The sequence below is a fragment of the Capricornis sumatraensis genome, chromosome X (assembly GCF_032405125.1).
Source record: "Capricornis sumatraensis isolate serow.1 chromosome X, serow.2, whole genome shotgun sequence".
Classification (NCBI taxonomy): Eukaryota; Metazoa; Chordata; class Mammalia; order Artiodactyla; family Bovidae; genus Capricornis; species Capricornis sumatraensis.
In genome coordinates, this window is record NC_091092.1 from 130,812,583 (window position 1) to 130,956,761 (window position 144,179).

Below are 144,179 nucleotides of genomic sequence, written 5' to 3' on the forward strand. Positions count from 1 at the left end.
GTGAAAACCAGGAAGGCAGGAACCTTGATTTTATATTCACCCCCATACACACAGGATCTGGGAACACATCAAGCATGTAATTCTCCTTGAGGAAGAAAATTTTCTTCTGTCCTTCTAAGTTCTTCTGAATTAAATTGACATGAGACAGATTCATAGGAGAAAATTTTTAAAAAGTTTAATAATTCTTGAGAGAGACTCAGGAAAACTGAGTCACTTGCCAAAAGGGTTGAAACCCTCGCCTTTCTTAGTATCTTCAGCTCAGGATGAAAGAGGATGTTGGAGGTAGTGTTTTGGGACTTGAAGAGGGAAGAGGCAATTAATTTAGAGACAGAAAGGCAAATATTTCCCTAAACAAATGTGTGCTGGGCCAGGCAGAGACAGTGGGACCCAGAGTAGATTCTGATCTCTAAGAGCTTCTGACATTACATCTAGCTCATAGTCTCTGAAAATATTGGGTTGATCAGAAAATTTGTTCAGGTTTTTCCATCAAATGTTATAGAAAAACCTGAAGGATTTTTTTTTTGTTTTTGACAATCCATATCTCTGGTGATAGCTCTATTGGGAGCAGGTTCTTTATCTAAATTCCTTAGGCGGCAAGGGGTGGGCAGTAAAAAAGAAAGACTTACTGAGTCCTTGTTTCTTAAAAATAAACTAAATTAATCCTCATGCCAAAGAGGCACATTTTGGGGTGGAAGCTTTTCCTCCCCTACCTAACAGATTTTCAGTAAACATTTGTTAGCTGACTGAATCAGTGCATAGGTGGCTCTGAAAAATAAGAACTAACCTTCACTCAGCACTTGGGCGCTCTCTTTGGAAATGCCTACATAACTCTATAAGGCAGGCACTGGTATTATTTCTGTGTACTTCCCAGATGGAGAAAATCAAAGTTTGCAAAAGTTGGAGAAGGTGCCCAGGGTCATAGCTATGAGTGACAGAGTCAGCACTTGAACTCGGGCTGTCTGACTCCAGAGGAGGGGCATTGATCAAAACAGAAAAAAAATCAACAGTGGGATGAGTACCGGAAGACTGTGATGAAATTCCCACTCTACCAACTACCTGGGCTAGTAGGAGCGGTAGGAGGAAGATTTAGATACATTTTGGATCCATAGAAGGAGCATTCTGTGTTTGGACTGAGAAGCTTGTAGGCTAAATCTAGCTCAGGTTGGATGGGTGGATGGCCAGGTGGCTAGTAAAGAGGAACGATGCCATTGAATGTGATCAACTGTAGTGTGTAGAGAAAGGCAGGCCCAGAGACTTATGGAAGCCATTTGGGATGGGACTTGTATATTTTGGATGACTTCAGTCTACTCACCCTGATGGTGATCAAAAAGAACTCACAGCTCTGAGGTGAGATAACTCTACATCTCTTAAGTTAAGCTAGTTTGTTTTGCAAGTAGAGGAAACTACAAAATCAGAATGGGCATTTCGTTGGGGACGACAGATATATTATTCCTACCTGATTGCACTTACACTTAATTTCCAGGTATTTAAAAAAATTGTGAGTTGCAATAGAAAGTGGGGTTTATAGTTAGTAGTTTTTGTTAGTGACTCTTTTCTTATACTTGCAATTTCTAATTATTTTGAATTTTTAAATTGTAATTAATTTATTTTAAAATTTTATTACTTGCAATTTTATATTAATAGTTTCACTGTTGGCAGTTGGCCTGCCAGGACTGTAAGGCTCACCTTCATGTGCATGGTGAAATGCACAGGTGCACAGCCCCTGGTGATGCTCAAGAGAAAAGCAATAGTACTCAGAGTAGAGAAAACCAAGTAGCTCATGGACTCCCTGTCTGCCTTTAAAACAAAAGGGTTTGAATCAGACAGCAGCGGCAAAGTCAAATAAAATTTCTTTATGACATAATATTTTCTTTTTTTTTTCCTGCTTGAATATGAAATAGATGGGCAAGGAACAGATTCAGTGTTCCACATGCTTAGTTAAGGAGGATACATTTATTATTGATAGTGACATTAGTAGCTAACTTTTGGTGCTGGAGAAGACTCCTGAAAGTCCCTTGGACAGCAAGATCAAACCAGTCAATCTTAAGGGAAATCAACCCTGAATACTCATTGGAAGGACTGATGCTGAAGTGGAAGCTCCAGTATTTTGGTCATCTGATGCTAACAGTTGACTCATTGGAAAGTCCTTGATGAACGATTGAGGGCAGAAGGAGAAGAGGGCGTCAGAGGATGAGATGGCTGGATGGCCTCACTGATACAATGGACATGAACTTGGGTAAACTTCAGAAGATGGTGAGGGACACGGAGGCCTAGCATGCTGCAATCTATGGGGTCACAGAGTCAGACATGACTGGGTGACTGAACAACAATGACAATATGTTAATATAGGAGTCGATTTGACCCCCTCTAAGCCAGATATCAGCAAACATTTTCCATGAAAGATAATATTTCCGGTTTTGTGGGCCAGAGGCCTCTGTTTTCCCAGCTCCTCAACTCTGCTATTGTAGCCAGAAAGGCACCATAGACAGTATGTAGATGATGGGTGTGGCTGTGTGCTAATGAAACTTGATTTATGGATGCTGAAGTTAGAGTTTCATATAACTTTTTGTTCCATTTAATTTTAATGTGTCATGAAATATTCTTTTGATCATTTCTCAATCATTTAAAATGTAAAAACAGTCTTAGCTTGGGGACCGTACAAAAATGGACACTGGGCCAAGATGTGACCTGTGGACCCTGCTTTCCTGACCTCTGATCTATACCTTAGCTCATTTAATCCTCACAACCACCTGCAAGATTTTTTTAAATGTTGGCATATTTGAATATTGATTTTAAAAATAGACTATTTTTTTAAAAGCAATTTTAGGTTCACAGCAAAACTGACCAGAAAGCACTGAGTTCCCATATACCTCCTGTCCCATACCCATGGTGTTCCCTGTTGTCAACATCTTGAACCAGAGAGGAACATTCATTCGTTAGTCAGTGAACCTACACATCATTATCATTCCAAGTCTACAGGTTTCATTAGAATTCACTCTGGGTGTTACACATTCTGTGAGTTTGGACAAATATATAATGACCTGTATCCACCATTATCGTATCATACAGAATAGTTGCACTGCCCTAACAAAACACTCTGTGCTCCTCCTATTCACCCTTCCCCAATAACCCCTGAAAACCACTCATCTTTTTACTGTCTTCATAGTTTTGTCTTTGCAGAATGTCATATAGTTGGAATTGTATAGTATGTAGCCTTTTCAGAGTGACTTCTTTCAGTTAGTAACATGCATTAATTTTCCTTCATGTCTTTTTGTGGATTGATATTTCTTTTTAGTGCTGAATAATATTCCAAAGGAATGGTACTTTTTATTTCATTTCACAGATGAAGAAACAGGTACAGCTTGTACAGATCTGACTACAGAGCCTGATCTCTTAAACATTTTACTATGCCTCTGAATCTTAGAGAATTTTGACTTCTTATGATGAAGTTTGTCACGTGAAAGTTGGGGTAAATGTAACATCAGGGTAATGAAGTCAGACATTTTGCTTGCAGAAAGTATCCACAGCTTCCTGAATATTGACATGAAAGAAAAACCTAGACGATAAGACTTTGTTTCAAATGCTTAGATAGAAAAGGTGCTTTTGAAATTTTGGTTCAACATACTCTTTGCTTTACTGGTTTAAGAACATGTTTCTCTTCCCTGACCATTAATTTTATTACCTTTCAGATTATACCTGGGTGCTGGCACCCAGCCACTCCTCTGCCAATGAAGTACATCTTGGTCACTGGTGGGGTCATCTCGGGCATTGGTAAAGGGATCATTGCCAGCAGTATTGGGACGATTCTAAAATCATGTGGACTCCGAGTGACTGCCATCAAAATTGACCCCTATATAAACATCGATGCAGGCACTTTTTCACCTTATGAGCACGGTATGAGGGAGAACCCCTCCCCCCCACTCCATAAAGCACTGGGTCAAATTGCAGTTCTTTCTTGTATCTGTGTAATTTTAAGATAGCGTTCCAGAAGTAGAGTTGCTGGATCATTTTGGATCTGTGAAGGTTCTCATGGTTATTGATACATTTTTAAGATTGCTGATGACATTCCAAATTAGTCCACACTTTTGGAAAGCAGTATGTGAGCATACCATTCTCACTGTACCTTTTGTAGTGTGGATTATTGTTTTTTTTTATCATAAAGGTAATATATTTCTCAACATTTCATTAAGAAAAAAAATGAGACAATATAGACTATATTGACAATATAGAATGACCTAAAGAAAATAAAAATCATCTATTTCCCACCACTTGGAATAATTATTATTAATGTTGAAATTTTTATGTATATATTCATTATTTTTATTTATTTATTGGCCACACTGCACAGCTTGCAGAATCTTAGTTCCCTGACCAGGGATTGAACCTGTACCCCTGCACTGGAAGTATGGAGTCCTAACCGCTGCACTGTCAGGGAATTCTCTATACTAATTATTTTTTAAAAGGCACAAGGCCTTACATACTTTCCTTCTAAACTTTTCACATACAAGCAAGAAAGTGTATAAATCATATGTGTACCACTTGATGAAATGAACATACTGTGTTAACAGCCCCCAAATCAAAAAACAGAAACCCCCTTTATGTTCTTTCCAGTTTCTCCCCATCTGAAATGACCAGGGTAACCACTATCCTGTTTTCTAACATCATAGATCAGTTGGCTTATTTTTGAGCATTAAATGATCTGAATCTTACAGTCAGACTAGTTTTTAAATTGAAGTATACTTGACTTACAATATTTCAGATGTACATCAAAGTGATTCAGTTATACATTATGGTGGTGGTTTGGTGATTTAGTCACTAAATCATGTCTGACTGTTTTGACCCCATGGACTGTAGTGCACCAGGCTCCTCTATCCGTGGGTTTTCCCAGGCAAGAATACTGGAGTGGGTTGCCATTTTCTTTATTTATATATATATATGTACACACTTTTTCAGAATCTTTTCCAGTATAGGTTGTTACAAGATATTGAATATAGTTTCCTGTGCTATACAGTAGATCCTTGTTGCTTATTTTATATACAGTAGTGTGTACCTGTTAATCCTGAAGACATTTTAATAGATTCTATACTTCTAAAGGTTGCACAGAATCTGCACAATAATAGGAAATCATTTCCAATTTATTGATATTATAAGCAACACTGTGACCAGAAACTTAAACAATTTTTTTAGCATAAATGTCTAGATACAGAATTTCTGATTTGGTGGTTAGATTTGTTTTTTAGGTTTTTTAGTTTTCTTTTTTAAAAAATTTTTTATTTTTACTTTATTTTGCTTTACAATACTGTATTTGTTTTGCCATACATTGACATGAATCAGCCACGGGTGTACATGAGTTCCCAATCCTGAACCCCCCTCCCACCTCCCACTCCATGTCATCTCTCTGGATCATCCCCGTGCACCAGCCCCAAGCATCCTGTATCCTGTATCAAAGATAGACTGGTGATTCGTTTCTTACCTGATAGTATACATGTTTCAATGCCATTCTCCCAAATCATCCCACCCTCTCTCTCTCCCACAGAGTCCAAAAGTCTGTTCTATACATCTGTGTGTCTTTTCCTTTCTCGCATAGAGGGTTTTCATTACCATCTTTCTAAATTCCATATACCTTTGCTGAATACTATTCTTTTTAAACTTTACTAACCTGAGAGTAAATGAAAAACCAAAAAAGAGTATCTCATTATGTTAATTTAGATTTCTTTGATTTTCATTTTGTTGGTGAAATGGCTTATTGGAGTCTATGGTAAACCATATATTTATTTGAAACCATCATCCAACTTCCTTCTGTGAGTAAACTTCCACACCCCACTGACTTTGGCCTTTGGCCGCATAGGGTAATGAACTCTTCCTGGTTTGTTTGGAACTTTCCTGCTTTTGAAATTGAAAGTCCTGAATCCTGGGAATACTTTTACTCCTGGGCAAACCAGAGAGGTCAGTCACCTTATTTGGCCATGTGATTTGTTTTGCTCTGTAGGGTTTTAGTGAATATGACATATGCCTTGTTGAAGCATATGCGATGGCATAATTTCACTCAGTCCATCTTGTGTTTCTGCCCTCTGCTGTTCGAGCTGCCTGCCCCATAGAGAGATTTCTCCTTCAACCCAAGTCCTGGAATAAGAAGACACAGGGTAGACTCACAACTGACCCACAACCCCTACATCACATGAGGGAGAAATCAGTAGATGTTTTATAAATTGCTGAGATGTTAAAGTTGTTTGGTAGGCAGCAAAATTGACTAACGCATGTGTTATAACAATTTTCCTTTGGATCTTTAAAAACGATTTTCAGGAATACTTTGTGCAGAGTATATTAACCTATACTTACCACATGAATATATTTCTACCCTGTTTGCAGTTTGTCTTAATATTACCTCTGTTTGCTGCTGATAAATTTCATTTTACTGTTTATGTAACTAAATGTATCCACTGTTTCCTTTATGGTTTCTGCCTTTGATGTCACCTGTTAGCTTCTCTGACCCAGAAATATTTAAATATCTGTATTTTCTTCTGGCATTTTTAGAGTTTCATTTGCTTTTACTTTATTTTTTTCTTCCAGTTTTATTAACATACAGTACTGTATATGCTTAAGGTATATAGCATAATGATTTGATTTATATACATCATGAAATAATTATCACAATAAGTTAAGTGAATATCCATGATCTATCTCATACAGATGCAAGCTTAAAGAAATAGTGAAAAATTGTTTCCTTCGTAATGAAAACTCTTAGGATTTATGCTCTAAAAACTCTCATATAGAACGTAGAGTGGTGTTAATTATATTTATCATGTTTTACATTTATATCTCTGATAGTTATTTATATTATAACTGGAAGTTTGTACCTTTTGATTGCCTTCATCCAATTCTACACAGTCCTACCCCTGCTTCTGGGAACTACAAATCTGATCTCTTTTTCTATGAGTTTGCTTTTGAAGTATAATTGACTTATAATACTATGTTCCTGGTGCACAACATAGTGATTGGATGTTTTTTACACATTTCAAGGGCTTCCCAGGTGGCACTAGTGGTAAAGAACCTGCCTGCCAATGCAGGAGACATGAGACGCGGGTTCGATCCCTGGGTTGGGAAGATCCCCTTTAGGGGAAATGGCAACCCATTCCAGTCTTCTTGCCTGGAGAATCCCATGGACAGAGGAGCCTGGCAGGCTACAGTTCATGGGGTCGCACAGAGGGACACAACTGAAGCACCTTAGCATGCAACACTCATAGATTTCAAAATGATCCACCACCATTTGCTTTTACTTTAATATTGTTAATACATCTGGAATTTAATTTGATGAAAGATGAAGATGAGGTTAGTAACTATTCCTAATCACAGTTATCAAAGATTTCATCCTTTCTCCATTGATTTGAAATACCACCTTTTAATATACACTAAATTTCTCTCTTATTATTCTGTTCTGTTCAGATCTCTTTGTTTATCCCTGACCACCATATTATCTGGAGTAGGAAATGGCAACCCACTCCAGTATTCTTGCCTGGAAAATTCCATTGACAGAGGAGCCTGGTGGGCTACTGTCCATGAAGTTGCAAAAAGTTGGACACAATTGAGCATGCACGCATACACACACACACCATTTTAATAGCTATAGCTTTTTATTATCAAGTAAGTCAGAACTTTCCCCATTATGCCTTTTTTCCTTTTTTTTAACCTCAAAATGTTAGTTGTCTTTAAGACTAACTTCAGAGACCTTTTATCAAACTTGCCCTTTAAATTTATGAATTAATTTGGGGAAGAATTAAATACTGAAATTATTGACTGGCCTATTCAGGAACTTTATAAGTGGCTTTCATTTTATTCATACCTGCTTTTATGTCTCTGAAGTAAAATTTAAACTTTTCTTCTTATTGGTCCCATACATTTCTTGAAATTTATTTCTGTGTATTTTACCTACTTTGATTTGTAATGATATCTTTTTTTTTCATATATTAAATTCCTTTATGTAATAGGGACCTTTTGGGTGTATTTTGATTTTGTGTAGAATTTGTTTGTGCTATCTTATTTCATATTTGTATATATTGAAATATATAAATATATATACATATATATTTCAATCTTCCTATACTCATTGTTATTTTATGAGGGCTTTTATTTTTATTTACTTTTTTGTGTTTTATTTTGGTAATCACATGTTTTTCTTCACTGTCAAGTTAAAAAAAATCCATTGGAATTTTTATTATAATTCCATTAAATTTAAAAAAAAAAAGCTTTTTGAAGACATGATCTACAGCTTTTCTTTTTCTTCTGTGTTTATGCTAAATTGCTTCAATCATGTCTGACTTTTTGTGACCCTATGAACTGTAACCCTCCAGGCTCCTCTGTCCATGGGATTCTCCAGGCAGGAATACCCGAGTGGGTTGCCGTTTCCTCCTCCAGGGGATCTTCCTGACCCAGGGATCCAACCTGCGTCTTTTATGTCTCCTACATTGGCAGGCGGGTTCTTTACCACTAGTGCCACTTGGGAAGCCCTTCTTTTTCTCCTAGGAACATAATAGATACTACTTTTAAAATTTAAGAATCTAAAATTTCAAGACCTTTGCTGTATACCTGTATTATTACCAAACTGGACTTGGCCTGAATTAACTAAGAGATTTCAGAGATCTTCCCCTATTTGTCAGAAGTTAAAATGATGAAAGTACAAAGACTTTCCCATAGATCGGTGATTCCTAATAAATATTGGAAAGTAGAATTTGAACTAGAAATGGAATTTGGGAAATACAAAATATTGGAGTTTCATTATTTTGTTGTTTTGTCTTTAAAATTAGAGATCTTTCAGATCCCACTGGTACCTTATGAGGAATACATAAATGAGAGTATAAAAGGCTTCAGATTAGGTTCAGAAGCTAGCCAACCTTCCTTTTTTTATTTTTTATGCTGTGAACATCTAGAAATAGAAGTAAATGATAGAATTTCATTAATCAGGGAGAGGTTCATTTCTGGCAAGGTGGCATTAGGACATTGTCCTCCAAATTGATGCCCTTAGTAACACTGGAGACCCAGACGCATAACCAGTAGTCAACACAGGTGCCCGTAGTGTGATTAAGTCTTCATCTATATCCTTCTTGACAGTGCTGTTGTGCAGGTGGTGGCTTATTGCTCACTTTCTTTTTGGCCTCAGTTTCATCAAGTCGCCCTGTGGGCTAATGGAGGCTCTGCTTTTCATCCACTGTCTGTTTAATAGTGTCTTTACTCAAGATGGGAGTCAATGAAAATTTTCTTATGCCAATTTCAGAGTCTAGGATACTGATGCTTCGAAGTCAGTTCCTATTTGTTTTTAAAACTGCTGTTTGAAAGTCCCTTTCTCATATGGTATATGATGAGTTTGGAAAAGCTAAATCTTGAAGACAGAATTTCAGTAAGCATTTAAAAACTACCATTATAGAATACTAGAATTTTTCTAATGCATTATCATGGGTAGATTAGAATTACTCAATTTTCCCATTAAAATAAGGAAATAGTGATAAACTATGGCTTATAAATGTCTTTTACCAGCTTTTTAACATATTGTGTTCATCTTTGGAAAATAATCTACTGGAAGCAAATTTTTAATTTTTACATTGCCTTTTTATCCCAGGTGAAGTGTTTGTCTTAAACGATGGTGGAGAAGTTGATTTAGACCTTGGAAATTATGAAAGGTTCTTGGATATTAATCTTTATAAAGACAACAACATCACTACTGGGAAGATATATCAGCATGTGATCAATAAAGAGAGGCGTGGCGATTACCTGGGGAAAACAGTACAAGGTATTATATTCCACAAACACTAGAGGGCCCTGTTGGCTGAGCACTCACTGCTTAAAATAGACCTAAAGATGAGGAGGTCCCTGTGCTTTACAAGCTTCAGTCCTTCTCAGATCCCTCTGTTCTTTTCTTTCCTTCTTTTTCCCCACCTCCAATTTTATTGAGATATAATTGACGTACAGCACTGTATAAGTTTAGGGTGTATAGCGTAATGATTTGACATCATACAATAACTTTAGTGAATACCCATCATCTCATATAGATGCAAAATTAAAGAAATTTGTGATGAAAGCTCTTAGGATTTACTCTTTTAACTTATATAACTTAGAACCATGTTAATTATTAATATATATAATTAATATTGGAGAAGGAAATGGCAACCCACTCCAGTGTTCTTGCCTGAAGAATCCCATGAACAGATGAGCCTAGTGGGCTACAGTCCATGGGGTCGCAAAGAATCGAAATGACTGAGCACACACTCACACATCCATTCCCCCCACCCATAACCACAAATCTGATATATTTTTTTCCCTGTTTGTTTTTTAAGTATAACTAACCTACAAGTAACCTATGGGGCTTCCCTGATGGCTCAGATGGTAAAGAATCCACCTGCAATGTGGGAGACCTGGGTTTGATGCCTGGGTTGGGACAATCCCCTGGAGGAGGGCATGGCAACCCACTCCAGTATTCTTGCCTGGAGAATCCCATGGACAGAGGAGCCTGGGAGGCTACAGTCCATGGTGTTGCAAAGAGTTGGACACGACTGAGCAACTTCACAACCTACAACACTATGTTAGTTCCTGTTATATAGCATAGTGATTTGGTGTTTCTGTACATTTCAAAATGATCGCTACGGTGTCTATTACCATGTCACCATGCAAACTTCAAGTTTATCCTCCATGTTCCTGATTATATTTTCATCAGTCTTTTCTTTGTTACTAATGTCATTGTTTCCTTTAGCCCCCTTTTCTGCCCTCTTTATCTTTCTCTAGCTTTTATTTATGAAATCCATAGGGAATCTTCATCACATATCTGATTGGGTGTAGATCTGAGTCAATTTTTGTCTGTCCTTAATATGTTCTTTTTCTACTTTTTTCTTGAATCTTTGCATTGATGATGATTACTTCCTTTTGAAGAATAGCGGTGGGAAGGAACATGGGATTGAACAGGAGGGCAACATGATGACTTTTTTCACCAACCTTTTCCACTGGTCACATGTTTCTGTCAGGTTGGTTTACTTCTACAAAATATCAGATTGATTCTAGTGGAAGCACACAGTTCTTTTATTAAGCAGACACTCCCAAGACATGGGAGCAGACCAACAGCAAAGGGGTGGTAACAACTCCCACTTGGCTTCCGTTTTTATATTCTCTGTCTCCTTCTCTTGGTTCTGCCCTATGCAAAATAGGGCTTGTACCTACTACCAATCAGGAAAGGGAATGCAAATTGGCATACACACAAGGCTGATTGACAGTTGCGAGTTACATAATAACAGGCTGTATTGTGCATGTCCTTCCCGTAATTCAGTCTGTTATAATCAGATGTATGTATGTATAGAATATTTATGAACCCTTAAAGCTGGCTATGGTTACTTGAGGACACAGCTGTGCATCAAGGGCGCATGTGCTAGAGTTGGAGAAGCCACTGTGATTATTTCTGTAGCATATTGTGAGCTCTCCTGGGTGAGTCTGGGTTGGTGTTTAGACATCAGCTTGCATCCTTTTCACCTAGACCACCCCTCTTGTTCATGCCTAACTTCCTACCTAACAATTCTGATTATTCTCTTTTGTCATCTGCAACTCTTGCCCCTTGTATTCGTAAGTTCCTATGTGGTAGGGAACAGGCTAGCAAAGTAATGCTCAAAATTCTTCAAGCCAGGCTTCAGCAGTGTGTGAACCGTGAACTTCCAGATGTTCAAGCTGGATTTAGAAAAGGCAGAGGAACCAGAGAGCAAATTGCCAACATCTGCTGAATCATCAAAAAAGCAAGAGTTCCAGAAAAACATCTACTTTTGCTTTATTGACTACATCAAAGCCTTTGACTGTGTGGATCACAGCAAACTGTGGAAAATTCTTCAAGAGATGGGAATACCAGACCACCTTACCTGCCTCCTGAGAAATCTATATGCAGGTTAAGAAGCAACAGTTAGAACCAGGCATGAACCAACAGACTGGTTCCAAATTGGGAAAGGAGTATTCAAGGCTGTATACTGTCACCCTGCTTCTTATATGCAGAGTACATCATGTGAAATGCTGGCCTAGAGGAAGCACAAGCTAGAATCAAGATTGCCAGGAGAAATATCAATAACCTGAGATAGGCAGATGACACCACCCTTATGGCAGAAAGCGAAGAAGAACTAAAGAGCCTCTTGATGAAATTGAAGGAGGAGAGTGAAAAAGCTAACTTAAAACTCCACATTCAGAAAACTAAGATTATGGCATCCAGTCCCATCACTTCATGGCAAATAGATGGGGAAACAGTGACAGACTTTATTTTCTTGGACTCCAAAATCACTGCAGATGGTGACTGCAGCCATAAAATTAAAAGACGCTTGCTCCTTGGACGAAAAGCTACGACCAACCTAGACAGCATATTAGAAAGCAGAGACGTTATTTTGTCGTCAAAGGTCCATCTATTCAAAGCTATGGTTTTTCCAATAGTCATGTATGGATGTGAGAGATGGACCATAAAGAAAGCTGAGCACCAAAGAATTGATGCTTTTGAACTGTGGTGTTGGAGAAGACTCTTGACAGTCCCTTGGACTGCAAAGAGATCCAACCAGTCAATCTTTAAGGAAATCAGTCCTGAATATTCATTGGAAGGATTGATGTTGAAGCTGAAACTCCAATACTTTGGTCACCTGATGCGATGAACTGACTCATTGGAAAAGACCCTGATCCTGGGAAAGACTGAAGACAGGAAGAGAAGGGGATGATAGAGGATGAGATGGTTGGATGGCATCACCGAGTGGATGGACATGAGTTTGAGCAAGTTCCAGGAGTTGGTGATAGACAGGGAAGCCTGGCCTGCTGCAGTCCTCAGGGTCGCAGAGTCGGAAATGACTGAGCGACTAGACTGAACTGAACTGAACTGCATGGTAGGGTAAAGATGCTAGTTTCCCACCCCGTTTAAATCACCTTCAAGTTGAAAAGCAGGTGGGAAGTAGATAAAGAAATTGGACAGATGGAGCTCAAAAGATCAGCTGTGTTACTGCTGACACTGGATGGTGTGGCTTAGATCTCAACTATTGATGCAGTTGTGCTTTCTAATAGTTTTCTTCTATTGGGAAAACCTGCGGGAGGGAGAGTTTGCTGCCTCATACCAGTCACCTCCCCAAATTAGGGAAAGGGCAAGGTCCCAAACGTGGACCTGCAGTCTGAGTGCCTGTGCTGCCCACGTGGAGGGAGAGCTGACTTACCCAGTCCTCACAGAAAGGAGTTGGGCTGGGCATGCTGCAATGGGTCGTTCCAAATGCACCAATCAGAGACGACTTCCTCCCACCTCGAGTGAGGGGAGGGGTGCCTGGGAGCCCCAAGGGCTGGTGGGGCAGGTGACTGACTTGACAGGCGCTTCTCCGCATCAGCTCCCCAGAGGCCACCATTTCTCCTTCTTACGTCGTATTAGGTTAGTTAATTAGAAACAAAAACACTTTTTTTGGTTTCTTTGGCTGAGACCAGCAGCTGTAGGCTTGCTCAGCACTTAGGTAGCCCAGGGCTTCGTGCTCGTGGAGATGCCACCTTTTAGCCTCTTCAGCTGAGAGTAGCCGCTGCGGGCCTCTGGTCAGCCTGCAGGCCTCCTCTACATCCTCTCAGTGACTGCTCCCCACTGGGTGGTGGGCTGCCCAGGGTTTGCAGGGCTGGGCCACTCTGCGTCCTTCTTTCCCTGGGAATTCGGCATTCAGCACCCTTAGCGGCCCTCCTTGCACAGTTTTTAGTTGGCATTTTAGGTGTTTTCTAGTTGCTTCAAAGATGGCACTTCTGCTCTGTGTTTCTCTGGGGTTGGTGGGTTTCAAGAGAGATGGCATAACATTTAAATGACTAAATCTCTGTTGGGTCAGTGATATTAATTTCAGTGACATGGATAGTAACACTAGGCCTGGAGCTTGTCTCATTTGCCAGGTGGCTTTCAGGTTATTTGGGAGGTCAACAGACACTAATACATTCATTTCTCATAACCGTGACACTGAAATACTCTTTTGTGCTAATTATTACCTCTTTCTGCAGTTGTCCCTCACATTACTGATGCTGTCCAGGAGTGGGTTATGAATCAAGCCATGGTGCCCGTGGATGGTCATAAGGAAGAGCCCCAAATATGCGTTATTGAGGCAAGCATGGAACTTTCTTTATAAGTTTGTATCCTTATGAGTTTAAAAAAAACTTTTTTTTAAAAAAAATGGAACTACTGAGATTTTTATTTTATTTGTTAATTTTTTTTGTCTGCACCCTGTGGACATGTGGGATCTTAGTTCCCCAACCGTGGGTCAGACCTGCGCCCTCTGCCATGGAAGCAGGAAGTCTTAACCCGTAATGGTTGGACTGCCAGGGAAGTCCCTTCCTTAGAGGTTTTTAAGCAGCTGATCTTCCTTCATTCAAGGAATGTGAATAGATGGTATCATGTGTGCTGGACACCCAGCTAGGAGGTGGGATTATAGCATGGAGCGATATAGGTGGTCTTTGCTCTTTTGGTCACAAGTCAGTGGGCAAGCTTGGCTTAAACTGGATGAGTACTCCTGGGGTGGGCATGCGCCAGTCTGTAAGTGGGGACCAAACAGTTGCAGAATGTGTTCTACTCAGTGCTATTTGCAAAATGCTTTGAAAATAAAGACGGAGTTAGGGAAGTCCAACCGCAGAGGTAGTTTGGAGGTGAGAAGTGAGTATTAGCTGTTTAAAAAAAGAGCATAGTATTTTTACTTGCCACTTGTTCACTGCTTCCCTTCCTCTCAATGTGCAGAATGAGAATAACATCCATGTACTCCTTATCTAAATGTCAGTTGATCTAACTGCCAGGCAGGAGAGGAGAATAATGAACACTTTTTGTTTCTTAGAGGCAGACTGCCCAAGTTCAAGTTTCTATCATGGCCCCCAAACAGTGTTTGGCTTAGTGGTTAAGAGTCTGGAGCCAGACTGCTTGGGTTCATAGCCCAGCTGGATCACTTATCAGCATGGCACTGACACACACACAAAACTCTGAGGTGGAAGTGAGAAGGAGTGCTGGAGGGCAGAGAGGGAGAGTACACTCTCATTTAACCCTGCGAGGGTCTATAGATACTGTTAGTAGCTGGCTGAAAAAAGAAGCAAAAGTATCTCAGGTTAGTAACCAGTAGAATCAACAGTTAAGATTGGGATCTGGGGATGGGGTACCAGAAAGCTGTATCCTCATCGGTCACAGCAGGAAGTACACCTACATCCTTGAGCTGGGGTAAGTCGCTTCAGTTGTGTCCGACTATTTGCGACCCTATGGACTGTAGCCTGCCGGGCTCCTGTGTCCATGGGATTTCCCAGGCAAGGATACTGGAGTGGGTAGCCATGCCCTCCTGCGGGGGATCTTCCCAACCCAGGGATCGAACCTGCATCTTTTATGTCGTCTGCATTGGCAGGCAGGTTCTTTACCACTAGTCCCACCTGGGAAGTCCAAGAGGGTGCCTGAAATGGTTTAAGTCAAGAAAGAGCCGAGCTGGATGAACTTTGGTTTAGAGATATGGAGGTCACCAGAAGAAATCCCAACAGAGAAGTTAAAGAACTTGTTTTGGGAATCAAACTTGGGAGAGGGAAGAGTGGGGCAGGGAACTCTTGCTTTTTATTGTAAGTTCTGCTGTACAATTTGTTTCTTTAACTATGTGCATGCATTGTTTTAATTTTTGAAAAAGCACAAATTAATGCCAACTGGAAGGTGCCATTTAACAATCTCAGTATCTTAAAGACCAGTCCAAGACTGATTTTATTCAAGCCCAGCAGAGGGATGGACAAGCCCTCACTCCTTTGGTTTACACTGATTATTTGTTGCAGAGTACCACCTTGTCCAGTACGGTAGCCACTCACCACATGGGGCTGTTGAACACGTGAAGGGAGACCATTCAAACTGAGGTGTGCTGTGACTTTAAAATATAACTGGACTTCAAAGACTTAGTATTAAAAAAAAAAAGAATGCAAAGCACCAAATAATTTTTTAAAAATTGGCAATATTTTGAAATGATATATTTTGAATATACTCTGCTATATAAAATGTAGTGTTAAAATTAATTTCTCAAGTTTAATTTTGCTTTTTTAAATATGGCAACTAAAAACTAAACTTATGTGCGTAACTCACATTATATTTCTGTTGGACTGTGCTGGTCTAGTGCTTTCACTGATTTTTGCTGTTGTTCAAGCAACAGGAAGGGGAAAGTATCTTCCCAGAATTGGTCCTGGGGCTCAAAAGTAACAACCAAGCCTGAACATTTTTTATAACTTTTCTATTGATTTTTTTCCTCACTTTTAGGTTTTGATAGGTGAAGGAATAGCTCTTTCTTAATCCCAGGAAAAGTTTGAAATGGTCATGTATATGAATGTTTTGCACTTTGTTCCTTGATTCTGCTCTTATAAAATATATATATATATATATATATATGTTTTAAATAATAATAACAAAAAAGAGAAGAGGAAATGTATTTTTTAAAATGTAGTTGAGCTGCTGCTGAACTTCACCAAAAAATATAAGCCCTATTTGGCCGTGGGAGAAGTCTTCCTAACACTTCCTTTTCATCTTCTTAGCTTTTCTAGCTATTGCTTTTTGAGAATCCTCTTTGAACAAAGCTTTTATACTGTGCCAAGTTGTCCTCAGCAAAACCCCTTCTCTAATCAACCTTGTTTATATTTGCTTATTGGACACAAATCAGGTATCCTTTTGGGTTCATTTTAAGTTGTGCTCAACAGTTGTGCTTGTGCACAATGTAAGATTTTAAAGAAAGACCACGAAAGCTGATTTTTAGTTTTAAACATGTAGAAGCTGTTGAAATGTCTCCAAAGCCTTTTTTTTTTTTTTTGGCAGATGAGCCCTTTGCTTCTTAGACCAGTGGAACTGACAGACTTTATTCCTATCACTGCAGGTCATCCAAGCATGAGCCTGGAATAGTTTACACCTGACTTAAAGGAATAAAAGATTTCTTCCTTTCCCCTCAAAAGGACTCCTTTACTTTTTTTTTTATTTTAAAAGTTGTCTTAGGGGGATTCCCTGGTGGTCCAGTGGTTAAGACTCTGAGCATGGAGGGAGCATGGGTTTGAGCCCTGGTTGGGGAACTAAGATCCCACATGCTTGTGTCCAATAAATAAAATAAAACAAATTTTTAAAAAGTTGTCTTAATCTTCTTGTATATGTATATTTAATTTTATTGAAGTATAGTTGATTTCCAATGTTGTATTAATTTCTGCTGTACAGCAGATTCAGTTATACATGTATGTAAGGACTCCTTTAGTTTTATTTTTCTGTTTTAATTAAAAATTTATGCAGCTTTATTGAGATATAACTGACATATAACATTGTATTCATTTTAGGTATACAACATAATGATTTGATATATGTATATATTGTGAGTAGATGACCATAATAAATTTAGTCAACATCCATCATCTCACATAGTTAAACAAACTTTTTTTCTTGTGATGAGAATTTTTAAGATTTATTCTCAGCAACTTTCAGAGAAAGATTCCTTTCCTTAAAGGTGAAGTGGACATGGCACATCTCATAGATTTGCTTGCTGCTGCTTCAGTTTCGGCTTTGCATAGATCTTAAAATGTTGTTATGGGTGATATTTTCCCTGTTGTATGGGAAGAGAATTAACTTAGGACTACTCTAGTAATAATACTGAAAGTTTCTGATCACAGTGAAGATAATGGTGAACCAAAGGAGAGGTAATGATACTTTCCAAATTGGCAGAGAGAATGCAGTACCAGTATAGGCCATGTGGGGGCAAAAGCAGATAATGTTTACAGTTTTTGCTTCCTTTTCTGGATTCCCTGCTTGTTCCCAGAATACCGCCCCCATCAAAAACCAGAAAATGTCTCTTTACGGTTTAAAGTGCAGACCTCTTTTTTTTTCCCTAATTTTTTTCCCCATTAGCTTCTGATACATTATAGTTAGGGAGCACTTAACACCCCTCACCGACCCCGGCCCCCCCCGCGACCAGTTTCCTGATTGCACGTTTTATTTCTTGGATTTTCATAATTAAGTTTGTCATTCACTTATAGAATGACCATATATTTCTGTCTGTTCCATAGCCAGGAGAGTTGAATTTTAACTTTGTTTTGTTATCTTAGTTAAAGTTAGTAAAGAATAATTTCTTCTGTAACAATGAAATCCTTGTACATCTTAGTTTGATCCTGTTGTACTTATGGTAACAGGTACTAGAATGCTGTGACCTAGGGCTTATATTAAATTTCGAGACCTTCTGTCCTGTCCTATTAATCTAAATTCTCAGCGCTGCCTGCAGGGCTCTGGGCTAGTGCTGGAGATACAGCAGGCAAGTTCCTGCCCTCAAGGACCTTACAGCCTAGTGGGGTAGAGAGATAGGAGTGGTGGTTTAGTCGCTAAGCTGTGTCTGACTCTTGCAACCCCATGGACTGTAGCCTGCCAGGCTCCTCTGTCCCTGGGATTCTCCAGGCAAGAATACTGGAGTGGGTTGCCATTTTCTTCTTCAGGGGATCTTCCCGACCCAGGAATCAAACCTGGGTCTCCTGCATTGCAGGCAGATTCTTTACCCACTGAGCTACGAGGGAAGCCCGAGAGATAGGAGATGAGAACGCAAATAAAATAATGGCACTCTGTGCTGTGTTACCAGGAAGGGCACAGACAGGGTGCTTTAGGTGTGTGGTCAAGGTTGCACTCTCTGAGGGGCATACAGCTCTCTGGGCTGAAGGATAAAAGGGAAGCAGGTGTATATGAAGAAGGTGAGTAGGAGGGCCTACGGGGCAGGAAGGAAGAGCATGGCCTGTCTGAGGACTTGAAAGGCCGGTGAGATTGAAGTGCAGAGGTGGAGGTGGGAGAGTAGGGGGATGGGAAAAGGGCAGGTGGGAGTGGGGACATGAGATGAGATTAGAGACATGTGCAAGGGCAAGATCATTCAGGTCCTTTTGTTAGCTGCCTAAAGGAGTTTAGATTTTATTTTTAGTGAAGCAGTGAGCTGCTGAAAGATATAAGCATGGAAGAGATGTATTCTGAATTTTAAAAGATCACTCTGCTGCTATATGACAAACAGTTGGTAGGACAGGAAAGGGTGGAAGCTAGGAGGCCATTAAAATTGGGGGCAGCCAACTTTGTAAAGGGCTAGTATGTTTAGTTTTGCAGGTGAGAGAGTCTCTGTCACAACTACTCCACTTTGCCTTTGTAGTGCCCAGGCAGCCTTAGGCGATGTGTGAGTGGGTGGGGCTGTGTGCTGGTACAGCTTCTTGTGTAAAACCAGGCAGCAGACCATCTCAGCCACCCTGGGCTTAGATGATTGCAGTAATCCCTGCAAAAGGTCATGTTGGCCTGGGTGTCTAGGGTGGTAGCGGTGGAGAGGTTTGCAAGCATATTTTGGAGGTACAGCTCACTGGATGGGGTTGGATAAGGAAAAGCAGGTGCATTGAGAATGATTTCCAGACCTCTAGCTTGAACCAGTTACTGGGAAGAGATGCTGTTGCAGAAATGAGGGAGGAAGCACCGAGATAAGCAGGCCCAGGGCTGTGGGGATCAGTTCAGTGTGGGACATGGTAAGTTTGAATACTTGCTGACCCATCTGAGACATCAAGGACAAGTTGGCTTCAAAGCCCAGTGGAAAGAGATGTCAGGGCTACAAGTAGATTTTGGACCCAGTCAAGTACTCGAAGCCAGGGAAGGTGGTGAATTCTGGGCTTGGGTCTACCAAGATCTCTTCTTTCTCAACATCCAGATCATTCCACTTAGTGCTCCAGTTTTATTCTTGCTTATTGTTCTTTGGCTCTGCCTTATTTTCCTCGCTCACTTCTGAGCTCCTCAGGAGCAAGCAGGTTGTCCTAAATTCTTCCTGGGGGCTTCTTTATAGTGTTGAGCCTGTAGTAGATACTCAAATGCTAAAGAACTAATTTAAAAATCTATGTGATAATCTTTGAGTATTTAAATGTGGTGAGGATGAATGGGTTAAAGTGAATTTTATCTTCGTCTAAAGTAAAATGCTTAAGTAACTTTATTGGCAGTACAATGTAAATTAAGTTAACATTTATCAAAGGATTACACTGTCAGGAATATTCTCAGGGCTTTTGGTACTATTTGTTTCAGAGAGCCAGCATGTTTTAATAGTAGTGATTTAATTCTGGTAGTACTACCATTACAGGGAGTCTGTTCTGCTACATAGAAGGGTATGTGTGTGTGTGTGTGTGTGGGTTCATGCAGAGATAGAGAGAGAATGCTATTTCACACTGGGCAGAGCCAGATGGTTCTCTCCTTTCTCATACTGTCACTGGATTTGAAATCTCCCTTCCAGTGGGACCACTGGTAGAAGCTAACTGATCTTACTCCTGGTGGTGTGTATTCTGAGTCTTTTTATCTGCTTAGAAATTCCCTTCTCTTTTCTTAAAGTGCTCCTTTTCTTTAAAAAAGTTTGTTTCAGTCTTGGTGAGATGAAGGGTTGATAGCCTTTTAGTGATCCCCCATTTTCAGGGGACTTTAGTTCTTATGCTTAGTGTATTAAGAATTGTTCTGTTAGGCTGTATACCACGAAATCTATATGATCTCTTGTGTCTTTTTTTCCCATTCCCAGCTGGGTGGCACCATTGGAGACATTGAAGGAATGCCATTTGTGGAAGCGTTCAGACAATTCCAGTTTAAAGCAAAAAGAGAGAATTTCTGTAATATTCATGTTAGCCTTGTCCCACAGGTGAGTTTTCCAGATAAGTATGTAGACAGCAACTCCTGTAGGTTTTCCTGTGATGCTCTGTTTATTCCACCTTTTAAATCAGGGAGCCATTCATTATCCAGAAGAGCCAGATGTCCAGCATACTGACAGTGACCTACTTCTTTTCAGCCCAGTGCTACCGGAGAACAAAAAACCAAACCCACACAAAACAGTGTCCGTGCACTGAGGGGATTAGGCCTGTCTCCCGATCTGGTGAGTTAAGGAGAGTGGGTAAGTTTTTTGCACTAGGACCTCCATTTCCTAACCTGTAGCATCATCTGAATCCTGGCTCTCAAATGGTTTCAGTGACTGAACTTTTTGTATCTGGGACCTGGGGAAGGTTTATTCCGTCATCATCAACTATTGCTTCACACATTTCTAAACTGGCCATCTGTTCTTCTCCAGGCCCTCATTTGATTGGCCACACTGACATCTGGGCAAGTGCAGTGTCCTGTCATTTGTGTGGTCCCTGGGTCCTTTGGAGAGAGTTGGGACCTGGGAGATTTCCCTCTGAGCCTGCTAGGTCGGGTTAGCCCTTTTCTTGTTTATAGCAGTAATCCAATTATGGCCAGTAGTCTAGATTGGGGTGAGCAAGTAAGGGCTTGCAAGCCTGCTGCCTGTAAAGGAAGTTGTGCTGTGACACTCTGCCACTCATTGTCCACATTTGGTTATAGCTGCCTGTGCACCATGGCAGAACCATTGAGGAGTCAGGGCAGCGACTGCATGGCTGCAGAAGCTAAAGCTTTTGCCATTTGGCCCTTTAGAGAAGCGTTTGCCTGGCTGGCTTTCTTCTTGTAGTCTTAGGAAGTAACATTTGTGAGCCTCATGTCTGTTCACCACATATGCTGTGACATTTCTTACCAGTGGATTTGTGGTGAGTTTGGTTACACTTGCTCGTATTAGTGCTCAGACCAATTTCTAGTAACCCAGTGGGATGCCAAGGATGGAGAAGTCAAGTCTCCATAAAGTCAAGTCAAGACTCGGTCAAGTCTCTCGGAGCAAGATTAACATAGCTTCCTCCTGAAAACCAATGGCAGTGTAAACAGCTCAATAATTCTCGCCTGCTAACCTGTGCATGACTGACTTTGACAGATTGTCTGCCGGAGTTCAACGCCCATCGAAATGGCTGTGAAGGAAAAGATTTCTATGTTTTGTCACGTGAACCCTGAACAGGTTAGTGCTGCTCTTTAGATTTGATTGCCTTGCAGGCACTTCTGCTGATGCCAGCGTTTTACACCTCTTAAATTATCGTATTACTTTTCACAACATTTATAAAAGCTTTGGGGGACTCATATGCAACTATGGCTCCCTTGCTCTTAAGTGAACAGTCTTGACTACTGACTCCTTAAATAGATGGTGTATTTCACTCCTTAAATTTTAATTATAGGTACAAAACCAGACAGATTTTTTTTTTTAACTTGCAGTCCAGCCTCTGGAGAGAGAACCATTTGAAGCCTGCTTATCGTCTCTTTATCTTGTCTTTTCAGGACACTTACGGCTTTTACTTCAATTTCTCCTTTGTACTTGTTACAGCTTAGCTCACCCCAAACCACACATTACAGTGACATTCACACTGTCACTTCTGATTACATCAATGGCCTCAGTTCAATTCATTGCTACAAAAACTACTGTGATGTAGGTTCAGGTCCTCTGTTCTGTAGGACTTTCCACCTGTGTATCTGAGAACTGGCTTTTCTTTTATCCACTTATCTCTGTCTCTTGTTTGTAATAAGCTCAAGCACAAGGGATTGGAGTTTAAAAGGTGATTTGATGGATGCTCAGGAAAAGGGTGAGGTTTGGCAAAAACCTTTTGTTTCCTTCAGATTATATCGAGGTTTTCTGAAGCCTAAAAACCACCTACTCAGATTTCTTGAGTCTCAGGAGTCAGGCTGATGTATTCACTGGCGGATGCTTCAGGGTCAGTGCACAAGTCTGAATGCCTTTGAAAAATGTGATGGCAGATTTAAAGCACTCGTCTGTATCTGTATGTCATCAAGCCATTTTTTTTTTTTTTGTAAATAGTACTTGGTATGGATATCACACACATTTTACCTGTTTTCTGAAATAGGAGGAGGATACAGCTTTTAGAGTTGGGTTGCCAAGACCTCTGAAAACAGATAATACAGTCCAAACTTTCAACCATGTGGAATTTCTTTTCTTTATTATTATTTTTTTTTTTTGGCTGCGCTGCATGGCTTGCAGGATTTTAGTTCCTTGACCAGGGGTTGAAGCTCAGCCACTGCAGTGAAAGCACCAAGTCCTAACCACTGGACCACCACGGAATTCCTGAGTTTATTTTCTTTATAGATTCTGAAGAATGTTCTATCTTGTCAGTCCACAGGCTAGCTTATTAGTCATTTTTTTAGTACATTGCTTAAAAAATTTTTTTTTATTGAAGTACAGTTGAGTTACAATGTTGTGTTAGCTTCAGGTGTACAGCAAAGTGAATCAGTTACATATATACATATATCCACTATTTTTTAGATTCTTTCTCTATATAGGTCATTACAAAGTATTGAGTGGAGTTTCCTGTCTATACAGTAGGTTCTTATTATTATCTATTTTATATTTGGTTGTGTGTATATGTCAATCCCAGTTTTCCAATTTATCTCTCTCCCTTGCCCCCCCCTTGCCTTACCTTCCGGTAACCATAAGTTTGCTGTCTACATCTGTCAGCACATTGCCTTTTTTAACATGAGTTAATTCTCCCATTTCTTAGTTCCTCGTGAACTTGCATTTAGAGCTCTTCTCACTTGGATTGCCGAGGAGGGAATGGAAGGTCACAGGCATCTCTGTGATGTGCTCTGTTACCATGATATTTGAAAAAATGTCTCTGGCCTGGAGGATAGATGAGTAAATAGCTCCACACCCCATGCCTTCCACTTCTGGGAGTTGTGGCTGTCCACAGATTTAATTTTAATTAATAATTGGGATGGAGCCTCGTATCAGTGACATCTTGGCACTTTGAATTGCATCAGGGAATGCACAGATGAGACACAGTTGTCTTAAAGATCAAGTTGTCGATGTCCAAACAGCTTAAGAACCCTTGGTTGGATAGCTATGGATTTGGAAAGACTGAACACAAAGAGTTTGCAGAACATTTCTTGGCCTTTATTTAGGATGCGGCAGACCCTTAAATGCCTGCCAGTAGCCCTTTATCTGTACTTGAGAGGATGGTGAAAGCTCATTAGGGTGTGAAAAACAACTGTACCACCTGGTATTTAAAAGAGCCTTTCTCCCCTCATAGGTGTAATTAATTTGACTGTGTTCAATGTGTGCTTATAAATTTACCCAAATGAAGGGCAGACAAAAAAGCAACTATAGTAGCAGCTACAACAAAAAATGAGTGAACGAACAAACCACATACCCGTACTTAGAGGACAAGGTGTATATATTCTAAGTCTACTGTCTAAACCTAGATTTAGGAGATGGTGCCTTGGGCCATGTGTCTTGGATACTGACATATAAAGCATCCATGTTCCAACACCAAATCTCTGACACCCCTGGGGTTCCTGCACTTCAACTCAGATGCTCAGTACCTGGAGTGAGCATCAGACTCTGTAGGCCTTTATAACACTGCCCTGCACTTCAGACACCCGCCACAGGTTTCCATTGTTCCAAGCCACCCCACTTCTGCCTGGCTGACTACAAAGTTGAAGCTTCTCGTAACCACCTCAGATTTGATAATTCTCTAGAGTGACTCACAACTCAGAAAAGTGCTCTGCTTATTACTATTTCATTATAAAAGGTGTAAGTGAACAGCCAGATGAAGAGACACATAGGGCAAGGTCTAGAAGAGTCCCAGGCACAAGAGCTTTTGTTCCTGTGGAGTTAGAGGGCGCCACCTTTCCATTACATTTCTATATTCACAGACGAGGATGCTCCCCTGAGGCCTGGTGTTCACCATTTTTATTGGGGTTTCATTTCATGGGCATGACTGAGTAAATCACTGGTCACCTGACTGCACTCGGTCTCTAGCTCCCATCCCCTCCCTGGTGGTCAGGTGGCTGAAAGTTCCAGCCTTCTAATGACTAGCTTGCTTTTTCTTGTGACCCCTATAATCCTAAAGTCATCTCAGTGCCAGCCTTGTTAACCTAACAAACTTATTCCTGTAACTTAAGAAATTTCAAACGTTTAAAATATGTGTGTGTATGTGTGTGTGTATTCTTTGTTCCTAGTTCCTGGCACAGGAGATATATATATATATATTCTACCGTAGCATCCATGGTTCCAGGTGTAGAATAATGACTTCAGTGTTTTGTAATTAGATGAAACTAACCTTGTGTTAATTCTGACTCCTGTTTAGGTTGCTGGGTTCTTGGTTTTCTTCTGTCAGTATAAATAAACTGCCATCTCTCTTGAGTTTTGGCTCATTCTTGTGTATGTTTTTGTGGCATATTTGAGTCATTCCATTAAATATGGTGTTTTATCATCATTAATCAGGTCATATGTATCCATGATGTTTCTTCCACCTACCGAGTGCCTGTGCTTTTGGAGGAACAAGGCATCGTTAAATATTTTAAAGAGAGATTGGATCTACCCATTGGGGATTCTGCAAGTAGTTTGCTTTCCAAGTGGAGAAATATGGCTGACAGGTACTGTGAAAGTAATTACTAATGTAATCTTTCTTAACTCTTGGCTTTGGGGGTAGGACTGAGGTCTACCTTAGAAGATGACTATGTAGCAGCCTGCTTTCTACCTGGGCATGTTTGGTTTGGGAAATATCTAAAGCTCTAGCATATTGTCAGGGTGTTTTGCTGTACTCTGAAGATTTGCAGGGCCCTTGATTTTGCTCTACTTAAAGAAAAGTGAATTGAAAGAACTTGGATTCCAGAATTTAAACAAGTTTTGGAAGCATTTTGATTTATTATTTAGTCTCTGAATATTTTAAACAGTTTAAAATGCTATAGGCTTTGTTTTGTTTTGCTTATTTTTAAGATTTGGCTAACATTCCTTGAAGGAAATCCTTCTGAATAGGAAGTTTTGGCTGCAGCATTGTTGTTCTCTCCTGCAGTTCCGAACTATCAGTGTTGGTATTAAAAACCCCTGATAGGTTTTAGCTTTAAGACAATCATATTAATTTCAGCAAGGTTTGTCTAATTTGATGTTGTATACAGAGGAAATCCCCATCGCCTATTTTCTTATACTAAATGTTGATGAGCCATGACTCCATAGACTCCTGGCTGCTTCACTTCTCATGTAGCTGAGGTAGAGGCAGTTGGTGCAGTAGTTACAAATGTAGGCTCAGTGTTGCTGAGGAGTGGATCTTAAAAGTTCTCGTCAGAAGAAAAACATTTATAACTTTGTGTGGTGATGGATGTTAACTAGAATTCTTGTGGTTACCATTTTGTGATATATTGAATTATCATGTGTGACTGGAACTAATTAATGTTATATATCACTTATATCTCAATTAAAAAAAATGTAAGCTCTGGTGTCGGGCACCATAGATTCAGACCCTAGCTTCTCCTTTCACTAGCTGTGTGAGTTTAGGCAGATTACTTAATCTCTTTGGGCTTGTTCTCCCATCTGTATATAACTAGGGGATGCTAGTACCATGCTGTGGCAATTTTGAGAGAAAATACTGTGGGCCTTAACTTCACATCAGGCACTATTGGCTACTGATGTCTGTTACAATAATCAAAATATTTGGTGGGGGGGAGCTTCCCTGATAGCTCAGTTGGTAAACAATCCACCTGCAATACAGGAGACCCTGGTTCGATTCCTGGGTTGGGAAGATGTGCTGAAGAAAAGATGGACTACTCATTCCAGTATTCTTGGGCTTCCTTTTTGGCTCAGCTGGTAAAGAATCAGCCTGCAGTGCAGGAGATGCCGGAGACTAGGGTTTGATTCCTGGGTCAGGAAGATCCCCTGGAGGAGGAAATGGCAACCCATTCCAGTATTCTGGCCTGGAGAATTCCATGGACTGTATAGTCCATGGGGTCGCAAAGAGTTGGACACGACTGAGTGACTTTCACTTTCCATTTCCCTGGTGGCTCAGTATTAAGGAATCTGCCTGCAGTGCAGGAGATGCAGGAGACTAGGGTTTGATCCCTGGGTCAGGAAGGTCCCCTGGAGGAGGAAATGACAACCCACTCCAGTATTCTTGGTGAGAAAAATCCCCTGGACAGAGGAGCCTGGCAGGCTACAGTCCATAGTGTCGAAAAGAGTCAGCCATGACTGAGTAACCGAGAGCATTGACTGGTTAGAAATGGGACAATTTGAGCTTCTAAACATAATAGTTTTGATTTATCAAAACCCATGAAATGTGTTTAAATGAGCAAATTCATAATAAAAGTGATTTGATGGTGACAAAATCATTGACCTTTGATAGGTAACTAGTAGATTGAAAGTTCTTTTGCCCTTTCATTTTAAAATTTAAAAAGCGTTTTAGAGTTTGTGGGGTAAGTAGAACCAGGAATGAAATGCATTTTCTGAACTTAGGTGCTCCAGTGACTGGTGATATAGTTAAGCCCCTGTCCTCCAGAATGCTTAAGGAATCAGTCACTTTGTGGGAATTTTCTAGGTACCTGGGGCTGATCCTTTTTAAGCATGAGAAACTTTAATATTTTAACTCTGTATTGAAACTAGTTCTAAACTATACTCTATGCCTCTGTGCTTTTTAAAGCCAGAGTTTGGTTTCTGTACTAGTTTCCTGTGGCTGCTATAACAAGTTACCACAGAATGGGTGGCTTAAACCAGCAGAGATTCGTTCTCTCACAGTTGTGGAGTCTGGGAATAGGAAATCAAGGTGTGAGCAGGGTTGGTTCCTTTCGGGGCTCTGAGGTAGAATTTGCCCCATGTGTTTCTGCTGGCCTCTGTGGGCCAGCTTCCTTGGTGTTCTTGGCTTACGGCCATGTCACTCCATTCTCTCTCTCTTGCCACGTGTCCTTCTCCTTTGTGTCCTCTTCCTTTCTCTTTTATAAGGTTGCTTGTCTTTGCAGTCAGGGCCCATTCTAATCCAGAATGATCTCATCTGGAGATCCTTAACTTAATTGCGTCTGCAAAGTGTTCCCCCCCACCCAGATATGGACACATTCATAGGTTCTGGGGGACATATGTGTTTTTGAGCCACCATTGAGCTCAGGATTCAAGCAAGGGGAATATTGAGCAATAGTCTCTCTGCGTCATGTTGGCTGTGATGTTGGTTCATTGGTCATAGAGGTGTGAAGTGTCCATTCTTTAGACCCCATCCCCTCAGGACAGGCTCTAGAGAGATAGATACAAAAAGGCAAACAGAAGTCAAAGGGGCAGCCTTGATCGTGGAGGTCCAGTGTTGCTCAGAGGCCTCATACCCGGCTGATGGCTGAATGGAGAGCACGAGGGGAGGGAGGCACTAGACTGCAGGTTCAAGAGTGCAGGAGGGCACAGGGGTGTAGGCTTAGCTTATCTCCCCGGACGCTGGGCTGCCCAGTGGCCTCCCCTGTCCCACCCGGCTGCTGCGTGACTCCTCATTCCCTGGGAAAACAAGCCACAAGTGAGTGGAGAGAGGGGTGTGTGGAAGGAGGGACTGGCCATGCTGACTGCAGCCCTGTGTCCCTCTGGCAGTGGAGGTGTGAGAGTGGGCTGAAGCCTCAGCCAGACTGCTGTGCTCACCTGGGCCAAACTCTGGGACAGGATGCGCTCCCCCATCACGTCATCTTGGAATGTTGCCTTGGTACCAACTTGCTTTGTTACCTATGTCCTTTGTACAGCTGAGGTGAAGCGCAGGCAGGCAGTCTCCAGAGCAACATAAAATTAAGTGGCAAGTTAAAGGTTTAGCAGCGTTCTCTGACGTTCTTCAGTCGCCTGCCTAGAAAGTCACCTCTGCTGTCAGTTTTGACTTCTTACTCTTCGTGCGTTTTCCTCCTCCTACCCTGTTTCCATCATGCTTCTGTTTCACTCTTTGCAGATATAGATATAAAAGAGGAATGTTCCTCATCCCAGTAACATTTTTCTAAGGTGTTTGGGGGAAGAGTTTGCTTCAGAGCCTTAAAAGATCTTCAAGCCCTGAGTGACATTTCCACATACTTAGTACCAGACCACATGTTTTTCATGTACTTTGAACAGATCTCCTGACAGAAGCAACAGTAAAGATTGTATCTCTAATGGCAAATTGTGATTGAGCATCTTATGTAGAATGGAATTTTCTCATAAAAATGATGTAAGTGGCTTATAGTATTTTAAATAGTTCTCTCAGCACCATTCTTCAGGAATGTCATAAATAACTTGGCTTTTGTGGGTCAGCTGGGAATGTAACAATTTTTAATGTAGACACTTTGAATGCATTTTCTCATATGATGTCACCTTACAAAGTTAATATTGTACTGTCTCCTATTGAGAGTACATTTTCTTATACAGTGTCACCTTATAAGTGAATTTAAGGACAGCTCATGTTGATGAGATGGGGAGACTTTTTAATTTCTTATTTGTAATGCTTTTAACATTTTTTCCTTGGATTTATGTCTGTGCTTGCTCATATAAGCCAATGTTGGGCTTTCTCATGATTTTCAAATATCTTGGAATACAGATTTTTATTCTTTGGGGGTAGGGTGGGAAATTTGAGTCAAGTACATCAAATTCAAGGCACGTCTGTTCCTCAGGTTTTAAAAAGTGCCTTGGGATAAGAACAGTGGCTGTCATTACACTTGTGATGTGATGTTACATGCATATAACCTTTAAGCTTGTTTTCCTTCCCAGGTATGAAAGGTTACAGAAAACATGTTCCATTGCCCTGGTTGGCAAATACACCAAGCTCAGGGACTGCTATGCCTCCGTGTTCAAAGCCCTGGAACACTCAGCCTTGGCCATCAACCACAAGTTGAATCTGATGGTGAGCCCCTGCTGGTCTTCTGCATGTTTCAGCCATTTATTGTGAAATCTCGTGTTGTACAGAGGCAGGTTGTGTTGAAGGACCCCCAAGTTCAGTGATTCATCAGGACTCAGAGGACTGAGCATACAGCTGTACTCATGAGTATAACTTATTTTAGTGATAGGATACAGAGCCAGATCAGCAGAGGAGAAGGCTAGTCAGATGAAGTCTCAGGGAAACCACTTTTAAGCTTCCAAGGGTCCTCCTCCAGTGAAATCAGAGGATGTGCTTGAATCCCCCAGGAACAAGCTGTAGCAACATTGGTGAAGTGCTGACTGCCAGGGAAGCTCATTAGAGGCTTGGCACCCAAGGTTTTTCCTGAGGGCTGGTCACATAGGTCCTCTCTGCCTCCAGAGTGTCAAAATTCCAGACTCCCAGGAGAAAAGCGGGTGCTCTACATAAATCATATCGTTTCTTCCAACACTGTAGGCACAGCGAGCCACTCTTATTACATCTTGTTAATAGTGAGCATGTGTGCATGCTCTCATCATTTCTAACTGCGAACTCATGGACTGTAGCCTGCCAGGCTCCTCTGTCCATGAGATATTCCAGGCAAAAATATTGGAGTGGGTTGCCATTTCCTCCTCTAGGGGATCTTACCATCCCAGGTATCAAACCTATATCTCCCACGTCTTCTGCATTGCAGGCAAATTCTTTACTGCTAACCCACCAGGGAAGCCTGATTATGGCGGGAACTCTCCCCAAATCCAAGTTTCCAGATGCCAGACAAGGGCCAACCTTGTAAGCAGGCCTTTCCAAGGATAGCAGTCAGGTCTGCCATGTCAACTTTTTTTCTGCATGCAGGTTTAAGGCACAGTTTCTGAAATTAGGCTTTGCACATTCAGGGACATATATACTCCATGCTCATTTAAGTATTTCGTGTTTACTTAATAGGAAAATGGGGCTTCCCTGGTGGCTCAGCGGTAAATAATTTGCCTGTAATGCAGGAGCTTCAGGAGATGCAGGTTCAGTCCCTGGGCTGGGAAGATCCCCTGGAGGAGGGCATGCCCACCCACTCCAATATTCTTGCCTAGAGAATCCCCATGGACAGAGGAGCCTGGCAGGCTACAGTCCACGGGGTCGCAAAGAGTTGGATACAACAGAGCACATACACACACACGCACATATGGGCTAGCAGAGGTGAAGTTATATGTATATAGCTTGAGTATACTCTTTGTCTTTGTTAGATACAGAAGTAGTATATGCTCAGCGTATAAAATTTAAGCAAAGCATAATGCAAAATCCAGAAAGCAGAAGATTCTTCCTCCCAGAAATCCTTCTCTTCCTGCACCTGTCGTTCCCAGTTTGATGCATATCTTTCCAGACTTTTCTCTCTATATATAAATGTGTATATTTAATGATATTCTCTCTAGGTATATCACAATTTAGGAAGGCCTTATTATCTTGATGTAAATGGTAAAACCTTTATATAATGAACCAAAAGATACACTTACTTGTTCAAGAAATTGAGTAATTTCCAGCTTAGGACCTATCTGATTTTCTCTCATCTCTTTGTAGCTTCTTTCTCAAAACACTTTTTGTTTTTGACTTTCAAAGGAATTGTTCCCTTCCTATTCTTCCTATTCATTCAGCTCCCCCAGGCCCTCATAGAAAAAAGAAAGCAATAATAGAAAATCTGTTATAATACAAATTTTATAAAGTAAAATTTTGTATCTTAAGATATATTCAGATAGTAATTTGTATAACAGAAATACTAAAATAACAGGTATATAGGGGCTGTTATGTACACAGGAATTGTCATAACTGTTTTTCTTGTAATAGAATTCATTGACGGTGGCCTCTCCTAAGTCTTGTTTGAATCATGGGCCTGTGCTGTGTTTATCTTGCCTGACTTTGGCAGCAGTTTCCCAGCTGGTTTTCAGTCTTCCCTCCATTTCCTTCACTGAATGTTTCTAAACTCACTCTCTGTTCCTTCAGACCTTTCAGTCGCTTCAAGTGTTCTGTCGCTGCATGGAACTTCTCTGGGCGTCACCAGAGTGGTCACCACTTCTGTCTTTTGTCTGCAGTTTCATACAAGCTGTTCTTTCACCACCACCCCTCTCTACCCCTCCACCCTGCATACCTTCCCACCTGTATACCTTCCCACCTGCCTCCCAACTACACACACACAGACACACATACACACACACACACTCAGCTTGCATCTGCTCCAGGGCTTAGCTTCTTGGACATCCCCTCCCCCAAAAGCTTCCATGAAGGTGTTCCTTCCCTGCTTCTCTCCAGCTCACCTCTAGCTCTGGTGTGGGTCCTGCTTTCTTCCGCAGTGTTCTCTTCTTTGCCCATAGTAACTCTTATCTTCCTGTGCTGTGGGTGCCTATTTAGCTGGTTTTGTAATCTTTCTAAAAGATTGTAAGAGCCACAAGACTTCTATGCTAAGTGACCTGTACAGTGTTTGCATAAGTAGTTACTGAATAATTGTGTGTTAGATGGTTCTAGTATTTTCCAGTTTTTATTTTTCTGAAATTTTTACATTTGTTGGATGTTTTTAGTATATAGATTCCATTGATCTGGAGCAGACTACTGAAATTGAAGACCCTGTGAAATTCCATGAAGCTTGGCAGAAGCTCTGCAAAGCTGAGTAAGTACCAAGGACTGTCCACACCAGTTAGGAGAATGCTACTGTGATTTTTCCATAATGATTCAACTTACCCCAGTTACTAATTTTTGTACACTTGAAAGATAGTTTGGAGTACTTGTGATTCTGGGTGCTTGTGCTACATTCACGTTGCATTTACTTTGAAACATGCCATGTTAGTATTAGTGGCGCATGCAATGGGGATGGTTTTATTCTGGATAAACACTCTCATTTGAAAACATGAGAGCTCAAGAGAAAACTGGAAGGTCATGTTACCCTTCATGGCACAAAACAATGCCACCCCCAAGAGTTATATTGATTACTTAAAAAAATAAAACCTTGAATCAAAAGATGTGGAAAAGAAAACAAAACCAAAAGAGGAGGGAAGATTGTCATTCTTGCATTGTAACTTTGTATATGTAAGGTCTGTCTCTGTATTTTTCCATAGCATCAACTCACTTTCTCCTCCCCAGAATAAAACCATCTCCACTGCACGTGCCACTAACACTAACATGGCATGTTTCAAAGTAAACTGGTGAAATGCTGCTGCTGCTGCTGCTGCTAAGTCACTTCAGTTGTGTCCGACTCTGTGCAACGCCATAGATGGCAGCCCACCAGGCTCCCCTGTCCCTGGGATTCTCCAGGCAAGAACACTGGAGTGGGTTGCCATTTCCTTCTCCAATGCATGAAAGTGAAAAGTGAAAGTGAAGTCGCTCAGTCGTGTCTGACCCCATGAACTGCAGCCCACCTTTGCGACCCCATGGACTGCAGCCCACCAGGCTCCTCCGTAAACTGGTGAAATAGGCCTCACTAATTACTAACTAAGTTGTAGCACAGCAAAATTTCCTGGCTAGGAGCCGCTTTAGAGACTTGAAGCCACTGCAAGGCCTGAAGGAACAGAGAGTGATTTTAGAATCACTCTGGCTCAGTGAAGGAAAATGAGGGAAGTTTTTACCATATTGATGGGAAAGTGAGTTGATGCTACAGAAAGATGCAGAGACAGACTTCCCATATACAGTTATAGTGCAAGAATGACAATCTTCCCTCCTCTCGTTTTTTTCTTTTCCACATCTTTTGATTTAAGGTCTTATTTTGTAAGTAATCAATAAAACTCGGGGGTGGCATTGTATTGTGAGGGTAACATTACCCTCCAGTTTTCTCTTGAACTGTTATGTTTTCAAATGAAAGTGTTTATCCAGAAAGTCTCTGAAGTGGCTCCTAGCCAGGAAATTTTCCTGTGCCACAACTTGATTAGCAATCAAAAGGTATATTTCACCAGTTTAACTCTTTCTGATTATGTAAGAGGTCTTAAAACATTTTTATAACAGTACTTCCTGTTTTTATTCAGATAATTCTTTCAGTGTCATTTTTAACTGAATTGAGTCTCTTAGTTACTATGCTCATGTGCTGTATAGACCTATCAGAAAATATATATCAAGGTCAGTTGTGAGAAATTCACAACTGCTTTATAACATTGGGAGGATTTCAAGAAGAAAGTTCAGGATGTGAAATTGTGTAATCAATTTTGAAAATAGACTCCAAGCATATGCTTTAGCAGTTGTGCCAAGTGTTGAATTTGGGATCAATAAACATGATCTGAAAACAAGAATTTCACAAATAAAAATAATGTCAAATTTCCCCTCTTGTGTTGATTGCAGTGGTGTTCTTGTGCCAGGAGGCTTTGGAATCAGAGGAACGTTGGGAAAACTCCAGGCAATTTCTTGGGCACGGTCAAGGAAGATTCCTTTTCTGGGTAAAACTGACGTTTATGAATCCTGAGTATGAGGTTTTTTTAGATTTTTGATACCTATTTGGGATAACACATAATAGGGTTTGTTAATGTGAAAAGTGTGATTTCAAATTTCAACATTCAGGTGCCAAATAGTTTGCTACAGGGTCTGGAAACTATATTCTACAAGTCTTACCTGGTTCACAGCGTTTTTGTAAATAAAGTTTTATTGGAATACAGCCACACAGATTTGTTTACATATTGTCTGTGGCTGTTTTTCCAATACAGTGGCAGAGATTGAGACCCTACAGCATGCAAAGCCTGAAAACTTTACTCTCTGGCCCTTTACCAAAAAAATTTGTCAACCTACAAGAACTTACCACTGGTCTGGTTGTATAGCAAGAGGCTGGGAAGAGTTCAGTTCAGTCACTCAGTCGTGTCTGACTCTTTGCGACTCCATGAATCGCAGCACGCCAGGAAGAACCTGTGTTCAAACCTGCCCTTACCTTTTCTGATTCCCACCTGATTCCATCTTTTACCAGTTCAAGCAGAGAACATCTCAATAGGATGCCACAGTGTTATTTCTAATCAGAAAATGCTTAAATTGAAATGTATATACTCCTTCTAGAAAAGATAATACAGAAAAATCATCTAACATTACAGAGAGAGCTCTGTCAAGAACTAGAGCTGGGTGTTTTCAATGCTTTTGTTCAAATTAGAAAGCATGGCTTCCTTAGCAATGAAACTGGATGTAGTAGAACACTGATGGGACAAAAGGCAGCTCTGCAACTGGGGGTCCAGAAGGAAGAGGGAGTGGGGAGAGGCCATGTTTCATGCTGTGCTTGCATGGGCTGCTGGGTTTATGAACTGAGTGGACCGGCTTTGGTACCGTTTACTTAATATCAACAGGTTCATTTCCCCCACTTGCCTGTTCTTTGATTAACTTCCTAGACACTCTCCACTAGGGATCCATTTTCAAAAGAGAAGCTAGGAGTAGTTTACCTTGGTACCTTGCTTTGTTTTATCCATGTAAGCTCACCTGGGCCACTGTTTTCTTTCTTTTTTTTTTTTCACTGTTTTCTTTTGAAGTAATCTTGTTTAGTTTCTGTCTAAACATAATTAGCATTCTTCAGACAGTCTTCACTGTACAGAAATAGTTTGTAGCTCTTTAGCTTTCTCTTTAACACACTGTCTCTATGTCCTAGCTTTGTGGGACTTTCTGAAGTTCCTCCAAAGCACTCAGCTGTTTCACGCTTATTGACTTTTGTTCTGGCATGCTTGGTATATTGATTGCTCTCTCCTTTGAATCCCTGTGTATCTTGGATATATCTGTAAAAGCATCTGGAATGCTGCTTGGCATTTGTTTATTGGAGAGTATTGGTGGGCCACAGTGAATGTGGAGATGGGCGAGGGGTACATCCCTGTGGCAACAGGCCTGGGCCTATGCAGGTTCCTTTCTCTCCTCTCTCTGCTCAGTCCCATTTGGCTTCTCCATTATGCTCCAGCCTGCAGTGGAGGTACCAGCTCCCCCAGCTGCTGCTGTTTCCTTGCAGTGAAGGTTCGGCCTGTTCTGGGCTCAGCAGCTGGGCACAGACCTCCCACTCCCCTTCCTGCCTGTGGGCGCTCCTTGGATCCCAGCCTGCTGCCAGGCAGAGGCTGCCTGCAAACAGAACCCACATTTAAGGCCATGAAACTATCTAGAGAAGAGAGAGTGTGAAGACTCAGCCCACAGAGACTCCCTTGTGAACTGAGGTGTTGTTAGACATTCTCTGAAGGAGTTGGGTGCTCTGGGGCAGCCCTGCAGGCCGCACGTACACCTCGATCTAGAGATACATATGGAGGTAGGCAGGTTTGTCTTTTGGACCTTGCCTTCTCATTTCCTGCCCTTTTCCAACTTCACATTTATTTATTCCTACTTCAGTTTGGGTCGTCCAAACCCCTTCCCTGCCCCTGCCATGCCTGTTCTGAGGGCAGAAGCTACAGCAGCAAACATACTGTCTCAGAGCTTGCATTCTAGATGGAGAAGATAGCAAACGAACAGAAAATATGACACAGTACAAAATAGTTTCATTTGTTTTGTATATGTGCTTTTAAAAATAGGAGTTTGCCTTGGGATGCAGCTGGCAGTCATAGAGTTTGCACGAAACTGCCTTAACTTGAAAGGTAAGTCTGAGATTTTCTAAAAACCTCTTAGTGAAAAGCATTCTTATTACTTAAAGAATTTTTCAGCTACTGGTGAGTTACTGAACTCATTTCTTTATCTTCAGATGCTGATTCCACAGAATTTGAGCCAAATGCCCATATTCCTGTGGTAAGTGGATTGTTTATCTTTTTGGGTTGGGTCATTATTTTGCTTCTGGTTCTAGCCTATGCTCATAAGGGGCTATTATTATTATTTTTCATTATGACATCAGGACATTTTAATTATATATGATTTTGCTTATTCTTATTACTCTTACTAGTTTATTTATATCAAACTACTTTATTCTCCATTGTCCATTTTGTCAGCTGTGTCTTGCAGGAAGAAACGGTCCTAGACTGGTTTCTCTGCAGTAGTTTTCAAGCTGAACATTCAGGAAAAGATTGAGTTGACTTTGACAACAATATATCAGAGCTGACTAAACACACAGGCTGTCCTGTCTCTAGACCCATCCTTGGCTGTTCTTTTGCTGCTCCTCAGCGTTTATCAGTTCCTTTTCCCAGAAAATAGTCCAACGATTTGGCCAGGAGTGAAGGCTACTGTGCTCTGTCACCTGCTGCCCTGCTAACTCATCCCATGGCATCCTGTCCCTCCACACTTGGAGGTTTAGAGTTGGACAATCTGAATGACATTCCCTACACCTGAGATCTCTCCTGTCCTACAGCCTCTCTACCCCTGGAATCTCAAAACCAGTGAAGAATTTAATTCCAAAAATAAACCCAATCTGATTACTGATAACTTCCTATTCATCCTGGGAAGCCTTTCCTGACCTCTGCCTTCTATGCCTCACACCACCTCTATCAGAGTATACACCTCATCATTGTGATTCGTTTTTATTAAGTTTTATTGAGATGTAATTCACATACCATAAAATTTAGCCATTGAAAGTATATAATGCAAATGACTCAGCACATTCACAAATTTCTATAATCATCACCACAGTCAATTTTGGACCATTTTGATTACTCTAAAAAGAAATCCCACACCCTTTGCTGACACCCCCAAGCCGCCTATGCTCCCAGCTGTGGGCAGTCATTCATCTGTTTTCTGTCTCTATATATTTGCCTATTCTGGCCATTTCATATACAGTCGACCTTTGAATAATGCAGGCGTTAGGTGTGACTCTTCGTGCAGTCACATATCTGCCTATAACTGCTAATCACCTCTCCATATATGTGTTCCTCCATATCTGCAGATTCAACCAACCATGGATCATGTAGTACTGTAGTATTTGCTATGAAAAGAAAGGCTTGTTTAAGTGGACCTGTGCATCTCAGACTGTGTTGATCCACTGCAAGTGGAGTCGTGCTGTATGTGGCCTTTTGTGACTGGCGTCTTTCATTTAGCATAGTGTTGTCAAGGTCTGTCTATGTTGTAGTGTCTATCAGTACTTTGCTTCTTTTCATTGCCAAATAATATTTAATTATATGGATAGATTACATTTTATTTATCCGTTCATACTTTGATGAACATTTGTTGTTTCCACCTTTTGGCTACTGTGAATAATGCTGCTATGAACATTTGTTTACAAGTTTCTGTGTGGACATATTTTTTCATTTCACTTGGGTCTATACTTAGGAGTGGAGTTCTGGGTCATGTAGTTACTGTATGTTTAATTTTTTGAGGAACTGTCAGACTGTTTTCTAAAGTGGTTGCAGCATCCTGCCAGCAGTGTATGAGGGTTCCAATTTCTTCATATCCTCAACACTTGTTATTATCTTTTTTATTACAGTTGACTTTTTTTTTAACTTCAGTTTATTTTTCTAGAGAAAACAGTGGTTCTTATACTTTAGTTTGCATTAGAAACACTTGAGGAAACTTTTCCCCCTTTCTGTGTTAATTTACTCAGCACATATTAACTGCAAATATACTGTGAGCCACATATATTCTTTCCTTGGGAAATGATTACAGTTGACTCTTGAACAACATGGATTTGAGCTACACAGGTCCACATATACATGGATTTTTTTTTGTAACTCTCTTTTAATTAATTTATTTTTTATTGAAGGATAATTGCTTTACAGAATTTTGCTGTTTTCTGTCAAACCTCACTATGAATCAGCCATAGGTATACATATATACCCTCCCTTTTGAAACTTCCTCCCATCTCCCTCCCCATCCCACCCCTCTGTTACAGAGCCCCTGTTTGAGTTCCCTGACTCATACAGCAAATTCCCGTTGGCTGTCTATTTTACATATGGTAATGTAAGTTTCCATGTTACTCTTTCCATACATCTCACCCTCTCCTCCCCCTCCCCATGTCCATAAGTCTGTTCTCTATGTCTGTTTCTCCACTGTTGCCCCGTAAATAAATTCTTCAGTACCATTTTCTGGATTCCATATATATGTGTTAGAATATGGTATTTATCTTTCTCTTTCTGACTCACTTCACTCTGTATAGTAGGTTCTAAGTTCATCCACCTCATTGTGTGTGTGTGTTAGTTGGTCAGTCGTGTCCAACTCTTTGCCACCCCATGGACTGTAGCCCACCAGACTTCTCTGTCCATGGAATTCTCTAGGCAAGAATACTGGAATAGATTGCCATTCCCTTCTCCAGAAGAACTTCGCAACTTAGGGATCGAACCCTGGTCTCCTGCATCGCAGGCAGATTCTTTACTGTTTGAGCTACAGGGAAGTCTGTGGATTTATCCACCTCATTAGAACTGACTCAAATGTGTTCCTTTTTATGGCTGTGTAATATTCCATTGTGTATATATACTACAACTTCTCTATCCATACATCTGTTGATGGACATCTAGGTTGCTTCCATGTTCTAGCTGTTGTAAATAGTGCTGCAATGAATATTAGGATACATGTGTCTTTTTCAATTTTGGTGGTTTTTTTTTTTCAATAAATATATACCACAATACTATACTCTTGACAGTAGGTTGAATTTGTGGGTGTGGAACTGTGGATATGGAGGGCCAACTGTAAAGTTATATTTGATTTTTTGACTACTTGAGGGGTCAGTACCCCTAAGCCTTGTGTTGTTAAAGGGTCAGTTGTATAGCCATTCTAGTGGGAGTGAAGTTGTAGCTTACTGTGGCTTTGATTCACATTTCCTTGATGTCTAAGGTTGTTAAACATCTTTTCGTATGCTTATTGACCACTTGTATGTCATGTTTGGAGAACTGTCTATTCAGATCTTTTGCCTACTTTAAATTGCATTATTTGTCATCTTATTAAGTTGGAAGTGTTTTTAAATATATTCTAGGTATAAGTTCCTTATTAGATACATTATTGACATTTGGGGCCAGATAGTTGTCCTGTTTATTGTAGGATGTTCAGTAGCATTCCTGGCCTCTACCATCTATATATCTGTTGTATTTTCCTCCTAACCCCCAACTGTGACACTAAAAATATCTCCAGACATTGCAGAACATACCCTGGGGACACAGGCAAAATAGTCTCCTTTGAGAAGCACTGATTTAGAGAAATCTATTTTTTTTTGTAACTTTTTATTTTATATGGGGTATAGCCGATTAACACTGTTGTGATAGTTTCAGGTGAACAGCAGAGGGACTCAGCCATACATATACATGTATCCATTCTCCCCCAAACTCCCCTCCCATCCAGGCTGCCATATGACATTGAGCAGAGTTCCATGTGCTATGCAGTAGGCCCTTGTTGGTTATCCATTTTAAATGTAGCAGTGTGGACATGTCCATCCCAAACTCCCTAACTATCCTTTCCCCCTAACTTTCCCACCAATAAGTGTAAGTTGGTTCTGTAAGTCTGTGAGTTTGTTTCCATTTTGTAAGTAAGTTCATTTGTATCATTTCTTTTTAGATTTCGCATATAAGGGATGTCATATGATAGAGAAATCTAGTTCTTTTCCTCTCCCCTCAGAACAGTCCCTTCCTTTCCTTATGGCAACCATTAATTGTTTTTCTTTAAAGAGTTATCTTTCCATTAAAAAACATACAAGTAAACACATATATTTGTAAGCCCCTACCCTTCTTAGATAAATGACAGCAGACTCTGCATATTTTTTCTGCCTGGCTTTTTTTCACTCAACATTCTCTGCTGGAGTGGTGATCACTCTGTGGAAGGATATAGAGATATTCTCCACTCGTTTTTATAGCTTGCAATTCAGACTATAATGAACCATAACTTCCCAGCCAGATGGTACTTTTAAGTCTTATGCTCAGAAGACTTAATACGAATGAAGAGTTCCTTATAAGGCTTTAATAGAAACATATTTCCTGACTAATGGCTGAAATGGCTGTGCCAGGCAAACATTGGGATTTCTTCTCTTAGAGAATACTTTGGGGTAGGAACTGACTTTACCAGTAGGTGCCACTGTTAGATAGCTTTGGCAAGGCTTATTCCTTGCCTATCCTTTACTCTGTGTGTGTGTGTGTGTGTATTTTTAAAATATTTATACACAGGATAAAAAAGTAAAGCCCTAAAGAAAAGGTATAAAACTGCTTTTTACATGCCCCTACCTCACCTCAGTTCCCTTACCCAGAGGTGACTACCTTCATTCATTTCTTTTGTTATTCTGCTAAAGATTGTGTGTGTGTGTATACAAACGCCTACCTGCTTACATATGTGGATATATGTTCCTTTAAAAATACATATGCTGGCATACCTAAGACATCATTCCCCTTGCATTGTACTCATCGCTCCACTTCAGTGCACAGGGATCTTCCAAATGCTTGCCTTGCTGTTAATATATGCATCATTCTTTATTTAAACAGTCTTATATTGATGAATATTTAGGTTGTATCCATTATTTGCTGCTTTAAATCATGCTGCAAATTAGTATCTGTACATATGTCCTTCTAGCCACACATACACACTTCTATAGGATAAATTCTTAGAAGAGGAATTGAGAAGTTGGAGGAAATGTACATTTACATTTTACATTTTGATAGCTTCTATACTCATAAGTGAGATGAGAACAATAAAACCTAATTGCTACTGAACATCTTTATGGCCTACAATCAGTTTGTTGGAGAAAAATAGCCTTAAGAGCCAGCATTTGTGAGGATGGGGAGAAGTCTTATTAAAGAAAAAGACTAAGGTAATAGAATCACCAGGCAGCAAACACCAGGAAGCCTCAGGAATCTCTTAAACTTGAGCAAATAACAGTGACTTACAGAGGGTAATAGCCGTTCTACCCCTTCTCACTAAAAAAGTAAATAATTTGGAAACCAGGAGCCTCCTTTAGGATATATTTGCAGCTGAAATCTGTTTCATGGATATGGGAGAGAAAAAATAATTTTCCCTCTACCTTTCTAGGTTTTTGGCTGAGACCCCTGTAACAAAAGGCAGATTAATGGCGGGGATGGTGGGGGGGGGGGAACAAGCAGAAGCTTAGTAACATGGATACCTCCAGTGTACCCAGGAAACCCTGAGTAACTCCCCAGAATGGCCCAAGCCACCATCTTAAGTACCATCTCCAGCTAAAGAGTAAAGAAGATGTTGTTATTTATAGGAGGTTTTCAAGGCAAAAGCACAGTAAACAAGGGTAAGGTTGTCATGCAGATTTAAGTCCATGCCTTCTCCATTGTTAAGAGTTTCTAGAGATCTAGAGTTATCTTTCTCTTCCTGGTACAGTGAGGGAGTGAAAGTGAAGTTGCTCAGTCGTGTCTGACTCTTTGCGACCCCATGGACTGTAGCCTACCAGGCTCCTCTGTCCATGGATTTCTCCAGGCAAGAATACTGGAGTGGGTTGCCATTTCCTTCTCCAGGGGATCTTCCCAACCCAGGGATCGAACCTGGGTCTCCTGCATTGTAGGCAGATGATTTTACCATCTGAGCCAGCAGGGAAATCCTGGTACAGTGACACCTTTACAAATGGAAAGTCAAAGTCTCTCAGTCATGTGCTACTCTTTGCGACCCCATGGACTACAGTCCACGGAATTCTCCAGGCCAGAATATTGGAGAGGGTAGCCTTTCCCTTCTCCAGGGGATCTTCCCAACCCAGGGATTGAATCCAGGTCTCCCACATTGCAGGCAGATTCTTTACCAGTTGAGCCACAAGGAAAGCCCCTTACATATGGAGGTTTCCTTTATAAATGCAAATGTCTCTGACAAAGGGTAACTTCAACTCTGTTTTTATTTTTATTTTTAATGTTATTTGGTTTGGTTTTGCCTCAGGGCATGTGGGATGTGGGATCCTAGTTCCCTGCAGTGGGAGCGCAGAGTCTTAATCACTGGACTGCCAGGAAAGTTCCCACTAGGTTGTTAGAGCTTCTCCTCTGTCTGCTGTTTCTTAAAAAGAATCAGCCCACTATAATCTTTATGCCAAAGAGACATATTTTGAGGTAGCAAATTCTGCTCCCCTTCATGGGCCATTGTGACCTTCCTTTGGCGTGCATGATTAGTCTTATGGTTGCTTACTAAATCAACAGAGACACTGGCATACAGGATATCTAAGAGGCATCTCATACACATCAAATGAGAAATGGTTTACTAAGAATGAAGGTAGACTCTGAGTCTGGAAGTCCCAGGAGAGAATGAGTAAAATTTATTTCATTGTGTCATTCCTCTGCTTAATCCACAGGGTGAAATAGAAGGCTCTGGGACTTTGCAGAATATTTAGGTTCTATTATAGCAAGTCTGACTTGTTGTTGTTGAGTTGCTCAGTCCTGTCCGACTGTTTGTGACCCCCATGGAATGCAGCACACCAAGATTCCCTGTCCTTCACTATCTCCTGGAGTTTGCTCAAACTCATGTCCATTGAATTGGTGATGCCATCCAACCATCTCATCCTCTGTCACCCGCTTCTCTTCCTGTCTTCAATCTTTCCCAGCATCAGGGTCTTTTCCAATGAGTTGGCTCTTCACATAAGGTGGCCAAGGTATTGAAGCTTCAACTTCAGCATCAGTCATTCCAATGAATATTCAGGGTTTCTTTCTTTTAGGATTGACTGGTTTGATCTCCTTGCTGTCTAAGGAACTCTCAAGAGTCTTCTCCAGCACCACAGTTTGAAGGCATCAGTTCTTTGGCAATCAGCCTTCTTTATGGTCAAGCTCTCACATCCGCACATGACTACTGGAAAAACCATATCTTTGACTATAACAGACCTTTGTAGGCAAAGTAATGGCTCTGTTTTTTAATACTCTATTTAGGTTTGTCATTGCTTTTCTTTCCAGTAGCTTCACCTGCCTTCTAGATGATGCGTAACAGGAAAATAGCTGTAGCTGATTTGTATTCTGACTCTGTATTTGTATTCAATCACATGGATGCTGCTGACACCCTTGACTTTGAATTTGCCTTCAGATCTCTCCAGTTCATGTAGAAGATAGCTTGTGGCATTGTAGAGTTTTTATTTAGAATATTTTTTACTTTTGAGATCTATATAGGAAGAATGATCTCAATCTGATGTTTAGGGATGTGGATATGCATACTTTTTAGCATTTCTTTTCTATTTATTGAAAATAGTAACTTTAAACATTTGAATTTATGTTAGCTATGGAAAGAGAATCTGAAAACAGAATCCACATTCAAACACATCAACACAGACTTGTGTCAACTAAAAGAAAATTCAGGAGATTTCAAATAAGAATTTCTTCGGAATCTTAAGAATTGCAGTTCAGGAGAATTCCCTGCCAGTGGTTAGGACTCCACACTTCCACTGCTGGGGGCCTAGGTTCCATCCCTTGTTGGGAAACTAAGATTCCACAAGCTGTGCGGTGTGGCCGAAAAAAAATTTCCAATTTGGGAGACACAGATTTGGGTAACCCTAAAATTGTGTGGCAATGGCACCCCACTCCAGTACTCTTGCCTGGAAAATCCCATGGACGGAGGAGCCTAGTAGGCTGCAGTCCATGGGGTCGCTAAGAGTCGGACATGACTGAGTGACTTCACTTTCACTTTTCACTTTCATGCATTGGAGAAGGAAATGGCAACCCACTCCAGTGTTCTTGCCTGGAGAATCCCAGGGATGGGGGAACCTGGGGGCTGCCGTCTGTGGGGTCGCACAGAGTCAGACACGACTGAAGTGACTCAGCAGCAGCAGCAGCAGCAAAAGTGTGTTATAAGGAAGAGAAAGAGTCAGGGCTTATAAAGACAAAAAGCCAAGATGTTAAAAGTTTCCTGGTAAGAATTGTGATGGCCTCTGATGTGAATCAGATAATATTTGCCCTTGAGGAATCATAAGTTGTTTTAGGGTAGGGGTCCAATACGTTCTGGCAGGTGTTCTGAGGCTGAATCCAGCCTTTGTACCCCAACACTGAATTAAATCTTGGAGACAGAGTTTTGGGCAAAGTAGAAAAGAATACCTTTATTGGTTTGCCACGCAAAAGGGGACACAGTGGGCTGATGCCCTCAAAACTGTGTTCTAATCTAGGGGGAGTAGTGAGGTAAAAAGTTTTACAGTAATGGTTCAAAGATGGGGTAGTCAGCTCGTGGGCAGTCTTCTGACTGGTTGGTGGTGAGGTAAGTGGGAGTCAGCATCATCAGTCTTCTGGTTCCATCAGGTCTGGGGTCTAGTGCTTGTGGGCAGCACTCAATTAACTTCTCCCAACTGGTGGGGGTTTCCATATCTGTAAAACAACTCAAAAATATTGTTCTGTGTATCCCTGGAGGGGGGACCAGGACCCTGCCCAAGGCTGCACTATTGTTTCTTTTGACTCTTTCTCCCTTCTCTCTGCATCCCCTCCCTTCCCTAATTAGCATCTGTTTGAACCTGCTCACTGAAACTCAGGGAAGGTCATGGAGACTGAATGAAGCCTATTTCCTGTAATCAAGAAAGGAGAACACAGAAAAGGAGCCCGAAAGGGTCCTGTTCAGTATCAGTTCTGATGACTTCATCAGGTCAAAAGGTCAGATTCCATCCAAGCTGACATGTGCATAAGTCATACTTCCTTAACGGCCTCCTAGCTCCATTTTAGAGAGTTCTCTCTGTAGTACTGACTCCGTGTTGATTTTCCTTTCATACATGTACCCTTGGATGGTGGTCTTGGTGAGGAAAAGTGAGAAATGTGAATCATTTTAAGCAGATGCAAATGGAGACTTGAGATTGTGGCATTTGATATTATTTCAGTTTTATTTATCATTGATTTGAATTCTTTTACCCCTTTTTGATCCAAGGATTTTCAAAGTCAAAATTAATTTTATATCTGACACAGTAGATGTGTGATAGAATCACATATAATAAAAAATGGATTCAGGTGTGTTATATATTAAGCATAATTGATGCATAACATTTTCCTACCTTTAGTTGTAGCCCTGTTTGAATTATTTTCTACTTTCATTTATTTTTCAACAATTTCATATGGAAAGCAAATTAAGAGGGTTAAAAAACCCAGACAGCCACTTAGAGTAACCTTCCAGGTAACTTTTATAACTTTGAAGACTGCTTTAATTTCGAACATATTATAATGAGCATCTCCCAGCTAACAAAGCAATCCTAAAGAAGTCATTTGGAGCTTAGTTTGGGCTAAAGAAGTTTTTTCCCATAAAAGTAGCTGTCAGGAAGACAGCTATACTATGGGTAAAATATCTTTTTATGGATCAGTCTGGGAGCCTAATAGTCATTTAATCCTGTCTCTGTAGGGACTATAGGTTCAGAGTTGATATCAGGCTGTTGGTTGGCCATAGTAACTATTTTCGATCTGGGAAAGAAAATTCTTCCAGGCATGATGGCTGCTGCTTAATGGCTAAGGCTTCTTGGGAGTAAGCCCGCATTAGTGAATCAACAAGGGTAGTCCATAATTTTAACAATGACCAAATGACTAAATGAGTACCTCAAAGCTAATGCATTTTAAAGCTTTTGTACCTTTAGCTCAATAGGAAATGCCTTGGGAATAGATATTTCAACAACTTGAAAGATATTTTTTTTTGCAGTAGAAATAACTGGATTCTAGTGAAAAGAGATTATTAAGAAGAAAAAAACTCACTGTGCATTTGGCGCTCATCCACTTAAGTACCGTCCTAAATATAGTGGATTACAAATGAGCAGCTGCCACAACCCTACTTGCAGTTTAGTTGGAGATACAAGACGTAAACTTGTGAAATGTAGAAACAAATGTGTGGACAGAATGTGAGTACACCCTCAGTGCTACGAGCCCTGACAACCAGGACTTCTGCCGTGAGAGTGTTCTGGATCTGTGCCATCCTTTATGGCAGCCACTAGCCACACTGGGCTATGGAGCATTTGAAATTTAGCTAGAGTGGCCAAGGAACTGAATTTTAAGTTTTTTAAAATTGATTTAAATGTCAATAGCCACTTAATCTAGTGGCCACAGTATTGCACAGCACAGGTAGGCCTTGAATAGTTAAGAATTCAGGGTTTGCGGGGGCAATACTGTGGGTTAAAGTAAGAAGGTAAGATTGTCAAATGCTAGAAGACTTCATTGAAAGGAGGGGAGGCATATGTAGGCTGGAATGTCTAAGATCTGGCCATAAAAGAGCATGAGCAAAGCACATTGCTCCTGGCGGGAAGTGGAAGGAAATAAAGGAGATTGGTGCTAATTTGTGGAGGTCCTTGAGTATTAGTGTCAGGATTAGTCCTGAAGGCAACAGGGAATGAGTAAGAATAATGCCTATCAGCTGTGACATATCTTCCAAATACTGAACTCTTGCTGAAGCCTTTCCAATAGAAATGGGTGCTTTAGGAAGATTCAACTAGTGGAAAACAGAGGGATGAGAGGGAAGAAAAGACTCCAGGCAGGGCATAAATCTGCATCACAATCTTACCCTTGTTGACTGTGCTTTTCTTGGTCACCGCCCATAACTGACTCTCCCCACCTTCAACATCCTCTTGTCTGTAGTTGAAGTTGGTATTTAAGGTGAGGGTTTTGGACATTTTGGTGAGTCACTCAGTTTTCCTGGGTCTCTCCCGTGTATTCACATTATTAAACTTTTGCTTGATTTTCTCCTGTTAATCTGTCTCATGTCAGTGTAACTCTTAGACCAGCCAGAAGATCTTAGAAGGGCAGACAAAAATGGCCTCCTTCTTAACAACTTGATGTTGATTTGATGTGTTTTCTCTTTTTCAACTTCCCTGCAAGTTCTCTTTAACATAGCTCCTACAAATCCCAGTTGAAATACTACTTCTTAGGTTAAGCCTTTCCCTGGCAGAATTCCAGAATCATTGACTTAGGATCTCAGAGGTCTGGAAATTTGTATATCTTATGGCATCTTGTATAATGCCTTGCCTATAGTAGGTGCTTTACGTATGTTGGAGTTGAAAGACATAGTGTGGATTTACTATGTGAGGGGCTGATTGAGATTGAAAACATAGACAAAAATGGGAAGCTAGCATGACCTAAATATTAGAACTCAACAAAGCATGTGCAACAAAAAATAAAACTCCAAGCTATAGACTAATGTTGGTTATTAATAAAGATGTAAAAACCTTAAATAAAATGTCAAAGTGTCTATCCCTTAACAGCATTTAAGGGATAATCAGTCATGACTGGATAGTGTGTTTATCCTGGGAATTAAATTGATTAATGCATCATATTGATCAAACAAAAGAGTGAACCCCCATATCATCGCAAACACTAAATAGGCAGTGTATAATATCTATACCCTAGTAGTCACAATCTCATAACAAACTTGAAACGGTACTTCAAATGAGAGAAAGAATATCTTTTAACAAAACAGTACCCAACCATAAACTCAGTGGGGAAATAAAGATCTTCCTCGACTTATGCTGGGGTTATGCCCTGAGTATTGGAAGCTGAAAATGCTTTTAATACACGTAACCTATTGAACATCATAGTTTAGCCTTAAATGTGTTCAGAACACTTACATTAGCTTACAGTTGGAAAAACCATCTCACACAAAGCCTATCTCCTAATAAAGTGTTGAAAATCTCATTAAATTGTTACTGAACCAAACTTGGATCCACCTGCTTGATGCACAGCACAGCCAGTCTACTGACACCAGGTTGTGCTTAAGGATGGGACAGCATTTATTTGCAGGCCTCCAAGCAAGGAGAATGGGCAGCTTGTGCTCAAAAGACCCAAACTCCCTGGTGACTTTTAGGCAAGGGTTTTTAAAGCCAATATTATGGGTGAGGGTCGTAGGGTGCCTGATCAGCTCACGGACATTCTTCTGATTGGTTGGTGGTAAAGTAACAGGATGGTGTTTCGGGAATGTCAGTCATCAGTCTTCTGGTTCCAACCAGTCTGAGGTCTACATGCTTTTGTGGTCAGCATGTACTCAACATCATCAACTTAGTTTCTGCAGAACAGCTCGAAGATATGGATCAGATTGTTATCTGTACCCTTCAGGGGGAACTAGGAGTCCTGTGACTATTGTTTAAGCTATTATTACCTTCCTTGCTTGACTGCTTTCTCTTTCTGTATTTTCCATTTCTTTAATCATTGACTGGATCTTCTCTTTGAAATCTGAGGAAGGCCTAGGAGATGAAAGCTTTTTATACAAACAAACAGGGGACACAGAGGGGCTTGTACCCAGGAGGCCCTTTCAGAGTCCTGCTTGGTTTCACAATGTATTTAATACTGTACTGAAAGTGAAAAACAATGGTTGTCTGGTTGCAGAATGGTTGTCAGTGTGTCAATTGTTTCCCCTCTTGATGGTGTGGCTGACTGGAAGCTGTGACTGCTGCCACCCAGCATCACGAGAGAATCATACTGCATATTGTAAGCCCAGGAAAAGATCAAAATTCAAAAATTGAAGTACAGTTTCTACTGAATGCACATTGCTTTTGTGCCATTTTAGGGTTGAAAAATGGAAAGCTGAACCATGGTAATTTGGGTACCATCTGTAGTTGGGAGATTCCTATAAAAACCATAGATGAATAAAAGATGTACACTGTTGCAACTAATGAAGTAGGTAAAATGAAGCTGATGAATGCTGTCTGAAGAGTGAAGCTGGCACTCTCCTACCTGTTTGTGGAAATATGAATCAATACAACTTTTTGGGAATTAACTAGTGAAAGTGAAGTCACTCAGTCGTGTCTGACTCTTTGCGACCCTCGGGACTATAGCCCACCAGGCTTCTCCATCCATGGGATTCTCCAGGCAAGAATACTGGAGTGGGTTGCCATTTCCTTCTCCAGGGGATCTTCCCAACCCAGGGATCGAATCCATGTCTTCCGCATTGCAGGCAGACGCTTTAACCTCTGAGCCACTAGATGGTCTCACAAACTATAAAAAATATTCATTCTGTCTGGTCAGACATTTACTTCTCAGAAATTCTCATAAGAAAACCTGATATACTGACAAAGAAGTGAACAGGTATTCACTGTAACATTAGTTAGAAGAATAAAAAATGACAGTAATCCTAATGCCCCACAGTGGGGAAATAGTTGAGACCATTAAGGGGTATCCCTACAGTGGAGTATAATTAATCATTAGAACTGTTTAAGGCTTTTGATGCTATGAGAATGCTCTTGTGTTGGATTAGAATGATACAAATTGTGTTTAAACATTCCCTCATGGTGTATAAAAATCTTTGTTTCTTGGTGGAAGGGTTATAACTTGTTTTTCTTTTTCTCTGGTTAAATTTCTGAGTTTTGAAATAGCTTCTGATGCATTTCCCAGAATTTAGATAGTTGTATGTTCTGACTATTCAAAATAAAAAGGAGGATGCAAAGAAGTTCATTGTGAAAAGCAGCAATATGGTATTTTACAAAAGTTGTCTTTTTATTAAAAACTTTCTTTAATTCTTTTTGATGGGCTTCCCAGGTGGCACTAGTGGTAAAGAATACCCCTGCCAATGCAGGATACGTAAGAGACGTGGGTTTGATTCCTGGGTCAGAAAGATCCCCTGGAAAAGGAAATGGCAACCCACTCTGGTATTCTTGCCTGGAGAATCCCATGGACAGAGGAGCCTGGCATGCTATATCCATGGGGTCACAAAAAGTCGCATGTGGGTTTGATCCCTGAGTTGGACACACATTCTTTTTGACGGGACACACATCCACAGGGTTGAAAAATCAAAAATGTATAATAAAATATGAAGTCAGAAGTGGTTCTCACACCTCTGTCCCTCATCTGCCCAGTCCTTTCCTTTCTGTGCTGTCTGCACAGAAAGCCAAACTCTGACAGTAAGTATTTGCTGTGAGTTCAGCTCAGTTCAGTCACTCAGTTGTGTCTGACTCTGCGACCCCATGAACCGCAGGCTTCCCTGTCCGTCACCAACTCCTGGAGTCCACCCAAACCCATGTTGGTGATGCCCTCCAACCATTTCATCTTCTGTCGTCCCCATCTCCTTCTGCCCTTAATCTTTCTCAGCATCAGGGTCTTTTCAAATGAGTCAGCTCTTCGCATCAGGTGGCCAAAGTATTGGAGTTTTAGCTTCAGTATCAGTCCTTGCAATGAACGCCCAGGACTGATCTCCTTTAGGATGGACTGGTTGGATCTCCTTGCAGTTCAAGGGACTCTCAAGAGTCTTCTCCAACACCACAGTTCAAAAACATCAGTTCTTTGGCACTCAGTTTTCTTTATAGTCCAACTCTCACATCCAAACAGGACCACAGGAAAAACCATAGCCTTGACTAGACGAACCTTTGTTGACAAAGTAATGTCTCTACTTTTTAATATGCTGTCTAGGTTGGTCACAACTTTCCTTCCAAGGAGTAAGCGTCTTTTAATTTCATGGCTGCAGTCACCATCTGCAGTGATTTTGGAGCCCCCCAAAATAAAGTCAGCCACTGTTTCCACTGTTTCCCCATCTATTTGGCATGAAGTGATGGGACCAGATGCCATGATCTTAGTTTTCTGAATGTTGAGTTTTAAGCCAACTTTTTCACTCTTCTCTTTCACTTTCATCAAGAAGCTCTTTAGTTCCTCTTCACTTTCTGCCATAAGGGTGGTGTCATCTGCATATCTGAGGTTATTGATATTTCTCCCGGCAATCTTGATTCCAGCTTGTGCTTCTTCCAGCCCAGCGTTTCTCATGATGTACTCTGCATATAAGTTAAATAAGCAGGGTGACAATATACAGCCTTGGTGTACTTCTTTTCCTATTTGGAACCAGTCTGTTGTTCCATGTCCAGTTCTAACTGTTGCTTCCTGACCTGCATACAGGTTTCTCAAGAGCAAGGGTTTATTGCAGGTGCCAGGAAAGGGAGTGGGAGACAAACCTCAGATCCTCTCCAACTTGGTCTTCCTTTTAAAAGGCAAGAACAAAGAGGCTGGGGTTAGGGCCTTCCCTAGTGCTCCAGTGCGTGCTTTCACTACACAGAGTTTGGGTTCAATCCTTGTTTGAGAACTAAGATCCCACATGCCATTTGGTGTGGCCAAAAAATAAATACTGGGGTTAATCATTGTCTTGTGACATTTGTTAATCACAGTTTCAGAAGTCAAGATGTCTAAGGTTTCTGAGTCTTTGGCCAGCTGATCCTGAGGAGGGGATGATCTGTTAGCTCATCTTGCCCTGGAGAAACCACCTGAGTGCTTTAAGGATGCTATCCACAGGAGCATTTGGAGTCCTCTGACTCTGGTTGATTAGTGTTCAGATAGCACAGGATTGAGCTCAGAAGGGATGAGAAAGGGAAAAAAGATTTTTTTTAATGTTCTACCACTGTTAAGATTTATGTCTGCTTTATCTTTACTTACTTATTTTAAATTTTTTGGCCACACTGCTCAGCATGTGGGATCTTAGTTCCTCAACCAGGGATTGAACCTTCACCCTGTGCAGTGGAAGTGCAAAGTGTTAAACCACTCAACTGCCAGGGAATCCCTGGGAAAAAAGAGATTTTAATAGGTTAGTCATAAACTCAGCAGGGGAATTCAGTTTTAGGGGGACTAAACATGTAAACCATGACCTGCCTGTCTTGGGTTGCCCCGAGGGCATGGCTTAGTTTCATTGAGTTAGACAAGGCTGTGGTCCTAGTGTGATTAGATTGACTAGATTTCTATGAGTATGGTTTCAGTGTGTCTGCCCTCTTGCAACACCTACCATTTTACTTGGGTTTCTCTTACCTTGGGCGTGGGGTATCTCTTCACGGCTGCTCCAGCAAAGCACAGCTGCTGCTCCTTACCTTGGATGAGGGGTATCTCCTCCCGCCACCCTTCTGACCTTCAGCGTGGGATGGCTCCTCTAGGCCCTCCTGCACCCGGGCAGCCACCACTCCTTGGACGTGGGGTTGCTCCTTACTCCTTGGAAGAAAAGTTATGACCAACCTAGATAGCATATTCAAAAGCAGAGACATTACTTTGCCGACTAAGGTCCATCTAGTCAAGGCTATGGTTTTTTCTGTGGTCATGTATGGATGTGAGAGTTGAATTATGAAGAAGGCTGAGCGACGAAGAATTGATGGTTTTGAACTGTGGTGTTGGAGAAGACTCTTGAGAGTCCCTTGGACTGCAAGGAGATCCAACCAGTCCATTCTGAAGGAGATCAGCCCTGGGTGTTCTTTGGAAGGAATGATGCTAAAGCTGAAACTCAGTACTTTGGCCACCTCATGCGAAGAGTTGACTCATTGGAAAAGACTTTGATGCTGGGAAGGATTGGGGGCAGGAGAAGAAGGAGACGACAGAGGATGAGATGGCTGGATGGCATCACTGACTCGATGGACGCAAGTCTGAGTGAACTCCGGGAGTTGGTGATGGACAGGGAGGCCTGGGGTGCTGCAATTCATGGGGTCACAAAGAGTCGGACACGACTGAGTGACTGAACTGAACTGAACTGAAACATGTTAACACTAACTAACTAACATATAAACACTGATACTCGTTTTTTTGTGTGTGTGTCCTTTCAGAGAATTTTTTTTAGCTCATGTTCATTGGAAGGGTGATTGGGAAAAAAAATGTGTAATGAGGCTCATTAGGAGGGTGATAATGAACAGAAAGGTCAAGATGCTGATCAAAGAGAATGTGTGCAGCACTGATGATTTGCTGGTGTTTCTGAGGAGAGGAGAGGGGGGGTCAGGATAAAAACCTGACTTCCATGGCACCACTGTCGTGGGCTCTCATGGCCAGCTTGTACTCATATGGCTTTGTCATTTTAACTGTCAGGTGGGGGGCAGAAGAAAGTTAGTCTCCTCCCATGTTCCCCACTCTCTCCCTCCCTCCCCTGAACTAGACTCAGCTTGTGGAACTGAGAGGGTAACAGGCAGAAAGGCCAGGGGTCTCCAAACGGAGAAAATAGCCTGCAAGTGTCAGACATTTTTATCTCTCTTAAGCGGCAGGAGGAAACAAACTAGCGATATTTTTTCCTTCTCTATACAAATTTTAAAGGAGGTTTCTCTTAAAATACCGTGTTGCCATAATGACACCTGGTTTCACCTGAAGTTGACTATTCTCAAACCTAGAGATAACCAATGCCTTTTTCTTATGGAAATGTTTATCTTAAGCTATGCTAATGTACTATGCATTTACCCCAAACTCTGTCTTCAAGTTGTTTCCGCCTTTTGGCTCTGAACCTACTTGATAAACCAGTATGTTATACTCAGATATTGTCCCTCTCATCTATGTAAATAAAACTATTTGTATGGTGATCTGTCCTTCTTCAAGATTCAAGTTAATCATTTTATGGCCCAGGATGAACCATTTGGTGCCAAGATTATCCCAAAATGCATCTTATGGGTGAGGGGCCTGGTGCCATTCTGAGTTTTAAGACATTCCTTTCTTTCATTAGCAGACTGCTAGTGACTATATTCCTGGGTCGGGAAGTTCCCTGGAGAAGGAAACGGCAACCCACTCCAGTACTCTTGCCTAGAAAATCCCATGGATGGAGGAGCCTGGTGTCCATGGGGTCGCAAAGAGTTGGACACGACTGAGCGACTTCACTAGTGACTATATAACATCCAGCTGAAGACTAGCAGGGGGGTACTCTTTCTGCCCCCTTCTGATGCCTATGTCAGAAGCTTTCTCTATCTCCTCTATACTGTAATAAAACTTTATTACACAAAAGCTCTGAGCGAGCAAGCCTCGTCTCTGGCCCTGGATTAAATTCTTCTCCTTCGGGGCCGAGAATCCCGGTGTCGTGATTCAACAACAACCTTTCAGAACTTGAGGGCTAGCTGCTTCTCAGATACCCAGAATCCCAGCAGCACAGCTTGCCAGATCTGGAGGGCCCTGCTTTCCTGTCCTTTTTATTTTTCACATCACATACCAGAACCAAGGCCACCTGTTTGGTCATGGAGTAAAGCTGACTCTCTGGACCTATGTTCCTTCTGCTCCCCCAGAGGATCAGTGATTGAAAAGGCACAGCTCATGCTAGGAGATGACTTTAAAGACAAGTGTCTGTTCTGTGAAGTCTGTTTCTTACTAGCCATTGACTAGAGTGAAATGGGAGTTGATGCTGGGAATGATGTGATCCCCTGCATGGCTGCAGGGTGAGAGCAGGGAGAGGGTTATTCTGGCGGACAAGTGGAGGAAGGGAGTTGGTTTGACTCATCAGAATTCTTTCCAAGTCTCTGCCACCGTTTTTGTGGTTTTGGTCAAGATCATGGAACTATTCTGGGCCCCCCCCCTTTTTTTTCACTTTATAAATCTGTAAATTAGATAAAGGTTACATCAAATTAAGGTTACTTTCAAATCTAGTAAGCTCCAGGAGTCAGTACTTGACAAGGTGAGACATGTTTAAGGATTTTTTAATTCAGTAATTAGACCTCAGTGTTGGATCATTACAATTGTAAAGAATTAAGTGGCGACATTGATGGTTTCGTACAAAGTAGGACCACATCCCAGGCACTCTTCTTCCAGTACTGAGAATGATATTTTATTCTTTCCTTCACTGGGATATCTTTTTCACCAACACCTGGAATTCTTCGAAACTAACTTCTCCATCTCCATTCTTGTCTAGTTCTTCAAAAAGCTCATCGAGGGTGCTTGGACCCTGGTTTTAGACAAAAAGGAGGGAATAGAAAAGGGGGAGAAACAAGTCAGTTACTGCTGCACATTAAATTAGAGACACCGCGTCTATGTTCCAAGAAGGCAACTGAGTTTTTAGTCACGTTACTGACAGTGAGAGATGAAAAAAAACCCTTAGTTGTAGCGTTGCTTCATGTCACAGAGCTGGCTACCACCCCCCATTAAAAAAACAACAACCAACTATATCACATTTATTATTTGGAAATTAATAATGTATATTTAAAAATATTTGCTTTCCTTTGTAATCTAAATCATTCTTTTGAGAAGTCCCAGGGCTTCACTTGGCTGCCGAGGGGCCCTGCTCTAAGGTTTCCCTGGGAGCTAGTTCAGCATCCAGCTCCAAGACTGAGCCAGCATATGACCAGGGGCTTGCTGTGGGCCAGCTCTGTGACAAAGCTTTTCCTTGGCCTGTGTAATTCTCCCAGCTGCCTTGTGGGGGAGATCCACATTACAGATGAGGAAACAGGCTTTGAGACGACTTGCCCAGGGCTCCCAGCTGGTAAGAAGGGGATTGGGGTTCAAACATTGACTCTAGAGCTCAACCCCTTGATTAGCAACCATCCCATTTTTTCCCCCAAATCATGTGTTACAGCCCACTTCTATGCAAGGTGACTTTGGCTCAGTGGTTCTTACACCAGGTAGGTAGGCTTGCTGACCTTAGTAAACCCAAGGTGATTGGTGGTTTTACTCCCAGAGCTTCCAGTTCACTAGGCTTGGAGTCAGATCTGAGAATCTATATTTCCAGCAAGTTCCTGGGCAGTGCTGATCCTGAGAACCAACCACTCAGAGAACCACTGCTTGTTATCAAAACATCAGATCATGTTCAGCCCGACTCCCTTTTGACTAATGGTATTGCTGTAGTGACTTAAGCAGACTTAATTTTGTCTGTGCTGTAGGGGTGGAAAAATTTCCCTCCTTCCCTTCTGGGTTCTTTGGCTGGTTTATTAATTAAATCAACACAGACAGATTAACAGGAGAAAAACAAGTTTAATTACATACGTATGGGGTACCCCATAAAAATTTGAGACCCAAAGGGCAACCAGGTAACTGAGGCTTATATAACATCCTGAGCTAAGGATACAAAGGGAAGGAAGGCCATTCATAGGAAGGCAGAGATGTTTGGAAAACAAAAGTTTAGCCTGTTATACAAATACATTTCTAAGGAAAAAAGGAATCTAAAGCAAGAGCTCTCTTCGTGGGACAGACTCCCCTTTCCAATGTAAATTTGGGCAGTTGAGTGGGAGGTAAAGAGCTTTCCCTGAATCTTCTGGGTTTTGATTCCTTTTAGTTCAAAACAATCTCCATGCTTAAGTGGCTTATTTCGGGGAGACTTGTTCTGAGCCCCTTCACTACCATAAAACTCTAATTGTAAAGCCATTACAACTCTGAATTTAAGGTAAGGAGTCTCTTTGGCAAAATGGTATCCAGGAAACCTATTGAAATAGCAGTTTAGTTTGTAAGTCAGCTTCAAAAAACTTTTTTGAATTCTGGTAGAAAACACATAAGATAAAATTCCCCATCTTAACTATTTTTAAGTATACAGTTCAGTAATGTTAAGTATGTTCACACTGTTGTGCAGCAAATCTCTACATCAAGGTATGTTTTAACCCTTAAGATTCCTACAAAGACATTTGACACTTAGCTACGCTCACAAGACCGCACTGTAAGTTAGCTATTCAACATCTGTTTTACAAAAAGTCTGTATGAAAATACAATCAGTACATGACTTCATATGTAGATTTTTCACAACTTTCCACTAGTCATTCTACCTTTATCCAAATTAGCAAAGTCATATGTGCTTTTTATAGGAAATACATAAAATATAGAAAAATACAGAAAAGTTCACCAATCTTACCTTTAAAAACAACTTGACTAGATTGCCTAGGCTTTCCTGTCAGACTATTATTTTTCTTCTTTTTCTTATTTTTTTCTTATTCCTATTATTATTTTTCTTCCTTTTGGAAAAATTTAAGAGCTTTTTGAAAAGTTAAATCTTTCTTAGAAATGTTGGTTTTTAATTAGAAAATCTCTTTTTCTGCTAGTGCCTTTAACTTTTTAAAAGTTGTTTCACATTTTAACTGTGAGAAAATTGTTTATAAAGTCATCAAATTCAGCTACTTTGCTTTTTAGTACTAGAAACAGAAACCTCAACAACTGAAACTATAAACCTCATATGTCATATTGGCAAAAGGGACATTTCTGGTTAAAATACGAGAACCAGATTCTGAAGTAAGAGCTAAATAGGGACCAAGTCAAATGTAACAGTTAGTTGCACAGTTGCTTACATTTTGAAGATGATTTTTAGTTCCAAGGGAAAGAAAGGGTATAGGAGCAAAGAGAATCAGTTTTTCCCTGTTTCTTATTGCCTCTAGATGCATTTTGATTTTGACAACTCTGGGATGGTTTTGATGAGAAACTTTACGGCTGGGGAAATGTAATCCTTTCCTGAAAGTTGTTTAGAAATATATTGTTGCTCATTAACACAAACTTTGGTGCTTAACACAAATGTAAATGCTTTTGAAATAGAAATAGGTGTCGCAGGAGGGCAATTTATCAGCATGAAGCCAGTTTCCTTAACAGATTGCCAAGTAAGTGTTGGTCTAGTTGAGAGATCCTACCTATAACAGAGAAGCACATCCAAGTCCAACTTCTATAATTGTACAGGTCTCTTTGTTTTCCTAAAGCTTGACACAGAGGTGGCGAACCCAGACTGAAGGACTTAGTATGTTTGCTTGGCGACCTAGGGGTCTTCCAAACCTATCTTGGTAAAAGTACAATCGTGGCTTCTGTTTACTATGACTGGGCACCTCGGGAACTGTGTGTCAAGGCTGGGGGCAATAGACGGCAAAGCCCGTTCTTTCTAGGAGCTTGCCATCTGAAATGTAGCCTACCCCAGAGGAGGAAGGCATGCATTCAAGTGTCCTCTCTCAGGTGATGCCCACACCTTGGCTGCTGGGTGCTCTGCTCCAAATGGAGCTCTGATCAGTGTCATTGAGGACCTTAGCCTCTCCCTGAGTCCTCCCTTCTCCCTGTCCTTCCCACCATCCCTGCCCTGTCAGTGGACTCTGTGGTGGTGCACTCACCTTCAGCAAACTGGGGAATTCCGTCTGAAGCAATAGCTTCAGCTCCTCCTTGGACAGTTGGTTTGGATCACCTTCTTTGGCTGCATATTTTTCGAAAATGCCCTTCAGTTCTTCTGGAGACTTTTTGGCACTCATTTTGGTGTCCTGTAAATTGGGAAAACAATGAACTTGACAGAAAGCCAGAGTATTTTATACTGATGATAGCCAGCAGGAGTTGAGTGCTTTTGGGCAAGGTGAGAGAGAACAAAAGGGGAGGGGAGGAGATAAAGAGGAGGAGGAGGAGGAGAGAGGAGGCTAGGAACTGTGGAAATGGCAATGTACCAGTGACTGCTGATGAATGTGTTTTTAAAATAATCATCTTAGATAGTATGTGAAATGTCTGTTCTTAGAGTACATCTGTTAGAAGATAGGCTTTGAAGTCAAATACTTTTACTAGTAATTATGACATTCTTCACTTGTACCTGATCTGCACACTGTAGGCTGTGGTCTTGAAGAAACCTGACCGTAGCTTCTAGCCTCTTAAGTTACTGGTAATATCTTTAGATGGCACAAATCCACTTTTTCTCTAGACCATGATCTTTCACACCATTCTGAAAGGAAGCAGAAGGAGCTACTAAAAGTACTAAAAGCACACTTACCTGGCCGTTTAGCAGTGAGGCAGCTAGAAGAACCAAACAGGAGTGTGAGGAGCTGAGCCGGATCCTGTGACTTTTATAGTCTTAACAGACACACCACCCTGATTGTGAAATTTTCCTTTTGTTTGCCATTTAAGGGTAATTATTAATGGTTTTTGAAACCCAATCTTAAGACTGCATGAACTTCATAATTAAGGGCAAGATCCAATAAAGGGCCACCTTGATGGTTACTTAATGGTTCAGAGTCCCAAGGGTACGCTTGGATTCTTTACTCCTTAGATTATATTTTCTCTCCAAAGTGGAATTAGGATATTTTCTCACTGTTCATATTTCAGAAAGCTCAAATATGAAGGGTTGGGTTTTTTAAAATTTAGTTTCCTATTTAGTTTTGAAAAACATAATTTTGTGCACATCAGGAAAAAAATGCTGAAATAAAAGATCAAATACTAAATAGTTTGAAAAAATTATGTATAGCCTTTAAAGTCCCTTTGTGCATATTAGGTGCTTAAATTATTTATTATTTATTTATTTGTTTATTTTTACAAAGTTTATTCTTTCTTTCTTTATTTTTTACAAAGTTTATTCTTAAATGTTTCCAAGACAACACTTCATTTTAGCTATAGATGGCAACAGATGTTATGGCAAGGAATCCACATGTTTACACAGAAATGGAACTAAGGGTCATCATTGCCTCAGACGCAAGGGATAGCTTACTTTTTTCCAGATTTCTTAAGGGAGCCTTTCCCCGAGGCCTTAGCTTTTAGCTCTTATTTTTAGTTTCTTCTACTCCACCTTCTGTTTCTGTTTGAATGCCTTATCTCATCCACCTCCTTGTCTTGCTTCTTGGGCTGCTTCAGGGGCTTCTTGCCTCCTTTGGGATGCCGACATAGCACCTGCCGCCCCTTCCCCAGACCCTGCCACCTGAAGCGGCTTATATTTTTGAATAATAATGAGTAAAGTATCATCAAGAAGCATGTTTAAGAAGTGGGGTAGGGGGAGATACACAATAATTTGTGATTTCATTTGGCAAAGCAATATTGCCGAGTAGCATGGTCTTTTTTTCAACTTTTTCATTATTTGTTGTTCCCATATGTGCTTTTTATTTCTTCATTGTTTTTCCTTGCCAAATCTATTTTGTTAATCACTCTAAAAACTTGTGAAAACAATTGACTTACTTTTATTCAATTGGAATTCCTTAAAACTTTTGGAACTGCCAGGATTTAAAATTGGAGACTAATTTTATTTCTCTTGGAAAGAGTTTCATGAAAGAATTAGGACATTTCCCAGGAGCATTATTCCAATACTGATTGTAACTCATAAGAAGGGGTTCCAGATCAACTTTAAAAGCACTTACAAGCATTTAAATACTTGTATACATCCATACTTTTGTGGGCCTTTTCTTTTTTTTATTTATTTTTCTCTGACCCTTTGTTATATTATGTACAGATTCAGGATTGAAACATTGCACTATATTTCTCTCTATGCTTTTCAGTTCTAAAATTCTAAGGCCTTATTTACCTTGAAGAACAAATGTGAAATCTTATGTATAGAATTTCTTGAAAGCTCCCACCAATCCTGAGCCTTGATCATTCCATGCATTTTAGCTGTCTTGTGTATGTTATTCTAGCCTTTATTACAGATTATTTGACTATGGTATGCATCAGTGGGGTCCCCTGTGGCTCAGATGGTAAAGCATCTGCCTGCAATGCAGGAGACGTGGGTTCGATGCCTGGATTGGGAGGATCCCCTGGAGAAAGGCATGGCAACCCACTCCAGTATTCTTGCCAGGAGAATTCCATGGACAAAAGAGCCTGGCAGACTACAAACATGGGGTTGCAGAGTTGGACATGACTGAGTGACTGAGACACTTCCATGCATGGTACTGACTGTGTGTTAACTCACTTCTTAAAGACAGGCATTTTGCTTTTACTTGTAAAATATAAAAAAATAGTGTTCTGATTTTGGTAATATATTTTAATCAAGATTTTAGAGAATTTCTCAGGTTTTTATACTTATGCTCTGTTTTACCTGGGAGGAAGGAGGCTGTTGTTGAATGGTTATGAAAAGAAATATGTATTTCATATAACACATTTTTTTAAAAGATTCAAATCTACAGAAAATTTTTAGGAAAAGTCAATGAATATCAACCCAACTTTTGCTCAGATTTACTAATTACTAACATTTCCACATTTGCTTTCTTTTTCTATGGACAACCCTTCCTGCCTCAACCATTTGAGAATCAGTTACAGACATCCAGACAGCCACTAAATACCTCAGCATCTTATTTACTAAGGGCAAAAACATCCTCCTGCACAACCACAGTGCATTCATTATCACAGCTTTTATTCACATCTCGTTAATTGTTGATATAGCATCTTAAATCATCTCTTAAATCATCTTAAAGCATCTCAAATTAGCACTTGTGAGCTAAAATCAACATGGTAATTGTTTTATTTCTTGAGTCTATATTGAAGAAATGATTTTTTAAAATATTTACTTCATTCCCCTTGTGGCATTTGGGATCTTTTCTTTGTGGCACGTGGGATCTGTTTCCCTGACCAGGGATCGAACCCGGGCCCTCTGCATTGGGAGCACAGAGTCTTAGCCCCTGGACCACCAGGGACGTCCCAAAGAAATGATTTTAATAATTATATATGATCTTAATAACAGTATATCTATATGATTTTAACAAGTATATATTGTATGACATAATACATATAATATATCTATAACACATGACATATTGTATATATGACACATGTGTGAGCATGTGTGTATATAAAAGTAACTGTAAGAAAAACATTTGAAACAATATTGGTTAACAATCTTTTAGGCTTCATATCTCTAGTTTCAAGGGAGGACCTCTGATTAAAACAGGCCCAGTGCTGCTTGTTGTCAGAAGTTAGGCTTGTAGTAAACGCTAACAGAGGGCTTGGCTTCTCTGGTGGCTCAGTGGTAAAGAATCCTCCTGCCAATGCAGGAGATGTGGGTTTGATCCCTGGGTCGAGAAGATTCCTTAGAGAAGGAAATGGCAACCCACTCCAGTGTTCTTGCCTGGAAAATCCCATGGACAGAGGAGCCTGGGGCTATAGTCCATAGGGTTGCAAAAGAGTCCGTTGCGACTTAGCGACTGAACATCCACAGCAAACGCTAACAGAACTGGAAAAACACCCCATTGATCCTCTTGTATTGTTACTTGCTCACCTCTGCCAGTGACCTCTCTTGTCTCTTATTTTTCTCATCACCTGTAGACTCAAGCATGGGGGTAAACCTGAAGTGGGAAACATGAAATCCACCAATAGATATTCTTATGAAACATTAACTAAAAATGTATGGAGATGGGCGATAAATATAGGGTGTGTTCAAAAGAGTGCATTTTTAAACCAGAGAAAGCGGAAAAAATGACAGGCACAAGATGGGTAATGGAAAAATGGAGAGGCAAAGGTTATTTCACCTGACTGTTCAATTGCTTGATCTTTGGACAGACTTCAGTTTTTCCTAGGAAAGCTGAGAGTAACTTATTTTACAAGCTTGGGCTACCACAGGCTTTGGTGGCCAGGTTACTCTACTCAAAGGCCACAACAGCAGTGCCTCAGAAAGCACCTCTGGGCTCCGCATAGCAAAATGGGTATGAAGTGCTGTCTCTGGGTTCGTGTTGTCTTTGATGCTGAGGTCTGGAAGAGATCCTGACTTCAAAGCGCTGCTGTCCCTAAAAGGGAGCCCTCTACATGCCTCCATGATGGCGTTCACCTTCCACTTCCAGCCTCTGCCCTGGGTTCCTCCTAACCCATGACTATTGAAGGCTGCTTTTTTTTTTTTTTTTTAATTGGGCTTCCCTGGTGGCTCAACTGGTAAAGAACCCGGCTGCAATGCAGTAGACCTGGGTTCAATCCGTGGGTTGGGAAGATTCCCTGGAGAAGGGAACGGCTTACCCAATCCAGTATTCTGGCCTAGAGAATTCCATGGACTGTACAGTCCATGGGGTTGCAAAGAGTCAGACATGATTGAGCAACTTTCACTTTTTTTTAAGTTAAAAAAATTATTTAGTTAGTTTATTTTTGGTTCTACTGAATCTTTGTTGCTGCACGGGCTTTTCTGTAATTGCGATGAGTGGGGGGCTACTCTCTGGTTGCGGTGCTCAAACATCTCATTGCAGTGGCTTTTCTTGTTGTTGAGCATGGGCTCTAGGCTCGTGGGCTTCAGTAGTTGTGGCTCTAGAGCACAGGCTCAGTAGTTGTGTCACAGGGGCTTAGTTGCTCCAAGGCATGTAGGATCTTCCTGGACCAGGGATTGAACCCGTGTCTCATGCATTGGCAGGTGGATTCTTTACCACTGAGCCACCAGGGAAGCTGCCTCCACACATGACCTGTTAGCTCCAGAAGTTCTACAGCATCCCTATGAAGTGGATGCTCCTGTATGGAGATGGGCAAGGACCCAGTCAAAGTCGCACATCACCGGGAACTGGCAGAGTTGGAATTCAAGTCCGAGGTCAGGCTGCACTCTCAGCTACCATGCCACCTGCCTGGTCCCAGGAGTAGGTTTCTGTGAGGAGAGCTGGTCAACAATGTTAGTGTGAGGCCCAGAGGTAGGACTTAGACTTGTGTCATAATCACACCTGAAGGTATGAGTCTTCTTTTCCTGGTGTAAATAACAGACCTTCTTTACTGATGGAAAAAACCAGATTTCAAAGGCTGGAAAATATGTACATATTTCTGAGACTGCTTAATACTTTCACCTTTGTAGATTCCATCCTCATGCTGCCCTGAGGCTGCAGGGAAGTGCTGGCCCTGTATCACGTGTATCAGGTGAGAGTTGGGCTTGGGCCCAGTGTGCCTTAGCCTCAGAACAGGCCACTGCCCCTCCCCTTCTGTCTGCAACTTGATCTCAGAGACTCTCTATTCCATGTGGGCTCACTGACCAGTCCCTGGGCCTCCTCTGTTAATTTTTAATTAAAATCCAGGGAGATTTAATGATGGCGTGCTTGATCCGAACCTGGCACTGTGCTGAACTCTGGTGGAGCTAAAGAAGAAAATCTAGTCCTTGTGTGTGAGAACGCCATACCTTAGTTTCTGAGAGGAGATGCAGATATGAAATGATTGAAGAGGTTAAAGTTGTATACAGTAAAGGACTGTATTAGATTCCTATCACTGCTGTAACAGATTACCACCAACGTAGTGACAACTTTACTTTTTTTTTACAGGTCTGGAGCTCAGAAGTGGGTTGGTAGAGCTGCATTTCTTCTGGTGGCTCTAGGGGAAAATCTATTTCTTTGCCTTTTCCAGCTTCTAGAGACTGCCTGCTCATGGCCCTTTCCTCCATTTTTAAAGCCAGCCAGGTGGCCTCTTCCAATCTCCCTCTCTCCCTTTCACTCTGACCTCTGTTTTATTGTTACCTGTCCATCTCTGATTCTGACCCTCCTGCTTCCTCTTATGAAAACTCTGTAGTTACATTGGGCCTACCCAGATAACCCCAGATAGTCTTCCCATCTCAAAAGCCTTAATTTAAGCAGGCTTGCAAAATCCCTTTTGCCACGGAAGGCAACATATTCATAGTTTCTGGGTACTAGGACTTGGACATCTTTGGGAAGCCATTATTCAGCCTACCACTTACTTGAAATGAATTAACAATGTGTAGGTCATTTCTTTGATAGGGTGAGCACAACATTGGTATTAAGTATGGCGTGATAAGGAGAACTGGAGGGTGCCCCTAAAGCAGGAGCCCATGTGGGATGGTGGGGAGAAGCCATCTCAGGGGAAGTAGTGAAGAGGCGATATGTATGTAGTGGAGTTGTGGGGAGGGAAGCAGAGGTGCCATTGCCCATGGACTTGTCCAAGCTGAGGTAGAAACCACAGGTTAGAATATGTAGGAAGAGCATAGATGGTTCCTGAATGAGGTGGAACCTGAGTGTCACATGGGAGGGTTATATTTGATCTGCAATGATGGAGGCTATTATAGCTGGCTAGCTATTGGAGACAATCTGCTGGGAGATAGCCTCCCCGAGTGTCCCCAGATGAAATGTCCAGAGGCCAGGAACATGGGAGAAGCTGGGCTTACCAGGGCTTTGTTGGGTAGGTCAGAAGGCTTGTACTCTTTCTCACACTGCCATTTAAGAACTCCATCTTTGGGATTTCCTTGGCAGTCCAGTGATTAGGACTCTGTGCTTTCACTGCTGAGGGCCTGGGTTCAACCCCTGATTGAGGAACTAAGATCCACAAGCCATGCATTGTGGCCAAAAAAAAAAAAAAAAAGGAATTTCATTTTTGATAAGGGAGCCTGACTTCCCTAGACTTTCTTGTGTAAGGCACCCAGGACTCGTGAAGTCTTAAAACCATTGCACTTTTATCGTGGGCTGCAGAAACTTTGGTAAAGGTTAATTGGGGCCATGTTTATCCTTACATGACACTTTTACATCTCCTAAAGCTTTATCACCACCAATATTCGTTACTTATTGATCCTTTTTTATTTTTCTTCTAGTCTATGGCTTGGTTCCAAGAAAGGATGGATCTTTAGTGGGGATCACGTGACAGCTTGTATTTAGGCATGCTCAGAATGGGCAAAGGCGACCCTTTTTGCAACGGTAGAGACCTTTTCCTCTTAGATGCAAAATCTAGGGTATTTTGGAAATGTTGGGGATTAAAACTAAAGGATTTCTGAGATTCTTTTCTTTAACCACTCCAGTAATGATAAAAGATATGTTTTGAAACTGTGATGTTCTCCTGTTTCTCAGCTTTTTGTGGAAGGAATGCCAGGAACAGAGATGATTTCCTTAATTTTGTTGCTGAATCAGGTCACCTGTAACCTGAGAGGCAGTCTTATTGTCATCTTTAGATCTGGTAGAATGGCCTGACACCTTTGCAAGGCAGATGGTTGGGCCAGGCATGGCCAGAGGTGCCCTGTGTTCTCTGCCGTCCCCAGCTTTCCCCTTCTGGTGTGTTTGTGTTCCCCCCAGCTGGTGCCTGGCCTGGACGTTCTTCTACTGAGTGTGTGATGGGCATCCACTGGATGTGGCTTCCTGTCGGTTCTCACTCTGCTTTTCTTCTTTCAGTGCTATTCAGAGCATCATTCAGAGTTGGAAAGCTACTTCCATCTACTACCCTATCTTTTCTCTAACATTTTCTTGGCCTCTCTGATGGTTTCTATGGTAGCATATTTTAATTGGAGGGTCACCATGGCAGTTACACCTTGGGATTTCTTTCTGTGCTATCATTTCAGGAGAAGGTCTTACTTATTGCTATGAAAACAGTGGGGATAATGTGAACAAGTACCCTAGTAGAAGGAAGGCCTACATGATATATTTCACCATTTGGGACTTCAGTTTGTATTTTCATTAAAGTAATGCTGTGTTCAAAGTTGAAAGAGCCAACAATTGCAAAAAGTCTATAAGGAAAAAATTCAGTAATCTTCACCTTCTCTCTACCACCCTCCACTCTTATAGCTGTTTCTCTTGATATTTACCTTCATGTATCGAAATAATATTCTTATATTGCTCTTTCAGGAATTTCCAGACTTCCCCCTATGTTGGAGGAATATTTAACACCCTTAGGCAGCCCTGTGCCCACTACATTTAGCTTTTGGAAATACCTCTTTTGGAAGTGTTTTCTGGCTTGTGTTTGTCAAATTCATCCCAAGTAAGTAAGCAGTAAGGCAGGATTCCTGTTCTTAGTTGAGTCATTTGACTCCATTCTCAGTGATTTATACCAGAACAGTCCTTGAATTCCAAGCATGCTAATAATAAGTGAAAAAGCCACTCTTCCTGAGTGGAAAAACCCAGTACAGTAAGTAAGGGTGACTTGAAGCATCACATTACACTTACAAGAAGAAACCAGGGGAGTTTATTGCTGTAGTCTTCCTAAAGGGTTCAGATTGTCTTCAACTGAAGTGGAAATTGAAGCTGTGAATCAGTCTAGGGCTTCTTATGAGTCTGTGGCAGGTAGTATAGTCTTATCTGCTCTTTTGTAGAAAATACCCAAAGGGCTGGGCATTTATTAACAGCTCAGCTTTCTGAACTGGAAGCTAATGCCCTCTCTCACCTCACTCCCATAATACTTAATCTAGCTGTAATTAGCTGACCCAGGAAGATAGGAAAGACATGCCAAGGCCAAGAGCACTTCAGAACTGAGCACTTCATCTGCCAAGGCATGTCGTCAAGTTTTCTTCTCCACCCCTTCCCCTCAATGACTCTTACAGTATACTGGGGCCACAGGGTTCAGGTGGCTCAGAAAGTCCTGGGGCATTGATAAGATCAGACAGGTTCTTGGAAAATTCCAGTTGTCAAGGTTTCCTGTAGAGCATTAAGTGGTAGTTAAGGTATAGAAAAAAACAAGGACAGGAAGGTTTTATGAGAGGAAACTTGAGCAATTCCATTAGAGCAGGTTAAATCACTCAACTATAGTCTCTTTTAACAACTTTTAAAAGGTGAAGTAAAACCATAAGATTGTAGTGAACAGAACTGAGAAAATAGACCAATGGTGAACCAGAACAGGCTTTTCATAAAAAATCACGTGTTTCTGGATTTCTGTGAATTAATCCTAAAGATAAATCTGAAATTATTTGTTCTGGGTTCATTCCGTCCTCCATGCATCCATTCAGTGCACACCAGCTGCCAGCTCCATGTGTGCTAGGGGCTGGGAATGCGATGGTAAAAGCGAAAAGCAGCCCAGCTCTTAGAGATTCACAGTCTAGCACACAAAGCACTCTTCACACAAACTGAAGGGGACACAGTGACAGGGAACATGTTGCTAGAGGACCCCAACTAGGCTGTGATGCCTGGGAGGATCAGCTCCCGGGAAGCTCGTATTGAACTAAGACCTTAAAGTTAAGGATGGATTAATTTAGGAAAAGAAAGTAGGGGAGTGAGAGATGTTCGAAGTCCTCCTGGTGGCAGGAAAGAAGATGCACTTGAACTGAAGGAGGGTTTGGTGACCAGCTCAAGGTGGGAGGGTAAAGTCATGGGAAGTGAGGCCGAAGGGCTCGGCTGGGCCAGTACCACGTAGTCACGGATTTCAAGCAGGAGAAATCCCATGACTACTCTGCCTGCAGTGTGCAGGGTAGTGAGGGGTGTGTAAATGTGGGGTGTGGCAAGTTGGTGAGCTCTGGCTGCAGCCTGGGTGAAAGGCTATGGTAATGGATGTAGTAGGAACTATAGATGGACGCAGGAAGTCTGGAGTGGATAAGTGGATAGGACTCGACATGTTGGGTGTGAGGGATGAAGGACAGGGAGATCCAGGGTGATGCTTAGGTTTCTGAGCTACGGGATATGCTAGAATAGATGATATATATTTTTAATAAAAGGAATCTTTCTAGAAGACTTCCCTGGAAGTCTAGTGGTGAAACACTCTGTGCTTTCACTGCAGGAGACACGGGTTTGATTCCTGGTCGGGGAACTAAGATCCTGCATGCCGCAGCATGGGCCAAAAAAAAAGAAATCCTTCTAAAGATTTTCTGCAGATTAGTACAGTCGGCTCTCCATGTCCATGGGTTCGGCATCTGCACATAACAATAGCTGACTGTATTAATGCCATTTGCTTTTAGAAAATCTTTAGGAAATGGAGTGGGCAGCAGGAGAGGGTTATTATTATGAGGGACATGAAGACCAACGTGGAAGGTCCCAGAAGGCCAGAACTTGAAGTGTGAACATTGACCAAAACTGAGTTTGAATAATGACAGGAGGGAGGTCATGAAGATGTTCCCAGTAAATTTTGTACCTGTGATTTGAATGAAAGATGAGAAGCAGAGATGAAAAGGCAGCATACTGTGAGGAGTGTATAAAAGCATAACCGTGTCTGAATAGGAAAATTGGAAGGAACGATCGAATTTTATTTTTTTAGGGAACATCCTTACTCGGTGAGCATCCGCTAAAAGTAAAGCTTGAAATTTGGAAAATAATGTTTTTGCAAGATCCAAAACTGGGCTTGTTTTGTTTTCTAAGGTGATTGATATGCCGGAGCACAACCCTGGCAATTTGGGAGGAACGATGAGGCTGGGAATAAGAAGAACTGTTTTCAAAACTGAAAATTCAATATTAAGTAAGTTTCTCAGATTATTTGTTTTCTAACTCGGCAGGCATCATTTGCACAGCTGTGCCGGGCCACAGCCTTCCTGGAGCTCTCCCGGTCCACCCCCTCTCCCCTTCCCTGCCTCTGGCCTCCCGGCTTCTCCTGCATCCCCATCCTCTCCCTGGAAGGGTTGGTAGAACACGCGTGCCTGCCCCTTCTCATTTCCTCTCCCCCACACCCTGGCCAGGGGGCTGCTGTGTGTTTTACCCACGCTCCTGGAGATGACCTTGCCCCGGGGCAGTCCTGGTTCCAGCTCAATTCTGGTGAATCCACTGTTCTCGCCACTACATGGAAACTGGCTCCCTGTTTAACTGTTTCATGTCTGACTGCTTTGAGCCACTAATTTCCAAACTTCTTGAGAAGGGGCAGTTATGTCTCAGAAGTCTATTTCTCTGTTCCCTGAGTAGCTCCAGCATGGGATGAGGAAAATATGATGTGCCTCAGTATCTGATATTTGCTGATCTTCTATACCCAATAAGGTTATTCAAATTTCTGTGGAACTTTTCCCTGTAAATTAAAATGATTTGAGAATAACTTGATGTAACCCCAGGCTCTTGATTCAACTTGATAAATGTATCTCGGTGCCTACTCTGTACCATGTGCACCGCGCTCAGTTATGGAGAATTGAGTGGTGGCCAGGACAGACCACCGCTGCTCACCTACCCCCCACTCCACCCCACCACCCCTGGGCCGGATACCGAGGCAGGAACCCAGATATCTCGAGCATCCAGCATTGTTCTGTGAAGTTATAAGAATACCTTAGGAAAATGCCTTCTTCACCTGAAGCGTAATAAGACTAGAAATGTGAGTTTCTCCTTTAAGGCTGATAAACAACTTCTAAGAAATATAAAGCTTCCTAGCAAGAAAGAAATTTTAAAAAGGACAAGTTTCAAAGTGTACACATTTCCCTTCTCTCTCTGAATAAGAAGCTGGTGTTGTAAGAAATTTTTCTCTTCGTAGGTATTAGCAGCGATTCTTTGGCTTTCACGTGTTTCCAGATACTCTGAAACTTTGCTCAAATAGTGGTCTAAGAGGCAAAGATGGTTAGTGGGAAATTGCATCTTTTAAAATTGTATTTGCTGTAAAAGATCAGTTATAATTGTACTGAGCTTTTTGAAAAGAGCATTGTGTTCAGTATACTTAAAATTTTTAGCTGTCTTGATGGAAATAAGACTGATTTAGGATTTGTTTTTCTTTACAGTAGACATAAAAATAGCATTGATGATTTTATGAATCTTAAGCACACCACCAAAACTTGTTGCTTAATTAACATCTTTTGCCTGCCTTGAAAAAATTTTAAACAGCTTTATTAAAATATTTATATACCATACAGTTCATCTTTTAAAATGTACAATTCACTGTTTTTCTTAAATTGTATTCACAGAGTTACGTAACCATCATTGCAGTCAAGTTTTGACCATTTTTATCACCTCAAAAAGAAACTTTGTTCCCTTTAGCTATCCCCACCCTTCCCCCTCTGGCCGATCTCTATAGTTCTGCCTGTTCTGGATATTTCATATAAATGGAATGCGATTTTCTGACTTCTTTCATTTAGCATAATGTTGTAAGATACATGTACACTGAAGCATGTGTCAGTACTCCATTCCTTTTTATGGGGGAATAATACTCTGTTGTATGGATAGACCACATTTTGTTTATCCAGTCATCTGTTGATGGACATTTGGGTTGCTTTCAGACCTGCCTTAAATTTAAATTATGCTTCATAGTTTGCAAAAGGCATGTGAGTATATGAACTTGTGGTCCCCAGGACCACAAGTTTTGCCTTCCTACCTGTGTGAGGTTTTCCACAGGTCTCCAAAAAGGTTGTGTTGGAGATATGACCATGGCTCTGTTGATTGTGGTAAAAATATAAAAATAAATATCACCATAGTGTTTTTTTCCCCTATTGGCATATTTCGTTTGTAGGAGTTGTGGATTTTTTTTAAACCAAGCTGGCGTATTTCTTTTGAAGGACTTTTTCCTCCCTCTGCTGCTGCTAAGTCCCTTCAGTCGTGTCCGACTCTGTGCGACCCCATAGACGGCAGCCCACTAGGCTCCCCCGTCCCTGGGATTCTCCAGGCAAGGACACTGGAGTGGGTTGCCATTTCCTTCTCCAATGCATGAAAGTGAAAGTGAAGTCGTTCAGTCGTGTCCGACTCCTAGCGATCCCATGGATGCAGCCTCCCAGGCTCCTCCGCCCATGGGATTCTCCAGGCAAGAGTACTGGAGTAGGGTGCCACTGCCTTCTTTCCCCCTCTAGTCAGCTCATTTATTCGTAGGCTTTTGTTTTCCCTAATTAACACATTTCTGTAAGAATGGTATGAACAGGACTTCCTTGGTGGCTCAATGGTGAAGAATTCACCTGCCAATGCAAGGGGACACGAGTTGGATCCCTGGTCTGGGAAGATCCTGCATGCCGTGGAGCAGCTAGGCCCGTGTGTCACAACTTCTGAGCCTGTGCTCTAGAGCCTGGGAGCTGCAACTGCTGAGCCCACACCCCTAGAGCTTGTGCTCTGTAACGAGAGAAGTCTCCTCAAGGAGAAGCCCATGCACCACAACTAGAGGGTAGCCCTCCTCACTGCAACCAGAGAAAAGCCCATGTAGCAACAAAGACCCAGCACAGCCAAAAAGAAATAAATAAAAAATACATTTGCCTATATTGCCTATGAGAATATAGTTTGGATGGAAAGCATTTTGATGCCAATCATTCATTTTTAAAATAAATACATTTATTTAGTTTTGGCTGTGCTACATGGTTTGTGGGACCTTAGTTCCCTGACCAGGTATTGAACCTGGGCTCCTAGCAGTGGAAGCCCAGACTCCTAACCACTGCACTGCCAGGGAATTCCTGATGCTATTCATTCTTTGTTTAAATTTGATTTATAGGCCAGTGATTGAAATGCTGTGGATTAAATGGAAAAACAGAAAGGTAAAGTTTTTTTTAGTAAAAGAAGTCCTACTTAGGACATCTGAAAGAAGTATTTGAAGTAGGACCAAAGCCTAACAATATCGATAGACTGGATTAGCTAGATTCCTAATCCAGGAATGGTTGGATTACTAAAGTGATTCCAATTTTTAGTTTTTAAATTTATTTGTCTGTTTATTTATTTACTTTTGGTTGCACTAGGTCTTCTTTCATTGCTGCGCTCGGGCTTTCTCTAGTCGCAGCGAGCTGGAGCTAACTCTGTTGTGGTCCGCAGGCTTCTCATTGCGATGGCTTCTCTTGTGGAGCAAGGCTCCAGATGCACAGGTTTCGGTAGTGGCGGCTCCCAGGCTCATAGTTGTGGCTCGCGGGCTTAGTTACTCCAAGACATGCGGAATCTTCCTGGACCAGAGATTGAACCTATATCCCCTCCACTGACAGGCAGATTCTTATCCACTGTACCACCAGGGAAGTCTAATAATTCTCATTTTTATATTCATCAAGACCAATTCCTTGTTCTTCCTTAGTCACATGTTAGTTCCTTAAGCGTTGTGGAAACTATGAACTTGATTTTTCTTTTTTTAAACCATTTTATTGAGGTATGATTGACATACAGAAAAGCTGTACATATTTTATGTATGCACTTAATGAGTTGAACTTGAGTTTTCTAAAGTGGAGGTTATAGGAGTGAATTGGTTTGGACAAATGTACTACTAATTATCATTTACTCTTGTTTATAAGAAATGTGTTCCCAGAGGATCACTCCTGCCCTGTATTCTGCATATATGTGTTGTCTTTGTCTGCAAAGGCTTTTTCTTATTAAGGGACTAATGACAGTGTGTAGGGAGTTGCCCATTGCTGGTTCAAGGGTTTTTAGAAATAAGAGTTCCTGGAAATCTATCCTGAAGTCTCTACTTAAACATGGGAAGAGAGAGTGATACCAGCCTGTAGTCTATTACCTAGATGGTCTAAAGCAAGGGTTGTTAAACTTTTTCTGTAAAGGGCCAGATAGTAAATATTTTCAATTTGGAGTCATGTGGTCTTTGATGCAACTACTCAACTCTGTTGTACTGTGAAACCAGCCATAGGCAAATATGCAAATGAGTGAGCTTGACTGTATTCCAATGAGCCTTTATTTATGGCACCTGAAATGTGAATTTCATGAAATTTTCATGCATTATAAAATATTATTTTTCTTTCGGCTTTTTTCAGCCATTTGCAAATGTAAAACCCATTCTTAGAAGGCTGAACAAAGTCAGGGGATTCCTGTTCTGCCTCGGGGTTTGCCATGGCTTACAGAAACCTGATCTAAACAAAAGAAGCACAGGCTAACTGAAGCGGGAGGCCTAGGCCTCAAGGCTGCTACCCTGCTCGGGAGCATTCAAGGACAGCTCCCTGCTTGTCTGCTTGCCTGTCTACATATCCTATTTAGTGACAGAATAAGTCCAAGAGGGCTTTCCGAAGCCATTTGGTCCAGTCTTTGTATTGATCCCTGAGGAAGCAGAGGGCCCAGAGGTGAAACAGCTCACTGTGGGTGAGTGGGGTGGAAGGCCCTGACTGCTCTTCTCATACCATTTCTAGTCTTCTACTGGAACACACGGCCCTGGCTCTACAACCCACCATTATGATCCCTCTCCAAAAATGTAACTCTTTAAATACGTATTTCAGGATTGTTACACTTGTCAGACACTTTAGATCTGTATATTTTATTTAAACATTTTAGACCTGTATATTATATTTTAACTGAGGTATAAATTACACCTCACTTAAAAAAACCACACATATTCTATCTGGTAGGACTTGTCTGCTTATAGTGAAACATTACTTGGTTGATTAACTCATTAGATGACTTTTGAAAAGTAAGGGGATACAGTGCAGAGCCATTAAGTGTTAAATGGGGTGCTTTGAAGAGTGAGAAATGTAGAATGAGGTGTGGCTAGAGAGGGGTCAGGCTCAGGTAAGAGGAGAGCCGGAGAGAGCACTCTCTGATATGAGAGGGTTTTAAGATTTCAGAAATAAACTGTATCATTTTGCTTGTGACTCTCAATTGAGTGTGAGAGCTGGGGACATAGTAAAGTGCAAAGCAATTCAGACAGTGTTCAGAGCTCTTTCAGGGGACAGCTGACAACTTGTTGGATAGTGTCTCCAAAATATTATAGGCCTTGACTTAATTTTTTTGGTCAGATCCCAGACCTGTTGCTAAGACATCCAGGAAAGGAAGCCTGTTTTGTCAATGTCAAGTGTGGTCTTTAAACCAAACTGCCACCCAGCAGAAAGAAAGAAAGTGGAGTCACTCAGTCGTGTCCGACTCTTTGCAATCCCATGGACTGTAGCCTACCAGGCTCCTCTGTCCATGGGATTTTCCAGGCAATAGTACTGGAGTGGGCTGCCATTTCCTTCTCCAGGGGATCTTCCCGACCCAGGGATCGAACCTGGGTCTCCTGCGTTATAGACAGACGCTTTACCGTCTGAGCCACCAGCGGGGAAGCCACCTAGCAGAAAATACTCATTATTTCGACCATTCACATAGGATGTTTAAAAACTGCACAATCTGGTGTGGGTGTGTGATGCTAGGGGCGCTAGAGTAAACCCAATTTAAAGCAGTCCCAAATGGTGTATGCAGTCCATGTAACTCTGCCCTCCAAGACAGTACCCTGGCCTTTAGAATCAGGAATGCACAGGGCTGGAAGCAGGGAGGGTGCTGAGGAGGCACTCTGGAGGCAGAGGAGGGAGAGAGCCAGCTATTGAGCACTGTGTGTGCGGGGCTGTGGAGTTGTTAAAGTCCAATGGATGCTATTTTGCCCTCCAGAGGTGTCCAGTCCTGTGCTGGACGCAGCACGACATACTGGAAGGAATTAGGAGCAGTGCAGTGCCTGCAACTGGAGACCAGATCCTGGTGGTTTCCCAGCAGAGTTCTAACATGACCCTCGTCCTCAGGACAGACAACATGGGGACGATGCTGGCAGACGTCAGCTGGCAGAGGAGACTGGGGAGATCCCCCTAGAGTGACCCTAGCCGCTAGCCGGTGCAGCAGAGTCTAGGCTGAGGAGGCCAGGGAAGCTGTCTGGACACAGCAGGTGGAAATTGAATAGTTTAGGAAAAGATGTAATTCCTTCTGAGGACCTTGTCTGTATTTCCTCATAATAAGGAGGATGACTTCACTGAAAGGCTTTCTTCTGCTTTACTGTAAGAGAAAGAGATTTTTGTTTTGAGAGAACATAGGCGAGAGGCCAGTTAGGAAGGTCCTGAGTGAGTCCCTGTACTAAGGATCTGGGTAAAATTCATGGCATTAGAGATGCAGAGTGGTTCAATCTCAAATTGGAAAAAATTGAAAGAGATGGGGATAAGGGGAAGAAATTTTCAGCCCAGAAAAACTGCTCTAGCTTTCTTATCTCTTTTCCCAGTGTTGATAGAGAAAAACAGCTTCCAGTTCGTGGTGTGATTAGATTGTTAGGAAGTTTGAGAAAAAACCACGCTACACAAAAAACCTTGGCTGGGTTAATGAGGTGATTTAAAAAGCAGTTTGAAAAAAGTCACCAGGGATTTAGGGACCTGGAAAGGCTGTGCCGGGGTAAAATATTGTACTGAGTATTGTATTGAGACAGGAGTTTGAAAGGAGCATGGTGGGCTTTGGAAGAGGGGTGGGCCAGCCTACCTGCTTACCCCATGGATAGCACACACTCAGTTCAGTTCAGTTCAGTTGCTCAGTCGTGTCTTGACTCTTTGAGACCTCATGAATCGCAGCACGCCAGGCCTCCCTGTCCATCACCAACTCCCAGAGTTCACTCAGACTTACATCTTTCGAGTCAGTGATGCCATCCAGCCATCTCATCCTCTGTCATCCCCTTCTCCTCCTGCCCCCAATCCCTGCCAGCATCAGAGTCTTTTCCAACGAGTCAACTCTTTGCATGAGGTGGCCAAAGTACTGGAGTTTCAGCTTCAGTATCATTCCCTCTAAAGAAATCCCAGGGCTGATCTCCTTCAGAATGGACTGGTTGGATCTCCTTGTAGTCCAAGCACACACTAGGAGTGCTGTGTGTCTTAGCACACACTAGGAGTCCCTTTTCTCTCTGGCTGCTTCTTGCCGATTGCTGGGGCTTTCCCAGCGAAGTGTGTTTGTGGATAGGGGGGTTCACAGGGCTGGGACATGGCTCCGTTAATCTAAGGGATGAAAGCATTTATGTCTCCCTTACTGGCCCAGCTCGTTCTTGAGCACTTTACCTGTGGGAACTCCGGGAGTGGTTATAGCCCAGCCCCTGGAGCACACCACCCCATCAGAGCCCCCTCCAGCCCCAGCTCTCAGTCACTGGCTGTGGCTGCTTACCCTCAGTTCTGCATGTAGAAAATCGACATCAGAAGAGCTGCTGCCTCGTAGGGGGCCTTGTGAGAGCTAACTCAGTTATATCTGTGGGTCCTTAGAAGAGCGCCTGGCACAGGAAACACTATTCAAGTGTGGTGTTAGGATTGCTAATGGGGAGAGATTATTGTATTGACCTATGATTATCTCAGAGCTCGGGGTAAACTTCAGCGAGTGGCTTGCATTAAGAATGAACTCCCACGGGGACGGTGGGAGGGAAAGAGAGGCCAGCCGAGGAGTTGTGGGCAGGCAGCCCCTTCATCTTGCGGGTTCTCTCCAGGCCCCCTGTTCTGGTTTCCTGGCTCCCAACCTGCTATTATGGTCTAGCAGAAGAATGCAGAAAATCTAAGAAAGAGTTTTGAAAATATTAAACTACAAAATTTGCATTTTCATAATAGAAAACTGAGATAAGATAATGAAAAATAAAATTAGATGTTTTCTAAAAATTAAAGGACTGATTTGCTAAAATCCAAAAGTGAAAAATGGAGAAGGAGAAAGATAGCAGCTGGCCCAGATTGTGCACTTTTTAAGCACAAGTCACTAGGACACGATGGGCATCTTTTTCATTTATCCCTCTCGATACCCCTGGGATCCAGCCGCATTCTGCACAAGAGAACAGCATCACACCACAGTGAAGTCACCTGTTAGAAAGTGACTGAGCTGATTTAAGAGCCTGAACTCTTGACCACCTTATTTTGCCAAATGGATAGACCTTAATCAAAGAGGGGAAGGAAACCCCTGAACAGCTCCCAGAACTGAGCCTCCTCATGCCCAGAGCCCCGAAACAGGCTTCCTCAGGTTTCATGGGGAGCATCTTATGGAGGAGAACTGGAGGTTCAAGGAGTGAAGACTCCATCCCTGGCTTCTGAAACCCGATTGAAACCAGGTGGTTGGCTTGAGAGGGACACTGAATCAACCTTGGATTGAGCAGCTGGGCCAGTAGGTCCAGGTAGGGAATGTGAATGAGTCACACGGCCAAGTGTAGGAAATGCCATGGCTTAAGCTCAACAATCAGTGGCTGTTACAGTGGGCCTCAGAGTTGGAAAGGTCATAGGGAGTGGTCAGGCCTGGGACAAGATGACAAGCACTTGACCCATCAAAAGAGTAACTGCTACAGCTGATAGTCACATGAAGAGCTGTGGATTCACTGTTGCCAGCCTTCTAAATTTTTAAGAGAATCTGGAAATCCAGAGTTTCTGAGAAATCTTCCTGATTTTTAAATGTTGGCAACTTATTTAAAAAATAAAAACACTATGGGCAGCCTCTTGGGGGTCTCTGAATTAGACAAACAGTGGCAAATTCTTGCATAGACATAGAAAGCTCTAGCTCCTATAATGTCGAATTAGTACAGGACCAGGTTCTGGGAAGTCTTAAAAATGAGTCAAGTTAAGATATCACTACAGCAGTTGAGAGATGTTTGTGCAAAAGCATGACAAGTCTACCGAGAGAGAGGTAATGAAGCTCATCAGGTAGTGATTTTAGCTTTTGCGCATTATGGGTGCAAAGCAAGGAGATCAAACCAGTCAATCCTAAAAGAAATCAACCCTGAATATTCATTGAAAGGACTGATGCTGAAGCTGAAGTTCCGATACTCTGGCCACCTGATGCAAAGAGCTGATTCATTGGAAAAGACCCAGATGCTGGGAAAGATTGAAGGCAGGAGGAGAAGGGGATGACAGAGAGTGAGATGGTTGGATGGCACCACCAACTCAGTGGACATGAGTTTGAGCAAACTCCGGGAGATGGTGAAGAACAGGGAAGCCTGGCGTGCTGCAGTCCATGGGGTTGCAAAGTGTCAGACATGACTGAGCAACTGAACAACAACAACACGCTAGGGGGGATTTCTTTCAGCCCTCTGAAAATAGGGAATGTGCAGGCCAGGTGAAAGGTAAGGATCAGGAGGTATAGAAGAGGAGCGTACGACTGACAGACTGACAGCTTCCCGGGGTAGTGAAGGTGGGAGAGGAAGGGAGGGTGGATGCAGATCAGGTAGGCGGGGCGAGGGGAGTCCAGAGAGGAGCGGAGATCACAGATGGGGGATGGGGCCATTACTCGGGTCCCCACTGAGGACAGATCTGCTGTTCATTAAAATGACAGAAACGGAAGCTGGGTTGCAAAGGGTCGGAATGAGGGGTTTGGATAAAGGATGTCTCAGAAGAAGTGGGAATGGTGGAGGCAAGAATGAGGATGTATACCTTTTACTTTAAAATTTTTAATTGTAGTACAATACACATAACAGAAAACTTGCTGTGTTAACTGTTTCTATGTGTACAATCCAGTATAGTCACACTGGTGTGCAACCCATCTGCAGAACTTTTTCAACTTGCAAAACTGAAACGTTTTACCCATTAAACAACTCCTGATTCCTCTTGCCCCCAACCCCTGCAACCACCATTCTGCTTTCTCTCTCTGACAATTTTATGACTCTGTGTGCCTTGTAGACGTGGAGTCATCTAGCATTTGCTTTTTGTAGCTGACTTATTTCACTTAGCTTTAAGTCCTCAGGGTTCATCCATGTGGTAGCGTGTCAAGATTTCCTTCCTTTTTAAGGTTGCATAATATTCCATTCTATGTATATACCATTTTTGTTTATCCATTCGTCTGTCCATGGACATTTGGATTGTTCCCGCCTTTCAGCTTGTATAGCTTTTGGGAGGGGGAAGTTTTTGCTCTGAAAAGGAAAGAGAAAGGTTCAGGTTCAGATGCTAGGATTACTAACAGGAGGGTGGGGATTGGCAGGACTGTTAGTGGTTAAATATATTTTATATACAAGCCAGAATCTACGCAGTAGTGAATTAGAGAAGGAGATGATGTCATTTGGCAGTTTTTGTTTCTGATGATGCTGTTATATGCATTGTTGGGGGTCTTGCTGCCTACATTGAGAGTATTTTGTAGGTCCTAAGACTTTATCAGGTTTCTTTCTCTAAAATTTTGCTGCTACTTGCTTCTTCTTTTTTTTTTTTATTGGAGTATAGTTGCTTTACAATGTTATATTAGTTTCTGCTGTACAGCAAAGTGAATCAGCTATATGTATACATATATCCCCTCTTATTTGGATTTCCTTCCCCTTTTAGGTCACCACAGAACACTGAGTAGAGTTCCCTGTGCTATACAGTAGGTTCTCATTAGTTATTTTATACACAGTAGTGAATATATGTTAATCCCAATCTCCCAATTCATCCCACCTTCCCTTCCCCCCTTGGTATCCATATGTTTGTTCTCTACATCTGTGTCTCTATTTCTGCTTTGCAAATAAATTAATCTATACCATTTTTCTAGATTCCTGAGAGCCACCAAATCGGAATCTTAGTTTTTGATTTTAAGGTGTTTTCACCTGGTAACATTCTGAGCTGATTTTCAACACACTGTTTCTTTTTTTATAGATATGACAATGGATTAATTTCATCAATTCATTCTTAATAGATTTGTCAGTGATTAAGATTTCGAGTGCACAAAACAACATTTCCAAAGTTCTGAAAACATTCTATCAGGTACCATATACACCCTCCCATATATATGTTTCATTCATTAAACAAATATGTATCGAGTGCCTGCCTATGTGCTAGACACTAGTCTCAAGAATTGAGGGGATGGGTCCCTATATCGTCTGTTATCTTGTAGAACTTAGGTTCTGGCTTCTATTCTTTCTGTTTAGATTTCATAGTCTAGAGATAACGATAGCAATCACATGGTTTACTTACTGTTTTAGGTGCATCACATGTTTCGATTTATTCATTCCTCACAACAACGCCATGAAGTAAAGATTATCATTACCCCTATTTTATAGATGAGGAAGCTGAGGCAGAGAGGTGAAGTAATTTGCCCAAGGCATACTTCCATTACATGGTATCATGGACTTTAAAGCCAGGCAGTCTGGCTCCAGAGTCACTGTACCTCCCCTCTTCCTATCACCTCTGTGATTTCATAGCAAACAAAAGTTTGCCTTAAGCCAGGCAGCAGGCTCAAGCCACACAGGTTCAAAAGTTTGCACCATATCCCGCTAGTCGCAGTGACTCAAGGATAACTCAGTGTAATTCCTTATCTTTGGAGGGTTTTCCATTTTCTTCACCACCTGTTAGTATTGGCTAACTCTGTTTCTGGATTTGCTTAGTCATCTGTTCTAATGAAGGAAGCAGAGAAGACATTTTGAACTAGAAGGAGAAGATCAAAGACAAAATCAGAGGTCAGAGGAGAATCAGAATCCTCCCAAAGTTAGGTTCAGATCTTTCAGCTGCTTTTTCTTGTAACTTCATGATATATGTCTCCATTTTTTCCAACTGGGCATTATGGTGCTACTGTCTTCCAATTTTTCTTTCATTTTTATGAACCAATAGTTTGAGTACAAAGGCTCTGTCTCAAATGACCCCTTGGCAAAGGCATGTTGGAGTTTTCCCAAAGGAGTTCTTTCCTCCTACTGTTGCCCATTTTTCTTCTAAAGCACATACCTTCAGTACTCACTGTCATTAAATCATCACCAGGGAGCTCAGTCTATATGCACAGAATTGCAAGTGGAAGTTCAGGAATGATAATTGATCATACCAAGTCATAGAGAATACAGCCAGTTTGCGTTTTCTTTAACCAGGTCAAAAGCTCAAATGGGATGTGAGGCATTGGGTCTTTCTTGGTTGAAACATCCTGTTCCGTGGCCTGATGACATCTTGGAGAGTCTGGTAATCGCCTGCCTGTGGAGTGGAGACCTGCTCCTGATTCTGCTGGGGTTAGGCCATGCGTTTCAGCACCGTCATGGGGTCTTCCTGTTCCCTGGCTGTGAGCCTGGGTTCTGCATGCTGAGGGCTAGTGCTGCTACAGTGGCTCCGGTGCTGTGACCCCCTTGGCCATCCTGCTTCTCCATGTGCCCACTGGGGCCTGTTCTTGAGAGAGAGATGTCTGGTGACAGACCCTGCTCCTGGCTACTTTACACTGGGTCACTGGGCATCCCATTGACCCCTGTGTCCATCCCAGACAGGTATTCGCGGGTTGCTGCCTTGGGCTGTGGCTGCCACTGCAACATAGGCCTGTCTAGGCAGCCCCTTGTGTGATTCTCCACTACACAGCCCTGGGTGAGAACTGTGCGTGGCCCTATGCCCTCATCCGTGCCGGCAGCCCTCTGGCCCTGAGGTGGCACTGCTTCCCGATTATCCCCTGCTAGGAACACAGTAGGTCACATCTTCGTGGTTACCTCTGTGTCCTCATTTCCGTTTTCTGGGGTAGATTCGTAGAGATCAAATTTTAGTCAAAGAGTAGGCATATTTTTAAAGTGGGATATAAGCCAGTGTGGCCAGCACCATGTGAAAGCAGAGGTGGCTGGCATAGTGGAGAAAGCGTTGGGCCGGGAGTAAGGAGGTCTGGGCTCCGGACAGGACTGTGTAGCCAGCGAGCCTGGGCTTTGCACAAGTCCTTTGGTTTCTTTTCCCTTCCCTTGGTTTCATTTTCTTCTTTTATAAAAGGAGCCCTGTTAGGAATCTGCTCAGACACTATGGTGCAGATGTTACTGGGGCTTTCAGCCCTGCAGGCAGGCGTGTGAAAGGAGAGTCTTTGCTGCAGTCCATAGCAGGCTTCCCTTTGCACACTGGTAATGCTTGAGAATTGCTTCAGAGTTTCAAAGAAGCTATCACTGTCCTATAAGAAAAGAAAATCGAGATTACTATCTAAAGTCTAGTTCATTTTTAGGCCTTTGATAGACAGACAGAGATCAAAGAGATTTCTCCCACACAGATGCCATGGATGCGGTTCCAAAAGTGATTACCCCAGTATTAATTTCACTTTCATATCTTTACAGGGAAACTTTATGGTGATGTACCTTTCATAGAAGAAAGACACAGACATCGGTATGAGGTACATCTTTCACACTAAATCACTGTGGAGTAAGGGGTCGTCCCTGGTTGCTCAGTGGTAAAGAATCCACCTGCAATGCAGGAGACGTGGGTTCAGTCCCTGGGTCAGGAAGATCCCATGGAGAAGGGAATGACAACTCACTCCAGTATTCTTGCCTGGAGAATCCCATGACAGAGGAGTCTGGCAGGTCACAGAGAGTCAAACATGACTGAAGTGACTGAGCTTGCACACATGTATGCATATGGGGTTAAGACTGAGAAGAACAGGTGGGACCCTACTTTGATTTTAGATGAGGAAACACTTTCTGTGAAGGAGAGGCTGAAAAGTTTGGGAAAGGGCCACTGATGACATGAATGAGGGAAGGAGCTGTGAACCAGGTCATCAAGTTGTCATCTATAACCAGTGTTTTGGTAGAAAACTTGTTCCAAGCTTCTCTTTAGAGTGCTTATGTAACTATATATAAAAAAAGATTTTGGTTTAGTCACATGAGAAATAAGATAGTTTCAATCCTCAAGTAGATTTGTCATTTGGAGAGAGATAGTTTATTACACGTCATTCAAGGGAAGAAGCAAGTAGGGGGATGTTTATAAAAAGCTAGTCTCAAGGTTTCAAGAAAGTCTAGTTACCATCCATCATCATGATCCCCTTCACCCATTTTGCCTACCCTCCAAGCCTCTTCCCAGCTGGCCACCACTAATCTGTTCTCTGTGAGTTGTTTTTGTTTTATTTTGTTTGTTCGTTGCTTTTGTTTTCTTTTAGATCCAACATGCGAATGAAATCATATTTGTCTTTCTTTGATTTATTTCACTTAGCATAATAGCCTCAAGGTCCATCCATATTGTTTTGCAAAAAGCATGTTTTTATTCTCTTTTGTGGCTGGGCAGTATTCTATTTTATATATATATATATATATATATATATATATATATATATATATATATATATATATATATATATATATATATATTCATTCTCACATCTTCTTTATCCTTCAGTGGACACTTATGTTGTCTCCATGTCTTGGCTATTGTAAATAATACTCCAGTGAACATAGTGTGCATATATCTTTTTGAATTTGTGTTTTCATGTTCTTTGAATAAGTACCCAGAAGTGGAATAGCTAAGTCATATGGTAGTTTTAGTCTTAGTTTTTTGAAACGTGTCCATCCTGTTTTCCATAGTGACTGGACCAATTTACAGTCCCACCGCCATTGTGGGACTTTTCTTTACATCCTTTCTTACATTTGTTATTCCCTTTTTGATGATAACCTTTCTAGCAGGTGTGAGGTGATAACTCATTGTGGTTCTGATTTGCATTTACCTGATAATTAGTGATGTTAAACATCTTTTCATGTACTTTTTGGCCACCAGTATGTCTTCTTTGGAAAAATGTCTATTCAGATCCTCTGCCCATTTAAAAATTTTTCTTTTTTCGTGTTGAAGGGTATGAGTTCTTTATATATTTTGAATATTAACCCTTTATCAGAGGTGTAATTTGCAAATACCTTCTTCCATTTAGTAGGTTGCCTGTTTTGTTTTGTTTGTTAGTTTGTCTTTTGGCCTCGCCATGGGCTTGAGGGATCTTAGTTCCCTAACCACGAACTGAACCCAGGCACCCTGCAGTAGAAGTTCGTAGTTGTAACCACTGAACTGCCAGGAAATTCCCTGCCTCCTTGTTTTGATGATGGTTTTCTTCACATGTAGAAACTTTCTAGTTTGATGTAATCTTAGAGTCCTACTTTTTGAAACTTATCTTTGGGCAACAGAAGATGGGCCTCCCAGATTTAAGGGCTGTGATTAAACTACTTCTCAGGTTCATTATGAGTTTAAAAATAGGCTTTGAGGTTTGACTATAAATAGAAATTAACTACTAGTTAGAGCATCACCAAAATGGAAAATCATTTTCATAAGCTGATATGTCTGCATTGCTCTGCTGTCCAAAGACAGTTAATTTCTTGTTTTTCCAGGTGAATCCTAGCCTGATCAGCCAACTTGAGCAGAAAGACTTAAGTTTTGTAGGTCAGGATGTTGATGGAGAGAGGATGGAAATCATTGAACTGGCAAGTAAGTGGTGTTCTTCATTTTTGAAAATTTTTGTTGTGAGCTAATGTCTGTTTGTCAACTGTAAGCATACAAAGATATAACTTGAGACCCGTTATGTTTGTTCTTTTCTCCTCTCTCTTTTGAAATAAATATGCGATTAAATAGAAATAATATACACTAAATATAAAGTGTATGAAAAAACAGATCGCTTATAATACTAATTATTTTGGGCTCTGTTTATGTGAACTGCCATAAAATGATGTAGTGTTCAGAGCCTACCAGTCCTTTCAGTAGTGTGCTTCCTTAGCATCCTTGCCGCCTTCCTGGGGTGTCTCTTGTTCCTAGCCTCTGGGTTCAACGGTCTGGAAAAGGCAGGCAGCCCACTGTTGAGGAGCACTCTGCTCTCTCCCACCTCTGAGGAAGAATGGCCTGATGTTCTCCTCACTACTGGTAACTGACTGTGCAGTACATGTGACAATAATCTGTTGGATAAACTGCCCTCATTTATCGAATGCTTACTGTGTACAGGATGCTCTAAAAATGGTAGCATCATTTTCTAGAGCCTACCTTTCCAATCTGTATACTTGGGCTCCAGATAACCTGGACTGCTTACTCTTCTAACTTTTCTACTTCTTTTTCCATCTTAACCCTTGTCACTGTTCTTCGACTTCAGATTCCTTTTCTCTGTCCCTTTCGTTTTCTGTCTCTAAACTGTTCAGGTACTTCAGAGTTCCAAGCAGGGAGGACACTTGAAGTTGGGAAAGGCTTCTTTGACCACAGTGGCATGTTACCTGGACCCAGAAAGAAGGCAAGCAGTGGACATTGAGCATGCACTCACTGGATGCTTCTCACCAGACCCCTTGCTAGGGACTCCGTGTGCCTATGTAACTTACAAGGCAGGTGATGTTATTCCTACTTTAGAGAGGAGACTGGAGTTCAGAGGTTAAGAAACCTGCCAGGGCCATCCAGCTAGTCACTGGAGGGGCTGGATCTAAAGCAGGCCATAGCCGCCTTCTGCCCCCACTTTTGTGGGACTCTATTGTTCTTCTTGTTTTCAGTGAACATTACACCTAAGATTATCGATCCATGCCTGAAGTTTTAAATTAGAATATGAGGATATATTTTCTGTAGTCCTTTTGATAGAAATGTCCATCATTTACAATTTTTATAGTATGGATCACTGTTTGGTGTTGAAGTCTCTTAAGTCTGGTATGTGAGAGGGCAAAGAAGTTTCTTAAGCAAATTGTTGTTTATTTACTTTGTTCAAGTACATTATTCTCTTTAATTCTCCTGGCTCTCATTATTATCAGCAAACACTTAGAAGCTTCTTTCATTGTAAGGATTTCATTTCCTATTGACACTTTCAAATTTCATGTGGGTTGGAAAGGGAATGAGACCCGCTACAAAACCTTGAAATTTTAAAAAAGCTGACTGCAAGGGAGTTCATTTTATTAAGGAAAACTTCCCAGAAGACTTTGATCTTAGCTACTCTTACCATATCCCTGAATCTCTATATTCCTGAAGGAGTTCTAAAAGGAACAACAAAGCTTGTGATTAGTATAATGTCAGAATATGTTTCAAAGCAATTAAGAGTATTATTTAAAAGACAGTTTGACTGGTAGAATGTTATTAAAATAAAAACTTTTCGGTCTCTTTCCTCATTTTGGTATAGGGGATTTTTTGAATAAAGTGATTCAGAGTGATGGTCCATTCATTCAAATATTCTTTCCCTGGCTATGACATGATCCATTGCTCAGCTTCTGTCTGTAGTGGTACAAAAACACAATTATTGTCAGCTTCTTTCAGAGACATCCCTAGATGCTGTGCTGCAGGATTCATCACATCTTTAATTTAAAAGCTGCATTGGTTTCTTTTCTAAGGACAGATGGTTTCTCTTCTTTTCTTGAGGGGACACTTTCCTGAGAGGAGATGGCGTTCCTCTCACCAAGCTTTCACACTTGCTGCTGCTGCTGCTGCTAAGTCACTTCAGTCGTGTGCGGACCCCATAGAAGGTAGCCCACCAGGCTCCCCTGTCCCTGGGATTCTCCAGGCAAGAACACTGGAGTGGGTTGCCATTTCCTTCTCCAACTATGAAAGTGAAAAGTGAAAGTGAAGTCGCTCAGTCATGTCTGACCCTTAGCACCCCATGGACTGCAGTCCACCAGGCTCCTCCATCTATAGGATTTTCCAGGCAAGAGTGTCCCTCTAATTCAAGGAGGCTTCTTCCTAGATATGCTATAGTGGGTTTCTACACTGGAATTTTCTGAATTCAGAGCTGTTCAGTAGAACCTGCTGCAATGATGGAGTATTCTGCCTTGTTCAGTATGGTAGCCACTAGCTGTTTGGGGCTATTTAGCTCTTAAAATGTGCTCAGTTAATTTGAATGAATTTAAATGGTCACCTGTGGCCAATGGCTACCATTTTGTATAGCAAAGCTTAATTTTTTTTTGGGGGGGTGGATTTCCAACTTTTGTTTAGTTAATAAGAAATAAAAATGAAAACGGGCTTCCTGGGTGTGTCTCAGTGAGTGAGGAATCCCCCTGCCAATGCAGGAGAAACAGGAGATGCAGTTTCGATTCCTGGGTCAGGAAGATCTCCTGGAGAAGGAAATGGTAACCTGCTCCAGTATTCTTGCTTGGAAAATTTCATGGACAGAGGATCCTGGCAGGCTACAATCCACGGGGTCACAGAGTTGGACGCAACTTAGCGACTGAGCAGAGCACAGCAAAAATGAAAACAAACACAAAAACTACTATCTGATTCTGCCACTATGTTATAAAGAAGACTCAAAATAAGAGAAGGATCATCATCTGAAAACTGAAAGATCAATCCTTGCAGAAGAGAACAAATGGTGACCTTGCATCAAGGCTTTTGAAGCGAGTAGTGAGTGCCCCAGGACACACCTGGCCCACAGGTGCAAAGGGAAGCATCAGCTAATAGTCAGATGATGAAAGCTAAAACCTCAGCTAGCTGACCAGAACAAAGCATCTCCAGGCTTTTGCATCTATACCTGGACATTTACCCTACTTCTGAAGGCCTTTCCTATTCTAAAGCTTTATAACCATTAGATGAGAACAGTCTGCTAGACTATTATCTATTTCATTACAATAAGGACTAAGCTTTAAATGATAACCTTAGGAGAGTGGATATTGCCATTCAACCAGGATTTCCTCACTACTGAGCAGTAGTTTGGGGTCTTCACTGGTAAGTGATGGGGATTTGTGATTTTGAATTCCACACTAGACTTTCAGATCATTTGATAGAGCATCCCATTGAAAGACTTAAAATTATATTTATTTCTTCTTATAAGAGTTATATTTTATCATCTTCATTATATATATATATATATATATATATATATATATATATATGGCCATTAAAATGATTTTTCAAGTAAGGACTACATATCAACCATGCTTTTACTATGGGAATTATGGGAATAGAGAGTTGCCCAATCTCTAATTAGGAGTTGCTTCCTAATCTGGGAATAAACATAGTTTTTGAGAATTTTGAGTGGGGAGAGGAATTTGTAATCCTAGAAAATTTTTACCCAGATTTGAAAATGTTGCCCATTAATTTTTACCATTCACAAACAGGGGATTCCAGATACCTGAGAAAAACTATTTTTCTGTTCCTATTACATCTAGGAGAACTTAAGTTGCTTATATAGGGGTTTCTTACAACTCTCAGCTTTATTTGCCCTCAGTCGTGACCAACTCTTTGTGACCCCATGAACTATACAGTCCGTGGAATTCTCCAGGCCAGAATACTGAAGTGGGTAGCTTTCCCTTCTCCAGGGGATCTTCCCAACCCAGGGATTCAACCCAGGTCTCCTGAATTTCAGGCGGATTCTTTATCAGCTGAGCCACAAGGGAAGCCCAAGAAAACTGGAGTGGGTAGCGTATCCCTTCTCCAGCCAATCTTCCCGACCCAGGAATCAAACCTGGGTCTCCTTCATTGAAGGTGATTCTTTACCAACTGAGCTATCAGGGAAGCACAATGTAAGAGATTCACTGTAAAGGTTCACATGATACAAAGAATTATAATGAAGAAAATAAAAATATATTGAACTTTTGCCACCTTGAGCCATAACCACTATTAACATATTGAAAAGCCATCCTTTTTTTCACTTGGAGACTCTTCATCACAGGAGATAAGTTGTTGTTGTTCAGTCGCTAAGTCATGTCCGACTCTTTGTGACCCCATGGACTGCAGCATGCCAGACTCCTCTGTCCTCCACTATCTCCTGGAGTTTGCTCAAATTCATGTCCATTGAATCAATGATGCTATCTAACCATCTCATCCTCTGCCTCTGTCTTCTACTTTTGCCTTCAGTCTTTCCCAGCATCAAGGTCTTTTCCAGTGAGTCAGCTCTTCGCATCAGGTGGCCAAAGTATTGAAGCTTCAGCTTCAGCATCACTTCTTCCAATGAATATTCAAGGTTGAGTTCCTTTAAGATTAACTGGTTTGATCTTGCAGTGCAAGAGATTCTGAAGAATCTTCTCCAGCACCACAATTCGAAAGCATCAATTCTTCGGTGCTCAGCCTTCTTTATGGTCCATCTCTCACATCTGTACATGACCACTGGAAAAACCATAGCTTTGACTATACAGACCTTTGTCAGCAAAGTGATATCTCTGCTTTTTAATGCGCTGTCTAGGTTTGTTATAGCTTTCCTTCCAAAGAGCAAGCATCTTTTAATTTCATGGCTGCAGTCACTGTCCATAGTGATTTTAGAACCCAAGAAAATACAATCTGTCACTGCTTCTACTTTTCTCCCTTCCATTTGCCATGAAGTGATAGGATCGAATGCCATGATCATATTTTTTTGAATGTTGAATTTCAAGCCAGCTTTTCACTCTCTTCTTTGACCTTCATCAAGAGGCTCGTTAGTTCCTCTTTGCTTTCTGCCATAAGGGTGGTATCATCTGCATATTTGAGGTTATTGATATTTCTCTCCTGGCAATCTTGATTCCAGCTTGTGCTTCGTCCAGCCTGGCATTTCGCATGATGTACTCTGCATGTAAGTTAAATAAGCAGGGTGACAATTAACAGCTTTGACATGCTCCTTTCCCAATTTTGAACCAGTCCATTGTTCTATGTCCAGTTCTAACTGTTGCTTCTTGACCTGTGTATAGGTTTCTCAGGAGGCAGGTCAGGTGGTCTGGTATTCCCATCTCTTTAAGAATTTTCCACAGTTTGTTGTGATCCACACAGTCAAAGACTTTAGTGTAGTCAATGAAGCAGAAGTAGATGTTTTTCTGGAATTCTCTTGCTTTTTCTATGATCTGATGAATGTTGACAATTTGATCTCTGATTCCTCTGCCTTTTCTAAACCCAGCTTGTACATCTGGAAGTTCTCAGTTCATGTACTGCTGAAGCCTAACTTGAAAGATTTTGAGCATAACTTTACTAGCATGTGAAATGAGCACAATTGTACTGTAGTTTAAACATTCTTTGGCTTTACCTTTCTTTGGAATTGGAAAGGAAACTGACCGTTTCCAGTCTGGTGGCCACTGCTGAGTTTTCCAAATTTGCTGGCATATTGAGTGCAGCACTTAAAAAGCATCATCTTTTAGAATTTGAAATAGCTCAGCTGGAATTCCATCATCTCCACTAGCTTTGTTCATAGTGATGCTTCCTAAGGCCCACTTGACTTCGGACTCTAGGGTGTCTGGCTCTAGGTGAATGATCACACCATCGTGGTTATCTGAGTCATTAACATCTTTTTTGTACAGTTATTCTGTGTATTCTTGCCACTTCTTTTTTATAAATTTATTTATTTTTTAATTGAAGGTTAAATGCTTTACAGAATTTTGTTGTTTTCTGTCAAACATCAACATGAATCAGCCATAGATGTCCCTTCCCTCCTGAACCTCCCTCCCTTCTCTCTCCCCATCCCATCCCTCTAGGTTGATACAGAACCCCTGTTTGAGTTCCCTGAGACATGCAGTAAATTCCCATTGGCTATCTATTTTACATATGGTAATGTAAGTTTCCATGTTACTCTTTCCATACATTTCACCCTCTCCTCCCCTCTCCCTGTGTCCATAAGTCTGTTCTCTATGTCTGTCTCTCCATTCAGTTCAGTTCAGTCACTCAGTCGTGTCTGACTCTTTGCAACCCCATGAACTGCAGCACGCCAGGCCTCCCTGTCCATCACCAACTCCCGGAGTCCACCCAAACCCATGTCCATCGAGTCAATGATGCCATCCAGCCATCTCATCCTCTGTTGTCCCCTTCTCCTCCTGCCCTCAATCTTTCCAGCATCAGGGTCTTTTCAAATGAGTCAGCTCTTCGCATCAGGTGGCCAAAGTATTGGAGTTTCAGCTTCAACATCAGTCCTTCCAGTGAATATTCAGGACTGATTTCTTTTAGGATGGACTGGTTGGATCTCCTTGCAGTCCAAGGGACTCTCAAGAGTCTTCTCCAACACCACAGTTCAAAAGCATCAATTCTTTGGTGCTCAGCTTTCTTTATAGTCTAACTCTCACATCCATGCATGTCATCTGAATTAAATTTGCCTATTCCCATCCATTTTAGTTCATGGATTCCTAAGATGTCGATATTCACTCTTGCCATCTCCTACTTGACCGTGTCCAATTTACCTTGATTCGTGGACCTAACATTCCAGGTTCCTATGTAATATTGTTCTTTACAGCATCATAGTTTACTTTCACCACCAGATACATCCACAACTGAGGACTGTTTCTGCTTTGGCACAACCACTTCATTCTTTCTGGAGCTACTAGTAATTGCCCTCCACTCTTCCTCAGTAGCATACTGGACATCTTCTGGCCTGGGCTGGGTGCCATCTTGAGGTGTCATATCTTTTTACTTTTTCATACTATTCATGGGCTTCTTGTGGCAAGAATACTGGAGTGGTTTGCCATTTCCTTCTCTAGTGGACCACATTTTGTCAGAACTCTTGACTATGACCTGTTGTCTTAGGTGGCCCTACAGGGCATGGCTCATAGCTTCATTGAGTTAGGCAAGCTCCTTTGCCACGACAAGGCTGTGATTCATGAAGGGGAAGATAAATTGACATAGCTGAAATATGAGTGCCTGATCAGCTTCATGGTGCTGTCTGTGATTAATATCCAGCCCAGAGCTGTGACTAGAAAAGCAGTTATACCTGCTTCTTTCCCAGGGGACCCATCCCTTGGGAAGGGAGAACTTGTAGGAAATGGCCTGAAGCCATCTGAAAGTGACACAGTTAGCCTGACGTATGAGGATATCAGGCTGTTGAGAGAGGGGACCTTTCCCCCTCTACCCTCTTGAGTTCTTGTGACTGGACTAATAATAAAATTGATGCAAGACAGATAAACAGGAGAAAAAGAAAAAAATATACAAATGGAGGTCTCTTAGAAATGGAACCTAAAAAGTGGAGAAAGTAGGTAGGTTTTGTATTTTTTAGACACAGAAACAATAAATATATGAGGAATTAACAGGACAAAGAAACTTGGGCTTTGAGTGCTTAATTAGTGAAGAATCTAAATGAAATTTGAGCTTGGGTAGTAAGTTAAAGAAGTCACAAAATGTGTTTATATAGGCTTCTCTGCCCAGATTCTGTGTCTCTAGTGATAAGGATGTCCTTGCACCTCCATATGCTGAGAGTATACCTTTCACGTGAGAGGTTTATTTCCTGCTTTCAGGGAGACTGGGTGGAGTGTGTGTCAAAGTGTCCCTCAATCTTAAGTAATTTTAATTCAAAATAATCAGTAAGTCATTAAGACATACTTTGGGGTAGCCTGCCCTGGACTCCACCCATGGAAACAGAACCATTGCAAGTCTTGGAAGGGCCTAGATAGCAGATCATCTTCCCATTCAAAAACTTTTGCTTAACTTTGCTCAATCTAATACCTTCCACAAATAAAGTGCTGAACCTCTTGTTAGTGAGATGTGTTTTACAATTTGAAATTCTACTACCAACTTGGATCATGAAAATATCTGGCTATGATATAGGTAACAAGTTAAATCTTATCATTTAATGAGTTTTCTTATTTAAGGATAAGATTTTAAGGCTGTTCTCAGATTTATCAGCTTCAGTTGCATTCTAATTATTCTCATTTCAGATCACCCCTATTTTGTTGGTGTCCAGTTCCATCCCGAGTTTTCTTCTAGGCCAATGAAGCCTTCCCCTCCATACCTGGGGCTGTTACTTGCGGCAACTGGGAATCTGAATGCCTACCTCCTACAGGGATGCAAGCTGTCTTCAAGGTAACCAGCTTACTGTGTCCTTAGCAGTGACTCAAGATACAATTATCAACATTGTAGGCATCTCATAAAATTTAATATCATTGTAGGATTTATTTTTTAAAGTGGAGAGTCATTTTTTCCCCTCTTAATAAGCATACATTTTTCTCTGAATGAAAGTGATTTAATCACATCTGCAAGAGTAATATGTCAGTTTTCCAAATCATGCTGATGCTGAGTAGTATTTTACAGATATTTGTCATTTTGGTAGGTGAAAAAAGGGATTTTCTTTTGTTGGCTTTCTGAGTAATACATGTACATGAATGTTTTATATGTTTATTGGCTTTTTTGTTTTATTAATACCCTGTTCATATCCTTTGCCCTAATTTTCCTTTTGCTATTATCCTTTTTCTTGATGATTAGTAAGCTCTTTATATATAAAGGACATTAATCCTTTGTTTAATTACACATACTTTTTCAGAGTGGTTTTGTTTTTAAGTTGTTAATTGTTTTCATTAGTTTTTGTTAGGTTTATCTTAGTTTTTATTTTCACTAAAGAACTTTAAATAAAGACTTTATGTAGTCCTTATTTATGTTTTGTTTTTTTTTAACGTGGTCAGATCTTTTACTTTGGTGGATTATGTCTTTAGTATCATGCCTAAACTCTTTCCCTGTCAAAAGATTATTATATAATTACCCATTTGTTTTCCACTAGCACTTTTATAGTTTCAGAGGAAAAAATTTTAAAGTCTAGTTGATTTACAGTGTTGTGCTGATTTCTGCTGTACAGCTAAGTGACTCAGTTATACATATATATATATATATATATATTCTTTTAAAAATATTCTTTTCCATTATGGCTTGTCCCAGGAAATTGGATATAGTTCCCTGTGCTATACATTAGGCCCTTGTTGTTTATCTACTCTAAATGTAATAGTTTGTGTCTACTAATCCCAAACTCCCAGTCTATCCCTCTCCCTTTCCTCCTCACCCTTGGCAACCATAAGTCCATTCTCTGTGTCTATGAGTCTGTTTCTGTTTTGGAGATAGGGTCGTTTGTGGCATATTTTAGATTGTACGTATAAGTGATATCATATTGTATTTGTGCTTCTCTTTCTGACTTACTTCACTTAGTATGATAATCTCTAGGTCTGCTGCAATCTCCATGTTGCTGCAAATGGCATTATTTCATTCTTTTTTATGACTGAGTAGTATTCCATTGTATGTAAGTACCACATCTTCTTTATCCATTCATCTGTTGATGGACATTTAGGTTGTATCCATATCTTGGCTATTGGGAACAATGCTGCTGTGAACATTGGTGTGCAGGTATCTTTTTGAATTATAGTTTTGCCCAGGTATATATGCCCAGGAGTGGGATTGCTGGATCATATGGAAGTTCTATTCTTAGTTTTCTAAGGAACCTCCATACTGTTATCCATAGTGACTGTACCAATTTACATTTCCGCCAACAGTGTAGGAGGGTTCCCTTTCCCCCACACCCTCTCTAGCATTTGTTGTTTGTAGACTTTTTAATGATGGCCACTCTGACTGGTGTGAGGCGATAACTCATTGTAGTTTTGACTTGCATTTCTCTAATAATCAGTGATGTTGAACATCATTTCATGTACCTGTTGACCATCTGTAGGTCTTATTTGGAGAAATGTCTATTAAGGTCTTTTGCCCATTTTTCAGTTGGTTTTTGTTGTTGCATGAGCTGTTTGTATATTTTGGAGAGTAAGCCCTTGTCTTTCACATCATTTGCAAATATTTTCTCCCATTCTGTAGCTTGTCTTTTCTTTCTTTTTTTAAAAAATAATTTCCTTTGCTGTGCAAAAGCTTGTAAGTTTGATTAGGTCCCATTTATTTATTTTTGTTTTTATTTCTGTTGCCTTGGGAGACTGCTACAGTTTCAGTTTTATAGTTTCAATGTATAATATATATGGACTTTATTTTTGGTGTGGTATATGAGGTAGGGATCTCCGTCCCCTTGACACCACTCCACCCTCACCAATTAAGTAATTTAGATTTGTTTCATGGATTTCTGTTTTGTTCCACTGGTGATTTCATCTCTTTTTTCTGAATCCTTGCCACCCTTTTCATTGTGATAGCATTATTGTAAATTGAGCCCTTATTTACCCTACTCTTATTATTATTTAATATTTTTAAAAATGTGTTTACCTCTTCTTCTGGAGGACCTGTACAATGATTTTTTAAGTCTAATTTCAATTTAAAATTCCCTCAGGGATTTTCATTAAAATTCATTAAAATTTAATTTTCATTAAATTTCATTAAAATTTCTTTACAGTTTAAATACTAGTTTGGTGAGAATTTACATCTTTACTTTTTCTCATCTAAGAATATTGTATGTAATACCTTTAAATATGAAAGGAACTGGCCAGAATCATGTGCTTAGGTAGGGGTTACTACCACAATAACCAGATATATATTGTTTAGAAATTACCATTATGGACCCTTATTGTAGCAAATGAGTCTTGTGATACTGCATTTGAAGACTTCCAGGACTGTGGAAAATTCTTAAAGAGATGGGAATACCAGACCATCTTACTTGTCTCCTGAGGAATCTGTATGCAGGTCAAGAAGCAGCAGTTAGAACTGGACATGGAACAACAGACTGGTTCAAAATTGGGAAAGGAGTATGGCAGGGCTCTACATTGTCAACCTGCTTATTTAACTTACATGTGAAGTACATCATGCAAAATACTGGGCTAGATGAATCCCAAGCCAGGAGAAATATCAATAACTTCAATATGCAGATGACACCACCCTTACAGCAGAAAGTTAAGAGGAACTAAAGAGCCTTTTGAAGAAGGTGAAAGAGAAGAGTGAAAAAGCTGGCTTAAAACTCAACATGCAGAAAACTAAGATCATGGCATTCAATCCCATCACTTCATGGCAAATAGATGGGGAAAAATGGAAACAGTGACAGACTTTATTTTCTTGGGCTCCAAAATCACTGTGGATGGTGACTGAAGCCATATGCATGGCTTAAAAGATGCTTGCTCCTTGGAAGAAAAGCTATGACAAACCTAGACAGCATATTAAAAAGCAGAGACTTCACTTTTCAAACAAAGGTCTGTATCGTTAAAGCTATGGTTTTTCTAGTAGTCATGTATGGATGTGAGAGTTGGATCATAAAGAAGGCTGAGTGCTGAAGAATTGATGCTTTTGAATTGTAGTGCTAGAGAAGACTCTTGAGAGTTCCTTGGACAGCAAGGAGATGCAGCCAGTCAATCCTAAAGGAACTGAATCCTGAATATTCATTGGAAGGACTAATGCTGAAGCTGAAGTTCCAATACTTTGGCCACCTGATGTGAAGAGCTGATTCATTGGAAAAGACCCAGATGCTGGGAAAGATTGAGGACAGGAGGAGAAGGAGGTGACAAGGAATGAGATGGTTGGATGGTATCATCGACTCAATGGACATGAGTTTGAGCAAACTCCAGAAAATAGTGAAGGATAGGGACACCTGGTGTGCTGCAGTCCATGGGATCACAAAGAATCGGACACAACTTAGTGACTGAACAAAGGATTGTGGCATGGTGTGTCTGTGTGTACTTTGTTACATGAGCCTGCTCCTTTGCAGTATTACCTGCTATGAGAGCCTCACAGTTCCCTAGAATTTCCTTTAACTGTGTGTTCAGATGGGAACAGCTTTACATATTTTGAATGTTGGACCTGTTAATGAATTAATGATCACTCCCTGCATTCTTGAACCAGTGCAGTGATTTTCACACTGTGCCCTGTGGAGCTGGAATCCAGGCTGCTCTGAGGAGTGGACTGGGGTGGGTGGTTCCAGGTGCTTCCCTGCTTCAATGAAGCTTCAGCTCCACTTGTCCTAGCTCCCATGGCTTGGTTCTGCATGAGATTGTATATGAAGATGGGTTTCTTGTGCTGTGATACTGCACAGATTAAACAGCAGATATTCCAGTGTGGTCCCTGTTGCATATATGCTCTGACCCGTCCCTGCCACTCTGATTTCTCCGTTGTTTCAGGTGCTCACACGTGAAAGGAGAATGACAGTAGAACAAGTTAGATGGCCAGGAGAAATAACATGTGCATAATTGTTTACATATAACTATATGGTTATTTGCAAGTATCAACTAATATGTAAATGACATCTGCTTTGTGTGGCTTGCCCACCTCTGTACTGGCTGGCCCGTCAATTCCCACCTGGGGGCTGGTAGTCTCTGGGTAAAGTTCACTGGTAGTTTCTAAGAAAAGTGACTGCTTGCTAGCAACTCCTGAGCAAGAAACTGTGTCTCTTAACAAGACTCTGATGCTGAGATTGGAATCACAGCTGACTAGCAGGTTTCCACGGTGATCAGAGAATTCCTGTGTATCAGCCACCAATTGGTGCATTCCTTAAGAGAAGCCAGCATGTTATTTATCTTCGTCTCTCTGGCTCCCCAGTATGCAGTGGTTGTTTACTACCCATTACAGTACTAAATGTAGGGGAGGATATATCCCCTACTATACTAAATATACCCCGGGAGGATACAGTTTTGTCTAATCTTGACACCTTGCAGGGGGCTTTCCAACTAAGAATGGTGCCCATGACTTAATCCAGTGGCAGACACTAGGATTCCAGAGGAACCTTGCACTTCAGCTCCTCCCTGCCCAGATCCATGGTGTTCGTGAGCAATGAAAAGCAAGTAACTGCTTTGGTATCCAGGCTCTAATGTGAGCAGAGTTGGGACTGTATTTCTGTCAAACAAGATTACTGTCTGTAATCAATCCTAAACAAATGTGACAAGAAATTTGAACACTAGAATAATGGCTTCCTTTCCCAGAAATTGGCTGATATTATTTAAATGTATGGCATATGTGCCGCCCATGTCTTGAAAAACCCACAATGTAAAAATCCTTGGCTTTGAGAAAATACACCTGGGCTCTAACTTTTGCTTTCTGCCATGTGGAGAACCTTTATGTTTTACTGTGTTTATATTTTACTGCAATAAGAATACTACTTTGGGATCTCGAGCTGGTAAGCTGAACTCTTAGCTACTCTGGCATCTTCTAGAATGGTAGCAGTTATGAAGACCAGGTCCACCTGGTTTTAGACTTGTGGGGGTCTGTTCAAGAGGCATAATGGTTTTAGGATATTATTTTTTTAGGTTTGTATAAGCTACTCAAAAGTACTTGCAAAATCAAACTAAATCTTATTTGGAGGATTCTCTAAGACCACCCACACATTTAATAATTGATTAGGAGGAATCTGAATATAGCTGTGGTGCTGGAGAAGACTCTTGGGAGTCCCTTGGACTGCAAGGAGATCCAACCAGTCTATCCTAAAGGAGACCAGTCCTGGGTATTCATTGGAAGGACTGATGCTGAGGCTGAAACTCCAATACTTTGGCCACCTCATGCGAAGAGTTGACTCATTGGAAAAGACCCTGATGCTGGGAGGGATTGGGGGCAGGAGGAGAAGGGGACAACAGAGGATGAGATGGCTGGATGGCATCACTGACTCGATGCACATGAGCTTGGGTGGACTCTAGGAGTTGGTGATGGACAGGGAGGCCTGGCGTGCTGCGATTCATGGGGTCACAAAGAGTCGGACACGACTGAGCAACTGAACTGAACTGAACTGAATATATTTGTACTCATGGCTAAAATTCATTTCAGTGACAGAATAAGCATACACAGCTTGCTCAGGCAGGGAAAGACGTGTAAGTAGAGCCTGGAGAAATCTATCTGCAGCTTTCCTATGCTCTTTCCCTCCTGTGAGAGGTCACACAGAGCTCACCCTCCCTCCAGCAGTACAAATGCAGTGTGTGATGTTTACGCCCAGAGAAGCCCATTTGACACTCAGGCTTTAGAGTTTCTATAGGAGGCTGGTCGCATGGGCATTCTCTGCCTAGCAACCACCCAAATTGCAGGCTCCCAGGAGGAAAGCAAGTGTTCACCACAATCACATTGCCTGTACAAACAGCCTAGGCCCCCAAAGATGACCTTATCAGTTAGTAATGGAGAAAACATTCCAAAAGCCAAGTTCCCCAGCAACAGGCCCTTCTAAAGATGTCAGCCTCAGGCCTATTGTGTTGACTCTTTTGCACAAGTCAAGTAAACCATTTTTAGAATAAAGAAATCCAATGGGAAATTATGGTCCATTAAATAAATCATTGTAATTATTTGCTGATATCTCTCCCCTAGTGTCTTAAGTATAATTTGTCCCATATTTAAACAGTAACTACAAATTTGCATGGTTTTGCTGGTGTACGATGTAATGGAATGAGACTGCTTCATGTAATTGTAATAAAAAATTGTAGGAGATTTATATGAAATAGAATATCCAAAGATTCTTATAATTGCGAGTTCTTCAGTGTGTAGAAAAAAAGCACATGATTTATGTCCAGAATTCCACTTTTTTAAAAAATTGAAGTATAGTTGATTTACAGTGTTGTGTTAGTTTCAGTTTCTGGTATATAGCAAAATGGTTCAGTTTTATATATATCTTCTTTTTTATTATGGTTTATTAAAGGATATTGAATATAGTTCCCTGTGCTATACAGTAGGTCCTTGCAATTTCAGAATTCCATTTTTAAGCAACTGGAAAGAGAAGAGGGATAAGAGTCTAAAGTCATAGGTTGTTTCTCAGCCCCTCTGGGGCTGCCCTACAAGGCCCTGAGGGGCAGTCACTCCACACTGAGGTCAGGAATGACTTCCAGTTTTGGTGATGCTGGCATTTATCATGCTCCTCTGTCAGGTCAGAGTAAAACTCTCTTGCTTAGATAGTGCTTGTTCTATGTCAGAAAGCAAGAACCGAGATGGAGTTCAGTTCACAGAAATACAGCTGTTTGGAAAAACATGTTTTTAAAATATAAAAGCAGAATCTTAAGACATGTGAGTAGCATTTTATTCTAGGTTTTAGGATCTTAAATTCCATGTCTCCACCCAACACGATCTATCTCTTGTGCAAAGAAATTGTCTATTTGAGTTGAAAGGGAAGGCAGGCTGGTATAGAAATGGGAGGAAAGTTAACTCCGTGGTGCACTGTATTTGCCTGATTGTTTCAGACCAAACTCAAGAGTTGAAACTACTTTCTAATCAGAGGGTCTTAAAGGAAGTACAGAGTTGCAGTCAGTGCTTTCTATTTCCTGATTCTTTGTGTGCTCCTAGGATTGAGTCCCTTCTCTCCTGCAAGCTCAGGCTTCTCTCTTCACTTTTCTCTTTGAATCTCTGCAGTCAGGGAGCGAAGGCACTCTGCCATTGTCTCTGGTCTCTGTCCTGTGACGACTGGGCTTTTCCTTTGAAGTGATATGCTGTCTTCAAGCCTGGGAAAGCTTTGTTTTCTGTTGACTTCTAGCTGAGGCATTAGAAAAAATTTGGAAAATAGGAAAAAGGATCCATAAACCTGTAAACCTAACTAGGTCACTGTCCTCTCTTTTGAGTCTTTCCTTCCAGTCTTTAGTTTATACTTGTATATGACTCCTTTCATGGTTGTAATCAGAATAGTGAGTGTGTGTGTGTATTTTTCCCAGTTCTTTTTTTTTTAATTCTCTTATTCTTTCAAGCCTATAGAAAAGATGAAGGAATAGTACAGTGAGTACTTGTATACCTTTCACCGAGATTCATCAATTGTTGCCTTTTTACCATGTTTGCTTCTCTCTCTTTCTCACTATATAAACTTATTTCAGAAGCACTTATAAGTTGCAAACATCATAGCACTTCACTCCTAAATACTTTATCATTCATTTCCTAAAATTGAAGACATTGTTTCACATAACTGCAGTATCATGATCACACCTAAGAAAATTAACATTAATTCCATGACATCATTTAATATCCAGTTCATATTAAAATTTCTCCATTTATCCCCAAATGTCTCTTTAGCTTTTTTTGAAATTAAAAAATTTAATCAGTGATGAATTTGAGGTTCATTTGGCTATGTTTCCTAGTCTCTTTTAATCTGGGTAATCACCCTCTTTTTTTCAGTTCTTCATAACAATGACTTTTTAAAAAATTAATTTATTTTAATTGGAGGATAATTACTTTACAATATTGTGACTTTTAAAATAAAGAGGCCAGGCCAGTTGTAGCAATGACCAGAATTTGATTCATATTTTGTCTTGATTCGGTTCAGGTTAGGCATTTTTGGAAGAATAGTTCATTGGGGATGTTTGGACTTCATAAGGACACATCAGGAGGCATGTGAGGCACATAATATTCCCTCTTTAGTCACACAGTGAATGGTGCTGAGTTTAACACCTGGTTAAGATGGTGACTGTCTGGAGGTCTCTTTTGTAAAGAAACACTTTTCTCCATTTTAGTTTCTAAAATACCACCCCCCACTGAAATGAACTAGGGCTCCTGGAAGAAATGGTTGGTTTCAAGTCTGGGACAAGAAAAGTACAGGATGAGGCCAGAAGGTGTTGCTGGACTTAAAGGAAAGAAGAGTTTAAAAACCAAGGGGAAGATTTTATATAAGGACAAAGAAGCTAGCTTGAAAGGATTCCTGCTGGCCTCATTTGGACAGTTTGAACATCAAAAACAGTAATGACAAAATTGGATTATAACACATTATATGTTTTTAAAATTACATAATAATACTCAGAAAAAAAGGCCAATTTAAAAAATGTAGATGCCACCCCTGATGTAATAACTGAGTCAAATAAGGATCATAAGTGGATGCCAAAACCACTAGATGAAAAGTTTTGGAAAATGGGATATTCATATGTTCTCAAAGTATCACCTCAGTTTTTATTAATTACAGAAGCTTGTCTTTTGAACTGAACACCTCATACCCAATTTTCCAAGTTGCATGATGCTCCTACTGTTGATGGCTGCACACTTTAGCATCTACTCAACGCGCCACATGTGCTGGAGCTCACGCCACCCCAGCAATGGTGCTGGGCACAAGAGAATCAAGGACTAGTCCAATAAGAACACATGCCCTGTTCTGGGGGACTTATCGGGTAGCTTAATGCTTCTCTACATTTTGAGGCTGACGGATCACCTTCCAAGAAAGTGATGAAAGCTGTGGACCCACTTCCTGTAAAAGGGCACACACATAGCGATTGGAACATCATTTCCCAGTATTCATATCCCAGAAACCTCCCATCCATCAATATTCTTCTAAGAGTCTCCTCAGATACAGACTCTCAGCTAAGATGGTTTTTATAAAAAGGGGATGGCAATAGTACCCACTTCACAAGGTAGTAACGAAGAGTGCATTTTTTTCTAAATGGAAAGCACTTAGCACAGTGCCTGGTCTATGGTAGGAAATTAAATGGGAATTATTATTGTGCTATTATTATTATTATTAATCTCTTGCTGCTGAAAAGCCTCCTAAGTCTCCATGCCTCCACCTTTCCTCTTCTCAATCCACCTTCTGCTGGCAATCTGGTGGAAGGCAGTCTGTAGCCTGTTAGGATGCTGCTGCTGCTGCTGCTGCTGCTGCTGCTGCATTGCTTCAGTTGTGTCCAACTCTGTGTGATTCCATAGATGGCAGCCCACTAGGCTCCTCTGTCCCTGGGATTCTCCAGGCAAGATGCTGGTTCCCCAAATGGTTACTGATGATGGCCATTAGAGGTGGGCGCGGCCTCTCCGCTGATTAGATGTACATTTCTCCCTCTAAGGCATCCTTATCCCACTTGGGGTGATTCTTTCTCTTTGACTAGGAGAATAAGATACTCCTTTTCTCCTGTGTGAATCTAATGTGCATTTTCCAGCACTGTTTTAAACTTGGAATCACCTTGCTTTTTATTTTAACTTTTGGTCTGCATGGTTGATGTTGCCAGGGACCATTCTTGCCATATAAGGTGCAAATATTTTATTTTTGTGGGGATAGTATGGACAAACAGAGCAGGTGCTATGGGTTTATTTTCTGGATATGCCACCTCCTGGGTAATTTTTTTCCAAGTCCCCACTCCTAAACCTCAGGATCTTCATCCTTTAGGGTTGCTGTGAAGAACAGTTGAGATGGTGCTTTGTAAACTTTCAACTGATATAAAAATACTATTTTCCCCCCATGTTACATTTCAAGCAAAAGTGAACTGGAAAAGAAGATTCTTTTTTGCTTTCTTTTTCAACAGCTTTTTCAAACATCTAAAAAAACAGCTCCCCAGCTTATTGTTGGATTCCAAAACCGTACCTTGAGACTGTTTCTTGTAAAGTACTGCTGATAAGCAACATTTGAGTATGCCTTCCCTAAGGGATTAAATGTTGCTGAAAAGGTGCTCTTTATTGATTGTGATCCACTGCCCGCTGATGATGTGGTGTCAGCCAGGGATGGAGTTAATACTGATAGAGACTACTGTGCTTTTAATGTCCTGCCAGGGTTGTGCTCTACCATTTACTATTCAATGCAAGACTCATTCAAAACATATTAAGTTATTCATTCTGTTGCTCTTATATTTTATGGCTTCCAGGGGCTCTTTGAGAAGGAAGTAAGTATAGTGATAACAACACTGGGGAAAACTGTGTGCATGGCAACCTGTTTTAAAACATGCTTTCTCTACATGAAATAGATTTTGATATAAAGTATTATAGGAATTTATGCATGCTGGGGATCTTAAGTATGCTATTAGAATTTTTTAATTCCAACTACCTCTTTTTGTTAATGGAGAAGAAATGGTCTAACAGCCACCTCAGGGTAGCAAAGAAGGTGGACTATGTGAGGCAGTGCTCTACCGTTGCCCTGGTGCCTCGGAATATGTTTTCTTCTATTAGGACTTTATTAGGAACCAGGAGTCTTTGACAAACAAACTTGACTATGACAAGCCTTTCATTTGTCAAAGAACAACATGGCAGTAGACCATGGCAGTCAAGTCTTGTAAGTTGAGCCAGTGTTGAAGGATGGCAAGTCCTGTGTGTTGCCGCTGGTGATTTTGATTTTGTCTTGGAAATAGTACAGTAAACAGCTTTTTAAAAAAGAGTACTTCCATTATTTGGAGGGTACTTGCATGCATGAAGGAGATTTGCTGTGATTTTGACTGTATATAGCCAGACCTTACAAAAACCTTTCTTAGTGAGTGACAAGACGAACCATTGCATGGTGATTATGGTTTGTTTTTGCTAAAATCATTATTCATTTGTTCTAAATCAGTGCTATCCAATAGAACTTTTTTTGCAGTGGTGAAAATGTTCTATAATCTGCCCTGTCCTTATGATTATGTCAATTTTAATCTCTATTTTAATTCTAGCATTGGCAAAGTTTTTATATATTTGTGTGCTAAGTTGCCTCAGTCATGTCCAACTCTTTGTGACCCTATGGACTGTAGTCTGCCAGGCTTCTGTGTCCATGGGATTCTCCAGGCAAGAATACTGGAGTGGGTTGCCATGCCCTCCTCCAGGGGATCTTCCTGATCCAGGGATCGAACCCATGTCTCTTATGTCTCCTGCATTGCAGGCGGATTCTTTACCACTGAGCCACTGGGGAAGACCGATATATATATATAGGTTTCTTATATTATACATAGAAGTGTAATATTTGAAACTAGGAATAAAGAATGCTTTTACCTTAAAAGGAAAATCTGCACTGTCCAGTATCACAGTCACCAACTACACATGCCTGTTGAGCACTTGAAGTATGGCTCAGTGTATACACATGAGGAATGGAATTTTAAATTTTATTTGGTTTTAGTTGATTTAAATTCAGATAGCTACTGTGGCTTGTGGCTGCCGTATTGGACAGTGCAGGTTTAAAACTGTTTGCTCCTCAAATGTAACAAGACTCACATGAACAGTTCCGTATTCTGTGGCCTTTCAAAAAATTTAACATGTAAGAGCCTAATATCTAATAATTCTCCCCACTGAGAAGTGTGTGTGTGTATACAGAGATTATTTAAAGAGATAGGTTAGTCTTAAGATAGAGCTGAGATGTCTTGAACTAAGTGAAAATATCCCCAGAGAAGTATATCTTATGACTTAAGTCTACTCTGTTTGAAACAGAAATGAAGCCCTAAGTCTTACACGGCACAGATTTTATTACATTTGCAGGAGCTGTTGCTGTTCTGCATGCAGAATTGTGTTTCTAGCACTTGTGTTTTGCTGGCACATGACTTGCCATAAAATCAGCACGCTTAGCAGTACTGCATATTTTGAGAATTTTGTTCTTGAGTGTTGTGGTTTATTTGGTTGTTCTATCTCCGCCCCTGAACACATATGAAAAAACGAGTGAGCCCAGTCATTTGCCTTGGAGCTTCCCTTTGTTAGGCTTACCCTGTGCCATATTGATGTATTGGCAGAGTTTAGGGCTGATAGCCAGCAGACAGGAAATGAGAGCCATTAGGTTAGACCCGTCCAAGTCCACTTGCTAAAGTGGGTAGGGAATTACTCTTGGTACAGGAAAATCATGCACTTGGCCGTTTTCACTGCTTCTTTATATTTCCGTAACTTTTTGAGAAATATCATGTTATAAACATATAACCCTCATACCAGCAATGGCTTATATTTTTGTGTAGCTTCAGAGTACATTTGTGCAGTCTCTTTTGGCCCTCATAACATTTTGGTGAGGTGGTGTAGGTATCCTTACTAATTTTTTCTGGACTCTCAAGGGGTCAAGTGACCAGTCTGAAGGTACATAGCTAATAACTAGTACAACCAAGAGAGTGAGGGGTGAGATGTGGGCCCACCCCACTCTTTCCCGAGTTTAGCAGCAGGGAAGGAAGCTTGAACTACTTGAGAAAATGGAGTTTGTTTGGCCCTTTGGACCTTCTCACTTGTGGCATCAGGGTATACACCTTGTGGGCCCACTGTAGCACACAGCTGAGACTTGAACTTGTGGCCTGGGTTAGCATGATATGGGGATTCTGGCCCCACCTCGAACAAGCTGTGTGCTTGGTGAATCACTTGAACATCTTTGACTTTCATTTCTTCTCACATAGGAAGTTGAGTGCATCTTCCAAATCCCCTTTTGTTGCAGAGAACCAGAAGGGACTCTGTTTGTCTAGTGAGAGTGCATGGATAAGGATATATCAACTTTTCTGGGTTCTTTTTTTGAAAAAATATTCTTTGGTTTTTATGTGTTTTCTTTATTGAAAACCCTTTGATAACAGTAGAAGTGGTTTTCCTGTATTAAAATCTAACTAGGAGATATTTTCTACTTGATTGTTCATCTAACAAATCTTGTCTTTTCTGCCATTCTTGAGCTTTTCTTTGTCTTCTCCATACTGTAGCCCCACCCTCCCCCTTTCCAGTATTTTGTCCAGAAGTCAGGGAGGAGAGTGAGGTTGTCTGTTATGATTTTGTTTATGTATTTATTGATATTTATTCAATATGCTTAGTGTAAATCTTTATTTTCTAGCCTGTCAGCATAAGGTTTCTCCAATTGCTTCCTCTCCTTTCTTTTAAAAAAAGTGAATTTTGAACTATTATGGAATTCAAACTTCTGTTGCTATAAGTCAGCAAAACCTTGGCCAAGGCTAGGAGTAGCTCAGGCATAAAACACTTAGGTCCTGGCAAAGCCATCTTCATAGATCAGTAGAGCTCTTGAGGTTGATCAGCCTGCTGGTTTACTTGGAACCAAGCAAGAACCTTGAAGTTCTTGTTTGTTTTATAGACAAGTTGTCAAAGTGAGCCTGTGGCTTCAAGTCAAAGTACAATTGTAGGCCTATCTCATGGAGAAGCTTTATTTCTACAGAAACCCAAGATGGCGGCATCTATGTCAAGACTGAATACTACGTGTAACTCGACGTAGTTGGAGCAACACATAAAGTTTCTAATTTGAAAACAGCAAAATTGTACAAATTATTTCTCAAACCCTTGGACCTATGAGAATGCTTATTGAAATGGAAAACTTCCATGCTGTTGGCCTATATTAGTGGTCTTCAGAAGGTTATACATTTCAGTCTAAATTGAAATGCTTTTATAATTTTTCTAAGTAAAGTACTTCCAATTTAAAATAAAAGCAAAAATCAATTCCTCTGACAAAAGAAGGAGACCATTGGTTATGGTTGAATTAATGTCTTCCTGGAGTGACTAAGTAGTAGTATTAGAATATTCCTTAGCATTTTCTCTGAGTGGGGGGTAATTATGGAAAGGTTTGGGATCATAAATAGAATAATTGTGCAAAATTTTTTACATTTTGCTGAATCAGTTCATCTTTTGCTCTAGTGACAGATACAGTGATGCCAGTGATGACAGCTTTTCAGAGCCAAGGTTAGCTGAGTTGGAAATCAGCTGAAACTGACCCATGACTTGGAATCACCAGGACAACCTGAGAGGGTGAGGTGGAACCTTGAAGTTCTTGTTTGTTTTATAGACAAGTTGTCATCTTGGTGCAGAAGGGCGCATCACAGGACTCATCTCACAGGATCCCGGGATGCTCCTGTTTGACTGGCATAGTGAGCAGAACAAACTTGACAGCTGATTATGCTTCTGGTATCTGGAACACCCCTGAGAAAGCTAGTAGTTAGGAACGTGCACAAGGCCAGGAATAAGTATATCTGAGCACCTATAAATGGATACATGGAGACTGGGGGGGTTTGGGTTATAAGAGTGTAGCTGAGGGGTCAGCAAACTTGTACTGTAAAGGGCCAGACAGAAACTGTTTTCAGCTTTTCAGGCCCTGCAGTGCCTTGGAGATGGAGAGCAGGCTTGGACATCCACACATAAATAGGCAGGGCTATGTCCCAATAAAACTTTATTTCCAAATACAGTGTGTTGATCCATGATCTAGGTCACTCATGAAAAAGCAGATTTCCTTAAATTTGTAGAAAATAAAATAGTGTTTTCTTTCTTTGTAGGGAGATGTCAGAGACTGGCTTAGCTTCCAAGGGCAGCTTATATCCCTCACAGCTCCTGGAGGTTTTATTAGAGAAGGTAGCAGCCTGGCTGGCTTTATTCCATTCACACTCACAGGCTGATGCTGCTTGGACATCCCTAGGGGTAGGACAGGACTTAAATTGTTCCTGCTCTTTAGTAGTTCAGTTCAGTTCAGTTGCTCAGTTGTGTCCAACTCTTAGTGACCCCATGGACTGCAGCACGGCAGGCCTGCCTGTCCATCACCAACTCCTGGCACTTGCTCAAACTCATGTCCATCGAGTCAGTGATGCCGTCCAACCATCTCATCCTCTGTCATCCCCTTCTCCTCCCGCCTTCAATCTTCCACAGCATCAGGGTCTTTTCCAATCAGTCAGTTCTTCGCATCAGGTTGCCAAAGTATTGGAGTTTCAGCTTCAGCATCAGTCCTTTTAATGAATATTCAGGACTGATTTCCTTTAGGATGGACTGGTTTGATCTCCTTGCAGTCCAAGAGACTCTCAAGAGTCTTTTCCAGCACCATAGCTCTTTAGTAGGGACAGCAGCTTTTGGAAAATTTGTACAGAGTCAGTCGCTCCAGTATGATTTCTCTTCTTATGTCACTTAGGGGCAGAACATTGCTGTTCACCAGGGAAGGCACATCCAGGTTTGTTTAGGTTTACCTCAAACATGAAGCCTTTCAGAAGCAAACCAAAATGATATAAAGATGAGTTGGAGGTACTTTAAAGACTTACATTATTCAGCTTCTGATGTGGCTAATATGTATATTCTTTTTTTTCTTTTAAGGCTCTGAAGTAACTGAAGCCAAGATGAAGGAATTATCTGATGAAATCACCACACGTAGAATCACTCTGTTCTCCACCAAACATGGGATGTCCAGCCTCAAGGGGAATCTAATACTATGTATAATACGTACTTCAATCAACCAGAATCAAAGGGGTGGTTTTCTTTTTCCTCCAGAGCCGACCTTTGGTTCTTGCAAATTTCTTCAGCCGATTAAACATTTCCCAACCATCTCAATGGACAGAAAGTGTTTTGTTGTTTTGTCTGGCATATGGTGACGTCCAGGTGGTAAGGAAGGATCCAGGTAACTGAGGCTTCTCCAGGCTATATGGGAAGGCTGGCAGGGCACAATGACTAGTTTTGAGTCAAAAATGAGTCTTTCTGTTACCTGGAATTCAGCCACAGATTTATATGTGGCCCAAGCTTATTTCAATTTCTCACTGTTTGTTTCTACTAAAAAGTGAAATGAAACAGGTCCAAGATTAGGGTTGGTAAGTAAGGCCCTGGCCTCAGGTATTGAATTTAAGGGAGCATAAAAAAATTCAGGAGTCAAGATCAGTAACACACACACACACACACACACACACACACACACACACATACACACACATACATCTAATTGAGCTGAAATTCACATGACATAAAATTAACCATTTCAAAGTGAACAATGCAATAGCGTTAGGTACATTCACAATGTTGTGCAACCACCACCTTTATCTGGTTCCAAAACATTTCCATTCCTCCAAAATAAATCCCCACACCCATTAGCAGTCACTGTCCATTCCTCCCTCCCAGCCCTCCGCAACTCCTTTCTATTTCTGTGGATTTGCCTATTCTGGATATTTCATATTAGTAGAATCATACAATATGTGGCCTTTTGTGTCTGGCCTCTTTCACTGAGCTTGATGTTTTTAAAGTTCATCCACAATGTAGCCTATGTCAGTTCTTTCTTCCTTTTTATGGCTGAATAGAATTTCCTAGTATGGATTAGACTACAATTTGTTTATCCAGTCATCCATTGATGGGCATTTGGGTTGTTTCTACCTTTTGTCTTTTGTGGATAGTGCTTCTGTGACTAGTCCTGTGTAAATAATTGTATTTGTTGTTGTTTTTGCCACACCGTGAGGTTTGTGGAATCGTAGTTCCTTGACTAGGGATCCAAGCCAGGTCCTCGACAGTGAGCTCAGAGTCCTAACCACTGGACCACCATGGAAGTTCTGTAAATAATTGAATATCTGTTTGTTTGGCTTTTTCTAAAGCTCTTTTGGTAAACAGTTATACCTAGGAGTGGAATTACATATGGTAATTCTATTTGACTTTTGGAGGAAGCATCAGTAGTATTTTAATGTAAGATTTTTTAAAAACCAAAATTCATTTTAAAAAATTCACAAAGAGCAAAATACCAGATTTTAAAACAAAGATAGGATCTAGCCCTGCATCTCCCTCACCTGCCCCAGTCTCCAGCCGGCTGTACAACGTTCTTATCCAGTATGCTTCCTGATTTCCCTGTTGAATGTGCTTGCAATGACTTAGTTGTTGCTTACATTTGAGCCTTCTGAAACTAATATAAATATTTTAACTGCTCACTTGAATTTTTTTTGTGGTTGTCTTTGGCCTTTAACTTTTTTCTCTTAATGCTGTAAAACATTATTTTGTGAACTGCTACAGAAAATTCATCTACCAAACATGCAGAAATGAAATGAATACTTCTGGTAAACAAAAATATTAAAGAGCTTTAGGGCGCCACTTGTGAAAATTACAGCTTGAAGATCACAAGAGGCTCCAAAGGAAAAGCCCACATGGAAGGTTAAAAGCTGGAATAGGCCTCCTAGAGAGAGGTACGTAAGCACTGAGGGGATTCTTGAACAGCACAAGGGGTAGTCGGGCTTCAATGGGAGTTTACAATTGTAATGATTATGACTTCTAAAATAACTTATAATAGAGTGCTTACGCTTTGGGCTAATGATGCATGTAAATAGGACTGGAAGGAAGGGCACTTAAAAACAACAAACCAGCCTCTTTGTTGTTGCTACAGGAGATTTTCTCTTTTGGAGACAGTCGTTGAACTTGGAATCCAGTGAAGCGCAGAAAGGTGGTAGCATGCCTGCTTAGAATAGTGGAGCAGCTGTGGCCGTGAACACGTAGGATGTTATTATAACTCACTCATTTGGCAAATGAGTCCCCAGGATGAGTAACACCTGGTGTAGGCGCTGGGGGAAGTGAGGGGAAGCAGAATCTGCCCCCTGCGTATGTCTCTTTGGCAAAAGGATTATTTTAGGCTGACTTTAAAGAAACAGCAGACAAGGAAAAGCTTTGAAAACTGAATAGAAGTTGCCCTTTTAAAGAGACATTTACGTTTATAAGGGAAACCTCCATGACTCTAAATCTCTGGAACCTCTTCTCAGTGGAGAAGGCAGTGACTTCAATCTGCATAACAACCTCACCCTGGATTCCTGGGCTTTGCCTCGTCACCTCCCCTAAGTGGCCTCTGCCGCAACATCTTTTCTCTTTATCTGGAGATGGTAGCAAAGGTGATGGTTTGGGCTGTTTAGAAGTTACTCAGTTTTCCTGGGTCTCTTCCATGTCTACAGCAAGTATGTATGCTATTAAACTGAAACCAAGCAGGACCCTCCTGGATACCAAAGACTTTCCATGTCCTGTTTCTTGTGGAAAAAGGCTTCAGTGTCCTATGCTTTCCCTGGGTTCCAAAGAGTAGACTCGGTCAGTTGCTAATTAGGAAAGTGAGAGGATGCAGAAACAAAGGACAGGCAGTTGGGCAACAGTCGGTTCAGTTCAGTCGCTCAGTCGTGTCTGACTCTTTGTGACCCCATGGACTGCAGCACACCAGGCTTTCCTGTCCTTCACCAATTCCCGGAGCTTACTCAAACTCATGTCCACCAAGTCAGTGATGCTGTCCAGCCATCTCATCCTCTGTCATCCCTTTCTCCTCCTACCTTCAATCTTTCCCAGCATCAGGGTCTTTTCAAATGAGTCAGTTCTTGGCATCAGGTGGCCAAAGTATTGGAGTTTCAGCTTCAACATCAGTCCTTCCAATGAACATTCAGGACTGATTTCCTTTAGGATGGACTGGTTGGATCTCCTTGCAGTCCAAGGGACTCTCAAGAGTCTTCTCCAACACCACAGTTCAAAAGTATCAATTCTTCAGCACTCAGCTTTCTTTATAGTCCAACTCTCACATCCATACATGACTACTGGAAAAACCATAGCCTTGAGTAGATGGACCTTTGTTGGCAAAGTAATGTCTTTGCTTTTTAATATGCTGTCTAGATTGGTCATAGCTTTTCTTCCAAGGAGCAAGCATCTTTTAATTTCATGGCTGCAGTCACCATCTAGAGTGATTTTGGAGCCCCCCAAAATAAATATTGGGCAGCAATAGTTCAGTGATAATACAGAGCCCTAGTTCCTCTTCCAGGGATACATGACAATCTGATGCTTATCTTTGAATTGTTCTGCAGGAACTGAGGGCTTCCCTTGTGGCTCAGATGGTAAAGAATCCGCCTGCAATGCAGGAGACCTGGATTCGATCCCTGTGTCAGGAAGAACTAAGACCCTCACCCTAGTGATGGATGGTGACTAATTGTTGAGCAGAAGCAGATCGATTGTTGAGCACCCCAGATAGATTGAAACCAGGTTGATGATGTTGACTCCCAAAACATTACCCTGTCGCTGCCTCACAAACCAATCAGAGAACTGTGCATGAGCTGATCACGCATGCTTTTACCCCCTTTTGCCTTTGAAGACCTTACACCCTGGCCAGCCAGTAAGATGGATCTGAGATTAGCCTACATCTCCCGTCTTCTCTGCTGGTGGCCTCTCAATCAATAAACCTTTCTCTGCTCCAAACTCCAACGTTTCAGTTTGTTTGGCCTCAGGAGACGTATGCACACAGTCTTTGGTTCAACAACAGAATTTGTTTTTCTCCTGTTAATCTGTTACTACAGAAAGTTCTCAGTCAAGAACCTGGAAGGGTAGAGGCAAAATGATTTTTCTTCTCCTGCAGAAGCAACCTACCCTCTTGCACCGGACCTTTTCTTCGGGGAAGGCAGGCTTTACACAAATCTATAGGAAAATAAGCATTTAATTATAATTGTGATATGTTCAGGGAGCTATGAATGTTAAAGAATAAAGACAAAGACACTTATGGGAGAGTGTAAAATGGGACCCTCTGACAAACTAGTGAGCCAAGAAAGGCCTTTTGAGCAAAGCAGGTAAATGTTTTACACAAATTTGTGCTCATGGTCTTACAGTGCAAAAATAGTGGGCAGAGAGCTGCAAGATCCAGTGGGGGTGTGGTTTCCCAGACTGGCAGGCAGTTGGGTCAGCGGTAATAGTGTTTCACTGGTGTGGAACACCAGTGATCACCTGCTTGGTATCATACCACACTTTTCCTTTATTGAAATTTGGATTGAACTGAAGCTGAAGGGACTCAGCTTCTTTGTTTTCTCCATAAGTTCTCTAGCTCCATTCCTAATTGTCAACGTTGGTTGCTGTATTTCTTACTTGGACTTTCTGTTTTGTTGTAGTAAAAAGTACCAGTTATATGCACATCTGTGCTCTGTTAAGGTCAGTGCCAGACATCGACACTCATCACAGTTTCCCCATAGAGTTGAAGTTCTGCACCCTGAAGATGCCATACAAAATGAGGGGAGGTACACAGAGACAGCCCCAGAAATCCAGAGTTAGGGAAATGTTGCCTGTGGGTTCTGTGTTAGTGTTTTGGGGGTTTGGTTGAATTTCTTGAATGGAGCAAGAAAGAGCTCAAGATCATATAGCAGCATTGTGTCTGGATCACTTTCTCCCTAGGCTGCCAAACCCTTCTGAGAGTCTCCCTTCTAACTCTTTCACTTGTGGATGGGAAGATGTAGGATTCTTTGAATCTGCAAAATAGAATCAAACTTGTACTCTTAGGGTCAGTGGTAAGGAAGTAGGCTCTATACTCATAATTAATCGAGTAGCATAGTCAGTACTAGCCAGAAAGTTAGCTCTGGGCAAGTAACCAGCCTCTCGGTTCTGAGGTAGGCTTTTCTTGAGTGACACCATTATTTCATTTGTGTTTACATTTGAATATGGGTTTATTAATAAGCCAAATATAATGAGCTTCTATTTTGAATATATCTCACTTCTATTATCAATAATAATAGGTGAGCCATTTTGAAAAACAGCTCATGTGATTGTGACTCATACTGCCCTTGAACAAAGCAACTGGATTTCCATCTTAATTTGAATTTTGTTAAACATCAAGGTTTTTCACTGGTCTAGTAGACATCCTACCCTATTTCTACATAGGCTTTCCATGTGGGACATACAGACACTGATGGAAATACAAATTGAAATTTTTGAGCTGCTTTTTGCTATGCAGCTTTTGGTCTTTTAGGTTTATGCCCATGAATATCTCTAAAAGATAGTGGCAGATTCTATGGGGCCCACTTTCTATCCCTAAAACTTCTTTGGTATTACCTGCTTACTCTGAGAATACCAGTGCAAAGCTGGGGAATCTAGTTGGCACTGTTTGGTTATATAGTTCATTTATAGCCTTAATGCTGAGTTTTAAACTTCCCTTCTTTTTCTTGAACAGAAATTGTTTTAAAAATAGAATATTGCTTTAATTTTTTTCTGGGACAGACTAGGATTTCAGATAATATGCTGGGAGTATTCTGAAGAGTTAGATAAAAGCCTAGAATCTGGGGTTTGGGGCCAATGTCCCAGTAAACTAAACTTTTCCACACTGAATCACCCTTTCAGGGAGATCCTTTGAATTAGAGAATTATCATCATGTGCCACAGGCCAGGATGATGAAACTACTTGTTATAGTGGTCACTTCTGTAGAGAATTTAATGGTAAGCAGTCAATATGTAGTTAATTTAGATTATCTGCATTTCTGGAATAGCAATTTCTAAATTTACTTGCACAAGTATATATTATTTTAGTGTCCAGTTTAAGAAGTATGGAGACTCAGAAGTAATTTTTAACCCAGAATATGACTTCTTTGTTGCCACCATTGATTCTTACCTGGAAGATTTCTGATAGGAGAGAGTTATTTGTCGCTTTTGAAACACTGTTACTTTCCTGGGTGAGTATCACAACTCTCTGATTTTATATAATAAACTAAATGTTTTTCTTCTGTTCCCCATTATCTTTATCTTTTTGTTCCAACATTCCTAGCATAATTCTTAACTTGAGTTGGAGGGAGATTTGTTTTAACCTATTTAAGAATGAAAAAGTAAAGAATATGATTACACATTCTGTATTGTTCAAAGGAGACACTATCTAAAGCAGGTTTGTGGTGGGGGGGTGGTAAACTGGCTAAATTCCACCTATTTTTTAAATGAATGTTTTATTTACATGTAGTCATTCACCTTCCTTTACATATTATCTATGGTTGTTTTCAAGCGACTACAGCAGAGTTGAGTGGTTGCCACAGAGACCCACAAGCCTACAATATTTACTATCTGGCACTTTACAGAAAAAGTTTGTTGACTACTGATCTAAAAGGTACAAGGCAAGAAAAATTATTTACAAGTCTCCAGTGAAACCTAAACTTAAAAAATCCTTTTTCTACATAATGAAGATATTCTCTTAAAAAGATTATAAAAAAATTCTTGTTCCCTTCCCTGGAGACCATATTATCAAATGGTTCTGGGTTCTTTCAGAGGCATATCACGCAAAAATTCTTGTTTTACTATAATATTTAAGCAGCATTCTTATTTCAGATGTGGTTGTATTTCTCTAGTGAAAAAAATGAGTACAAAAAAGTGTACAAGGGAAAGGTCAATTTTTAGTTCAGTTTGTCACAGATACTGTGCACGCGCTGTGTGCCCAACCCTGAATTCATGTGGCTGAGATTATGGAAAAACCTGTGATCTAGCTGGGTGCTTGAACCAAATCCTGATGCATGACTAGGAGTTGAGTAGATGCATCTTTTTTTTTTTTTTTACTTTATTTTACTTTACAATACTGTATTGGTTTTGCCATACATTGACATGAATCCACCACGGGTGTGTAGATGCATCTTTGTATTAGAAATACTGGCAAGGCTGAAAGCTTCCCTAACCTGGGAAAGGAAACAGATACCCAGGTTCAAGAATCACAGAGAGCCCCAAACAAGAGGAAACCAAGACAGCCACACCAAAAGACACATGATACTAAAATGACAAAAATTAAAGATGGAGAATCTTAAAAGTGGTAAGTGAAAAGCAACCAGTTATGTATAAGGGAACTCCCATAAGAACTTTAGCTGACTTTTCAGCAGAAACTCTGCAGGCCAGAAGGGAGTGGAACAATACATTCAAAGTGATACAAGGAAAAAACCTACAATCAAGAGTGCTCTACCTGTCAAGGCTTTCATTCAGATTTGAAGGAAAGAGAGAGTTTCACAGTCAAGCAAAAGCTAAAAGGCTTCAGCACCACTGAATCAGCCTTACAAGATATTTTAAAGGGACCTCTCTAAGCAGAAAAGACCACAGTAGAAATTTGAAAACCATGAAAGGAAAAATTCATAGGTAGAGGCAAACATGCTTTAAAAGTAGTTAACCAATCACTTATAAATGTAGTAGAAAGGTTAATAGATAAAAGTAGTGAAATCATCTATATCCACAATAAGTAGTTAAGGGATATACAAAACAAAAAGATATAAAATATGATGATAAAACTTTAAAGGTGGCTGGGGGAGTAAAAATGTGGAGTTGTTAGAATGTATTTAAACTTAAGAGATTATCAACTTATAATAATCGTATATGTGTATGTATATATATGTGTGTATATATACATGTGTTGTTATATGTAAATCTTATGGTAACCACAAATCAGAAACCTATGATACACATACACAGACAAAAACAGAAATCAGATCATGAAACTAAAGATTGTCATCAAATTAAAAAGAAAGAGCACAAAACAAGAAAGGAAAAAGAACTACGTAAACAACCAGAAAATAATTAACAAAATAGCATATAAGTACATACCTATCAATAATTAGTTTAAATATCAATGGACTAAATGTTCCAATCAAAAGACATAGACTGGCTGAATGGATACAAATACAAAAACCCGTACATATGCTGCCTACAGGAAACTCACTTCAGATCTAAAGACACATGTAGACTAAAAGTGAGGGGATGCAAAAAGCTACCCCATACAAATGGAAACGAAAGGAAAGCTGGAATAGCAGAACTCATATCAGACAAAATAGACTTTAAAACAAAGACTATAATAGGAGACAAAGACATTTCATAATAAGAAAGGGATAAATCGAAGCAAGGATATAACAATCGTAAATATATATGCACTCAACATAGGAGCACATAGATACATTAAGCAAATATCAGCAAGTGCTATCCAAACAAATAAAATGTGAGCCATATGTAGTAGATGAAAATTTGTAGTGGCCATGTTACAAAGCGAAAAGAAACAGGTGAAATTAATTTTAGTAATATATTTTGCTACTATATATGTAAAATATAATTTCAACATGTAGTCAATATATTTTAATGAGATATTTCACATTCTTTTTGTTATATTAAGTCTTGGAAGTTTGGTGTGGATTTTATATTTACAAACACATCTTAATTCAAACTAGCCACATTTTGAGTGCTCAATAGCTGCATGAGGGAGTTGCTGTGGTGTTGGACAGCACAGCTCTAGATTCTGTATAAAGGGGATGTGTACATCCACCACTTGCTCATGGAGGAACCCCTGGGTGTAATTCAGAGAGCATAAGTACAATATTAAAATCATAAAGTATCTGCTATTTGCTTATGCATATTTTTGTGTTTGAGGTGAAACCAGTGTAGTATAGCCACTTGTGAGACTTGCTGTTGGGTTTGGCAGTCTGTCATATGACTGGTTTCTTCTGGTGGCCCCCAGGTACCTGAGCCCTACCTCTGCCTCTGTTTTTTGAGAAAGTGCTTGCTTCACTCTTCCTTAGAACGCTGCAGATGCTGAACAGTGTTTTTAAAGGAGAGGAAAGACACAGGTTACTTGGTTTTACTTTTCTAGGGTTTCCCACTCTGTACCCAGGACCATCATAGGGGAAATTTACTTGGCAGGTTCTTTTACATTCCCCTTAATAACATTTGCAAGTAATGAGTATTTTCTGCATTCAAAGGAAAACAAACATTTACAGCAAAATCTACTGATTGTCATTGTCGTATTTCTACATTTTGGCCTTGATTTGGGTATAGTCTAGAAAATAACCAGACCACCTGTCAAAGCTTCAGGTGGAAGCTACTGTTGGTCAGCAAAATTGGCCCTTCTAATCAGGACTGAAGAAAATGGAATTCTTAAAAAAGAAAGGTTGAGACACATGGATAATTCAATTCATCAAACATTTTTGAGTCAACTTTGCCAGTAGGGTGCTAGACAGTAGACTTTGAGTCCTACGTTCAGATAATTCATCTGATGTTAGGGCAGATCAGAAGAGATTCACACATGAGTAACATCTGAGTCTTTCAAGAGTTCTTTAATGGAGAGAGAGAATCATGTCATGGCATCTTACCTGGGAGGTGATGACATGTATGTGAGACTTTCTCCTCTACTGAGAGAAGCTGTACACACATGTGCAAGGATGATTTCCTCCAACCTAGGGTAGAATTGGGTAGATTTATGGGATTGTGACGTGTTTCATGAAGGGTTTTATAATAATAATGGGGCTTTCAGCTGTTGAATGATGAACAGTTGGAAATGCAGTCATGTTCTGCAGTTGGGAATTTATTAAATTTGCAAATTACACTCAAACCCCTTTCCATGGCTCTCATGATTCCTGCCTGTTTCTGGCTTGATAATAAATAATTGCATATTAGTATAATTCTTTTCTAATCTGAAACAGAATGAAGGCAACCTAGGAAACCTGTAGCAGGAAAGGTGCCCCTAACGCTGATGACCCAATCAAAGTTGTTTAAAAATGACAGTTAATAAAGGAAAGCCATGACTATGAACTAGAAAATTTCAAGTGGCTACGTAAATGGTGTCTAATTTAGAAGTGAGATTTAATGTTTACTGGGCATTTGTTTTAAATTTAGTATATAGTCTGGATCTATTGATCTTGACAGCACACCTCAGTGCAGACTAGTCACCTTTCCAGTGCTCAGCAGTGGTTCTCTGTGGTATGTCAAACTCTGTGGCCAACCATACAACAGAGAAAATGTGGCTTCCCTAGTGGGTCAGTGGTAAAGAATCTGCCTGCCAGTGCAGGAGATGCAGGTTCAATCCCTGGGTCGGGAAGATCCCTGTAGGAGGAAATGGCAACCTACTCCAGTATTCTTGCCTGGGAAATCCCATGGACAGAGGAGTCTGGTGGGCTACAGTCCATGGGGTCGCAAAGAGTCAGACACGACTAAACACACATGCACAGGAAATAGGCACACCTAACTGAGTCACAACCAGCCAGGTTGCCTGTCTACATTTCTATCAGCAGATCAGGAATGGGCCAGATCCCCCACACCACCTGCTAAGTCTTACTCACTTTTCTAATTTTTGTCTGATGGGTGCAAAATGGTATCTTCTTGTTTTAACATTTCTCTGATTGCTGGTAATATTAGCCATTCTGATCTCTACCTTTGTGAATTGCCTTTTCTTAATCTTTGTTTCTCTTTGATTTCCTGACTTAAAAAATTTATGTCTATACTAGCTTTATTGAGATAGAATTCACATACCATACAATTTACCCACATAAAAAGCATTCACGGATTTTCAGTGCATTCACAATTTTGTGCAACCATCATCACAGTCTATTTTAGAACCTTTTCATCAGCCCACAAAGTGGCTGTTCCTTGAGCTCCAGGAGACACGTTTACGCTGGGCATTCCCTGTGACCTTGCCGATCTCACAGGCCTGGGTGAAAGGTCCATGCACTCTGGTCACTGAGACCCTGATTTCTGCCTTTCACAGCTTGGTTGTTCAGCTTGTTTTGGAGTGTGTGTTCTTCCGATGGATTCTCCCACAGCCCACTCCCTCAGTCTGTGCTTATTGCCAGCGTTGGTTTCTGTTTGCTTGCAACCGGGAGAAAACTAAGGCATAAATTTTTACCTTGAGGAGGGATTTTTGCAAGGAACAGATCCTAGAATGTGAAGCTGATTGAGTTGTAGTGAATGGCTGAGCCCTCCCTCTTTTCTATAATAAGGGGCAGCAAAACTGCTGATCAGACTATGGTTCTGTTTTCCTGGGAATGTGCACCTACACCTGTAAAATGTCTAGATGTTTCCCAGGGTGGGCTACTTTTCTGCCTTTCTCAAGGTGCTTCAAGAGAGCACTAAGTTTTGGTGTATGGTGTCATGAGGAAAGCACACACCCTGGCTGGCTGGCGATCCAGTGTACCCAGGGTCTGTCGGTCATGCTCCCTTAGGAAGCAGGCTGCTAAGATGGTGCCATGCGTGGTAGGGGAAGCTCCCACCACCTCACTCAGGTGGGGCCTTGGAAGACACTGGGTGAAGGAAATTCAGTGAACACAATCTGAGTTGATCAACGACTTCTCTCTGCTGCCAGGGAGGCAAATTGACAAGTAAACACTTTACTAAAGATGTTCCAGGGAGGATCATGTCCATGCTTGACATGTTGCTTTTCTTTTTTCCTTTTTATTGAACACTTTTGGCCCCTCTCTGTTCACATCATATAATGGATATCATTCAGGCCACACATTGCAAGACCATGAGATGTCACATCTCATTCTGCTTGAGTCATGGGTATCACCAAGAGATCTCTGACTTGGGAGCTGGATGGGGTGACTGACTTTGAGTTGCTTCCTATTGGGGATGGGGGGGTCAGTTCTTTTTTGGTTGTATGTGGATTAGCTGTAGTAGGTGGTAATATTTAAAAAATATGCACAGGAATAAAGGAGTATGTGTGTGTGTACAACAATAAGCTACCAAGGATAGACTGTGCTATATACACTTGTTATTTTGTCTTCCTAGGGAAGAAACCTGTAGTCAGGTTTCTGCTGTGATAATGCTACATAACAACTAAGCACCCTGCTTCCAATCTCAGTGGCTTACAAAAGCAAGCAAGCACTTATTTCTTACCCATGGGTCTGCAAGTGGTTGTGGCTTTGCAGCACTTGGCTCTGGCTGCAGGTTGGTTTCTGATCTGTTCGATATATCTCTAGTGGCTACTCAAGGCCTGTTCTCATGGCCAATGGTAGAAGTGCCAAAGAGACCAACCCAAACCCTGCAAGCACAACTAAAACCTTTAATTCCATTGGCTAAATCAGTGAGGACTGGGATTTATTCTTGACCCAGAGTAAACCTGGGTAAACGAAGGGAAGGAAGGAAGAACTGAGGATAAATAACACATTCTTATACACTCCCCTTTCTTTTGAGAAATCAACTATGTAGTTTAAATGTGTTTTCTCTCTCTGCAGATTGCATCATATGTTCAGTTGCTCATGTCAGAAGCCTAGGGTATAACAGAAAGTCCAGGTTGGGAAGGGAGGAGCATTTGTTCAGTTTTAGATATGCTGAATTTGAGCTGACTCTGGGATAGTCAGAGATGAGACTGTTGGAGATATAGATCCAGAGGCAAACTATTGTGATTGTTTATTTTCTCACTCAAGCTCCTACAGGTTTTATGAGCGGGGCTGATGACAAGTGTTACTAGTTTCTTAGAGTCCTGGTCACTAAGCTGTCCTTATGATGTAACTCTTATTAAGTTATTCTGGATTCTGAACCAAGACTGGTCCTGTTACCTTTCATATAGAACTGTGAGTTATTAAATGTCAATATCAGGGTTCTCTGTGTGAAATTCCCATGCAGTTTTTTTTTTGCTTTAGAGAAGTCACATGACTGGAGGACATTAGCAGGTCATATTTTTCCATCTAGACCTGCTTTAGTGCACCATTTGTAAAGGTTCTCCTGAAAAAGGATTTTCTGTTTGTGTAAATACACTTGAGTCATCATATTTCATGCAAATTGTTTGTATTGATTAATGGTCTCTTGTTTGCTTCCTTTTGCTTGTTGTATTTATAGCTCACATTACTTATAATTGTTGGACAACAATATCGACCAGATGGCTTCATTATTCTGTGTTTCACATTTTGAATGTTAAATATCATGTTGGATTGCTTGTTAGTGGCCAGCTGTGTCCTAGAGGAGATGAGGCCAGACCATAGTTCAAAGATCCTGGGTCAGATACCATGGACAGTCAGTGCTGTCTGGGTGTTAGCATTTTAGGTTTCCTCTGGTCCTTGGCTGCACTTGGAAATTCACACCGTAAGGCCAAGGAGAGAGAGAAACTGGGCATCAAAGGCCTTCTGAACCACTCAGCTGGTCTATGATCTCAATGTGTTTGAAAAACCCTTTACCAGTAAGCTTGCAGAATCTTCTATATGTTAGAAAATTTAACCACATTTACTAATATTTAAGAGTATCATTACTTTAGTAATGGCCTTTTAGTAAGGGGCCAAGAGGAAATATCAACAACCTCAAATATGCAGGTGATACCAGTCTAATGGCAGAAAGTGAAGAGGAACTAAAGAGTCTCTTGGTGAGGGTGAAAGCAGAGAGTGAAAAGGCTGGCTTGAAACTCAGCATTCAAACAACTAAGATCATGGCCTCTGGTCCCATGAGTTCAGTTCAGTTCAGTTGCTCAGTCGTGTCCGACTCTTTGCAACCCCATGAATCGCAGCACGCCAGGCCTCCCTGTCCATCACCATCTCCCTGAGTTCACCCAGACTCACGTCCATCGAGTCCGTGATGCCATCCAGCCATCTCATCCTCTGTCGGCCCCTTCTCCTCCTGCCCCCAATCCCTCCCAGCATCAGAGTCTTTTCCAGTGAGTTAACTCTTCGCATGAGGTGGCCAAAGTACTGGAGCTTCAGCTTCAGCATCATTCCTTCCAAAGAAATCCCAGGGCTGATCTGCTTCAGAATGGACTGGTTGGATCTCTTTGCAGTCCAAGGGACTCTCAAGAGTCTTCTCCAACACCACAGTTCAAAAGCATCAATTCTTCGGCACTCAGCCTTCTTCACAGTCCAACTCTCACATCCATACATGACCACAGGAAAAACCATAGCCTTGACTAGATGGACCTTAGTTGGCAAAGTAATGTCTCTGCTTTTGAATATGCTGTCTAGGTTGGTCATAATTTTTCTTCCAAGGAGTAAGCGTCTTTTAATTTCATGGCTGCAGTCACCATCTGCAGTGATTTTGGAGCCCCAAAAAATAAGGTCTGACACTGTTTCCACTGTTTCCCCATCTATTTCCCATGAAGTGATGGGACCAGATGCCATGATCTTCGTTTTCTGAATGTTAAGCTTTAAGCCAACTTTTTCGCTCTCCTGTTTCACTTTCATCAAGAGGCTTTTTAGCTCCTCTTCACTTTCTGCCATAAGGGTGGTATCATCTGCATTTCTGAGGTTATTGATATTTCTCCTGGCAATCTTGATTCCAGCTTGTGCTTCTTCCAGTCCAGCATTTCTCATGATGTACTCTGCATAGAAGTTAAATCAGCAGGGTGACAATATACAGCCTTGACGTGCTCCTTTTCCTATTTGGAACCAGTCTGTTCCATGTCCAGTTCTAATTGTTGCTTCCTGATCTGCATACAGATTTCTCAAGAGGCAGGTCAGGTGGTCTGGTATTCCCATCTCTTTCAGAATTTTCCAGAGTTTATTGTGATCCACACAGTCAAAGGCTTTGGCAGAGTCAATAAAGCAGAAATAGATGTTTTTCTGGAACTCTCTTGCTTTTTCGATGATCCAGCGGATGTTGGCACTTTGATCTCTGGTTCCTCTGCCTTTTCTAAAACCAGCTTGAACATCAGGGAGTTCATGGTTCACGTATTGCTGAAGTCTGGCTTGGAGAATTTTGAGCATTACTTTACTAGTGTGTGAGATGAGTGCAATTGTGTGGTAGTTTGAGCATTCTTTGGCATTTCCTTTCTTTGGAATTGGAATGAAAACTGAACTTTTCCAGTCCTGTGGCCACTGCTGAGTTTTCCAAATTTGCTGGCATATTGAGTGCAGCACTTTCACAGCATCATCTTTCAGGATTTGAAACAGCTCAACTGGAATTCCATCACCTCCACTAGCTTTGTTCGTAGTGATGCTTTCCAGGGCCCACTTGACTTCACATTCCAAGATGTCTGGCTCTAGATTAGTGATCACATCATCATGATTATCTGGGTCGTGATCTTTTTTGTACAGTTCTTCCGTGTATTGGCAAATAGATGGGGAAACAATGGAAACAGTGACAGACTTTATTATCTTGGGCTCCAAAATCACTGTGGATGGTGACAGGAGCCATGAGAGGAAAAGATGCTTGCTCTTTGGATGGAAAGCTATGACAAACCTAGAGAGCATATTAAAAAGCAGAGACATCATTTACTGACAAAGGCCTATATACTCAAAGCTATGGTTTTTCCAGTAGCCATGTACAGATGTAAGTAAGAGTTGGACCATAGAGAAGGCTGAGTGCCAAAGAATTGATACTTTCAAATTGTAGTGCTGGAGAAAACTCTTGAGAGATCCTTGGACTGTAAGGAGATGAAACCAGTCAATCCTAAAGGAAATCAACCCTAGATATTCATTGGAAAGGCTGATGTTGAAGCTCCAATACTTTGGCCACCTGATGTGAAGGGCTGACTCATTGGAAAAGACCCTGATGGTAGGAACGGTTGAGGGCAGAAGGAGAAGTGGGTGACACAGGATGAGATGGTTGGATGGCATCATTGACTCAATGCACATGAGTCTGAGCAAATTCCAGGAGTTAGTGCAGGACAGGGAAGCCTGGCATGCTGCAGTCCATGGGGTCACAAGGAGTCACACCACTTAGTGACTGAACAACAATACTAATATTTAAAAATATGAGTATCAATTGGGGATCAAGAAGAAGACAGATGATATACTCAAATAGGATAAATTGAGAAATGGTTACTTAAGGGACTATTTATAATAGCATTGGTTAAGGAAAACAAGGTACAGTGAAGCAGCTACAGCTATAGGAAAGGATGACTGGGCCATAGAATAGCCAGACATTTGGCCTCTCTAATGTGGGTGGGTACCATCCACTCTATTGAAGGCCTGAATAGAATAAAAGGGCCGAGTAAGAGGGAACTGCCAATTCTTAGGCTCAGTGGGAAAGAACCCACCTCCCAATGCAAGAGATATGAGTTCCATCCCTGGGTCGGGAGGATCCCCTGGAGGAGGAAATGGCAACCCATTCCAGTATTCTTGCCTGGGAAATCCCATGGATAGAGGAGCCTGGCGGGCTGCAGTCCCTGGGGTCTCAAAAAGTTGGACAAGACTGAGTGACTAAACAACAAGAGGGAGCTCCTCCTGTCTGACTGCTGAGCTGGGACAACAGTCTTTTCTGGCCTTGGACTTGGCCTAACGCATCAGCTCTCCCTGGGACTTGAGCCTATTGGCTTTTGGACTGGAACTTACGTCATTGGCTCTCCTTATTCTCAGGCCTTCAGACTGAGACTGCAGCTACTCATTATCTCTCCTGGCTCTCCAGCTTAACTCACCCTGCAACTTCTCAGCCCCATGATCATGGGAGCCAATTCAGTATAACAAACCTGTGTCTCTCTTTAACACACACACACACACACACACAGACACAGACACACACACAGACACAGACACGCACACACCGTATTTGTTCTGTTTCTCTGGAGAACCCTGACTAATACAAAGGGCAAGGCAACAGGTGCCTTCTTAGAAGGGCACATAGACAGTTCTAGCCAATGGGCAGGGAAGGAGCTGAAGGAATAAATACTTAAGTCTCACTCTTTTCCCTGATGCCTCCAACTGGTTGAACTCACCTGGAAATTATAGAGCAAAAGAGACAGTTGCAACAGAATTTAAAGAGTCTGAGATACAAAGCAGGATGGAGAAGGATGAAAAGTGGGGCTGATGGAGCCTTTCCAGATAACCTATCTAAAAGAACTATTGTTACCGCTTTCTTATATAGCCTGCCAGAGGTATGCTATGCATACAGAAGCATATATGTTGATCTTCATAATTTCCATGATATTTCAAACTCCTCCAAAAATATCACTTTAATGGGTGCCTAATATTAAAAGGGCTTCCCTTATAGCTCAGTTGGTAAAGAATCCACCTGCAGTGCAGGAGTCCCCGATTTGATTCCTGGGTTGGGAAGATCTGCTGGAGAAGGGATAGGCTACCCACTCCAGTATTCTTGGGCTTCCCTTATGGCTCAGCTGGTAAAGAATCCGCCTGCAATGCGGGAGACCTGGGTTGGATCCCTGGGTTGGGAAGATCCCCTGGAGAAGGGAAAGGCTACCCACTCCAGTATTCTGGCCTGGAGAATTCCATGGACTGTATAGTCCATGGGGTTGCAAAGAGTCAGACACGACTGAGCAACTTTCACTTTAATATTAAAAAGCCTTTGATTATAAAATAGACATATAGATGGTACATTTATATAATATAAAATTCATAATAAATGAAACTCCTTTGTATACCTTCATCCTGCTTAAGAACTAGAACATTACCAAAACTTCAGGACACTGAGGGTACCTTCCCAATTGAATTATTTCCCAGGAAGGATAACCATTATTTTAAACTTTATTATCATTTCTTTGTGATTACAATTTCATTATTTTTGAATATATACATATTCCTAAACAGTGTATTGTCAAACTTAGTATGATTTTGGCATTGATATAGTTTCAACTGTATTTGCATAGTTTGCATATAGACTTCTGAGAATTGATTTTATACTTGACATTATAATTTTGTGATTCCTCCAAATTGATGTATATTATTGAATTTATGGTGCCATATATTGTTCCAGTGTGTGTATATGCTAGAAATTGTTTATTTTACTGTTAATGGATGTTTGTCATTTTTACCTTTTTATAGTATTGCTATCCAATTTCTGTGTGCATTTGTGCTGGAGATTCTCTGGGACAGATACCTGGGAGAAAAAAAAAACTGGGTGACAGGGATTATCTTCAACTTTACAAGGTAATACCATATTATATTCCAAAGTTGTTGTTCTAATATTTGCCCCCATTGCTAGTTTATTAGTTTTGTTGCTCCATATCTAAACAAAACACCTTTAATCATGAAAACATAACATTAATAGAGTGAAAAAGGAAGACATGTAAGGAAAAATTTTCAACACAAATATTGAATAAAAGACTGATATCAGTTTATTAAAAATTCTTTCACATCAGTGAGAGAAATATAGACATCTCAGTTTTTAAAAATGGGCAGAAGACTTGAATAGGTACTTCATAGAAAAGGATTTCTGAGATACCAAATAAGCATATCAAAAGGTGCTTGGTTCAGTTCTTCAGGGAAATGCAAATTTGGGAACGCATGTACACCCGTGGTGGATTCATGTCAATGTATGGCAAAACCAATACAGTATTGTAAAGTAAAATAAAGTAAAAATAAAAATTAAAAAAAAAAAGACACAATGAGAAGCCACTTTGTGCTCCCCAAATCCTAGCACTAGGAAAATGGGTCATGCTAAGTGTTGGCAATGAGGTGGTAGTGCCCAAAACTGTTGTCTCTACTTGTGGTCATGTATCTCAGTACCACCATACTGGAAAATTGGTAGTCTCTACTCTGCATCTAGGCATAGCTATAACACATAACTCAATTTCCAATAGAAATTGCTACAAAATGTTAGTAATAGCATTATCAATCAGAGTCAAACACTGAAAAATAGCCCAAATGTCCATCAAGACTTGTATATACATGCAACAAAATGGACACATCTCACAACTATGGGAAGAATGAAAGTCAGTACAAAAGAGAACATTCTATATTTCTATAAAATCTCAAAATGGACAGAACTAACTGATTGATGGTGATAAAAGTAAGGATAATTAGTTACCTTTGGGGAACCTGATGACTTGAAGTGGACATACTGTGTGCTTCTGGAACTAATAACATTCTTTATCTTGTTCTGAGAATGAGTACGTGGGTAAATTCATTTTGTAGAAGTTCATTGAGGTGTGTACTTTTTGGTACTTATGTGACATTTCAATAAGAATCATCTTGGAAATGCCATATGTATGGAAATTAACACAAATCTAAATGATCATGAGTAAGAAAAGAAACCAAGATGGAAATATAGCTTTATAATAATGACAAAACTGCATACCCAAACTTTCAAGTTAAGTTGTACTGTAGGGGAAATTTATACTCTTAGATTGGAAAAGAAGAAAGACTAATAAATATGTATCATATCCAAAGATAACAATAAAACCTTTTTTAAAAAAAAGATACAGAAAGCAATAACAAAAATAAATGAAATAGAAAACAAATACAATTTTAAAAACTTAACAAAGACCAAAAATTGACTTAAGGAAACAAAAAAAGAGAAAAACACAAATAAACAAATGTAAGGATGAAAAAGGAGGACATAGCTACAGGAGGTCCAACCATGTTCAGCTGTACAGATTTTGTTTCCCAAAGATTATCCTACTTGGGGAATGTTATTATAGAGGAACGTGAGTGAATGCAGGCAGAGTAGTTAAGACTTTATTGCTGCAATCCGGGTATTACAGATGTGATGATTAAAGATCTAATGGTAGCTTTTATTTGTTCGAGAGGACATTCACCTTCTAAGGTTATCCATTTACTGTCTTAAGTTTTCTTCTAATATTTTTAATGTTTTATTTTCATTCTTAAAACTATAATCTTTGGAATTTTAAAAGAATACAGTATGAGGTAGAGCTATGATGTTTATTTTCAGATGGAAAACCATTTAACCTAATACAACTCACTTAAAAATTAATGGCAATACTACTCTTGTTGTAAATTAAGTTTCTGCCTTTACTTGAATTTGTTTCTGAATTCTCTACTTTGTTCTACCATGAATTTGTCTCTTCCTATGCAGATACTATACAGCAGATTTTACAGTAAGTTTTAATATGTGGAAAGATAAATTACTCTCCTCAAAATTTTCTTTAATTTCTCCTTGGTTTTATTTTCTTACATTTATTCTTGTATATAAGTTTTAAACTTTTTCACCTTTTTAAAAATCCTTATTTTCATGCTGATTGGAATGGCATTTGTATATTATTTTTAGAATTGACACTTGTCTTCCCTTCCAGAAACATGTTCTAACTTTCCATTTATTCAGGTTACCTTTGCCACGAGTATAGATAATCAAAACTTGACAGCAATTATGTTCAGTATTTTATGTCTTTTATTTGATTATTTGAAAGTAATATTCATTTTACATTATGTAATTTAATAAGCAAATAGTGCTCATTTAGTTAATCACTTAATAGTCTAAGCATTTCCAACATTTCAAGTTGTCAGGTTGAATATGGAAATTCTTCTTGCTCTGAGAATTACTGAAAACCTTTGATTTGTGATTAGGTTGAAGAGAAGGAAAAGTATTAAACTTAATCAGTCTGGGAGAGATAAATTGGGAGATTTGGATTGACATATAGACACTATTATATATGAATATAAAATAGATAACCAACAAGGACCTACTGTATAGCACAGGGAATTCTATTCAATACTCTGTAAAGACCTATATGGGAAAATAATCTAAAAAAGAGTGGATATATGTATGTTTATAATTGATTCACTTTGCTGTATACCTGAAACTAAAGCAACATTATAAATCAACTGTACATCAATACAAATTATTAAAAACAATAAAATTAGATTAATTAGTTTAATATAACTTAGCCGACACAGGTAACTTTCAAATATGTTATACACCATTGTCTCTTTTCAGCTTTTGATTTCATCATGTAGCAAAGACATAGGGGATCAGGTCTGGGGTTTGAATCAAATTATCTTCATAGTTTCTGGGTGAGTCAGGTTTAGAAGTTCATCCAGAATTATTCAACAGTCTGTAAAGAAGGTACATGTACATCTAACATCTTCTCTGGAATCACTACCCCTGGAACCACTACCATGATGCTTAGAGAGGAAAGAGACTATTTTCAAATACCAGGACTCCCAGTGAGTGGGAATAATCTAAAAGTGGTTATCAACATGAGAATTGCTTTTTGATTAATGTTTCAGTGAGATTTTCATTTAGCAGAGTAAGTTGACAGATGCAGCCTCTATTTATTATTTGGGTTTTCCTATAGAAATAGTTCTGGAAACACCAACAGGCTTGTATCCTTACATGAGGCAGAGGATCTTCGGAGATAGACATAGAAGGTAAGTGAAGGGGAAGAGGAGAGTGTTGTTTTGTTCCCTCTGTCTCCAGTCTGGGTCAAGAGTCCTTTATAGCTCCCTTATAGCCCCTTTGTTTTGTTTCAACCTCTCCTTACTCTTGCCAAACACAAAAGTGAAAAGTGAAAGTGAAGTCACTCAGTTGTGTCTGACTCTTTGCGACCCCATGGACTATAGCCTACCAGGCTCCTCTGTCTATGGGATTTGCCAGGCAATAGTACTGGAGTGGGTTGCCATTTCCTTCTCCAGGGGATCTTCCTGACCCAGGGATTGAACCCTGGTCTCCCGCATTGCAGGCAGACGCTTTACTGTCTGAGCCACCTCTGCAGCGGAAGAATGGAGTCTTAACCACTGGTGTGTCCGTGTGTACTTATTTGCTAAATTGTGTCCTACTGTTTTGCAACCCCATGGACTGTAGCCTGCCAGGTTCCTCTGTCCATGGGGTTTCCCAGGCAATAATACTGGAGTGGGTTGCCATGTCCTCCTCCAGGGGATCTTCTTGATCAGGGATTGAACCCCTGTCTCTGCATTGGCAGGTGGATTCTTTACCACTGTGTCACCTGGGAAGCCCCTTAACCACTGGACTGCCAGGGGCTCCCAAATCCATTTTTATTTAGTGAAGACAGTACCCAAACCAGAAACTGCAAAACTGTGAAAGGGAACTATTTTGGGAAAATACTTTTTTTGATACCTTTATCTAAAATGAAGCAGATATGAGAATGTGAGGGGGAAATCTAAATATGGTGTGTTTGAGGGAAGGGATGATAGGGTTGCTGCTGCTGCTGCTAAGTCGCTTCAGTTGTGTCTGACTCTGTGCAACCCCATAGATGGCAGCCCACCAGGCTCCCCCGTTCCTGGGATTTTCCAGGCAAGAACACTGGAGTGGGTTGCCATTTCCTTCTCCAATACATGAAAGTGAAAAGTGAAAGTGAAGTTGCTCAGTCGTGTCCGACTTAGCGACCCCATGGACTGCAGCCTACCAGGCTCCTCCATCCATGGGGTTTTCCAGGCAAGAGTACTGGAGTGGGTTGCCATTGCCTTCTCTGGATGATAGGGTTACTTTTCAGTATATTGTAGTTCAAGCAAGATGTGAGTTGATTCTAGTCACACAGGTGGAGTAGGGCTCATTTGTGGCAGTGGAACTCAACCCAGGCTACACATTACAATCACCTGGGATGATACAGAAACTGCTAGTGCCTCAGTCCAGCCCTCAACAAGTTCTTACTTATTTGGCCTAGGATTGGCCGTGGGCCTGGGTCTTTTTTAAGACTCCCAGTAAGTCCTAATGTGGAGTCAATGAGAACACTGTTTTGGAGAAATTACCAAAGGTTTGGGAGGATCATTTTTTTGTTTGTTTTTAAACAATTTGTGAAACAAAATCACAGCCAAATTTGGCAGGAGATTCCAAAGTGACATGCCAATAGAAAGTAGTAGATCTCCATTTTAGCTTATTTATTCTTACGGAACAACCAGTGTCCTGCTAGTTAACTTTAGGGGGCTATTCTTTATAAGTTGGACTTTTCATACTGAAATAATATTTCTATCAAATGATCATCATTTCCTCACATTTGTCATTGAAGTCATATCTTGACCTTCTAAGATATAACTATATTCCTCCAAAATGCCTTTAAAATTTCCTTTGAATTCTTTAACTGTTACACCTTCCTAGAACAGATGACTGGCTTAAATGGTTTTTGTAATGTTCTCTGGTTTGATTTATGAGTGTGAAAGTGAAACTGCACAACTTGGGTGGGGCTTGAATCCGCTGTCTTTTCCGCCCCCCCCCCCCCACTGTCTTTTAATTGAAATCACACACCTGGCTCAGGTTCTTTATATTTCAGTATAGAAGGAGTTCAGCAAGAGGCAATGTGATAGGTAAGAAGTAGATAAGTAGATTTATTTAGAAAGACACACATTCCATAGACAGAATGTGGCCCGCCTCAAGAGGTGAGAGCAGCCCTGGGAGAAACACACTCCACAGAGTGTGGGCCATCTCAGAAGGTGAGAGGCCCCCCAATATGGGATAGTTTTAAGAGCTGGATAATTTCATAGGCTAATGAATGGGAGTATTCCAACTATTTTGGAGAAATTTCAAGGAATTAGGCCACCACCCACTTTTTGCCCTTTTATGTTAGGCCTTGGAACAGTCATGGCACCTGTGGGTATGTCATTTGGCATGCTGATGTGTTAAAGTGAGCGAATATCGAGGTCCAAGGTTCACTGGAAGTTGAATCTTCCACCATCTTGGACCTAGTTGGTTCTAACCAGTTATGTCATAGCCTCAATGGCTATGTCATTCTTTAAGGGTTGTGCCCCGCCCCGCTTCCCTCCTGTTTCGAAAGGAGCCTGAAATTGTGCAGTTGTTAATTACTTGAAAAATGTTCTTGATTCTAATAGGCAAGGCTTTAGCTGACTAGGGGTTCTGTTTTCAGCATCTTATCTAGCAACTGCCTAAGTCTAGTTTAACTTCTGTATAATTGTTAAATATTCATTTTCTGCCTGTATCTGAAATTCATGAGTCATATTGTTCTGCCCATGATTAATCCTTGTTTTCATCCTGAAGAGTTTTTTCTTTTCTTTCTTGTTTTTAATTTCCCAAGAGTCTTCTTAGAATTCAATTTTTATCTACCCTTGATATCCCAGCAATTTATGCTGGTCCTGTGAGACCATTGCTATAGGACTCAATGGTGTTCTCTATCTGTTGGTATTGTTTTTGCTTGATTTGATTTTGGAATTCTAAAAAAAAAAAAAGCATTTATGTTTAGATATTTGGAGATTTTTTGATGCTGCTTCATGGCTGATTCTCCCCAGACATAGAGTAGGGAAAGTCCCAAGTGCATCGTCCTGCAGGATTTCCCAACCCCTGCCACCCCACCCATGGCTGGAGAAAGCAGGCTTTTCCTAGGGTTCCCTCTGTCTGTGCCTTCTCCGGCTCTCAATCCTAAGTTATGGGTGACCCCAGAGCTTGAGCTGTGATGTCTAGAAGGAAAAACACCTAGAACCTCAATTCCAGGTCCTCATTTAAGACCTGGGTTCCTTACCCAGTCCCACTGCTTTTTCTCCACTGTAGTAGGTAGGATAACACCTCCCCACACCCCATCCGCAAACCCTACACAAGAAGACGTCAATGTTCTAATTCCTGGCCCCTGTGAGTATGTTATCTTACATGGCAAAAGGGCTTTTGCAAGCCTAGTTAATTTAATGATGTTGCAATGAGATTAACCTGGGTTACCTGGATGGGCCAATGAAATCATCAGGCCTTGATAAGAAACAGCCGAGAGAGACTGAGCAGAGATGTGATAACAGAAGGCGGAGTGATGCGAGGAAGGACTGTGAGTTCCGGAATGCCGGCTGCTTCTGGAAGGAACAACTCCCTGCAGACACATTTTACGTTTCCGACCTCTAGAACCATAAGATAACATATTTGTGTTGTTTGATTTTATTATTTTTTTGGCTGTGCCACATGGCTTGCAGTATCTCAGTTCCCCAGCCAGGGATAGAATCCCGGCGCTCAGCAGCAAAAGCGCAAGGCCTAACCACTCGACTGCCAGGTAGTTCCCAATTTGTGTTGTTTTAAACCACTAAATTTGTGATTATTTATTTACACAGCAAAAGAAAACTAATTCATTCACGTTTCAAAGTCCTCTGGTAGTTGCTTTTTGGATCTTGTGTAGGGTTTTTTGTTACAGTCTGAGGGAGAGATGTGTTACCAGGCCCTTTCCAGATCCTTGGGCAGCATAACCATAGAAGTGAATATCGCTTTCCCAAGACTATTAGGCAAACAAAGCTTTTTCTTAAAAGAGATAGCTTGTGCACAGGGGAGAAGGCAGCAAAAAAGTGCCAGCTTCCCAAGTAGAAGGGGTGAGTTGCTTTTATAACAAAAGGGAGGGTTTGTCTCATCATCACTGCTAATTTCCAGAAATCATGAAACTTCTTTGATCCACAGCAGGTGGCTCTGGGGTGACTGTCAGGAATAGGGAGTGCTGCTGTGAAGGGGAGGGAGTTCCTGAGTATTTTTTGCAATAAATCACAGTAACGGATATTTATAGTCACGCTTTGACTTCACTTTCACTTTTCTTGTCTTGTAGCAACTAGGTATACTCGTTAGTATAACAGAGTTAATTTTTTATTCGCATCAGCTTGATTTTTGTTTCTGCTGGCCTTTGTTCTGTAGCTTGCACGGCCTGTTCTGCCTAAGGCCGTCCTTTAGTCCTTTTCGAAAATGGCTATACTCTTCTTGTCTCAGATGGCATGGAATCTGAGTTCCATTTTGGGTGGAACTAGAGCCCATTATTTAAAAAAAAATTTTTTTTAATTGAGGTATGGTTGATTTACAATGTTGTGCCAATCTCTGCTTTACAGTAAAGTGACTCAGTTGCACAAATATATATATTCTTTTTGATACTCTTTCCCCTTATGGTTCATCACAGGATATTGAATATAGTTCCCTGTGCTATGCATTAAGACTTTGTGGTTTATCCAGTCTAAATATAATAGTTTGCATCTACCAACCTCAAACTCCCAGTCCATCCCGCCCCTCCCCCCCCACAACCACAAGTTTCTTCTCTATGTCTGTGAGTCTGTTTCTCTTCTGTTGATAGGTTCATTTGTGCCATATTTTAGATTCCACATAAAGTGATATCCTTGATATGTCTTTCTGACTTCATTTAGTATGATAATCTCTAGTTGCATCCATGTTGCTGCAAATAGCATTATTTTGTCCTTTTTATGGCTGAGTAGCATTCCATTGTTTATATGTATCACATCTTTATCTACTCATCTGTTGATGGACATTTAGGCTGCTTCCATGTTTTGGCTATTGTGAATAGTGCTGCTGGGAACATAGGGGTACATGTATCTTTTGAATTATAATTTTGTTCAGGAATATTCCCAAGAGTGAGATTGCTGGATCATATGGTAATTCTCTTTTTTTTTGTTTTCTGGGGAGCATCCATGCTGTTTTCCACAGTGGCTGTACCAATTTACCTTCCCACCAACAGCATAAGAGAATGCCTTTTTCTCTATACCCTCTCCAGCATTTGTTGTTGGTAGACTTTTAATGATGGCCACTCTGACTGGTGTGAGGTGGTACCTCATTGTAGGTTTGATTTGCATTTCTAATAATTAGTGATGTTGAGCATCTTTTCACGTGCCTATTGGCCATCTGTATTTCTTCTTTGAAGAAATGTCTATTAAGGTCTTCTGCCCATTTTTCAATTGGCTTTTTCTTCTTCTTTTGGTTATTGAGTTGTATGAGTTGTTTGTATATTTTGGAGATTAAACCTTCGTTGCATTATTTACAAATATCTTCTCCCATTCCATAGGCTGTCTTTTTTTTTTTTCTTTTTTAAAAATACGATTTCTTTTGCTGTGCAAAAGTTTGTAAGTTTGAATAGGTCCCATTTGCTTCTTTTTGCTTTTATTTCTATTGCCTTAGGAGACCCAAGAAAACACTGGTATGATTTATGTCAGAGAATGTTTTGCCTGTGATCTCTTCTAGGAATTTGTGTTTTGTTTTAAGCCATTTTGAGTTCATTTTTGTGTATGGTGTGAGGATGTGTTCTAGCTTCACTGACTTACATGTAACTGTCCAACTTTCCCAGCACCACTTGCTGAAGAGATTTTTTTCTCATTTTACATTCTTGCCTCCTTCATCGAAGATTGATTGGCACAGGTGTATGAGTTTATTTCTGGCAGAGCCCATTATTCTTAATTTTCAAATTTTGATGACTTTGGACAGTAGGAGCTCACTTCTGTATCTAGTGGACCCCTCCTATTAATCTTTGAAAACATACTTTCTGACTTAACATGACATCTTGTCCTTTTCCTGCTTCAGATCTAGAAACAGCCATTTCTCTGAGGCAAGTGTTTAAATTATTGGGAAAAAGTTACATTAAAATGTATTATTGAAAAAAAATGTGTTATTGAATTCTTAGTAAGTCATCATTGAAATCCAGCCCTGACCTGGTCCTATTTTCCTTATAACCACGGGGTAACGTGGGCCTCCACCATCCATGTCACAGAGACACCTCCATCCCTCTGCTTAGATACTAGCTGAAGGGATTCTGGGGCTCTCCCCCAAGAGTCACCCCTACCCCAGATGTATCCATGCACTGTGAGGCTCAGTGAAAGCTCCCTTGGGCAGTAGTGCCCAGAGTAGGAAGCAGAGACAAAGCCTGTCCTGAGGTCTCCAGCATTGCTCTGACCCAGTATAATACCTGGCTCACAGGAAGGGGGAAATGCACAGGTCTTTGATCAAAGTTAACAATTCACAACCAGCTATTCAAAAGTACACAGATAATCCATAGTGGAGACTGAATAGATGTAAGTAAGCAAAAAGGCTTGAATGAGCAAACCCAGTGAAGTAACCATGGTAAACATGTAGCTCTTAAACAATGGCTCTCACTGGCTTCACACCCTGCCCACTGAGGTGTTACACAGGCTGTACAGTGGGAGCAGCAAGGCATGGTGGGAATAATGTTAGCATTGGCTGAAGTGGCTGTTTCACATTCTATGTGTCAGGGTGCAAAGAAAGATTGGGAAAACATTTTGAGAGGATTTTTGGTTATGCAAATAAAGGCCCAGAACTGAATCTGGTGAGAGAGATTGAGATAATGGGGAACTAAATTACTCCTTAGAAGTCTGTCTCGTGAAAGAAAAGCTTGTGTCTATGAAAAACAAATTTGGGGGGATGTGAATTTGTTGCTGAGGCTAGAAACATGAGTTCTTAGGGGACTGAAACTAGGGATAAAGGAAACTGGAAAAAGATGGTCTGTCCAAGAGTGCAGAAGCATGAAGGCAGTTCAGAGTGACAGCCAGGAAAGACATTCCCTGAGAGTATTCAGGAATATTCTGGAGATACCTAAACCTCCACTCCTGGAAAGATGATAAATTCCCCAGTCCTAGCATGCCCTCCACATAAAGATGGACAAAGAAAATGATGGAGGAGGAGCATGGCAGCATCTAACTCAGTGCTGTTGAAAAATATACTGTGAGCTACATATGTATTTTTAGATTTTCTATTACTCTCATTTAGTAAATAAAAAGAAACAGGTGAAATCAATTTTAGTACTATATTTAACCAATATTTCCAAACTATTATTTCAGTGTTTCCTCAACATAAAATTTGGTTAATGAGACATTTTACATTTTTGCATGTAAATCTTTGAAATCCAATGATATGATTTATATTTAAAGCACATCTCAACCCAGCTTTAGCAACCAGGTAAAATGCTCAATTGCCACACGTGGTTAATGGCTTCCAGAGTGGACCGTGCAGGTCTAACTCTTTATACTCTGTGATTACTAAAATAATTTCAAAGCCATTTAGAAAAACAAACAAATAGAACTTTTTGTAAGAGCCTGCTTATCTCAATGATTACATTTATCTTTGCAGTAAAAAAAAAAAAACCCACAAAAATGCATTCAAGCACACAGTCTCAGTTTCAGCAGACTGTCTTTGCAAAAGGCTCATGAACTGCTTATGGCCATGGGTGACTTCTGAGTGGGTGGACAGAATATAAGCCCATTAAAAAGATGAAAAATAGATTGACGTAATCACCAATGAATTGAAAAATGAAAGTATTAACAGCCATGTCAGTATAATGGTTACTTAGGTGGGAAGTCTCTGCAGGAACTGGGTTAGAATGCAACTCCTACTTAATATATTTTCAGGAGCCTTCTGAGAAAATGCCATGTTGCAGGAAAATAGGTATTAATTTATTGGAATGAAAGGAAAAGGTGCTTTTTAATTGATTGGAATGACTGTATCTGATTCATCAGCCTCTTTGTCTCTGCTGTTTATATAACCCAAGCATCCAAGCCACACCAGCCTGGAGTTTGTATAGGTCAAAACAACAGGGACAAAGTTCCTACAGCTGTATGATTAAAAACCCATGTAATTCAGATAAATACATATTCTAGTAGGAACATTATTTCCGTTTAATGACAAAGGTGGCTGTGCTATGTGACAATAGGATAAACTCAATATGAAAATCACTTGGTCATGCAGCTGTGGAATTATGAGATTCTTAAATTTTAAAAACTATGGATGAGTTATTTCACATATAAAATGAGACTTCATTAATCTTCTCACACTGCAATATTTTTAATCTGCTTAAAACAAATTGGCAGAAGATGAGAAAACCCTTGTATTCCCATGTTCAGCCTCCACTTCTAGCACTCTGTTTGAACTCTGGTCCCCCCAGTTACTTCCAGATGGTCACAGGAGTCTCATGAAGGCTCCAGGAATGAGGTCCCTTGGCCACCCTGAGGCACCAATGCTTTTCCCCCTCTCCTGCTCCAGACCCCTGTGGAAAGGGCATTGTTAATGCCCCAGATAGCAGTCGGTTCACTCCCTTTGGTGGTTTTCAAAGATGAGGCCAGAGCCAATATTTGTCCTGAGGCTTCCCAAGCCCCGTGCTGAGAGCACGGATGTCTGCGTGGAGGGCACTGTCTTCCTTTGCTGCAGGAGCTGCGGGCAGTAGGTCCTGTTGCCTATGAATGAAACTGCCACGTTTGACACCTGGTGACTCAGTTCCTGTGGATTTTGCTTACTTCCTGGTTCTGGGACTGCATCATCAAGCCAGATGATCTGGATGACCAACTTTCTTCTTTGACCTTGTCTGCTGTCCTGCTGCCCAAATTGTTGTTAAGATTCTTTTCCCTTAAAATGAGTTTCTTTAAATGGCACATTTCTCCACATGCATTAGTATCTCATATTCTACCTCCCAAGCCTCTTAAGTATACCTGATTTCTCTGCTGAACAAAATTTAGATTCAAGCAGAGTTCCCTGCTATACTTAAGGAGAATAGTCTAAATTACATTTTTCCTTTTTTCCCATCATCTTTAGTATAGTTCTGAGTTACCAGTAAGTAGTGGCTGTTTCAGTTTTACTTTAATAATCAGCTCCCAGAATAAAGGCAGGCACACTATAGGTATTCAAGGAGTATTTGTCGAGTGAATGAGAGTTTTTATTTGTGAGGAAATCTTCTTTTTGAGAACAAGACTGAGGGTTTTTTTTTTTCTGGTACTCTAATCAAGGTCAAATTTCAAACTTTGTTCAGAGCATCTGTTTCCTTTTGGCATTGGTGTGAGATGTCTGAATAGGAGCAGGACACATGCCAATGTAGAGTCAGACAAACCTGAGGCAGGATCGTGCAAGTTAGTTAACCTTTCTGATCCTCTTTCCTCACCATGTGAAAGGCATAACATCTAAGCATAGGCTTGTGAGAAGATTAAATGAGGCAATGAGTCTTTAGCATTATTCCTGTCACATGTTTGCCCAAAAGATGGTAGTTATTAAAACTGCTGCTAAGTCGCTTCAGTCGTGTCCGACTCTGTGAGACCCCATAGACAGCAGCCCACCAGGCTCCCCTGTCCCTGGGATTCTCCAGGCAAGAACACTGGAGTGGGTTGCCATTTCCTTCTCCAAGTTATTAAAACTACTATTGATATTTTTAGAGAGACCAAGGGATCCCAAGTATTTGACTGTCATTTGAATTTGTCACTCTTTTTAAATTATTGAAGTATAGTTGATTTACAATGTTGTGCCGACCTCTGTTGTACAGCAAAGTGACTCTTATATACACATATATGTTATTTTTTAAAATATTCTTTTACATTATGGTTTATCACAGGATATTGATATAGTTCCCTGGGCTATACGGTAGGACTTTACTGTTCATCCATTCTATGTATACTAGTTTGCACCTGCTAGTCTCAAACTGCCAATCCATCCCTCTCCCACCTCCACCCCCTTTTCAACTACAAGTCTATTCTCTATGTCCCAGATTGTTTGTTTCATAGACAGGGTTCATTTGTGTCATATTTTAGATTCCACATATAAGTGGTATGGTATTTGTCTTTCTCTGAGTTACTTCACTGAGTCTGATAATCTTCAGGTCCATCCATGTTGCTGTAATGGCATTATTTCATTCTTTTTTATGGCTGAGTAATATGAGTTTGGGTGAACTCCAGGAGTTGGTGATGGACAGGGAGGCCTGGCGTGCTGCGATTCATGGGGTCGCAAGGAGTCGGACATGACTGAGCAACTGAACTGAACTGAATAGTCCATAATGGACTTCCCTGGTGGCTCAGTGGTAAAGAATCTGCCTGCCAATGCAGGAGATGCAGGTTTGATCCCTGCTCCGTGAAAATCTGCTGGAGAAGGAAATGGCAATCCACTCCAGTATTCTTGCCAGGGAAACCCCATGGACAGAGGAGCCTGGCAGGCTATAGTCCATGTGGTTACAAAAAGTCAAACACTACTTAGCAACTAAACAACAATATTCCATTATACATATATGTAAAATATACATATGTGTGCGTATGTATATATAATCTTTATCCATTCATCTGTTGCTGGGACATTCAGGTTGAGTCCATGTCTAGACTATCATAAATAGTGCTGCTGTGAACATAGGGGTACATGTATCTTTTTGAATTAGAATTTTGTCTGGATATATTCCCAGGAGTGAGATTGCTGTATCATAAGGTAATTCTATTTTTTAGTTTTCTGAGGAACCTCCATGCTGTTTTCCACAGTGGCTACACCATCTTACATTCCCACCAACAGTGTAAGAGGGTTCCCTTTTCTCCACACCCACTCCAGCATTTGTTATTTGTAGACTTTTTAGTTATAGCCATTCTAACTGGTGTAAGATGGTATCTCATTGTAGTTTTGATTTGCATTTCTCTAATAATTATCAATGATGAGCATCTTTCCATGTGCCTATTGGCCATTTGTATTTCTTCTATGGAGAAATGTCTGTTTAGGTCTTCTACTCATTTTTCAATTGGTTTTTGTTGTTGTTGTTGTTATTGAGTTGCATGAAAATGAAAGTTTGCACAGTCATCTCCAACTCTTCGTGACCCTATGGACTGTTCAGCCCATGGAATTCTCTAGGTCAGAATACTGGAGTGGGTGGCTGTTGCCTTCTCCAGGGGATCTTCCCAACCGAGGGATCGAACCCAGATCTCCTGCATTGCAGGTTGATTCTTTACCAGCTGAGCTACCAGGGAAGCTCAATTGCATGAGCTGTTTGTATATTTTTGGAAATTAAGCCTTTGTCAGTCACATCATTTGCAAATATTCTCTCCTATTCTCTAGGTCTTCTTTTTGTTTATGGTTTCCTTTGCTGTGCAGAAGCTTGTAAGTTTGTTTAGGTCCCATTTGTTTATTTTTGTTTTTATTTCTGTTGCCTGGGGAGATGGACCTAAGAAAATGCTGGTATGATTTATGTCCAAGAATATTTTGTCTATGATCTCTTCTAGGAGTTTTATGGTGTCTTGTCTTATTTTAAGTCTTTAAGCCATTTGGAGTTTATTTTTGTGCATGGTGAGAGGGTATGCTCTATCCTCACTAATTTACATGCTTTCACTGATTTTTACATGTCCAGCTTTCCCACACCACTTGCTGAAGAGACTGTCTCTTTTCCATTGTATATTCTTGCTTCCTTTGTCAAAGATTAATTGACCATAGGTGTGTGGGTTTATTTCTGGGTGAGTTTGTCACTCTTGTCTCTGAGTTTAGAGCTTGAAAAGCCATGACCCTTCATATCTTAAGCAAAGGCAGTAAAAATGCTCCTGAATTCCTGTGGTTTATATATGTGGATGGGAGTAATATTGCAATAAAATAGTTTGTAGCTGTATGTGTAGGAGGCTTTTTATAATCATCAATATTTCTGCTTATGTTGTTATTAGCTGTCTGTGTTCCTGGGGTCAAAGGCTATTTGACTTTTTTTTTAAGGCTTTCTTGATTACTATGCAGGCATGCCTTGTTTTATTGCATGTTGCTTTGCTGTACTGCACAGATTTTGCTTTTTATAAATTGAAGTTTTGTGGGAACTCTGAGTTGAGCAGGTCTATCAGATCAGTGTCATTTTTCCGACAAGATTTGCTCACTTGTGGCTCTGTGTCACATTTTGGTAATTCAGACGATATTTCAAACTTTTAAATTATTATTTTATTTGTTATGGTGCTCTGTGGTTAGTGATCTTTGATGTTACTACTTTAACTCACTGGAGGCTCAGATAATTGTTAGCATTTTTTAACAATAGAGGATTTTAAAAATTTGAAGTATAGTTGATTTACAATGTTGTGTTAGTTTCAGGCATAAAGAATAGTGATTCAGTTCAGTCAGTCAGTTCAGTTCAGTCGCTCAGTCATGTCTGACTCTTTGCGACCCCATGAATCACAGCATGCCAGGCCTCCCTGTCCATCACCAACTCCCGGAGTTCACTCAAACTCACGTCCATCGAGTGGGTGATGCCATCCAGCCATCTCATCCTCTGTCGTCCCCTTTTCCTCCTGCCCCCAATCCCTCCCAGCATCAGAGTCTTTTCCAATGAATCAACTCTTCGCATGAGGTGGCCAAAGTATTGGAGTTTCAGCTTCAGCATCAGTCCTTCTGATGAACACCCAGGACTGATCTCCTTTAGGATGGACTGGTTGGATCTCCTTGCAGTCCAAGGGACTCTCAAGAGTCTTCTCCAGCATCATAGTTCAAAAGCATTAATTCTTTGGCGCTCAGCTTTCTTCACAGTCCAACTCTCATCCATACATGACCACTGGAAAAACCATAGCCTTGACCAGATGGACCTTTGTTGGCAAAGTACCGTCTCTGATTTTTAATATGCTGTCTAGCTTGGTCATAACTTGCCTTCCAAGGAGTAAGCGTCTTTTAATTTCATGGCTGCGGTCACCATCTGCAGTGATTTTGGAGCCCCCCAAAATAAAGTCTGACACTGTTTCCTCTGTTTCCCCATCTGATTTCCCATGAAGTGATGGGACCAGATGCCTTGATCTTAGTTTTCCAAATGTTGAGCTTTAAGCCAACTTTTTCACTCTCCTCTTTCACTTTCATCGAGAAGATTTTTAGTTCCTCTTCACTTTCTGCCATAAGGGTGGTGTCATCGGCAGATCTAAGGTTATTGATATTTCTCTCGGCAATCTTGATTCCAGCTTCTGCTTCTTCCAGCCCAGCGTTTCTCATGATGTACTCTGTATATAAGTTAAATAAGCAGAGTGACAATATACAGCCTTGGCATACTCCTTTTCCTATTTGGAACCAGTTATACACATATATATACTTTTTCAGTTTTTTTCCTTTATAGATTATTACAAAATATTGAGTAAAGTTCCCTATGCTATACAGTAGGTCCTTGTTGGTTATCTGTTTTATTTATAGCAGTGTGTACATGTTAATCCCAAACTGGTTTAGTCCCCTCCTTTCCATTTTTGTAACCATAAGTTTATTTTCTATGCCTGTGAGTCTGTTTCTATTTTGTAAATAAGTTCATTTGTATCATTTTTTAGATTCCACATGTAATTATATCACATGATATTTGTCTTTCTTTGTCTAACTTCATGTAGTATGATCATCTTTAGGTCCATCAATGGCAATAGAATATTTTAAAATTAAGGTATGTACATTGTTTTTAGACACAATGCTATTGCACACTTACTAGACTACAGTATACTCTATGCACTGGGAAAGCAAAAAAATTTGTGTGACTCACTTTTTTGCAGTATTAATTTTATTCCAGTAATATGGAACTTAATCTGCAATCTCTGAGGTCTGCCTGTACTAAGTGTATGAATACAATGCCAGGAGCTTAATACATGCCTGGGCGATGATTGCAGCAAAGAACTCCATTTCTGAAACATTGATTGTAGATGAAGAACAAAATCAAAGTCACTGCAAAATTACTGTCTAGGTGAAACAATAGTTTGGGAGTTGTATTATATAAAAACTGCTCAGCGATAGTTATTTTTTAGAAGTTAGTTAACACTAATATTTAAGTGTCAGAAAACTACATTATTTTAGTATGTTATATGGTGACTAAAAATAACCAGAAAACCTGAAGTTATAGTTGGACCAGATTAATGAGATGGTTTAGTACAAGGGAGTACAAGCCTATGAGGGTGGGTCAGAGCCTAGGGATGCAGAGAAGGCAATGGCAACCCACTCCTGGAGAATCCCAGGAACGGCAGAGCCTAGTCGGCTGCCATCTATGGAGTCACACAGAGTCGGACATGACTGAAGCGACTTAGCAGCAGCAGCAGAGCCTAGGGATGAGAGAGGCCCTGGGTATTTGTCTACTGCCATCCAGCACTGCCGACTGGGGTGGCATCTTCCCAGTTGAGGACTGAGCCTTCTCTGACTGAAAGGACACTTCAAAATGAGTGCTGGTTCATGGGAGTTGTGGAGCGCTAGCTGGAAGGCCAGCAGGCACCAAGTGTCCAGGAAGTGCCCATGTGGGACTCCCCAGACCTGGGTGGTCCTGTCAGTATGGGAGGGAGAACTCCAGGAGGTCAGGGCAGCAGCTCTTTTGCAGTTGCCATAGGAGCACTTCTGAATTTAATAACCCAATTTTGAGATCTTCCTGATAAATCTGGTTGTTTGGTGGAATTCCTTATCTTTGCTAGGCGATATCACTTATAACAAGGAGCAAACAAACTGACAGATAATGCATAGAGTTCATCACAAGGGTAGAGCTAAAAAAAATTTACATCAGGTGGCAACATAGCCCAGTGGGTCTCATAGTCCTTATGTCTTTGGATTAGTTTACACTGGTCTCTTTGTTTTTTTTCTTTGACAGTTTGACATACATCCTCACTCCCAAGTTGCTTTGCTCCTACTGAAGATGCAAATTCACTCCCAGAAAGCAAAATTGCCCATTAAGCAAGATAAATTGTAATTGCCAGCATAAGTGTATCTCATTTAGTGTTAGCCTTCAAGGTAGGTGTTTGTGAAAAATTGTCTACAAAATTAATTTGTGGAAAGAGATAAATTTCTTTCAGCTGATGATGTTTGGAGGGAACATTTTGGAAAATGAGATCAGGACTCTGTGAGTACTCAGTAAAAAAGACTTTGCTCGAGACAAAATATGCTGCCGTAAAAGAGTTCCTAGTTTCAGACAGGCAAGGTCACATAGTGTTGCTTCTCCTCCACTGTGAGATGAACTAACTGATGTGGGATAATGGATGTGACTTTCAGCTCTCCAAGTCATTTCTTTTTTGGACGTGGAATTGTCTATCCCCTGAGGTTTCTACCTGCTGAGCAGTTATTTACGTTTTCACTACATCACAGCTCCAAGAGTCGTGCCACAATGTGGGAGGCACAGAAGGGCCCTGGACTGAGAGCCACAACTCTTTGTCTCTAGGCCTGGCTCTGCCACCAGATAACTGTCGGTGCTTGAGGTCTTTGTGTTTGAACAAGAGTCAAAGTGACCTTGTCCACCTAGTTCATGTGCTCTCTTAACCTGCCTGGGCTTTCTGGTTTATTTAGCACAAGATTCCCAAGTTAAAAGTCTGCAAAATATTTGATGTACAAAATCACTGCATGCCAGATGTATTCTTTACTGTCGGGGAGGCGAACATCCAAGGTAACAGCCAAGCTGGTGTTCTGGTGTCCCAGAGGACTGGACGTGAACCCCACATACAGGAGCTAAAGTTTAACATCCACAATGTAGAAAAATACCTAGGGCCACCAGAGGCTAGTCTATTCACTTAAAGAGAGGTGTCCTTGGGTCTCTGTTGAGGTGGGGAGGGGGAATTGGAATCCCAGACTACAGCTGTCCCCCAGGAAAGGCTGCCCTGTGTGGAAGGGTAACTAGAA

The 144,179-nt window shown here is 40.9% G+C and overlaps 2 protein-coding genes and 2 non-coding genes across 4 annotated transcripts; 1 reads left to right on the forward strand and 3 right to left on the reverse strand.

The window, feature by feature from the left end:
- Window positions 1–3,728: 3,728 nt before the first annotated feature.
- Window positions 3,729–107,635, forward strand: CTPS2 (CTP synthase 2). Its single transcript, XM_068962428.1, has 18 exons — window positions 3,729–3,894; window positions 9,611–9,781; window positions 14,002–14,102; window positions 20,526–20,642; window positions 20,790–20,873; window positions 21,753–21,833; window positions 25,104–25,255; window positions 29,340–29,472; window positions 32,022–32,110; window positions 33,766–33,860; window positions 35,937–35,999; window positions 36,104–36,147; window positions 68,435–68,531; window positions 81,621–81,676; window positions 83,643–83,739; window positions 91,794–91,938; window positions 105,994–106,104; window positions 107,428–107,635. Exons 1-17 carry the CDS (start codon window positions 3,729–3,731, stop codon window positions 106,061–106,063), a joined length of 1,761 nt encoding a protein of 586 aa, XP_068818529.1. The 3' UTR covers window positions 106,064–106,104; window positions 107,428–107,635.
- TRNAC-ACA (transfer RNA cysteine (anticodon ACA)) lies at window positions 41,742–41,814 on the reverse strand. The gene has a single exon. It is a non-coding gene; the product is annotated as a tRNA-Cys (tRNA).
- Window positions 54,649–58,006, reverse strand: S100G (S100 calcium binding protein G). Its single transcript, XM_068963376.1, has 2 exons — window positions 57,872–58,006; window positions 54,649–54,753 (listed from the first exon to the last, which is right to left on the reverse strand). Exons 1-2 carry the CDS (start codon window positions 58,004–58,006, stop codon window positions 54,649–54,651), a joined length of 240 nt encoding a protein of 79 aa, XP_068819477.1.
- On the reverse strand, window positions 61,057–61,129 carry TRNAG-CCC (transfer RNA glycine (anticodon CCC)). The gene has a single exon. It is a non-coding gene; the product is annotated as a tRNA-Gly (tRNA).
- Window positions 107,636–144,179: the final 36,544 nt, after the last annotated feature.

What these genes read in the sequence shown, in the direction of transcription:
- CTPS2 (XM_068962428.1), top strand. Translation starts at nt 3,729, where the DNA reads ATGAAGTACATCTTGGTCACTGGTGGGGTCATCTCGGGCATTGGTAAA. An exon ending in CAGAAGCTCTGCAAAGCTGA is followed by an intron (nt 32,111 to 33,765) that starts GTAAGTACCAAG and finishes TGTTGATTGCAG; the next exon opens with TGGTGTTCTTGTGCCAGGAG. An exon ending in CAAATGCCCATATTCCTGTG is followed by an intron (nt 36,148 to 68,434) that starts GTAAGTGGATTG and finishes TTGTTTTCTAAG; the next exon opens with GTGATTGATATGCCGGAGCA.
- S100G (XM_068963376.1), bottom strand. Translation starts at nt 58,006, where the DNA reads ATGAGTGCCAAAAAGTCTCCAGAAGAACTGAAGGGCATTTTCGAAAAA. An exon ending in AATTCCCCAGTTTGCTGAAG is followed by an intron (nt 54,754 to 57,871) that starts GTGAGTGCACCA and finishes GTCTAAAACCAG; the next exon opens with GGTCCAAGCACCCTCGATGA.